The sequence below is a fragment of the Hemitrygon akajei genome, chromosome 11 (assembly GCF_048418815.1).
Source record: "Hemitrygon akajei chromosome 11, sHemAka1.3, whole genome shotgun sequence".
NCBI lineage: Eukaryota > Metazoa > Chordata > Chondrichthyes > Myliobatiformes > Dasyatidae > Hemitrygon > Hemitrygon akajei.
The window spans coordinates 74,506,263-74,650,441 of record NC_133134.1 but is presented as its reverse complement, the minus strand read 5'-3'; the positions used below and the strand labels follow the sequence as shown (position 1 = coordinate 74,650,441).

Sequence of the window (144,179 nt, the reverse complement as noted above, 5' to 3'; positions counted from 1 at the left end):
GAAAAGGTTTCAAATTAGAAATTACATCTATTAAGTCCTTATCAGGACTCATTGGAAATGTATGTAATTGAGATCGCAGAAAATCTCTAATCTGTAGATATTGAAAAAAGTGGGTATTTGGTAAGTTATATCTAACTGACAATTGCTCAGAAGAAGAGAGACTCCCTCCAACAAACAAATCTTGGAAGAATTTAATACCCAATCTATCCCATTCTTTAAAAACTACATCGGTCATAGAAGGTTTAAAAAAACAATTAGAAAAAATAGGACTAGAAAGAAAATCTCAATAAACCAAAGTATTTTCTAAATTGTAACCAGATCCTCAAAGCATGCTTAACTATCAAATTGTCTGTTAATTTATTCAAAGATAAAGGAAGTGAGGATCCAAGAAGAGAGATAATTGAAAATTTCACAACAGAATTAGCTTCCAAAGAGACCTATACTGGACAGTCTTCACAATTAATGTAATATGATCAGAACGTAAGATTTTGTATAATGACTGCCCAGTAATAGAACCTAAAATTTGGTAAAGCTAGACCTCCATTCTTTTTAGCTTTTTGAAAGTGGACTTTGTTTAATCGAGGATGTTTGTTCTTCCATATATAAAAAGATAGAATTGAATCAAGAGAATCAAAAAAAGACTTGGGAATAAAAACCGGTAACACTTGAAAAAGGTATATAAATTTAGGCAAGACATTCATTTTAATAGAAATAATTCGACCAATCAACGATAGAGAGAGTGGCAACCAATTGGATAGTGCCCTTTTCACATATTTCATTAAGGTAAGAAAATTTTCTTTAAATGGATGTTTATAATTCATATTAATTGTTACACCCAAATAGGTAAATTGATTTCTTAGTATTTTAAAAAGAATTGGTACCAAATTATTTAAGGGGAAAAAGTTCACTCTTATGTAAATTCAATTTATATCCTGAAAACTGGCTGAAGTAGGAGAGTAAAGAAAACGTAGAAGGTAACGAGGTCTCAACATTAGAAATAAAAAGCAATAGGTCATCAGCATAAAGCGAAACTTTGTGGGTAGTACCTTTCCTTAGAACACCAGTGATATCATTAGATTCTCGAAAAGCAATAGCTAAGGGTTCTAAAGCCAGACCAAAAAGCAAAGGACTTAAAGGACACCCTTGTCTAGTTCCATGTTGGAGTTTAAATGGTTTAGAATTCTGAAAATTAGTAAGAACCCGAGCAGAGAAGAATAAGTAAAGTAATTTGATCCTTTGAATAAAATCCGATTTCATCCCACTTTCCAAAGATGCACCATTTAGTGAGTTAATTGGTTACATGAAGGATGCACCGTTTAGTAGGTTAATTGGTTACATGAAGGATGCACCGTTTAGTAGGTTAATTGGTTACATGAAGGATCTTGCCCACCCTGCTCATGGACTGTTTGTCCCATTCCCATCAGGGAGGAGGCTACGTTGCATCCACGCCAGGACCACCAGACTCAAAAACAGTTACTTACCCCAAGCAGTAGGGCTGATCAACACCTCCACCCACTAACCCACCCCTCCACACCCCCAAACTGCCAGTTAAGCCGATGGTGTTTAGGGCAGCAATGAAAGTCGTCCATCTCTGACAGTGTTCGTGGCTTCCTTCATCATGTCAGGAGCTTCCTCTCAGTTTTCACTGCTGTCAGTCAAACAAATCCCAGGTGGAGGCTCAGGAATACTGTCACACTCAGATATACAAGGATTCTGCATTGCTGTTTTCATAGCAGTTTTGTTAGCCCTGAGCTGAATCCCCAAACCTGGAGGACCAGTGGACTACTCTTAGTCTGGCTTCTACCCGTTTGGCACTGGACACCTTACTAAGATCCAAAGCATAAAGCCCTGAGTCCAGCCAACATAACTCTGTGGGTTATTGAGGCATGAAGCCTCCAAACCCAATGACAAGGTTGTGGTGCTCTTGGAGGACATCCCCCCCCCGCCCCCCCCACCACCACTACCGTCATTTTCTATCAGTCACCTTATGTACAGACACTCCTGTGACTATGGACGTACAATCAATGTAAACAAGCTATTTTATATACTTATAGTGTTTTTTTATTATTGTGTTCTTTATCTGATTATGTTTTGTGCTGCATCAGATTTGGAGTAACAATTATTTTGTTCTCCTTTACACTTGTGTACTGGAACTGACATTAATCAATCTTGATGTCTTGAACATGGGTGCAATTGGGTGCCGTGAGCTTCTTGGGCCAGAGGGGTCTGTTACCATGCTATGTCACTAAATAAATAAAAACCATCATAGACTCGATGGGCAGAATGGCCTGTTTCCATGCCATGATAATTATGACACATGATATGAGCTTCAGAGTGGTCGGTTTTCCAATGGACTTTCTCAGCTCCCTATCATCTTTCAGCAATTACACCTCCAGCCATGCCTTTCATTTCTCTGACATTCCACTCTGCCATCTGGGCGACTGCCCGGAGGTCTGTGTTATCCATCCAGCGGCTGAAGTTCCAATCCCATGGCCAGCAAGGAATTTAACTTAAATCAATCTGGAACTACAAAAAAGAATTTAATCTCGGTAACTGTGATCATAAAACTACTGGATTTTCATTAAATCCTATCTGGTTTCGGAATCAGAATTGGGTTTATTGTCACTGACATAAGTCGTAAAATTGGTTCTTTTGCAGTAGCAGTACATTGCAATGTATAATAAATACCATAAACTACAAAAAGAAAAAAATATATATACACACACATTTTATATACAGTATATATTTACAGGGCAACACAGTAGTGTAGTGATCAGCACAATGACACTTTACAGTACAGGTGATTCCGGGTTTAATTCCCACCACTGGCTTGCGTTTCCTCCAGGTGCTGTGGTTTCCTCCCACAGTCCAAAGGCGTACCAGTTGGCAGGTTAATTGATCATCATAAATAGTCCCGTGATAGGCGAGGATTAAATTGGGGGCAGGGTTCCTGGGCAGCGTGACTCAAAGGGACAGAATGGCCTACTCAGCACTGAATCTTAATAAAGAAATAAATAAATAAGTACACTCTGAGTATGTGTGTGAGGTAGTGTTCATGGTTCAATGTCCATTCAGAATTATGATGGCAGACAGGGAAGAAGCTGTTCCTAAAACACTGAAGATTGTTGAGTTAGTAAAATCAGTCTGGATGCTTTTGCCAGTCTTGGACTAAAATGCCAGGGATTCCTCTCCCCGGACGCTGCCCAACCTGCTGAGTTCTCCTGGCCTTTTGTGTGTTCACTGTTTCCAGTACCTGCAGCAGGTTAACGTAGCGGTTGGCGGAGCGCTTTGTAGAGTGAGCTATTAGGCTTCAATTCCCTGCATTGTCTGTAAGGAGTTTGTACGGTCTCCCTATTGACCACGTGAGTTTCCTCCGGGTGCTCCCACAGTCCAAAGTTGGTAAATTGCGGGCTTTGCTATATTGACGCAGGAAGCGTGCCGACACTTGCCCCCAGCACATCCTGGGACTGTGATGGACGTTGATGCATTTGAAGACAATAAATTTCTTGTGCATCTGCAGTGCGTAGTGTGTTTGCAGAGGGGCTGAAGTCTGTGGCGAGCAGGGAGCAGGCCAGAGTATAGGATAATGGAATACAGGAATAGGGCTGGGACACGACTGGATGGGCCGAATGGCATGGTTCTGACCTGGGCTGGATGGAATGGGTGGAAGAAAGCTGCTGCTTTTGCTCAGATCTGCCCCCGCCTTAACGCGCTGCTCTCTGCCTGCAGTGAGTCCAGCCTGCAGCGCTATGAGGTACAGTCAGCCCGGGAGTCGGCAGCGGAAGACATGCAGCCCGAGGTCACGCAGAGCTTCAAGGTAAAGCGGCAGGCGAACCGGTCCGCGCCGGGCAGGTTCAGCGCAGCCGGCCGCCGGCCGTGTCCGTGTCCGTGTGTGTGTGTGTGTGTGTCTGTCTCGCCGTTTGCGTGTTGCGCGGATAGACAGGACTGAAACCACCAGTACTGCACGTCTCTCACTGAGGTCGGGGGGCTCTCTGCCCCGTGACCCAGATTTGCACCCAACCGAAAGCTGCCTGGACACTCGGAAACATGGATTTCAACGAAAGCAGCACGTGGGGATCATTCAGGATCCCACCGTCCCCTGTCCCGGGGAGACATCGGCAGCCTGACCGTCGGAAGGATATCGAGGTGCCTACAGCAGGTAGGAACGGCTGTGTGTGCATGTGTGTAATATGTGTGTGTGCTGGTGAGCTTCACTGCAGCACCTGTGTTCACAGATCAGGAACCTCGGGTGTTTTGTGGCTGAGGATCTCGAAGCGAAGATCTCCATCCCGACCGCGATCAGCGCGCAGCACCGCTTTTTGACAGTGACCACCGCTTTCACGGAGCCGGTAAGTACGGGAAAGACTGGGGGCTGCGGCTGAGCTGGACGGGACATTGACTGGACTCTCAAGTGTACGAGTAGGGTCAACAGCGGTAAACCTTCCTGTAATCAAGGGCATGGCGATAGGAGGAGCATGGAACACAATTTAGCGCGGGCCCTTGCATCCTTTAACCTGTTCCAAGGTCAATCTAACTCTTCCCTCCTACAAAACCCCCCATTTTTCTTTCATCCACGTGGCTATCTTAGATGCTCCGTGGCAGCATGTTCCATGCACCCACCACTCTGTGTGAAAATCTCCCTCTGGCATCCCACTTTTACGTTCCCCCAAAGCCCCTCATTAATGTTACCTTGCTGCTCTTGAACTGGTTCCCCTGACTACACAAGGGACGAGCAGTTTAGAGGAAAACTGTTCACCCAAAGGGGTTGGGGGGGGGGGGAAGTATGCAGTTGGAGGCAGAAACTCTCACAACCTGACAAACTTCCGATTCGCCAAGGCAGAGAAGGCTGCGGGCCAGGTGCTGGGATGTGTGACATTACTTGATTCTTTATTCCTTGTTTATTGGGATACAGCACGGTAGAGACCCTCCAGCACTTCACCACACTGCCCAGCAATCCCCCGATTTAACCCCAGCCCAATCACGGGGCAATTTACAACCTAAGCATGTGCTGGGGTAGCCTGCAAGTGTCACCACGTGTTCCGGTGGTAGCATAGTGTGCCGCAGGATAACACAAGCAACAACCACAACAGCAGAACAAAACAGGACAACAGCGAAACAGTCTCTCTCTCTCTCTCTCTCTCACACGCACGCACATACTCTCACACGCACGCACATACTCTCACACGCACGCACATACTCTCACACACACACGCACACACGCACGCACATACTCTCACACGCACACACACGCACACACACACATACTCACACACACACGCACATACTCTCACATGCACGCGCATACTCTCACACACGCACATACTCACACACACGCACACACACTCTCTCACACACACACACACATACTCTCTCACACACACACACACATACTCACACACACACACACTCACACACACTCTCACACACACACACACTCTCTCACACACACACACACTCTCTCACACACACACACACACACACATACTCTCACACACACACACACTCTCTCACACACACACACACATACTCTCACACACACACACACTCTCTCACACACACACACACATACTCTCACACACACACACACTCTCATACACACACACACACACACATACTCTCACACACACACATACTCTCACACACACACACACTCTCACACACACACGCACATACTCTCACACACACACACTCACACTCTCTCACATACACACACACTCTCTCACATACACACACACTCTCTCACACACACACACACACTCTCTCTCTTTCTCACACACACACTCTCTCACACACACACACATACTCTCACACACACACGCACACTCTCTCTCTTTCTCACACACAAAAAAAACCCCAGGCAGGCCGCCTACAGGGCTCCAGTCGTTGGTTTTTCTGTTGGACATTTCAGCCGTGGGGAGGAGACTGAATAGCAGTTCCTTCCCTCCCCACAGACGCTGCTTGCCCCACTGAGTTCCTCAGGCAGATTGATTGTTGCTTTGGATCCTAGTGTTCCCTCTGCCTCTCTATCAAAATCAGAATCTGGTTTATTATCACCAGCATTTGACATGAAATTTGTTAACTTAGCAGCAGCTCAATGCAATACATAAATAAATAAATGAAATAATAATAATAAATAAACAAGTAAATCAATTACGTATATTGAATAGATTTTAAAAACGTACAAAAACCAGAAATACCGTATATTTAAAAAAGTGAGGTAGTGTCCAAGGAGTCGATGTCCATTTCAGTGTCAGGCCTCTCCTCAGCTTCTCCACTCCAGAGAAAACAACCCAAGTTTGTCCAAGTTTGCTGGGATTTCCAGCATCTGCAGATTTTCCCTTCCAAGTTTGTGCAGCCTCTTATAGCTCGCACTCTCTAATCTGGGCAGCATCCCGGTGAGCCACTTCTGCACCCTCTCCAAAGTCTCCACATCCTTCCTGTAACAGGACACCACGCTAGCGTAATGGTTATCATGACACGATTACAGCTCGGGTTGTTGGAGTTCAGTTCTGAGGTGCTCTGTAAGAAGTTTGTACGTCCTTCCTGTGAGCGCCTGTGGTTTCTCAGGGTACTCCGGAGTTCCCAAAGACGTACTGGTCAGTAGGTTAATTGGTCATTGTAAATTGTCCTGTGATTCAGCCAGGTTAAATCAGGGGTCGCTGGATGGTGAGGCTCATTGGTGGAATGCCCTGTTCCACCACTGTATCTAAATAAAACAACAATGATAAACTGCACACAGTGCAAAGTGTGGCTGAGCCAAAGTTTTGTCAGAATCGAAGCAGGATAGGTCAGGGTTGGAGGAGATGCTGTCTTACTTAAAAGCTGCAGACTGATCGACTGCAGGGAAGGCAAAGCTGTCGGCTGTGACTCATTTCCCTCTTCCCTGGGATCTGGGATCCGTCTGACTGGCCCGGTGGGTTAAACTGTACGCCATCGTCTCCTGCTGACTGCGTCTGTGTCACCCGACAGGTCAGTGGGGTGAACTGTTCCATGCAAAACGCAACAGAGCCCCCGGGGTGGGAGCCAGCGGCTAGCCCACAGATCTTCCCCAGAGATCTCCAGTACCTACAGAGACTGGTGAGTGACTGGGAAAGGGGAGGGCAGCGAGGGACGGGGGGAGGAAGTAGATATGGACGGTGGGGAGAGGGAAACAGAACAGAAGAGGAGAGGGGGAGGGAGAAGGTGGATGTTGGTGGGAAGGGGAGGGCAGTGGGCAGAGAGAAAGAGAGTGAAGGGAAGAAGGGAGAGGGAGGAGGAGGGGAGAGAGGGAAAAAGAGAGAGGGAGGAGATATGCTTGGGGAGAGCAGTGGGGGGAGAAGGGAAGGGAGGGAAGGAGGAAAATAGAGGAAGGCAAGTAGCTGGATATAGTGAGGGGGAGGGCTAAGGGGAAGAGAAGGGAAATCTTGAAGAGAGGGGAAGGAGAAGAGGGAAATAATGAAGAAGGGAAGGGAAGTGTGGAGAGAGAAGGGGCAGTAGGGAACGGGAGAGGGAGGGGAAGGTGGGGACGAGAGGGAGGCGAGGGATAGTGTTGGGAGGAGAGGAAGGGACATAGTAGTGAGGGTGAGGGGAAGGAAGAAGGGAGGGGAAGTAGGGACAGCTGTGGGGGAAGAAGGCAGGGGGTGGGGAGAGGAAGGAGGTATTTGAGTAGGGAAAGGAGAGAGGGAGGGTAGTGGCCAGGAATGAGGGGGAAGATGTCAGACAGAAGTGAGAGTGGGGATGGGGGTGGGTTTGATTTACAGACAGAGATGGGATCTGAGATCCCGAGTTTGGAATACACTGGATCCGGGGGCGAACAGAGGTGGGTGGACCTCCTGAATCACCAGGGCGGACAGAGTCCCGAGGACTGGAGCCGTGGAGTAATCAGAGCCCTGTCTGTGGTTAGGCTGACTCTGATCCTCTCCCGTGCCCACAGGACTGCAGCAACACCCTCTGCACGACCTTCACCTGTCACCTAGGCGCCCTGGGTGGGAACCAGGGTCTGGCTCTCCACCTCGGCTACGCGCTCTACGGACACTTCTTCACCACGGTGAGTGCCTGATTACTGTGCAATTGCAGCACCATCACAGGCACGTCGAAACACAACATAAATTGTACAATGATGGTGCCACGTGATACTATACTGAGGTAGTGATATGGGTTGTGCAGGTTGGTTCAAGAACTGAATGGTTGTAGGGAAGTAGCTGTTCCTGAACCTGGTGATGTGGGACTTCAGGCTTCTGTACCTCCTGCCTGATGGGAGCTGAGAGAAGATGGCTTGGCCTGGATGGTTGGGTCTTTGATGATAAATGGATCTGTTCAGGTACAAGTACAAAAGTTGAGATATCATGGGATCCAGAGAAACTTGGCTGTGTAGTTTCAGAATTGGCTTGCTCACAGAAGGGAGAGGCTGTCAGCAGATGGAGCGTATTCTGCCTGGGGGGTCAGTGACCAGTCCGTGGGGATCTGGGGGCCCTGCTCTTGGTGATTTTTTAAAATGAATTGGATGAGGAAATGGAAGGGTGGGTTAGTAAGTTCGCAGATGACACAAAAGTTGGAGAAGTTGTGGACGGTGTAGAAAGTTGTTATATGTTACAACAGGGACATTGATAGGATGCAGAGCTGGGCTGAGAAGTGGCTGATGGGAGTCCAACCCAGGAAAGTGTGAAGTGGTTCTCTCTGGAAGGTGGAACTTGAATGTGGCTGGCAGGATTCTTAGCAGTGTGGAGAGACAGAGGGATCTGACGATCCATGTCCATAGTTCCCTCAAAGTTGTGCACGTCAGTTAAGAAGGTGTATGGATTATTGGCCATTAAAGTTTAATTGTTCCGAGTACAGGAAAGGTATGTTCCTGTTAGAAGGGACGACGAGGATGGAAAGATAAGAGAACCTTGGATATCCAGAGAGGTGATGAATTTAGTCAAGAAGAAAAGAACGTAAAGCTTCAGAAGTTCGGATCAAATGAAACGTGAAGAGCACGAAAAAAGCAGGAAAGAACTGAGTTGTAAAAGCCAGGAGGGGCCATGAACAGTCCTTGGAAAGTAGGATGAAGGTGAATCCCAAGGCATTCTGTGCATACATCAAGAGTAAGAGGATAACTAGAAACATAGAAAACCTGCAGCACAATACAGGCCCTTCAGCCCACAAAGCTGTGCTGAACATGTCCTTACCCAAGAAATTACCTGGGGTTACCCATAGCCCTCTATTTTTCTAAGCTCCATGTACCTATCCAGGCGTCTCTTAAAAGACTATTGTTTCTGCCTCCACCACCACCACCGCCAGCAGCCCATTCCACGCATTCACCACTCTCTGCATAAAAAAAACTTACCCCTGACATCTCCTCTGTACCTACTTCTAAGCAGCTTAAAACTGTGCCGTCTCATGCTAGCCATTTCAGCCCTGGGAAAAAGCCTCTGACTATCCACATGATCAATGCCTCTCATCATCTTATACACCTCTATCTGGTCACCTCTCATCCTCTGTCGCTCCAAGGAGAAAAGGCTGAGATCACTCAACCTGTTTTCATAAGGCATGCTTCCCAATCCAGGCAATATCCTTGTAGGTTTCCACATCCTTCCTGTAGTGAGGCGACCAGAACTGAGCACAGTACTCCCAAGTGGGGTCTGACCAGGGTCCTATTAGCTACAACATTACCTCTCTGCTCCTAAACTCACTTCCAATGCACCATATGCCTTCTTAACCATAGAGTCAACCTGCGCAACTGCTTTGAGTGTCCTATGGACTCAGACCCCAAGATCTCTCTGATCCTCCACACTGCCAAGAGTCTTACCATTAATACCATCTGCCATCATATTTGACCTACCAAAATGAACCACTTCAAACTTATCTGGTTTGAACTCCATCTGCCACTTCTCAGCCCAGTTTTGCACCCTATCAATGTCCCACTGTAACCTCTGACAGCCCTCCACACTATCCACAACACCTCCAACCTTAGTGTCATCAGCTAACTTACTAACCCATCCCTCCACTTCATTATCCAACTTGATGATTTCCAAAAGCTCCAGCACATCCTCTTTCTTAATATCTACATGCTCAAGCTTTTCAGTCCGCTGTAAGTCATCCCTACAATCTCAAAGATCCTTTTCCGTAGTGAATACTTATCTACAAAGGTGGATAAGTCCCCAGGGCCTGATGAGATAAGATTTCTGGGTTCTTGACCAATATCTTTGTGTCCTCTCGAGCCACAGATCAGGTCCCGGAGGACTGGTAAGTGGCTTATGTTGTACCTCTATTTAAGAAGCGAACCAGGGAAAATCCTGGGAACTATAGACCTGTGAGTCTCAAGTCAGTTGAAGAGAAACTGCTGGAGAAATTTCTTAGGGATAGGATATATGTGCATTTAGAAACCCATGGCCTAATTAGGGAGAGACAGACAGTTAGCATGGTTTTGTGTGTGGCAGGTTGTGCCTTATCAACTTGATTGAGTTTTTTGTCATGGTGATGAGAGAGATTGATGACGATAGGGCAGTGGATGTTTTCTACATGGATTTTATTAGGCGCTTGACAAAGTCTGGATGGGAGGCTCATCCAGAAGGTTAACATGCATGGGGTCCACGGTGAATTGGCTGTTTCGATTCACAACTGGCTTGTGCTTAGAAGGCAGAGGGTAATGGTTGAGGGGCCTGTTCGAGCTGGAGGTCTGCAGGGATCTGTGCTGGGACTCCCGCTATTTGTGATGTATATAAATAACCTGGATGAAAATGTAGATGGGTGGGTAAGTAAGTCTGAAGACTACCAAGACTGGTGGAATTATGGACAGTGCAGAAGACTGGCAAAGAATATAGCATGGTATAGATCAGTTGTAGATATGGGCAGAGAAATGGCAGATGGAGTTTAACCCAAGTAAATGTGAGGTGTTGCACCTTGGCAGGGCAAATGCAAGGAGACATTACACTGTTAAGGGCAAGATCCTTAATAGTGTTGCTGAGCAGAAAGATCTTGGGATCCAAGTTCACAGCTTCTTGAAAGTGGCTACACAGATCGATAGGGTGGTTCAGAAGGCTGTAACTGTGAACTACAATAAGTATATAAAATAATTAAATTAGTTGTGCAAAGAAAGGGGAATAAAAATGTGGTGAGGTAGTGTTCATGGGATCAATGCCCATTCAGAAATCTGATGGCAGAGGGGAAGAAGCTCTTCCTGAGTCATTGAGTGTGTGTCTTCCGGCTTCTGTACCTCCTCCCTGACGGTAGCAGTGAGAAGAGGGCATGTCCTGGGTGATGGGGGTCCTTCATAATGGACGCCGCCTTTTGAGGCTCCGCTCCTTGATTACCTCAGAGGCTAGTGCTCGATATTGTCCTTATCCAGCAAAATGAAGGAGTGTTCAATATTAACAAGGAGAACAGATACAGATGAAAAAGATTAAGGTGTCAAGGCTGGGTGAAGAATGAACTGGTGTTTAGCTCACTGCTCTGAAGTGACTCTGTGGTTGTGGCCTCGCCTCAGCTGTGGCCTCACTTTCAAGGACTGTGGTTCTGTGTGTTACTTGTACACTTTTATATCGTTTGCACGATTTGCTCTTTTTTTGCATATTGGATGTTTTTCAGTCTTTGTTGTGTGGAGTTTCTTTGTGCTTCTGTGTGGTTCCCTGCAAGAAGACAAATCTCAAGGTTGTACATACGGACAGATAATATATCCACTTACTAAACCCTTCCATCCTTCCCGACAGGCCAAGTTCAGGTCTCTAAAGATCGTGACCACCTTCACCCTGGACGTGCGTGCCCCCGAGGTACTGACAGTTCCAGATACGGCACACCATCGAGAGGTAGGCACCAGCTCTCTGTAACCTACCACCTCACTACCAGTTCCAGCAACACAGCTCTGTTCAACGTTTCTCCACACTTCGGCATGCATGTCAGATTGCGGGCCTGGGAATTGAATATAAACTTCTGAGAGGCACAGATAGAGTGAACACTTTCGAGGGTTCAAATGTCAACATTGCTTTACGATATCAGAGTGAAGTTCAAAGGAGATTCAAGGCAATCACACATTCCTGGGGATCAGACACAGAGTGAAGCTCCCTCTACACCATCACATCACACACTCCCGGGGTCAGACAAAGAGTGAAACTCCCTCCACACCGTCCCATCACACACACCCGGGGTCAGACACAGAGTGAAACTCCCACCACACCATCCCATCACACACTCCCGGGGTCAGACACAGAGTGAAACTCCCTCCACACCGTCCCATCACACACTCCCGGGGTCAGACACAGAGTGAAGCTCCCTCTACACTGTCACATCACACACTCCCGGGGTCAGACACAGAGTGAAACTCTCTCCACACTGTCCCATCACACGCTCCCGGGGTCAGACACAGAGTGAAGCTCCCTCTACACCGTCCCATTTCACACTCCCGGGGTCAGACACAGAGTGAAACTCTCTCCACACTGTCCCATCACACGCTCCCGGGGTCAGACACAGAGTGAAGCTCCCTCTACACCGTCCCATCACACACTCCCGGGGTCAGACACAGAGTGCAGCTCCCTCCACACTGTCCCATCACACACTCCCAGGGTCAGACACAGAGTGAAGCTCCCTCTACACCGTCCCATCACACACTCCCGGGGTCAGACACAGAGTGAAGCTCCCTCCACACTGTCCCATCACACACTCCCCGGGTTAGACACAGAGTGAAGCTCCCTCTACACCGTCCCATCACACACTCCCGGGGTCAGACACAGAGTGAAACTCCCTCCACACTGTCCCATCACACACTCCCGGGGTCAGACACAGAGTGAAGCTCCCTCCACACCGTCCCATCACACACTCCCAGGGTCAGACACAGAGTGAAACCCCTCCACACCGTCCCATCACACACTCCCAGGGTCAGACACAGAGTGAAACTCCCTCTACACCGTCTCATCTCACACTCCCGGGTTCAGACACAGAGTGAAACTCCCTCTACACCGTCCCATCACATACTCCCAGGGTCAGACACAGAGTGAATCTCCCTCTACACCATCCCATCACAGACTCCCAGGGTCAGACACAGAGTGGATCTCCCACCACACTGTCCAATCACACACTCCCGGGGTCAGACACAGAGTGAAACTCCCTCTACACTGTCCCATCACACACTCCTGGGGTCAGACACAGAGTGAAACTCCCTCCACACCGTCCCATCACACACTCCCGGAGTCAGACACAGAGTGAAACTCCCTCCATACTGTCCCATCACACACTCCCGGAGTCAGACACAGAGTGAAGCTCCCTCTACAGCATCCCTGATGCACCATCAATAACTCACTCTGAGACGTAAGAAGCAGGATATTGGCTTTTATTGACTGGAAGAATGAACAACACTACATCCTGGAGAATGAGGCCGGGCTCAGGCCTCAATCGCCTTTATACAGGGGTCTGTGGGAGGAGCCACAGGAGCAGTCCAGACAGGTATATGTAGTTCACCACAATCCCATCACACACTCCCGGTGTCAGACACAGAGTGAAGCTCCCTCCACACCGTCCCATCACACACTCCCGGGGTCAGACACAGAGTGAAGCTCCCTCTAGGTTGTCAGATCACACACTCCCGGTGTCAGACACAGAGTGAAGCTCCCTCTACACTGTCCCATCACACATTCCCGGGGTCAGACACAGAGTGAAGCTCCCTCCACACCGTCCCATCACACACTCCCGGGCTCAGACACAGAGTGAAACTCCCTCCACACCGTCCCATCACACACTCCCGGGCTCAGACACAGAGTGAAGCTCCCTCTACACCGTCCCATCACACACTCCCGGGGTCAGACACAGAGTGAAACTCCCTCCACACTGTCCCATCACACACTCCCGGGGTCAGACACAGAGTGAAGCTCCCTCCACACCGTCCCATCACACACTCCCAGGGTCAGACACAGAGTGAAACCCCTCCACACCGTCCCATCACACACTCCCAGGGTCAGACACAGAGTGAAACTCCCTCTACACCGTCTCATCTCACACTCCCGGGTTCAGACACAGAGTGAAACTCCCTCTACACCGTCCCATCACATACTCCCAGGGTCAGACACAGAGTGAATCTCCCTCTACACCATCCCATCACAGACTCCCAGGGTCAGACACAGAGTGGATCTCCCACCACACTGTCCAATCACACACTCCCGGGGTCAGACACAGAGTGAAACTCCCTCTACACTGTCCCATCACACACTCCTGGGGTCAGACACAGAGTGAAACTCCCTCCACACCGTCCCATCACACACTCCCGGAGTCAGACACAGAGTGAAACTCCCTCCATACTGTCCCATCACACACTCCCGGAGTCAGACACAGAGTGAAGCTCCCTCTACAGCATCCCTGATGCACCATCAATAACTCACTCTGAGACGTAAGAAGCAGGATATTGGCTTTTATTGACTGGAAGAATGAACAACACTACATCCTGGAGAATGAGGCCGGGCTCAGGCCTCAATCGCCTTTATACAGGGGTCTGTGGGAGGAGCCACAGGAGCAGTCCAGACAGGTATATGTAGTTCACCACAATCCCATCACACACTCCCGGTGTCAGACACAGAGTGAAGCTCCCTCCACACCGTCCCATCACACACTCCCGGGGTCAGACACAGAGTGAAGCTCCCTCTAGGTTGTCAGATCACACACTCCCGGTGTCAGACACAGAGTGAAGCTCCCTCTACACTGTCCCATCACACATTCCCGGGGTCAGACACAGAGTGAAGCTCCCTCCACACCGTCCCATCACACACTCCCGGGCTCAGACACAGAGTGAAACTCCCTCCACACCGTCCCATCACACACTCCCGGGCTCAGACACAGAGTGAAGCTCCCTCCACATCGCCCCATCACACACTCCCGGGGTCAGACACAGAGTGAAGCTCCCTCTAGGTTGTCAGATCACAAACTCCCGGGGTCAGACACAGGGTGAACCTCCCTCTAGGTTGTCAGATCACACACTCCCGGGGTCAGACACAGGGTGAACCTCCCTCTAGGTTGTCAGATCACACAGCCAGATGAGAAGAGTTCCCGGAGTTGCTGCTTCTTTATTGGCCTGATCAAAGTCAGAAGCATACTCAGCACCAGTTGGAACATTACCTGCTGCTTTCCCCCCCACCAGACTGTGCTGCAGCCATGGACAGTCAGTGCTGTACCAAACCATGGCCTCTGGTTGTTGTGTCACAGGGGATCCCAAACAAGCCTCTCTGTGAGCAGATCTTACTCAATGCCCAATCTCTCTGAATGTCCTCCGCGTCATTCTGTGGAAAATGGAGGTGTCTGGGCCTCCGCATTCTCCTCCTCCTGCTTGCCTTTCTTCCCCCTCCCCATGACTTCAGAAAGGAGGGGTGTCTGTCTGCATCAGTGGTGTTGAGGGTGAGAGGTTTGAGAGTTTAAAGTCCCCAACAACCTGTCCTGGTCCAACCATGTTGACGTCATGGCCAAGAGAGCTCACCAAGACTTCTACTTCCCCAGCATGTTCTCGTCGACACTTACCAGTTTTTATCGATGCACAATGTTATATCTGGGTGCATAAGGGTTTGGTACAGCAACTGCTTTGCACGTGACTGCAGGGAAACTACCAAGAAACCAGCCTCCATGGAGTGCCTCCACTTCCCACAGCCTCAGTAAAGCAGGCAGCAGACTTAAAGGCTCCCGCTCCACCCCAGACATCCTCTCTTCTCCCCTCTCCCAACGGGGAGGAGATACAAATACCGGAAAGCACAAACCATCAGGCATAAGGACAGTTTCTATCCCGCTGTTATCCGATTCCTGAGCGGACATCTTGTGCGATAAGATGGAGTCTGGGATTCACAATCTACCTCATTATGATTTTGCTGTTTATTGCACTTTCTTTGTAGCGTTTGCACGTTATTCTGCATTGTTATTGTTTTACCTTTACTGTAGCTCACCGCACTGTGTAATCATTTGATCTTTGTGAACAGGATGCCAGATGAGCTTCTTGATAGGTGTGATAATATTAAACCACGCCATGCTGGTTTGTTCTGCCACCTAGTGGTGAGTGGGTGCACTGACTGGCGCTCTCTGCAAGGTGTCCTCTTCGACACGGGGTTTTTGGTGCTGCATGGGTGGGGAAACAGGTTTCTAAGTTCGTCTTCCAGTGTCCAGGCACTCCTGCAGCCCGGATGTGTAGTGTCAAACCACACGTGGAGTATTCTGAACACTTTTGGGTCCCTATCTAAGAAAGGATGTGCTGGCAATGGAGAGGGCCCAGAGGAGGTTCACGAATGTAATCCCAGGAATGAAAGGGTTAATGTAAGAGGAGCATTTGATGGCTCTCCCTGAGACTGCCTGAGTTTCCTCTGGGTGCTCCGGTTTCCTCCCACACTCCAGAAACGTACCGGTTAGGGTTAGTGAGTTGTGAGCATGCTCTGTTGGTGCTGGAAGCGAGACAACACTTTGTGGGCTGCCCCCAGCACAGTGTTGCCCTCGGACTGTGTTGGCCGTTGAGGCGATTGACACATTTCACTGTGTGTTTCAGTGTACATATGATGACTAAAGATATCTTTACTACTTACAGGAGAGCATTACTTTAAGGTGATTGGAGGAAAGTTTAGGTTGGATGTCAGGTAGATTTTTTTGTAGAGAGTGTAAAATGTGTACAGTTCAGATCGTCAGTCTACAGGAAGCGTGTGATGAAACCTCAGACATTGAGGCAAACGATGTACTTCACCGAAAGTTTTGATATACAAATAGAGCTAATCTGTATTTGCAGGTGCCACAGTAGTGATCAGCATGATAGAATTACAGCTCGGGACTCAGGGTTTGGTGTTCAATCCCAGTCCTGTATCCACTGGGATTCAGAAGAATGAGGGGAGACCTCATTGAAATCTACCAAATGGTGAAAGGCCTTGTCAGAGTGGATGTGGAAAGGATGGGAGGGAGTCTTAAGACCAGAACAGAGGGGCATCCTTTTAGAACAGAGATGAAGAGGAATTTCTTTAGCCAGAGAGTAGTGAATCTGTGGAATTCATTGCCACAGGCAGCTGTGGAGGCTAAGTCATTGGGTATATTTAAGGCAGAGGTTAATTTGTTCTTGATTGGTCAGGGCATGAAAGGATATGGGGAGGAGACAGGAGACTGGGGCTGAGAGGAAAATTGGATCAGCCGTGATCAGCGTCAAATGGCCCAGTTCTGCTCCTATATCTTATGGTCTTGTGGCCCTCTGTAAGGAATCAGTACTTCCTCCCTGTGGAATGGGCAGGCTCTCTCCAGGTCCTCCAGTTACCTCCCACAGTCCAAAGGCGTAGCGGGTAGGTTAAAAGGTCATTGTATACTGCCATGTGATTAGGTTAGGATCAGGTTTGTTGGGGTGGGGGTATTGCGGCTCAGGGGGCCTATTCCAGACTTAACCAGGTTTATCTTTGCCCTCCTGCCAGGTGGTGCTGGAACTGATTAGGCCGGCAGTGGTCGGGGTCTCCTTGTGGATCATCATCGGCAGCACACTCGGAGGTCTCCTCCTCCTGGCCCTCATCATCTTCATCCTCTGGAAGGTGAATGTCCCTCGTGACCTTATGGAGGCGTATAAATAAAATCATGAGTGGCATCGATGGGATGAACGCAGTCTTTTCCCCAAGGTTGGGGAATCACAACGTAGAAGGCATTAGTGTTTAGGGCGAGAGGGGAGAGATTTAAAAGGGACTGTAGGGGCAATGTTTTCACGCAGAGGGCGGTGGGTGTATGGAATTATGGAAGTAAGCAGGAGGAAGTACACCAAGAACATTTCAAAGGTCCATGGAGATGAAAGCTTTAGAGCGATGTGGGCCAATAGGACAGGCTCAGATCAGCACCTTGGTCAGTACAGATGAGTAGGGCCAAATGGCCTGTCTCCCTTCTGTGTGGTTCTATGCTAAAGTCAGAGTTAGTTTATTATCAAAGTAGGCGTTCAAGTTACTGTTACATAAACTACCTGGAGATTCACTTTGTTACAGGAAAATAAAAAATTTTGTGAAACTTTATACATAAAAAGTCAAAAACTGACAAGCAAACAATGTGGAAAAAAGGACAAACTGTGCAAGTAAACTGAGAACACGAGTCATAAAGAGACCTTGAATGTGAGTCTGTAGGTTGTAGAATCATTTCAGTGTTGTGCTGGTTCAGGAACCTGTTGGTTGAGGGCTAACAGCTGTTCCTGAACTTGGTGGTGTCTGACGTAAGGCTCCTGTACCTCCTTGACAGTAGCAGCAAGAAGAGAGCATGGCCTGGATGGTGGGGGCCTTGATGATGGATGCTGCTTCCTTGTAAAAACATGCTCAGTGGTGGGGAGGGTTTTGCTCTTGAACAAGGTGTGGAGATAGAGGACTACGTGGTTTTGTCGAGGTCAATGCCTTGCGGTTGACCATATCACCCTTCCTGTCTTATTGTAAGAAGGACAGACCAGTCCTCAGTGAACTAATACCCTGGTTGGAGGGAGTACAGATGGGGGGGGGGGGGGGAGGGTGGGCTGAGTAGGGACTAGAGAGATGGTGGTGTTTCTCATGGTGGAAGTGAGGATGAGTTGTGTAGGGACTAGAAAGAAGGGTGGTGTTTCTCACTGTGGGAAGGAAGGCGAGTTATGTAAAAATGGTACTTCTCATGAGAAACCGTTTCTCTACCAACAGTGTGGATTCTTCAAGAGGAAACCAAAGGAGGAGAGAGGTGATGAGTTGGACGAGGGGAAGAAGTGAAGCGTTGAGCTGGCCTGGTCCAAGTGAACACCAGCCCTGGAGTATCCACACACAGCCCCACCACTCTGCTCTTCCGTTAAGCTTCCTCCAACCTGCAAATGCCTCTTGACAGGAGTGGTAAAACAGTTGGAACCAAACCAGATCTGGGGGAGGGTGGAGGGGTGGAGAGGCAAGGAAACCATTCTCTGGTGGTTGTGAGACACGTCATGCGGCAGAATTTTCTGCATTGCTCTTCATCCCAGCACCTAATCCAGCTGAGGTGGTCTTGATGTCCTGCTCCTGAACCTCCATCCATCCCTGCCTCTTTTCACCAGCTTCTCCACATCTCCACCACCCCCCACCCCTCGTGCTCCCCAACAGGCAGGGTTAAGTGTGTGGGAAGTCCCAGTGCAGGCTTCTCACAACTCCTCCCCTTAAACAGATGCTTCTCGACCCGCTGAGTTCCTCCAGCAAATTATGCACTACTCCAGATGCCAGTGTCTGTCGTCTCCGCAGGTAGAGATCTGCCTCTTTCCACACCACAAGAGGAACTTCCAGCTGCCTTTACAGAGCCAATGCCAACTGTCCTTTAGGTCCAGGGATTTAAAGAGATTAGTTTTATCTGTCGCATGTACATCGAAACATACAGTGAAATGTGTCAACGAGCAACACAGTCCAAGGATTGTTTCTGGTGCCAATGTAACATGCTCACAACTCACTAACCGTCATCTGTACGTCTGCGGAATGTGGGAAGAAACCCACACAGTTGTGGGAGAACATACAAACTCCTTACAGGCAGTGGCGGGAATGGAACCCTGATCGCTGGTTACTTTGCTACCGAGCTGCCCGATCCGTCTCTCTCCCCCGGCCCCAGTCTCTGTTAATGGAGGAGCAGTGGGGTACAGAACTCAACCCCAGATCAGGCCCAAAATCGCATCTCTGCAGCAGAAATGTTGCCTATTTCTTCCTCCGCAGACTTCTAATCTGTGTTGCACTTTGCGTTGGGAAATCTTCCCAGCTACCTTCATGGAGGTAACCAGGTCCAGAGGCACATTCCATTCCCATCTCGGCAACACCTGGGGCGTGTAAATTGGGGTTAAACTCTGGTCGTCAGTCATCAGAAGTGATTTTCCATAACTAAAACTCCCCTGATCCACCAGTATCCTGGGAAGGAAATTTGCCCTCAACCAGTGGATTCAGGGCAATGATCAGTTCCCAAGAACCACGAGTGAATGGTAAGGAGGACTTGATGGGGTTAATGGCCTAATTGTGTTCCCAGCTCAAGTGGTGGGGGTCTGTGTTGGTCTTCACACATTCAAGGGAGAAGGTGTATAGGCCAGATTAACCCACATCCCGCCAAAAAGCAGCACCAGACATTAAGAGATGTAGGTAAAGCGTCCCAGACCAGAAACGTTAACTGCTTGTCTCCACAGACACTGCCCAACCTCCTGAATGTTTACAGTGTTTTCTGTTTTTGAAGAAAACTGTGTCTCTGATGGGCTACCAGCTGAGGCTGTGTGAGGAGTTTGGTTTAAGCGTTGAGAGGTGGAGGGCAGTAGCAGATCCTACCCCTCTCCTGGTGCCGGTCTCTGTGGCTGAAGCACTAGTGGAAGGAATACATGTACATGCACTTTATTTAAAGCTTTTATCAAAATTAAAGAAATATTGATTATCAAACCAGGTTTGAAGTTGTTTTTATTGCTCTAAGTTCAAGGTAAATTTACTATCAAATTGCATGAAGGTTTCATATTGCAGACTCAAAGTCAGAACCTGCTCCTTCGTACTTGAGAGATCCCCCAGATGAAAGAGCAGGAGAGACGAATGCTGTAACAGGATTAAACAAGGGTTCCAGGGAACATCCCTGTGTATCAGTGGAAATGGGGAGAATCCGACCCCCTGAGCACTATGAGCTTTTATTAGTCATATACGTACTTACTGTAATTGAGTTTCACTCTATCATGTATCGCATTACCAAACTTCAAAACATACGCCACTGATATTAAACATGATTCTCACTGTGGGTATTTCGTGTCAAAAGTGTCCTTTGCTGTTAACTTCCATTTTGCCCTCAAATTCACATACATCATTAAACTTAAAACATGACAGGCTGTGCTGAACTTTTTAACCTACTCTTAAGATCAATCTAAACCTTCCCTCCTACATAACCCTCCATTTTCCTATCACCCACGTCCCTAAGAGTCTCTTAAATGTCCCTCATGTAATTGGCGTGCGTGCATGTTAGTCAAGTTATATGGACCTTGTGATGTTTGGTGATACACATGTATACAGTTAAAGTAATAATTAACTTGGAACTTGAAAAACTTAACTCTGACATTCCCCCCACCCCACCCCACACACTTTCCTCCAATCACCTTAAAACTGTGCCCTCTTGCATTAGCAATTTTCGACCTGGGAAGAGGCTGTCCACTCTATCAATGCCTCTTATAAACATCCATCAAGTCATCTCTCATCCTTCGCTGCTAAGAGAAAAGGCTGAGCTTGCTCAACCTCTCCTCATAAGGCCCTTCTGGTCCTCTGAGCCATGCTGTCCAGCATCCCCTGACTATCCCGATTTAACTGGAATCACTGGACAATTTACAATGACCAATTATCCTACTCGGTACGTCTTCGGACTGTGGAAGGATTCCCAAGCTTTCCATGGGGAGGATGTACAAAGACTTCTTACAGAACAGCAGAGGAACTGAATGTCCAATCTGTGGTGCCCCTACTTACTGTCCATTATGCCGCAGGGCAGCAGTGAAGGTCCTCCACCTCTGCCTGTAGATTCTTCCTCACTGTTTCCGTAACAGTTGCCTTTTGACCTGTCAGGGTTGTTGCTGAACCCCCCAACTTGGAGGACTGGTGGTACCTCCAAGAGGACCACAACCGTGTCGTTGGGTTTGGAGGCTTGCGTGCCTCAATGTCTCGGAGAGCTGTGCTGGCTAGAGTCAGGGCTTTATGCCATGGCTCTTGGTAGGGTCACCCATGTCAAACAGGCCAAAGGGTAGAGGCCACTGGTCTTATTGTGGTGACCATCTCCCCCTTTCCTAGATGGTTCTGTCTACCTCTTAGGAGACAAACCTGTAAATTGGTAAAACTAGATATGGGGTTTCAGCCTGAAACGTCGATAGTCCCTCAGACGCTTAGTTCGCTGATGCTCCGGATTCTGGAATCTGCAGCCACTTGTGTCTCAGGGAATGGAAGACAGCTGAACAACTGGCACTGGGCGATTAAACTAAGACACAGGCAAGATCGCTGTTGCTGGAAATCGGCAGCGACACAGAAAGAGCTGGGAACTCAGCGGCCAATGAGTCAGGCATCTGTGGGGGGAAATGAAAGCCAACATTTTGGCTCGAGACCCTTCATCTGCATTGACTGTTTATTACCCCCCCACCCCCCCCCACACACACACACAGATGCTGCCCAACCTGCAAAATTTTGTACACTGCTCCAGATTTCCAGCATCTGCTGTCTTTTCTGTGTCTGTTTCCACTGGCTCAGCTATCACCCCGCTGCTGGAGGAGTTAGTGACAAATGATAGGGAGAGGGAATGCATGGATGAGTGGGATAGGGCAGCAGGCGGGGAAAGCTGGAAGTTGGGGTGCCAACGGTCAATTAGAAATGGTGTGGTTATCCCCCCCCCCCCCCACATAAACTGTACAGAGACAAACCTCACCAGACACACAGGCGAAGCTCTATACACACACACACACACAGAGCGCTGTCACATTGTGGGGTCCCTGTTCAAGAAAAAACTGGTTGAGTGATGTCTTAGCAAACTTGCATTCAACGTCAGCAAGACCAAGGAATTGATTGTGGACTTGAAGGGTCCTCACTGAGGGATCATAAATGGAAAGGGTGAGCAGTTTCAAATTCTTGGGAGTCAACATCTCTCAAGATCTACCGGGTCCAACATACTGATGCAGCTACAAAGGAGGCACGACAGCGGCTATATTTCATTAGGAGTTTGGAGATTTGATACATCACCAAAGACACTCACAAATTTCTACGGATGTACCGTGGAGAGCATTCTAACCAGCTGCATCACCGTTTGGTATGAAGATGCCACTGCACAGGATCTGAAGCAGCTGTAGAGGGTTGTAAACTCAGCCAGCTCCATTCATGGCCACGAGCCTCCCCAGCATCAAGGACGTGCCCTCTTCTCATTGCTACCATCAGGGAGGAGGTACAGGAGCCTGAAGTGCACAGTCTGTGTTTCAGGAACAGCTTCTAACCATGTACTATCTGAATTTTGAATGGACAGTGAACCTCACTAATTTTTCTTTTTGTTTTAATTACTTAATTTTTTATATATACTTATTGTAATTTAGTTTGTTATTATGACAAATTTCACGACCTATGCCAGTGACACTAATCCTGAATCAGATTCTGATTCTTCAAAGCAGATGGGCAGAACATGGAAATCTGAGCATTTTTGTTCAGTTTATTTACAAAATAAAAACTTTTAAACAAATGACAGAACAGAGATTAAACATTTACAACTACCAAAAAAAATCGCAATACAGACTCTCCTCTGGCGAGTAAGAGTTGTGTCCACGTTCAATTCAGTTTAATTTTGTTAGAGTCTTTGGGGTCCTGCATTATTAACAGCATCACTGTATAACACAGATACATAATATTCAGGGAGGAAATAGCATAACGAACAGGAATATTTAGGAGGAAAGGGCCTATTGGGCCAACAGGACCCCAACCCTATCCCACAGACGGCTGGTCCCAGCGGTCACTGCGATAAGATTCACCCAACAGTGGGTTCCCTGCTCCTGGGGTCAGTGTGAGGAGCTCCCCCGTCCCTCATTTCCACTGCGATGGATACTCCCCGATTCCACACACTTCACCCCTTCCCCGTCACTTTGAATCTACACTTGGGAGCAGTGTAGCAAAAGGGGGCGGGGAGTGGGAAAATGGGGGAGAGTAGTCAGGGGTGGGGAAGGGAAGCGGTGTGGATGGGATGGGTGAGCACTGGGGATGGCATCGGCAAGATGGGCAGGAAGGAGGGGAGCACTCGGGTCTCCTGGCCAGAGTGCAGGAACTGGGACCAGGAGAAACCCAGGATCACTGACCTCAGGGGGGTGAGAGGGGCCACCCTGATATCACCGGGGAGGGGGCAATGAATTGCTGGATTACTGACCTCGGAGGAGGAAATGTGTCACTGACCTTGGAAGGGGGAGGGGCAAGCCCCAGGGATCCCAACTTCAGAGAGGGATCCCACGATCATTGACATCGGAAGGATTGATCCCGGGGACGCCACCTCCGAGGATTTAACACAAAGTTTTCATTTAATATAAACCTCAAACCCAAGATTGAGGCCAGCACAGGTGTAAATCCAAAATTCAACTCCAACCCCACGATTCTGAACCCAAACCCAATGTTTCATTTTGTATGTTTTTTTGATTTTATGAGAACTTGCTCCTAATCCAAAAAGTGGATTTATGACAGTATGACATCAAGTCAGCAGCAGATGGACTAACCATGGCCCAGGCAATGAACAGGAGAGGTCAAGCACAGACTAACCTGACCCAGTTGGCTCTATCTGTACCCCCAACATCCTGATCCCTTCATCATGTTCCAGACCTGGCTCAAGCTGGCACTGACTACATACCAACCCTGGTCACTGCTGGGCAGTGGACTTGCATTCATCAAGGTTTTAATTAAACCACGCAACATTTCACATCTCAGCTGCATAAGATTTAGAGTTAGAACCGACACAAGAGGATTAGGAACCTGGTGCTGTGACCCAAGAACCATTTTGTTCCCACCTTGCTGGCTTTGTTCGAGGCCCTAGCTCTCCCCAACACACAGAATACTGCATCTTGAAACAGTGGCCCTTTTGTATCAAAAAGCAGCCTACTTTGGGGGCTCAGTAATACTTTCAGAGTGTGGGAGAAATATACTGGGATCTGTGACCACAAGCCTCCCTGGTAACACACTACTGGGAGAGAGGGGAAGGAGATATGGAGTTGAGGGAATGCCCGAGGAGGATCACCCTATCACAGGAAGAGAAGTTGGACCATCCTTTCCACTACAGAGCCCAGCTCCAAGCCACCTCCGGAATCTCAGCAGACCTGCACATAAAGCGGGCAAGAGGGAGGGTCCAAGGGATTCAGGCCAGTTCCCCTTCCACCTGCCCCGAGAAACGACAGTTCCTAGTGGGACAGCAGCAAAAGTCAGGCAGAACAGCCTCTCCTGATCCCAGAAAGGACCCCTGTGGCCAAATAGGGTCTTTCTACCACACACACAAGAGGCTGAGTATAGGGCACTCAGACCAGGGTGGAACACTGGAGGGAAGGGAGAGGGGGGATTGATTAAAAGAATTACCACCCTTCCTCCCAGTCTTCAAGCACCTAGTTCTGGGCTGATGGGCCAGTGGTGGTTGGAGGACGTCACCCTAGGAAGCCAACCAGATGTGTAAAGTGTCTCGGGAGAACTCCAGCCCTTCCAGCTGACCCCATCTGAATCTTAGTGAATTCCAACGAGCTTGGAATTTCCCTTCTTGCAGAATCAAGAGTTAATTTCTCCGTGGCTTCAAGCAGAGAGGGAGGGGGAGGTCTGAACAGAATGTGTGGAGAGCCATTTGTTTAGTGCAACCATTGAGAAGCAGGCCGACCCCACGCAGGATTCACAGCGTGGCTTGCCCTTACCTCCGACAGCTCGGGAGACACCGCTCCGAGTTAAACCCCGCCCTCTTGATTCTTTAATATATATATATAATTTACAATAGTATTGATTGAGTTGTGCAGAGGGGTGGGGGAGTCAGGTTGCAAAGTGCCCCGTGAAGAGTCCTTCAGTACGCCCAGGGATCTCGCCGCCCGCTTTCCCTGCCCGCCGAGCTGCCCGACAGCTGCTCTGAAGTTTGCTGATGACCTGTGGTGACTTCCCCGTTCAGACTCTTGCGGCACACCGGACAAGTGTCGTGCTGGAAGAGAGGACGGCAGCAGAGAATTAAATACGACAACAGACACACCGGCAGTAGAGCAAGCATCATAGAGTGAGGTGGAGGATAAATTTGTGGCTGAGGGATTGGAGCAGGGGGCAGGGATTCAGATTTCTGGATCACTGGGACCTCTTTTGGGGCAGGTGTGACCTCTACAAAAAGGACAGGTTGCACTTGAATCTCAGGGGGACCAATATCCTGGCGGGGAGGTTTGCTAAGGCTATTGGGGAGAGTTTAAACTAGAATTGCTGGGGGATGGGAACCGAACTGAAGAGATGGAGGAAAGGGAGGTTGGCTCACAAATAGAGAAAGCTTGGAGACAGTGTGAAAGGGAGGATAGGAAAGTGATAGAGAAGGAATGCACTCAGACCGATGGTTTGAGATGTGTCTATTTTAATGCGAGGAGTATTATGAATAAAGCGGTTGAGCTTAGAGCGTGGATCAGTACTTGAAACTATCATGTTGTGGCCATTACAGAGACTTGGATGGTGCAGGGACAGGAATGACTACTTCAAGTGCCAGGCTTTAGATGTTTCAGAAAGGACAGGGAGGGAGGCAAAAGAGATAGTGTCACGGCTGCAGAAAAGGAGGAAGTCATGGAAAGATTGTCTACAGACTCTGTGGGTGGAAGTTAGGAACAGGAAGGGGTCAATAATTCTACTGGGTGTTTTTTTTACAGACCACCCAACAGTAACAGGGACATCGAGGAGCAGATAGGGAGACAGATTCTGGAAAGGAGTAATAATACCAGGGTTGTTGTGTTGGGAGATTTTAATTTCCCAAATATTGATTGGCATCTCCCTAGAGAAAGGGGTTTAGATGGGGTGGAGTTTGTTAGGTGTGTTCAGGAAGGTTTCTTGACACAATATGTAGATAAGCATGCAAGAGGAGAGGCTGTACTTGATTTGGTATTGGGAAATGAACCTGGTCAGGTGTCAGATCTCTCAAAGGGAGAGCATTTTGGAGATAGTGATCACAATTCTATCTCCTTTATCATAGCATTGGAGAGAGATAGGAACAGACAAGGTAGGAACCATTTAATTGGAGTGAGGGGAAATATGAGGCTATCAGGCAGGAACTTGGAAGCATAAATTGGAAACAGATGCTCTCAGGGAAACTTACGTTAGAAATGTGGCAAATGTATGTGGCAAATGTTCAGGGGATATTTGCGTGGGGTTCTGCGTTGATACGTTCCAATGAGACAGGGAAAGGATGGTAGGGTATAGGAACCGTGGTGTACAAAGGCTGTTGTAAATCTGTCAAGAAGAGCTTACGAAAAGTTCAAAAAACTAGGCAATGATAGAGATCTAGAAGATTATAAGGCTAGCAGGAAGGAATTTAAGAATGAAATTAGGAGAGCCAGAAGGGGCCATGAGAAGGCCTTGGTGGACAGGATTAAGGAAAACCCCAAGGCATTCTACAAGTATGTGAAGAGCAAGAGGATAAGACGTGAGAGAATAGGACCAATCAAGTGTGACAATGAAAAATTGTGTACGGAACCGGAGGAGATAGCAGAGGTACTTAATGAGTACTTTGCTTCAATATTCACTACGGAAAAGGATCTTGGCGATTGTAGGGATGACTTACAGCAGACTGAAAGGTTTGAGCATGTAGATATTAAGGAAGAGGATGTGCTGGAGCTTTTGGAAAACATCAAGTTGGATAAGTTACCTGGACCGGACGGTATGTATCCCAGGCTACTGTGGGAGGCGAGGGAAGAGATTGCTGAGCCTCTGGTGATGATCTTTGCATCATCAATGGGGACGGGAGAGGTTCTGGAGGATTGGAGGGTTGCGGATGTTGTTCCTTATTCAAGAAAGGAAGTAGAGATAGCCCAGGAAATTATAGACCAGTGAGTCTTACTTCAGTGGTTGGTAAGCTGATGGAGAAGATCCTGAGAGGCAGGATTTATGAACATTTGGAGAGGTATAATATGATTAGGAATAGTCAGCATGGTTTTGTCAAAGGCAGGTCGTGCCTTACGAGCCTGATTGAGTTTTTTGAGGATGTGACTAAACACATTGATGAAGGCAGAGCAGTAGATGTAGTGTATATGGATTTCAGGAAGGCATTTGATAAGGTACCCCATGCAAGGCTTATTGAGAAAGTAAGGAGGCATGGGATCCAAGGGGACATTGCTTTGTGGATCCAGAACTGGCTTGCCCACAGGAGGCAAAGAGTGGTTGTAGATGGGTCATATTCTGCATGGAGGTCGGTGACCAATGGTGTGCCTCAGGGATCTGTTCTGGGACCCCTACTCTTTGTGATTTTTATAAATGACCTGGATGAGGAAGTGGAGGGATGGGTTAGTAAATTTGCTGATGACACAAAGGTTGAGGGTGTTGTGGATAGTATGGAGGCCTGTCAGAGGTTACAGTGGGACATTGATAAGATGCAAAATTGGGCTGAGAAGTGGCAGATGGAGTTCAACCCAGATAAGTGTCAGGTGGTTCATTTTGGTAGATCAAATATGATGGCAGAATATAGTATTAATGGTAAGACTCTTGGCAGTGTGGAAGTTCAGAGGGTTCTTGGGGTCGGAGTCCATAGGACGCTCAAAGCTGCTACACAGGCTGACTCTGTGGTTAAGAAGGCATATGGCACATTGAACTCCATCAATCGTGGGATTGAGTTTAGGAGCCGAGAGGTAATGTTGCAGCTATATTGGACCCTGGTCAGACCCCACTTGGAGTACTGTGCTCAGTTCTGATCGCCTCACTACAGGAAGGATGTGGAAACCATAGAAAGGGTGCAGAGGAGATTTACAAGGATGTTGCCTGGATTGGGGAGCATGACTTATGAGAATAGGTTGAGTGAACTTGGCCTTTTCTCCTTGGAGTGACGGAGGATGAGAGGTGACCAGATTGAGGTGTACTAGATGATGAGAAGCATTGATCATGTGGATAGTCAGAGGCTTTTTCCCAGGGCTGAAATGGCTAGCACGAGAGGGCATAGCTTTAAGGTGCTGGGGAGTAGGTACAGAGTTGCTGTCAGGGTTAAGTTTTTTACTCAGAGAGTGGTGAGTACGTGGAATAGGCTGCTGGCAACGGTGGTGGAGGCGGAAACAATAGGGCTTTTCTAGAGACTCCTGGATGGTACATCGAGCTCAGAAAAATAAAGGGCTTAAGGGTAAAGCCTAGGTAGTTCTAAAGTAAGTACATGTTCGGCACAGCTTTGTGGGCCAAAGGGCCTGTATTGTGCTGTAGGTTTTCTATGTTTCCAAACAGCAGTTGGAGGGAGTAGGGTCCAGCAGAAACCAGTGGGCAGGGGGAAGACAGGCAAGTGGCAAACAGTGATGGAGGGGCGACTGGCAGAGATGCAAGCAGTGGGGGCAGGGGGTACTGACAGAAAGCCAAGCAGCAAACAGTGGGGTGGGACTGTATTGCAGTGTGGGCAGGGTGCAGGTGATGCCACAGTTACAACACAATATTCCACAGGAGAATGTTCACCCGGGTGAATCCTGAGATGAGGGATTGAAGTTAAGTCGCCTGGGACTATACTCACTGGAATTCAGGAGAATGAGAAGGGATCTGAGAGAAAAATAAAATTATGAAAAGGATAGGTCAATTCTAAACTGTTTGCATCATTGTCTGGTATGGAGCGGCCATCACAGAGGATTGGAAACTCAGCCAGCTCCATCATGGCCACTAGCCTCCCCAACAGCCAGGACATCTTCACCGTCTTCAAAAAGTGGCGTCCATCACCCAGGACAGGTCCTCTTCTCATCAGGAGCCGGAAGACACACACTCAGTGACTCAGGAACAGCTTCTTCCCCTCCGCCATCAGATTTCTGAATGGACGCTGCACACCTCACTACGTTTTCCTCTCCTTTTAAAATATTTATTATATTTAGTTATTTTTAATTATGTATTACAGTGTACTGCTGCCAGAAAACAGATCTGCCGGAACGATTAAAGCTGACCCTGACTGTGCTGAGTTATTCCCCCACCACCGTGTTGGAGGTAAGGGGCGGCACGACTCACCATTTCTAGCCAGGGGACGATGCAATCGTTGTGGAAGAGATGGTGGCAGGGCAGCTGTCGGACCTGTTCCTCCAGGAGGTAATCCTCTTTGCAAACCGGACATTCGAGGGCGGAATCTGCAGGGGTACAACACTACTGACACCACAATCCCTCACACCCTCATCAGCAACACAGCCCTCCTAACACTCCTCTCCATTCCCACCCCTCCCCTCCTCCTACTCCCTCATCTGTACCCCTCCCTTCCTCCCGCTCCCTCAATCCTGCCTCTCCCCTCCTCCCACACCTCCTCCCTCATTCTTACCTCTTTCCCTCCCACACACCCATTCCCCCTCATTCCTACCCCTCCCTCATACCCCCTCCCCCTGGACCTCATACACTCCTCGACCTCCTTTGCCACCCTCTTCTTCTTCTTCCCCTTCCCCCTCATTCCTACCCCTCCCTCGCCCCACGTCTCTGCGCCCCTCACCGCCCTGCCCCTCCCCCCACCCACCCGCCAGTTTCCTTTCCTGCTTCGGGGACCGGGCAGTAATGCTGACCCTCAGCCCCCTGACTGCCAGAGGCACTGCACTCATGCCAGCCTGCTTACCAATCTGTTCCTGGGACACGGTGACGATGGGGAGTGCGGCGATCCTGTCCCGGTCGGCAGGAGGAGGTCCTGTGTTCTCCAGCTGGCCCAGGAGCTGTGGGACGTTCAGAGTGTTGGGGCAGTTCCAGCCATTTCACCAACCACCCCGACCCCACAGGCTGAAGCCTCCACCGTTCTGCTCTTCCCTCCCCTTCAACCCTTCCTTTCTGCCCTCCTCCCCCAACTCCAATCTTGCCAGAGCCAATGACTCCCCAGCTCTGCAGTCTCCTTCCCTTGCTCGCTCATCACCCCACCCACCCATCTGCCACTCACCTCCATTTCTCCTCCCAACCTCCTTCCTATTCCGCCCCATCCTTCTCCTCATCCCTCCCCCCCCCCCCGTGAGGCGCTACTGCCGCTTGGGCTGTGGGAGCTCGGCCTTCAATCTCTGTACGCCCTCCCGGGCGCTCGCTTCCTCCCACAATCCAAACACGTACAGGGTGGGTAATTAGATGTTGTAAATGGTTAGGGTTCAGTGGGGGTTGCTAAATAAATGATACTCCTCCATCACCCGCTTCCAGCCCCTCTCCCAGCCGACTGAGGCTCAGGGTTAACAAGAGGTTGAAGGAGGGGTCGGGAAGAAGGGAACGATGAGAGATGAGGAGGGACGTTTGCAGGGAGAGCTTTTTGGGTCTGACCCAGCCATCTACAACAGCTCCGCTGACCCGTTTCGCAGCCAAGCCACTCGCAGCTCCTCACCTGTGTGATCACCGCGTCGAGCCCACTCTGTCCCCAGGCGTAATCGGCAGGATTCGAGTGCAGTAACCTATCCCTCAGGAGAGAGAGAGGGGGTATTGATAACTCATCACCACCGCTCATTCCTACGTCACACCCCAAAAAGACCCTCCAAAACCTCACCCCTCATACCCACTCAATCCTCTTGTGTTTTCCTTCCTCCTCATCTATCTCACTCTGGGATACAGAGCAGTTCAGACACAGAGTGAAACTCCCTCTACAGTACCCCATCACACACTCCCGGGGTCAGACACAGAGTGAAGCTCCCTCCACACTGTCCCATCACACACTCCCAGGGTCAGACACAGAATGAAACTCCCTCTACACTGTCCCATCACACACTCCCAGGGTCAGACACAGAGTGAAGCTCCCTCTACACCGTCCCATCACACACTCCCAGGGTCAGACACAGAGTGAAACTCCCTCTACACCGTCCCATCACACACTCCCAGGGTCAGACACAGAGTGAAGCTCCCTCCACACCGTCCCATCACACACTCCCGGGGTCAGACACAGAGTGAAACTCCCTCCACACCGTCCCATCACACACTCCCGGGGTCAGACACAGAGTGAAACTCCCTCCACACCGTCCCATCACACACTCCCGGGGTCAGACACAGTGAAACTCCCTCCACACACTCCCGGGGTCAGACACAGAGGGAAGATTCCTCCATATCGTCCGATCACGCACTCCCGGGGTCAGACACAGAGTGAAACTCCCTCCACACTGTCCCATCACACACTCCCGGGGTCAGACACAGAGTGAAACTCCCTCCACACACTCCCGGGGTCAGACACAGAGTGAATCTTCCTCTACACTGTCTCATCACACACTCCTGGGGTCAGACACAGAGTGAAGATTCCTCTACATTGTCCCATCACACACTCCTGGTGTCAGACACAGAGTGAAACTCCCTCTACATTGTCCCATCACACACTCCTGGGGTCAGACACAGAGTGAAACTCCCTCCACATCGTCCCATCACACACTCCCAGGGTCAGAGACAGAATGAATCTCCCTCTACACTGTCTCATCACACACTCCCGGGGTCAGACACAGAGGGAAGATTCCTCCATATCGTCCGATCACACACTCCCGGGGTCAGACACAGAGTGAAACTCCCTACACACTGTCCCATCACACACTCCCGGGGTCAGACAGAGAGTGAAGCTCACTCCACACTGTCCCATCACACACTCCCGGGATCAGACACAGAGTGAAGATTCCTCCATATCGTCCCATCACACACTCCCGGGGTCAGACACAGAGTGAAACTCCCGCCATATCGTCCGATCACACACTCCCGGGGTCAGACACAGAGTGAAACTCCCTCCGCACCGTCCCATCACACACTCCCGGGGTCAGACACAGAGTGAAACTCCCTCCACACCGTCCCATCACACACTCCCAGGGTCAGACACAGAGTGAAGCTCCCTCTACACCGTCCCATCACACACTCCTGGGGTCAAACACAGAGTGAAGCTCCCTCTACACCGTCCCATCACACACTCCCGGGGTCAGACACAGAGTGAATCTCCCTCTACACCGTCCCATCGCACACTCCCGGGGTCAGACACAGACTGAAACTCCCTCCACAACGTCCCATCACACACTCCCGGGGTCAGACACAGAGGGAAGATTCCTCCATATCGTCCGATCACACACTCCCGGGGTCAGACACAGAGTGAAGCTCCGTCCACAATGTCCCATCACACACTCCCGGGGTCAGACACAGAGTGAAACTCCCTCCACACACTCCCGGGGTCAGACACAGAGTGAAGCTCCCTCCACACTGTCCCATCACACACTCCCAGGGTCAGACACAGAGTGAAGCTCCCTCTACACCGTCCCATCACACACTCCCAGGGTCAGACACAGAGTGAAACTCCCTCTACACCGTCCCATCACACACTCCCAGGGTCAGACACAGAGTGAAGCTCCCTCCACACCGTCCCATCACACACTCCCGGGGTCAGACACAGAGTGAAACTCCCTCCACACCGTCCCATCACACACTCCCGGGGTCAGACACAGAGTGAAACTACCTCCACACCGTCCCATCACACACTCCCGGGGTCAGACACAGAGTGAAGCTCCCTCTACACCGTCCCATCACACACTCCTGGGGTCAGACACAGAGTGAAGCTCCCTCTACACCGTCCCATCACACACTTCCGGGGTCAGACACAGAGTGAAGCTCCGTCCACAATGTCCCATCACACACTCCCAGGGTCAGACACAGAGTGAAACTCCCTCCACACACTCCCGGGGTCAGACACAGAGGGAAGATTCCTCCATATCGTCCGATCACGCACTCCCGGGGTCAGACACAGAGTGAAACTCCCTCCACACTGTCCCATCACACACTCCCGGGGTCAGACACAGAGTGAAACTCCCTCCACACACTCCCGGGGTCAGACACAGAGTGAATCTTCCTCTACACTGTCTCATCACACACTCCTGGGGTCAGACACAGAGTGAAGATTCCTCTACATTGTCCCATCACACACTCCTGGTGTCAGACACAGAGTGAAACTCCCTCTACATTGTCCCATCACACACTCCTGGGGTCAGACACAGAGTGAAACTCCCTCCACATCGTCCCATCACACACTCCCAGGGTCAGAGACAGAATGAATCTCCCTCTACACTGTCTCATCACACACTCCCGGGGTCAGACACAGAGGGAAGATTCCTCCATATCGTCCCATCACACACTCCCGGGGTCAGACACAGAGTGAAACTCCCTCCACACTGTCCCATCACACACTCCCGGGGTCAGACACAGAGGGAAGATTCCTCCATATCGTCCGATCACACACTCCCGGGGTCAGACACAGAGTGAAACTCCCTACACACTGTCCCATCACACACTCCCGGGGTCAGACAGAGAGTGAAGCTCACTCCACACTGTCCCATCACACACTCCCGGGATCAGACACAGAGTGAAGATTCCTCCATATCGTCCCATCACACACTCCCGGGGTCAGACACAGAGTGAAACTCCCGCCATATCGTCCGATCACACACTCCCGGGGTCAGACACAGAGTGAAACTCCCTCCGCACCGTCCCATCACACACTCCCGGGGTCAGACACAGAGTGAAACTCCCTCCACACCGTCCCATCACACACTCCCAGGGTCAGACACAGAGTGAAGCTCCCTCTACACCGTCCCATCACACACTCCTGGGGTCAAACACAGAGTGAAGCTCCCTCTACACCGTCCCATCACACACTCCCGGGGTCAGACACAGAGTGAATCTCCCTCTACACCGTCCCATCGCACACTCCCGGGGTCAGACACAGACTGAAACTCCCTCCACAACGTCCCATCACACACTCCCGGGGTCAGACACAGAGGGAAGATTCCTCCATATCGTCCGATCACACACTCCCGGGGTCAGACACAGAGTGAAGCTCCGTCCACAATGTCCCATCACACACTCCCGGGGTCAGACACAGAGTGAAACTCCCTCCACACACTCCCGGGGTCAGACACAGAGTGAAGCTCCCTCCACACTGTCCCATCACACACTCCCAGGGTCAGACACAGAGTGAAGCTCCCTCTACACCGTCCCATCACACACTCCCAGGGTCAGACACAGAGTGAAACTCCCTCTACACCGTCCCATCACACACTCCCAGGGTCAGACACAGAGTGAAGCTCCCTCCACACCGTCCCATCACACACTCCCGGGGTCAGACACAGAGGGAAGATTCCTCCATATCGTCCGATCACACACTCCCGGGGTCAGACACAGAGTGAAGCTCCGTCCACAATGTCCCATCACACACTCCCGGGGTCAGACACAGAGTGAAACTCCCTCCACACACTCCCGGGGTCAGACACAGAGTGAAGCTCCCTCTACACCGTCCCATCACACACTCCCAGGGTCAGACACAGAGTGAAACTCCCTCTACACCGTCCCATCACACACTCCCAGGGTCAGACACAGAGTGAAGCTCCCTCCACACCGTCCCATCACACACTCCCGGGGTCAGACACAGAGGGAAGATTCCTCCATATCGTCCGATCACACACTCCCGGGGTCAGACACAGAGTGAAGCTCCGTCCACAATGTCCCATCACACACTCCCGGGGTCAGACACAGAGTGAAACTCCCTCCACACACTCCCGGGGTCAGACACAGAGTGAAGCTCCCTCCACACTGTCCCATCACACACTCCCAGGGTCAGACACAGAGTGAAGCTCCCTCTACACCGTCCCATCACACACTCCCAGGGTCAGACACAGAGTGAAACTCCCTCTACACCGTCCCATCACACACTCCCAGGGTCAGACACAGAGTGAAGCTCCCTCCACACCGTCCCATCACACACTCCCGGGGTCAGACACAGAGTGAAACTCCCTCCACACCGTCCCATCACACACTCCCGGGGTCAGACACAGAGTGAAACTACCTCCACACCGTCCCATCACACACTCCCGGGGTCAGACACAGAGTGAAGCTCCCTCTACACCGTCCCATCACACACTCCTGGGGTCAGACACAGAGTGAAGCTCCCTCTACACCGTCCCATCACACACTTCCGGGGTCAGACACAGAGTGAAGCTCCGTCCACAATGTCCCATCACACACTCCCAGGGTCAGACACAGAGTGAAACTCCCTCCACACACTCCCGGGGTCAGACACAGAGGGAAGATTCCTCCATATCGTCCGATCACGCACTCCCGGGGTCAGACACAGAGTGAAACTCCCTCCACACTGTCCCATCACACACTCCCGGGGTCAGACACAGAGTGAAACTCCCTCCACACACTCCCGGGGTCAGACACAGAGTGAATCTTCCTCTACACTGTCTCATCACACACTCCTGGGTTCAGACACAGAGTGAAGATTCCTCTACATTGTCCCATCACACACTCCTGGTGTCAGACACAGAGTGAAACTCCCTCTACATTGTCCCATCACACACTCCTGGGGTCAGACACAGAGTGAAACTCCCTCCACATCGTCCCATCACACACTCCCAGGGTCAGAGACAGAATGAATCTCCCTCTACACTGTCTCATCACACACTCCCGGGGTCAGACACAGAGGGAAGATTCCTCCATATCGTCCGATCACACACTCCCGGGGTCAGACACAGAGTGAAACTCCCTCCACACTGTCCCATCACACACTCCCGGGGTCAGACACAGAGGGAAGATTCCTCCATATCGTCCGATCACACACTCCCAGGGTCAGACACAGAGTGAAACTCCCTCCACACTGTCCCATCACACACTCCCGGGGTCAGACAGAGAGTGAAGCTCACTCCACACTGTCCCATCACACACTCCCGGGATCAGACACAGAGTGAAGATTCCTCCATATCGTCCCATCACACACACCCGGGGTCAGACACAGAGTGAAACTCCCTCCGCACCGTCCCATCACACACTCCCAGGGTCAGACACAGAGTGAAGCTCCCTCTACACCGTCCCATCACACACTCCCGGGGTCAGACACAGAGTGAATCTCCCTCTACACCGTCCCATCGCACACTCCCGGGGTCAGACACAGACTGAAACTCCCTCCACACCGTCCCATCACACACTCCCGGGGTCAGACACAGAGGGAAGATTCCTCCATATCGTCCGATCACACACTCCCGGGGTCAGACACAGAGTGAAGCTCCCTCCACTCTGTCCCATCACACACTTCCGGGGTCAGACACAGAGTGAAGCTCCGTCCACAATGTCCCATCACACACTCCCGGGGTCAGACACAGAGTGAAACTCCCTCCACACACTCCCGGGGTCAGACACAGAGGGAAGATTCCTCCAGATCGTCCGATCACACACTCCCGGGGTCAGACACAGAGTGAAACTCCCTCCACACTGTCCCATCACACACTCCCGGGGTCAGACACAGAGTGAAACTCCCTCCACACACTCCCGGGGTCAGACACAGAGTGAATCTTCCTCTACACTGTCTCATCACACACTCCTGGGGTCAGACACAGAGTGAAGATTCCTCTACATTGTCCCATCACACACTCCTGGTGTCAGACACAGAGTGAAACTCCCTCTACATTGTCCCATCACACACTCCTGGTGTCAGACACAGAGTGAAGCTCACTCCACACTGTCCCATCACACACTCCCGGGGTCAGACACAGAGTGAAGATTCCTCCATATCGTCCCATCACACACTCCCGGGGTCAGACACAGAGTGAAACTCCCGCCATATCGTCCGATCACACACTCCCGGGGTCAGACACAGAGTGAAACTCCCTCCGCACCGTCCCATCACACACTCCCGGGGTCAGACACAGAGTGAAGATTCCTCCATATCGTCCAATCACACACTCCCGGGGTCCGACACAGAGTGAAGCTCACTCCACACTGTCCCATCACACACTCAGACACTGAGTGAAACTCACTCCACACTGTCCCATCACACATTCCCGGGGTCAGACACAGAGTGAAACTCCCTCCACACTGTCCCATCACACACTCCCAGGGTCAGACACAGAGTGAAGCTCCCTCCACACCGTCCCATCACACACTCCCAGGGTCAGACACTGAGTGAAACTCACTCCACACTGTCCCATCACACATTCCCGGGGTCAGACACAGAGTGAAACTCCCTCCACACTGTCCCATCACACACTCCCGGGGTCAGACACAGAGTGAAACTCCCTCCACACTGTCCCATCACACACTCAGACACAGAGTGAAGAGTGCACTGAGAAGAACCATACAAAACAATGCTGAGTTTCCCCTGGGAGTGATACCCATCCCCAGGAAGTGGCTGTCTAGCTGGGAGGGGTGGGGAACTGGACTCACCAAGAGAAGGTTGGAGAGCCTGGGATTCCAGCGTTGGAGAAGAGCCCGGCGAATAACTGCTGAATTATTCTGCGGAAAGAGGTGTTGGAAAAGTGAGGCAGAGGCAGACGACCCACTGAGGAACACTCAAACTTATGCAGATGTACTGTGGAGAGCATTCTGACATGTTGCATCATTATCTAGTGTGGGGGCGGGGAGTGTACGGCATAGGACCAATGAAGCTACAGAAAGTTGTTAGCTCCTTGGGTACTGGCCTCCACGGTATCCAGGACACCTTCAAGGAGCGATGCCTCAAAAAGGCAGCGTCCATCATTTAGGATCCCCATCACCCAGGACATGCCCTCCTCCACTGTTACCGTAAGGACGGAGGTACAGAAACTGAAGGCACACTTTCAGCGATTCAGGAACAGCTTCCTCTCCTCTGCCATCCGATTTCTAAATGGACATTGAACCCGTGGATGTTACCTCACCTTTTCAATATCATTTCTGTTTTGCATTTACTTAACGATTTACTATACATATATACTTACTGCAATTTATTTATTTCTGCCGCAAAGTTAACAAGTTTTACATCATGAGCCAGTGATATTAAATTGGACTGATTCTGAATTCATCAGAACGTCTCTGGGAGACAAAGAGAGGACTGATATTAAACTGGACTGATTCTGATTAACCTCTCACTAAAGATTAAACAAGATTGCGAGAGAGAACTTAATATGACCTTTGTTAATGAAGATTGGTTGCGAGTTCTGAAAATGGTCAATTCTTCTTCGATATGTGCCAATCACTGTTTAGTTCAATTTAAAATTGTTCACCGTTACTATTTAACAAAGAAGAGACTATCCAAAATATTTCCTAACATAGACAATTATTGTGATAGGTGTAAAACTGAAGTAGCCACTTTTTCACATATGTTCTGGTCATGTTCTTCATTAAAATCTTATTAGAAATCTTTATTTTCTACAATTTCTAAAGCTCTGAAAATTAATTTACAACCAAATAGACTGACTGTTCTATTTGGAATAGTTCCGCATCATATTCAGGGTATTTCATCTTCAGACCAACATGTAATTGCATTTGTTACATTGTTGGCAAGAAGGGCTATTTTATTGAAATGGAAAGATACCTCAGTCCCTACATTAATTCAATGGTTTTCTCAAGTAATATTATGTCTTAGTTTGGAAAAAAATCAGAAGTAGAGCTTTTGATCCTCAATTTGACTTTGAGAGAAGATGGGGCTCTTTTGCCAAATGTTATTTAATTTGAATTAATTTATATGGTTTCCTTCCAATTTTATTTTATATAAACATGAATTGGCGGTTGATGATTCTTCTTTATATACAAACCCCATTTCCAGAAAAGTTGGGATATTTTCCAAAATGCAATAAAAACAAAAATCTGTGATGTTAATTCACGTGAACCCTTATTTAACTGACAAAAATACAAAGAAAAGATTTTCAATAGTTTTACTGACCAACTTAATTGTATTTTGTAAATATACACAAATTTAGAATTTGATGGCTGCAACACACTCAACAGAAGTTGGGACAGAGTTAAAATAAGATTGAAAAGTACACAGAATATTCAAGTAACACCGGTTTGGAAGACTCCACATTAAGCCGGCTAATTGGTAGCAGGTGAGGTATCACGACTGGGTATAAAAGTACCGTCCATCAAAGACTCAGTCTTTGCAAGCAAGGATGGGTCGTGGCTCACCCCTTTGTGCCAAAATTCATGAGAGAATTGTTAGTCAGTTCAAAAGGAGCATTTCCCAACGCAAGATTGCAGAGAATTTAGGTCTTTCAACATCTACAGTACATAATATTGTGAAAAGATTCAGAGAATTCAGAGACATCTCAGTGCATAAAGGGCAAGGTCGGAAACCACTGTTGAATGCGCGTGATCTTCGAGCCCTCAGGTGGCACTGCCTAAGAAACCGTCATGCTACTGTGACAATTATAGCCACCTGGGCTCGGGAGTACTTCGGAAAACCATTTGTCACTTAACACAGTCCGTCGCTGCATCCAGAAATGCAACTTGGAACTGTATTATGCAAGGAGGAAGCCATACATCAACTCTATGCAGAAACGCCGGCGAGTTCTCTGGGCCCAAGCTCATCTCGATGGACCGAAAGACTGTGGAACCGTGTGCTGTGGTCAGATGAGTCCACATTTCAGCTAGTTTTCAGAAAAAATAGGCGTCGAGTTCTCCGTGCCAAAGATGAAAACGACCATCCTGATTGTTATCAGCGAAAGGTGCAAAAGCCAGCATCTGTGATGGTATAGGGGTGCATCAGTGCCCATGGCATGGGTGAGTTGCATGTATGTGAAGGTACCATTGACTCTGAGGCGTATATTAGGATTTTAGAGAGACATATGTTGCCATCAAGGCGACGTCTCTTCCCGGGACGTCCATGCGTATTTCAGCAGGACAATGCCAGACCACATTGTGCACGGGCTACAGCAGCGTGGCTTTGTAGACACAGAGTGCGTGTGCTTGACTGGCCTGCTGCCAGTCCAGATCTATCTCCTATTGAAAATGTATGGCGCATCATGAAGAGGAGAATCAGACAACGGAGACCACGGACTGTTGAGCAGCTGAAGTCTCATATCAAGCAAGAACGGACAAAATTTCCAATTGCAAATCTACTACAATTAGTATCTTCAGTTCCAAAATGATTAAAAAGTGTTATTAAAAGAAAAGGTGATGTAACACAATGGTAAACATGCCTCTGTCCCAACTTTTGTTGAGTGTGTTGCAGCCATCAAATTCTAAATTTGTGTATATTTACAAAATACAATTAAGTTGGTCAGTAAAACTATTGAAAATCTTTTCTTTGTACTTTTGTCAGTTAAATAAAAGTTCATGTGAATTAACATATCACAGATTTTTGTCTTTATTGCATTTTGGAAAATATCCCAACTTTTCTGGAAATGGGGTTTGTATATGGATGATGGTAAGACGTATTGCTCCGGGAGTTGATTCCAAATGATTTTTTTTTACTTCTTCTTCTTTTTCCTTTTCTTGTAGTTAGTGGGGTTTTTTTTTAGTAAGTTAGGGTTCTCTTTTTTCCTTCCTTTCTTTATAAAAAATATTTTTTTTTCATTATCATATATTATCCTTTTCTGATAAGTTTCTTTTTTCTTCAGCTTTATTACTGGTATATATATCAACTTGTTTTGTATCATTTTATACCTGTAGAAGATTATGTATCAATAAAAAGATTCTAAAATGACTGAACAACACACACAAAATACTGGTGGAACGCAGCAGGCCTGGCAACATCTATAAGGAGAAGCACTGTCGACGTTTCGGGCTGAGACCCTTCGTCAGGACTCGGCCTGAAACGTCAACAGCGCTTCTCCCTGTAGATGCCGCCTGGCCTGCTGCGTTCCACCAGCATTTTGTGTGCGTTGTTTGAATTTCCAGCATCTGCTGATTTTCTCGTGTTTGCTCTCTAAAATGACTGATTCTGATTTCATTAGAACGTCCCTGGGCTCAGCTCTGGGAGACGGAGGGACAGCTGATATTAATCCAGAGTGATTCTGATTTCATTAGAGCATCTTCGGGCTCAGCTCTGGGAGATGGAGGGACGGCTGATATTAAACCGGAGTGATTCTGATTTCATTAGAGCGTCTCCGGGAGACACAGGGAGGACTGAGCAGCCATGTCCCACAATAGCGGCGGACGGCACAGACTCCTACCTACCCCTCGATGGCCGGAGACCTCTCAGGCCGGGAGGAAGCCCTGGACCGATACCTCCTGGCCACGGGTAACCTGGCATGCCGGCCGGGACCCCAGACATCACCCTGCTGTCCACCCCGGTCCAGTCCCCCGCCATCGTGTTCCAGCGAAGCGCCGCCACGCAGCGGCCTCCCGTCCACCAGCAGAAACGTCTGGTCCAGGTTCAGGAAAGTGCGATCCCACAGCTGCAAGGCAGAGTGAACAGGGGTCGGGGAGGGAGAGAGGTGTGTGAATCCAGAATCCAGCCAGGATGGCGGACAACCCACAGATGGGGGAGGGGACAACGACTCACAGATGGGGGAGGGGACAACGACTCACAGATGGGTGGGGGAGATGACTCACAGATGGGTGGGGGGGATGAGGGGGAAGGTGAGACGATTCACAGATGGGTGGACAGATGAGGGGGAAGGGGAGGCAACTCACAGATAGTTGGGTGGGGGGGGGAAGATGAGGGGGAGACAACCTGCAGGTGGGTGGGGGAAGATGACTCACAGATGGGTGTGGGGGGGAGATGAGGGGAAGACGACCCGCAGGTGGGTGGGGAGACGACTCACAGATGGGTGGGCAGACGAGGGGGAAGGGGAGACGACCCGCAGATCGGTGGGGGGGGGGGGGAGATGAGGGGGAAGACGACCCGCAGGTGGGTAGGGAGACGACTCACATATAGGTGGGTGAGGGGGAGATGACTCACAGATGGGTGGGGAGACGACCCCCAGATTGGTGGGGGGGGAATGAAGGGGAGGGGGAGACGACTCACAGATGGGACGTGCATGGTGGGGGGGGTACAGACCTCTGCAAACTGCGTGGCTGAATCTTCGTCCAATCCGTTGGTCCTGCCATCCAGGAAACTGTGGATACACGGCTGGGTCAATCACTGCCTGGGGTAACTCGCCCCCATCTGCAGGTGGTCTTCCTCCCCCAGCTTCCTGATCTGCCCCCTCGGGGACACCACCCCCCTGGCCCCACCAGAACCGGGCTCCAAAACCACTAGCAGCCAGGAATGGGGAGGTCAGCTCCCCAGCACCTTTGTGCGCGAGGTGGGGCAGCTTGACTCAGGGATGGTGACTGTTCCCCTTCTTCCGGAGTTAACATCACCGGGCCAGAACTCCCGCTAAGAGGATCGTCGGAAGCTACGTTGGGATGCGTCACCAAACTGCCTGCTCCTGCAAGCCGAGCTGGCTGATTTACAGAGCTGAGTGTCGCTGGGAAGCTTGGCATCTGTTTTTGGCAGCATAGAGGTGAATGGAACACTTCTACGGTGTCAGCAGTCCACCGCTGTCTTAAGGAGTACGTTCTCCCTGTGATCCATGAGGATAATGGGTGACACCGGCCGGAAGCTGGGCTGTAAGGGAGGGGAGGCCTTCTTGCAGTGGAGACTGCTCTGCATTCTCTGTTCTTGTAGAGGCATCAATGGCACCGGAGGGAGTCTAGGATTGGGAGGGTGAGGGGAATCTGCAGGGGACCCGACAGCAGAGATCGGGACCCAGCCACTGTTCAAACCGGCATCTCCCGCTCGTCTCTCCCTCCCCATCCCAAGGGGTCTTCCCTCCCCCCGCTGCCGGGACAGATTCCAGCACTCACCTGGTCTGATCGGTGACTTCCTCGATGAAGCCCGACTCACACTGGGGGCATGTGTATTCCTGCAGGGGAAGAGAAGGTAGGTGCATAACTGGATTAGATCCCGGCACAGGGTAGGAAAGGTGGGAGATGACAAACTGGTGAGAGGCTGAGGGAGAGAGATTGGGGGGGGGGGGGGGGAATGGAGGGAAAGTAGGAGGGGAATTGAGGGGTCAGATGGGAATTTGGAGGGGTGGATAGGGAGGAGAGTTGAGAGGGGAAAGGGGTGTGCAGAGGGGGTGGAGGGATTGGGGGTGTAAGGGAACAAATGGGTCGAGGGTTGAGAGAGGTGGAGGCGGGGGAGTGCAAAGACGAGAGATGGGAGCCAGTGTGAGATGTGGGTGATGAGCAGTGGATGGGGCGGAGAATGAGAAGGTGATGGAGACTGAGTAGGAGTTTGGGAGGTAGTGTATAAGACAGGATCTGTGCAGATCAGGAGAAAGGGCCAGCAAGAATCACAAGGAGGTATCCACTCATTCTGATAGTCTCCAAAGCACACGCCAGACTGGCCAATCTTTCCTCCGATCTCTGAAGCTGTCTGGTGAATCTCTGCTCAACTCTACGTCAAGAACATCTTTCACACCCATTGTAATTCCAGATAAACCTGTCTTGCTCTTCACAATCTGTTCTGTCCCTCAGCAGGGCAAAGGAACTTGGTGCAGTTTTGAAAACCACAAGGAGTTTGCCAGGTACATCTGAATCCTGCCTATGGTACTCGAGACACACTCACACCCAACATGGGCCCAGTGATTAGCACCATCTGTTTGAGGGACGAAGGCAGTGCCATCCACACTCAATGCCAGTTTAGCATCATCCAAATGATCGTTTTAAATCAGGCAGCATTTACAGAGAGGAGTAAATCTCAGGCTGAGACCCTTCATCAGCACTGGCAAAGGATCTTGGCCTAAAACTTCAAGTGTTTATTTCTCTCCTCTGCGCTGCGGGGGGGAGTGTGTGTTGGGTTTCCAGCAGCTGCAGAAATTGATTCGGAGTGGTCCAGGCTGCACTAAAGGCAAGCCTCACCTTTAAGCCGCAGAGCACGAGGGCTCATTGAAAAACATCTCTACTTCATTAACGAAATTTGGCAAGAAATTCAAACCTCAACAATTTTCACTGATGCCCCTATCAGGACATAACAGTGCACGAGACCACAGGAGCAGCGTTGTGCTGTGCTGGGCGCATCACAGGAGCCAGCCTGCCCTCTGTGGACTCTGGCTAGGCTTCTTGCTGCCTCGGTACAGCAGACAAGACAATCCACTCAGCACAGACACTCTCCCTCTTCCCTCTCCTGTTGGAAGATACAACAGCCTGAAAGCACGTTCCACCCAGCTGAAGGACCACTTCCACCCTGCTGTTATCAGACTCTTGTGCAAGAAATATCCCTCACTCTCCCAATCTACCCCTTCCCACCTGTATTTGCCTGCCTGCCTGCCTGCAATTTCTCTGCAACTGCAACACTTCCCCTTGTTAAAACAGGAGAGTCTGCAGATGCTGGAAATCCAGAGAAGCACACAAAACCCAGCAGGTCAGGCTGCATCTATGTTTTGGGTTGAGATGATGAAGGAAATGGACTGAAAACATTGACTGTTTACTCCCTTCCACGGATGCTGCCTGACCTGCTGAGTTCCTCCAGCATTTTTGTGTTGTTTCATGCTGTTATTGTATTAACTCGATGCACTGATGTGATGAAATGATTGGTATGGCTGGCATGCAGAATAAAGCGTCTCTCTGTGTATACGACAATAACAACCTATTGGAGCATTTGTGGCTCTGGAGTTCAGAAGGGGTACCTCATTGAAAGGCTTAGACAGAGTGGATGTTTCCTATGGTGGGAGAGTCTAGGACCAGAGGTCACAGCCTCAGAATAGAGAGAGGGTCGTCCACTTAGAACGGAGATGAAGATTTTCTTCAGTCAGAGAGTGGTGAATCTGTGGAATTCACTGCCACAGGCAGCTGTAGAGGCCAAGTCATTGGGTATATTTAAAGCGGAGGTTCTTGATTAGTCAGGGTGCCAAAGGACAGGGAGAAGGCAGGAGAATGGGGTTGAGAGGGATAATAAATCGGCCATGATGGAATGGCGGAGCCTAGTCCATGGGCCGAACAACTTACACTACAATCACAGAACAATGGCAGTGATGCTGTGCAGAGCACAGGAAGGTATCAGGAGAGGTATGTGCTGGTGGAATAGACGGGGATGTGTGACGGTGGATTAGCAATGCAGAGAGAGGACCTGAATGAGAGCGGGTGGATTAAATCGCTACAGGTACAGGGTAGAGGGGAGAACTAAGCAAATAAAACTCTCACGGAAAACATGGCAGTATTGACAGGGAGAGTAACCTAACGTCTGATTACACCTCAGAGACCACATAGGAGCAGAATTAGGCCACTTGGTCCAGGGAGTCTGCCCAACCAGTCCATCATAGCTGATGTACTTTCCCTCTTAACCCCTTCTCCCCATCATACTTGGGGTCCTGGACTAATCAAGAACCTATCAACCTCTGGCCCCCACAGCCATCTGCGGCAATGAATTCCACAGAATCTTTATCCCCTGGCTGAAGAAAATCCTATTCATCTCTGTGCTAAAGGGACATCCTTATATCCTGAGGCTGTGCCCTCTGGTCCTAGTCTCCACCAACATAGGGAAAATAGTCTGCATGTGCACTCTCGTTCGGCCTTTCAATATCCTGTCAGTTTCAAAGAGATTACCTGCACTTCCCTCCCCCCACCCCCCAATTTCTTCTAAACTCCAGCAAGAACAAGGCTCAGAGACATCAAATGCTCCTCTTACATTAAGCCTTTCATTCCCGGGATCATTCACGTGAACGTTCTCTGGCCCCTCTCCAATGCTGGCATATGCTTTCTTGGATAATGGGCCCAAACCTGCTCATAACACTCCAAGTGCGGTCTGACCAATGCGTGACAAAACCTCAGCACCACAAAAGTGGTGGAGTTATTTGGAAGACAGCCAGTACCACAGGAGTTACTGAGCAACATTTATAAAGCTCATCATTATGACGTCTGCTGGTTAGGTCTAGATCTTCAGTCATCACCATACAAAGCAGCGTGGTAATTTACAACCAGCCATAGAAAAGACAACTATTACACAGGACAGTATTCCCAGTACCCTGAGGAAATTTACACCCCTTATCTAAACTATCTGCCTGGCTGAATCTCAGTGATAACAGCCATCTGTTTACCTGGGCTTGCACTGGGGGATGGAATGAAGGAGGGAGAGAGGGGTTGGGAGAGTGTGGGAGTGGGAGGGGGAAGAGAGTTTTAAAGGGAAGAATATGTAAATATAGGTATCACGGGGTCAGCTGTGGTTGACCAAGGTGTGAAACAAATTGTCAGAGGGCATGGTGGCTGTTTGTTCTTGCGATGAGATAGTTATTGTTGGAATGTTGATCTCTGTGAAAACCGCTGGGTGAGGGGAGGGGAGAGAAGTCTGCTCTTTCATGACAAAGGGATTTTGATTTAATTTTATTTATTAACCACTTATGAATTGAAACACAGTGAAATGCATCATTTACATTAACAACCAACACAACTTCAGTTAGTTTTGCGGGAAGCCCGCAAGTACCACCACATATTCCAGCGCTAACAACGTTCAGCACAAAAAGCACCAATGTACAAGTTACAACAACAAAACCTTTCCCCCACCCCGCAGCCAGAACCAGGGCCACTGCTTCTGAGGAAAGAGGTCTTCTCTCTACAAAGACCCACCACGAGACGGGACGTTGTGTCTCTGCCAATGGGAAGGGGTCAGGCCTTCATTCCTCCTGTATCACCCCTCATCACCAGAATACCGTCATCCCTCATGACACCCTGGCCCTCCCCAGGAACACACCTCCCATCCCCACAACTCTGCTGCATAGCCACCCCTGGCCACCTCAAGACCCCTTCATCTACAACTACATCATCTACCACTAGCCCCACAAACACTCCATGTGCCCCTCAACACCCCAAGTTCCTTCCAAACTCCAGGAAAAAACCCTCCCCTCCCCCTCAGATCCCCTCACCCCACTCTCCTCCGCATGTAATCCCCTCCCTTGAGCCCACCCACTTGTCCACTCCCCCTCAGACCTCCCTATTGTCCTTCCGCAACACCACAGACTCCTCTCCCTCCACAAAACCATCCTCTTAGGCCCCCCTCCTTCCCCGCACCCACCCGCCTCTCCCCTCCCACATCCCTCAAGCCCTCTGTCACCCCCAGGATTCCTCCCCCAAAGCTCTCACTCCCAGAGATTCCTCACCAAGACTCCCCCACTCTGCCCCGTGACCCAAAAACGCCTCCAAACGGCCCAAAGGGAAGGATTTAAATTTAAAAAATATCCAACGCCTAAAATGGCGGCAGTTGAGAGGCGATCCCGCGGGCAGACCCCCTCCCCTTTCTCCGGGGCGGGCGGGATGCGGCAGGCAGCGAGCGGAGAGTGGCGGCCCCCTTACCGGCAGCTTGGGGCAGACCTCGCCCTTGCAGCAGTGACAGAAGAAGCGGAGCGGAGATACGGCCGCAGCCTCCGCCATCTTACCCGCTGACGTCACCCGACTCCCGGCAGCCCCCGGTCCCGCCGGGGAGGGAAGGGGGAGCGACAGGCGTCTGGGCGTGGCGGCGCCATTTCTGTGCGGGGCAAACGGAGGGAAGAAAGAGAAAGACAGGAAGTGCCCGGGCGGAAGTGGGGACCCCGGAGGGGGAAGATTGTTACACCAACTCAAAGACGGCAGAGTGGTTCATGTCGGAGGGAGAGTGTGAGGTAGTGAATGGTGAGGGATGAGGATGGGGGATTATGGGGGTGGGAGGGAGAGGTGAGTGAGGGTGATAGAGAAGGGGGTGAAGGTGATGAGGGGGTGGAGGAGGGAGGAATGAGAGTGGGGGATTATGAGGCGGGAGGGATAGAGGGGGAGTGAGGGTGATAGAGGTGGTGGTGAGGGGGGAAAGAGGGTGATAGAGGTGGTGGTGAGGGGGAAAGAGGGTGATAGAGGTGGTGGTGAGGGGGGAGTGAGGGTGTTAGATGAGGGGTGAATTAATTGATGGGGAGGGGGGCTTATGAGAAGGGAGGAGATAATGGAGTGAGGGTGTTGGAGGGGGTGAGGGAGGAGGGAAGGGGTGAGGGGAAGGGAAAGATGATGGGCGGTAGGGGAGGGGTGAGTTAATGATGGAGAGGTGAGAGGGGAAGGTGATGGGGTAGTGGAGGAGTGAGGGGGTGATAGGGGTAAGGGAGGGGTGAGGAGGGAGTGTTTGAGTGATCAAGGTAATCCATCCACAGCAGTCGGGCCGAGCTGGAAGTGCTCTGATTGAATATGTGGAACTGAGGTGGGACTCCGGAGCTGTGGACAGAAATGACTCACCTGGAATCGCAGATATGCTCCCACCTTCTCCAGGCACACTACGGTCAGATCGTGGCCAATGTCGGCACACACCTCGTCCGCACCGGCTGCCAACCACTGCGACTCATCGCCACTGACACCAACACTCCTGTCGACCAGGTGCTGGAACAGTGGAGGTGGGGGGGGTGGGTCTGCCACTTCACTCCACCTCCCTCCCTAAACTGTTGGGGGGGGGCTGTCAGTGTCGGCATTGTCGGGAGGGATAGGTGAGGGGTGAATGTCGGCATTTGGGAGGGATAGGTGAGGGGTGAGTGTCGGTTTTCGGGAGGGATGGGTGAGGGGTGAGTCGGTTTTCGGGAGGGATAGGTGATGGGTGAGTGTCGGTTTTCGGGAGGGATAGGTGATGGGTGAGTGTCGGTTTTCGGGAGGGATAGGTGATGGGTGAGTGTCGGTTTTCGGGAGGGATAGGTGATGGGTGAGTGTCGGCTTTCGGGAGGGATGGGTGAGGGGTGAGTGTCGGTTTTCGGGAGGGATGGGTGATGGGTGAGTGTCGGTTTTTGGGAGGGATAGGTGATGGGTGAGTGTCGGTTTTCGGGAGGGATAGATGAGGGGTGAGTGTCGGTAATCAGGAGGGATGGGGGAGTGTCGGTGTCGGTGACTGCGGGCATCCTGGGAGGGGTGGGGGAGGTGAGTGTGCAGGCTGTGAATTGTGCGTCACCTCCCCGGGCTCCAGGTTAAGAAAGCCCTCTGCGTCCTCATCCACCACAACTTCGCCACCTACCGCCTGCACAAGCGAGGATACGTGGAGTACGAGCTGTTCGGCGCCAACGTGCAGCGCATCCTGCGTTACCCCCCGCTACATCTACTCAGCCAAGACGCTGTACGGGGACACGGGCGAGCTGATCGTCGAGGAGCTGCTCCAGAATGGCAAGATGACGATGAGCGCTGTGGTGAAGAAGGTGGCTGACCGGCTGTCCGAGACGATGGAGGGTGAGGCGGCAGAGGGAGGAGACAAGGGGCACATGGAGGGGGCGGGGGGGAGGCAAAGAGGCACATGGAGGGGGCAGAGGGTGACGGGACTAAGCGAGGGAAAGGGGGCCAAGGGAGGGAAATGACAGGAGTTGGGGAGGGTGGGATCACTCACCACTTCTGCAGAGGGAGGGACTGTGAGGAGGAGGTTTAATGAAGAATGACTTGGGGTCTTGGATGGTCGCAGCAGGAGCTGACAATTGGGGTCAGGGTGGTGGAGAGCAGGGTCAGAGTCGGGAAGGAGGGAGGGTGATGTGGGTCTGTCCCTGGCTTTTAGACATCACAGCTCTCTCTCTCACTTAATCAACCTGTCTTTGTCCCCCCCAACTCCCCCCCCCCCCCCCCCCCAATCTCCCTCCCTCTCTCTCGGCACAGACAATCAGAGTGTGGAGTACAGTGAAGCCTCCAACACCTTTGTCCGCCTGGTGGAGACGCACTTCCTCCAGAAGTGCGAGACGGTTCCCGAGCTGCCTCAGGGTGATGGGTCCCGCCCCCCTCCCGTTCCCACGCTGGTCTCGGACGAGAAGGAGATGTACACCGTACCCAACCTTGGCCTGATTGGTGAGATCCTCTCTGGCGACCATTTCCCCTTGATTCCACTCTTCCCAGCTTGGAACAAGCGTAATCTCTGAACACCCACAGCTTGCTGACTGATAGTTCCCTTAACAAAAGAATCAGGTCTGTTATCACTGACACGTGTCAAGAAATTTGCGGCAGCAGTACGGTGCAAGACAAAAATTTACTAAAGGTACAAAAATAAATGGTTCAAAGAGTAACAAGTGAGGTAGTGATCACGGATTCATGGACTGTCCCGATGGCGGAAGGGAAGAAGCAGTTCCTGAAACATTGAGTGTGTGTCTTCATTTCAAAGTGAATTTATTATCAGACTATATCTCAGCACCTACGGCCCTGAGATTCAGCTTCATGTAGGCATGGTCAATAAATCTGTAGAAAATAATCATAACACAATCAATGAAGGGCCGCCCAGAAGACAGGGAGGCTCCTGACTGACGGTAGTGTTGAGAGGAGGGTGTGTCCTGGACGGTGAGCACTTCATGAGGGATGCAGCCTTCCTGAAGCTTTGCCTCTTGAGGATGCCCTCGATGGTCAGGGTTGTGCTGGCTGAGTGTCGGAGCCTGCATATTAGATGGTGACGCAGTCAGTGAATGTTCTCCGTTTGTAGAAACGTGTTAACCCATGGAGACGTACCAAATTCCTAAGGAAATATAGCTGCTGTGGTGTGTTTGTGATTGCCCAGGATACTGATGGTGTGTGTGTTCCCTCGACTTCCCCTTCCTGAAGTCCACAATCAATTCCATGGTCTTAACTAACGTTGAGTGCAAGGTGGTGGTCACCCAACCAGCAGACCTGTGTCACTCAACGGCCACCACAGTAGCATAGTGCTTCACGCGATGCTGTTACAGCTCGGGGAGTTCAGAGTTGAATTCTGTCTGTACATTCTCCCTGTGGCCGTGTGGGTTTCCTCCCATAGTCCGAAGATGCCCCGCTTGGTCGTTGTGAGTTGCCCTGTGATTGGGGTAGGGTTACCGGGTGGTGCGATTCTTTGGGCCAGATGGGCCTGTTCTCTAAATAAATCGCCTCGTCACCAAACAACAGTGCTGCTACCTTCCTAGCCGCACATTCATGAGTGTAGAGAGAGTAGAGCAGTGGGCTGAGTGTGCATCGTTGATTGTGAGCAGAAGGTGTTAGTTCCGATCTGCACTGACTGAGGTCAAAGATCCAATTGCGGAGGAAAGTACAGACACAGGTTCTGAGGCTTATTGGTTAGTACTGAGGGGGTGATTATTGGTCAGTACCGAGGGGGTGATTATTGATTAGTACTGATGGGATGATGGTGTTGAACGCAGAGCTGTGTTCGATAAACAGCAGCCTGACTTTAGTTGTTGTCTAGCTGGTCCAAGGCTGAGCGTTGTGTGTGTTTTAGATATTAGATAGATACTTTATTCATCCCCATGGGGAAATTCAACTTTTTCCAATGTCCCATACACTTGTTGTAGCAAAACTAATTACATACAATACTTAACTCAGTAAAAAATATGATATGCATCTAAATCACTATCTCAAAAAGCATTAATAATAGCTTTTAAAAAGTTCTTAAGTCCTGGCGGTTGAATTGTAAAGCCTAATGACATTGGGGAGTATTGACCTCTTCATACTTCATAAGCTGCAAATTGTGCACAAAATTCAGATGTAAAGTTAAAAACATGCCATTCAGCCCACTTGAGTCTGTACTGACCACTTACAGCCATCCCATTTCATTCTCCGCACATTCTTGTTGAGTGCCCTCGCATTCTACCCCTCACCCGCACACTAATTATCCACCAACCCCATACTTTGTTGGGGTGTGGGAGTAACAGAATGGACAAACTCCTGACAGACAGACACAGAAATGCACAGACACACGCTCGCACAGAAAGACCCGTGCTCGGAGATATACATGCACACGCACACACAGGTACTCAGACGTATGCGCACACAGTCGGGGGTGGTGATTGAACCCATCTCCGGCGTGGCAGGGTCCGTGTCTCTCTCCCCCCCCCACCCAGAGACTGTGACCTCTGGCACAAGTCCACCTAACATCGCCTGTGTTTGTTGGGGTGTCCGCAGGTCAAGGTAAACGCCGGAGGCAGCCGTCGGGCGATGGCGGAGAGCCTAGGTCGAAGCGCTCAAAACACGACCGGTGGGACCAGGAGGTGAGGGCTGCACAAATGGTTGGTGGGGGGCAATATCCTTCCCCCTTACCCTACCCCCTTGTAGTGTAGTATTCTGTGAGGGTGGCTGGCGAGGGGGGGAGGATGGTGATGTGGAAGCAGTCTGGTGAGGGGAGGGAGATGTCGATATTGTACCAGTCCCATGGGGGGAGGGCACGGGACAGGCTGGAAGGTGGCATGTGTAACTGCGTCCCCCACATCTGACGCCCTGCGATTCCCTTCCTCAGTGTCCCCCCGACGACGGCATTTACTGGCAGGTGAACTTCGACCGCTTTCACCAGTACTTCCGTGACCAGGCCATCATCGCAGCCGTCAGCAGCAAGCTCGACCAGGTACGCTGCACCGCTCCCGTCCTGGGACACCCCTTCCCACGTCGCTGTCACCGCCGGGCTCTATCTCACGGGAAGCTCCTCGGCAATCTCTCCCACCAATAGATTAGTTCTATTTGTCACATGTACGCCGATCATCGAGGCACTTCACTGTGCAGCAGTTGGCTTGACGCTCCAGTGATCAGTGTGCGATTCCCGCGGCCGCGTTGATTTCCTCCGGGTGCTCCGGTTTCCTCTCCCTTCCAAAGCCATACAGGTTAGGGGTAGTGAGTTCAGGGCGTGTTAAGTTGTCAGCAAGCGTTACGACCCTTACAGGCTGTCCCCCAGCACATCCTCGGTGTTGGTTGCTGACGCAAACGATGCATTTCACCGAGTTGATGTGCGGGCGACAAATAAAACTCATCTTTAATCTTTAAATCACTGGTTATGTCGCATCTGGAGTAGTGCATGCTGTTCTAGTGGCTAGGCTAAAGGAAGTTTGGGATTAAACTAGAGAGGGTGCAGAAAGATTCACAAGGATGTTACTAGGACCAGTGGGACTGAGGTATAAGGAGAGATTGGACAGGCTGGGACTATTTCCCTGGAGTGAAGTAGGCTGTTTGTTTCAATGTACAGTACTGTGCAAAAGTCTTAGGGAGACGTATAAATATCTAGGATGCCTAAGACTTTTGCACAGTACTGTAGTAATTCCACGTATTGCCTGTACTGCTGCCGCAAAGTAAAATCACAACATATGTGAGTGATGAACTGATTCTGATATGCACAATCCTGTACGTGACAAATAAAGCTCATCTTCAATCTCTCTACCTTTACCGAGGTGACCAGGACAGAACACAACTCCTACACTCATCGATTAACCCTGCTCCCTTACCCTAACGTACATCGCTTTCTTTTCAGTGGTTCATTAACCAGGCACGTGCTCCTCAGCCACACCGTACTGGCTTGTGCACAAGGAGAACAACATGGCCCCTGTTGCTAAACTGTTCGAAAGTTTGAACAAGTAAATGATATTTTAATATAGAACACAGTGCAGGCCCTTCAGCCCACAATGTTGTGCTGGCCTTTTAACCTACTCTGAGATTAATCTACCCCTTCCCACCCACATGGCCTTCAATATTTCTATCATCGACATACCCTTTTAAGATTTCCTAATCACCCCTGACAGCGTGTTCCACCTTCTGTGTTTAAAAAAGAACTTGCCTGTGATGTTCCCCCTATACTTCTCTCCAATCACCTTAAAGTTATGCCCCTGTAATTACCCATTTCTACCCTGGGAAAACGTCTCTGTAGATGTACAGCTTATCTCGTTGGAGAGGAAATGCCACAGAGAGAGTGAAGTGACTTGCGGTGTTTCTGTTCTCGCAGACGAGCAGTGAAATAGTCAGGACCATGCTGAGGCTCAGTGAAGTCACCACGTCGTCCAACTCCTCACACACACAACCCCTCTCGTCCAACGAGGTGAGTTTACGGATGAGGCGCTGCTGTATCTGTGGGGGGTCAGTGAATACTTAGCAACTCGTGAAAGTGGGCTTATGGAGTGAAGCTCCCTCTACACTGCCCCATCGCACACTCCCCGGGTCAGACACAGAGTGAAGCTCCCTCCACACCGTCCCATCGCACACTCCCAGGGTCAGACACAGAGTGAAGCTCCCTCTACACCGTCCCATCACACACTCCCAGGGTCAGACACAGAGTGAAGCTCCCTCCACACCGTCCCATCGCACACTCCCAGGGTCAGACACAGAGTGAAGCTCCCTCTACACCGTCCCATCGCACACTCCCAGGGTCAGACACAGAGTGAAGCTCCCTCCACACCGTCCCATCACACACTCCCCGGGTCAGACACAGAGTGAAGCTCCCTCTACACCGTCCCATCACACACTCCCAATGTCAGACACAGAGTGAAGCTCCCTCTACACCGTCCCATCACACACTCCCGGTGTCAGACACAGAGTGAAGCTCCCTCCACACCGTCCCATCACACACTCCCGGTGTCAGACACAGAGTGAAGCTCCCTCCACACCGTCCCATCACACACTCCCAATGTCAGACACAGAGTGAAGCTCCCTCCACACCGTCCCATCACACACTCCCGGGGTCAGACACAGAGTGAAGCTCCCTCCACACCGTCCCATCACACACTCCCTCCACACCGTCCCATCACACACTCCCTCTACACCGTCCCATCACACACTCCTGGGGTCAGACACACAGTGAAGCTCCCTCCACACCGTCCCATCACACACTCCCAGGGTCAGACACAGAGTGAAACTCCCTCCACACCGTCCCATCACACACTCCCGGGGTCAGACACAGAGTGAAACTCCCTCCACACTGTCCCATCACACACTCCCTCTACACCGTCCCATCACACACTCCCAGGGTCAGATACAGAGTGAAACTCCCTCTACACTGTCCCATCACACACTCCCGGGGTCAGACACGGAGTGAAGCTCCCTCCACACCGTCCCATCACACACTCCCGGGGTCAGACACAGAGTGAAGCTCCCTCCACACAGTCCCATCTCACACTCCCGGTGTCAGACACAGAGTGAAGCTCCCTCCACACCGTCCCATCACACACTCCCGGGGTCAGACACAGAGTGAAGCTCCCTCTACACCGTCCCATCACACACTCCCAGGGTCAGATACAGAGTGAAACTCCCTCTACACTGTCCCATCACACACTCCCGGGGTCAGACACAGAGTGAAACTCCCTCCACACCGTCCCATCACACACTCCCGGGGTCAGACACGGAGTGAAACTCCCTCCACACCGTCCCATCACACACTCCCGGGGTCAGACACGGAGTGAAGCTCCCTCCACACCGTCCCATCACACACTCCCGGGGTCAGACACGGAGTGAAGCTCTCTCCACACCGTCCCATCACACACTCCCGGGGTCAGACACGGAGTGAAGCTCCCTCCACACCGTCCCATCACACACTCCCGGGGTCAGACACAGAGTGAAACTCCCTCCACACCATCCCATCACACTCTCCCGGGGTCAGACACGGAGTGAAGCTCCCTCCACACCGTCCCATCACACACTCCCGGGGTCAGACACAGAGTGAAGCTCCCTCTACACCGTCCCATCACACACTCCCGGGGTCAGACACAGAGTGAAGCTCCCTCTACACCGTCCCATCACACACTCCCGGGGTCAGACACAGAGTGAAACTCCCTCCACACCGTCCCATCACACACTCCCGGGGTCAGACACAGAGTGAAGCTCCCTCCACACCGTCCCATCACACACTCCCGGGGTCAGACACGGAGTGAAACTCCCTCCGCACTGTCCCATCACACAGTCTCAGAGCTGGGATAGCATGCTTTGGATAGAGTGAAACTGCTCGCCTTTCTCCTTGCATTGACTACTCGAAATTCTGGTTTTATTTTAGATATTCCGAGCTTTCCCTTCCGGATACAACATCTCCAAACAGGTCCTGGACCAGTACCTCGCGCTGCTGAGCGACGACCCGGTGTGTATTTAATGTCTCTCCCTGTGTTGGAGAGTGTGAGCCCTGCTTTGTTTTCCTGCATCTCCTGCAGATTATGTCCCCTCACTTCTGCTGCTGTCTGTCCTCTCTGCGTGCCGCTTATCATTCCATGCATTTCTCTATTAAATCACTCTCATCCCTCCTCGCTGCAAACAGAAGATCCAGCTCGCTGAACCGAATCGTGCTGTCTAACGCAGGCAGCGTCCCGTTAAGTCCGCACCCTCTCTGAGGCTTCCTCATGCTTCCTATGAGGCAGCCAATAACAAGCACAGATTTGAGGTGAGAGGGTTGTGAAGTTTAGAGGGGATTTGAAGAAGAATCTTATTCCTGGTCGGTGGGGGGTGGGGAAGGAAGTGGGGGTCAGGTTGAAACCCGGAATGCAGTTGGTGGGGGGGTGGAGGCAGAGACCCTCATATCCGAGGAGTATCTAGACAAGCACTTGCGTCCCCTAGGCAAGGGTCGAGTGCTGATGAATACAGGGGGTTTGCTGGTGTTCAGCACGGACGTGGCGCGTCAGAGGCCTGTTCCTGTGCTGTACAACTCACTGGTTAATCTGCAGAGTCTCTGCCTCAGACAGTCACCGTCCATTCACCGGAGAGGAGGAAGCAGTCAACGTTTCAGGGTGCGACCCTTCATCAGGAGGCAGGACCCCCTTCCTTTCCTGATAAAGGGTCTCGGCCTGAAACACTGTTTATTCCTCCATATTGATGCTGCCTGACTTGCTGAGTTCCTCCTGCGTCTGCAGAATCTCTTCTGTTTGTGATTTACCGTCTCTTCGAGGTTGGTGTAGGAAGTTGAGGTACAGAAGCCAGCCTGGGTAACAGCTTCTCCCCTCAGGCTGTGAGACTAATGAATTCCTGCCACCACTGAGGTCTCACCACTGGGACAGTGAGCTGTGTACCTGTGCTGCACATTTCACATTCGTTTTGAATTATATTTTATTAACTTATTTATGGTAATATTTTGGTTTGTGCTGTGTGTGATATATGTTTGGTGGGTGGGTCTAGAGGAACGTTTCATTTGCTTGTGTATATGTATAGTCAAACTTGAACATGAGGTAATTGATGCAGCAGTGACTTTATCAGTGTGTACAGCAGGCTTGAGGGGCCGAATGGCCCCACTTCCCTTACACACCCATATCTGGCAAGGACCACTGTCCCGCAAAGGCAGATGCGGACCTGTGACTGACTGGGGACTAAGGACTGGGTTGAGTGTGTCTGCACCTGGAGTTGTCCCATTCCCACTTCCGTAATCCCACATTTTTCCATTCTCCGCGGATCCATTATGAGCTCTCTGTCTCTTTTGTAGATGGAGTTTGTCGGGAAGACCGGGGAGAGCGGTGGTGGAATGTTTGTAATCAGTATCCTTTCTGAGAACGTCGCAGATTCTGGCGGGGGAAGCCTGCCCCCTCCACACCATCAGGAAGACCTTTCCTCAGAGAAGCCGTTGCAAACTTGTTAAACCCACAAACACTTGGAAACGTTTCTGAACAGTTCAGATGACTGAGGGAGGTAGAGCAGTCCTGAGAGAACTACTGTGGGACGCTGATTAGTGAGAGAGTGCAGTCAGTATACAGGTACTGAGAGAGAGGGGTAAGGGAGGGAGATGGGGGGAGAGAAAGAGAGAGGGGAAGAGGGAGAAGGAGAGAGGTATTTCTGTGAGAGTGAGACCAGTGAGTATACAGATATTCCAGAGAGAGAGAGGGAGGGAGCGAGAGAGAGACACACACACACAGACCAGTGAGTATACAGATATTCCCTTGAGAGAGAGAGAGAGAGAGAGAATGAGTAGCCAGTATGCTGGGGTGTGTGTGTGTGTGTGTGACAGAGAGAGTTTCTCACACTCTCACACACCAGTCAGTATACAGATAGACTCCTCAGAGAGACTGGTCACTGCATAGGTAGGCCTCTAAGAGGGAGGACACCACGGTACAGTGAGTTAGGGTGAGTTGTGTAGGAATCTCTCTGAGGGAGGGGCCCGGGAGATGAGGGTCGGTATCCTAAGGGAGGCACTCAAGGGGGCGGTGCTGATACCCCTGTGTGTGAGGCCGGGCATTCCTTGACATCATTCCGACCTCCATCGGGCTCTCGCTTCTCTGGCCTGTGCAACAGTGGAGTCGGTCGTGCAGGAACGGTAAGCGATGCGTCACGGTGCTCACCTGGCCCGTTTGGCCTCTGCTATCCTGGCCACAGTGCCCTGCCTCTGATCATAGCCACAGCACGAGGTTACTTCACCAGTTACGTGTCTGCAACCTCAGAGTCCTGAGGCCAAAGTAGGAATGGAGAGGGTGTTTCAATGAGCCGATGTTTAGCCAGTTTAGTGCGGGTCCAAGCTGGAAAGCTGAGGATGTCGGGGGCCGGTGTTCAGCTCGCTGCTTGGTGAGGTTCCCTTGTCTCTGCACTGAACTGAGGCTGTGGCCTGCGACTAAGGGGCTCCTGGACCGGTTGCGGCGATGAACACCGCTTCGTGGCGGTGGACTCACTTTCATGAACTTCAGTTCTGAGTGTTATTTGTTTACTTTTAATTGTTTGGACCTGCACAGTTGGTGGTGGGCAGTTTTTTAAATGGGGTTTTTCGTTTTGTGTGACTGCCTGTAAGAAGGTGAATTTCTACGTTATATGTAGCTTATGTACTTTGAACTTTGAACCAGTGATCCAGTCTCCAGGGTACAGAATTACAGAGAGCCACCACCCTCTGCGGTGAGTTCAAAGATAAAGATTAGCTTTGTTTCTTACATGACATCAAAACAACGAACGGTCCTTTGCCCCCCAACTCTCAAAGTTGCTGATGTCAGGCCAGTCTCTGGCTCAGACTCTCCCCGTACCTCAGAAGGATGTGATTAAGTTGGAGGAGGTGCAGAAAAGGTTGGATAGTTGAAACAGTTTTCCCACTAGAGTAGATGTTTATAAAATCGTGAGGGACATTGATAAAGTGGGTCAGTCTTTCCCCTCAGGCTATGGGAGTCCAGAACTCGAGAGACTAGTTCTGTGGTGACGGGGAAAGGATTATTGAGGTTTATAAAGACCCCGGGAGCCAGGCCGGCAGATTTGAATGGTTACAGGGAGGAGGGTGGGGCTGGGGGGGGGGGGGGGGGGTTTGGGTCGCCAGTTTTATGGACTAACGGGCACTATGTTCCCACCACAGGTTCGGCTCGCGGTCGGCCCGGATATTCCGGCTCCTGCTCCGGAAGCGGCATCTGGAGCAGAAGCAGGTGGAGGATTTTGCCATGATCCCGGCGAAGGAGGCGAAGGAGATGATGTACCGGATGTTATCTGAGAACTTCATTTCCTTGCAGGTAGGACTTAACGTCACATCCCCAACCCCTCCATCTCACTACCCCATCCCTCTGTCTCTCCCCCTTCATGTTTCACCCCTCCACCTCAGTCCCTCATCCCTCCTTGCCTCTCCCCTCACCATCCAAATTACTCGCCCCTCCACCTCCAACTCACTCACACCCTCGTCCCTCCAAATCACCCCTCAGTCTCTCAATCTTATTTGACACAATTTGTCTCTCTGCATCTCATTCCACACTCCTACCTCTGTCTCACCCCCCCCATCTCCTGCCTCTCCACCTCGCTCACCCCTGGGTATTTCTCCACTTCCTGCCCTTCCATCTCATTTGTCCCCCCACCGTTTCTTCCCCCTGCTTCCTGCACCTTCAGCTTGCACCCCTCCTGTCCGTTTCCTGGCCTTCTGTCTCCTGCCCCCAGACCCTTTCCCCACCGATTCTCCAGCCTTGATCTGCCGCGCTTTTCCTCTTGCAGGAAATCCCCAAGACACCGGATCACGCTCCTTCCAGAACCTTCTACCTGTACACCGTCAACTTCCAGGCGACGGTGCGCATGATACTGCAGCGCTGCTACAAGGTAACTCCGCGCACGGCCGCGTGAGGCAAGCCCGGCCTCTCTCTTCCTCCTTGGTATCTGCTGCCACCATGGGAGGAGACCATTCAGCCCGTCGTGCCTATGATAAGAAAGCACTTCCGCACTGATCCCACAGCTTCTCCCATGGTCCCCGTGGTTACAGCAGTTCCAGGCACTTTCCAAACGCAGGAAGGTTCAGTGAGCTCCTGACTGCGATGCCGCACTGGTAAAACCTTTCAGCTGTCTGCTGAGAGACCCAGATTCGATCCTAACCTCTGGCTCTGTGTGTCAGTCTGCCTGCCGTCTGAGTGTTGGATTAACTGGCCACTGTCACTGCATAGTGCCATAGACAATGCTAGCGATTGGGTTCAATTCCCATGACTGCGTGAGTTCCCTCCCACATTGCAAAGACGTACGGGTTTCGGTGAGTGAGTTGAGGGCATCCTATGTCGGCGCTGGAAGAGTGGCGACACTCGCGGGCTGCCCCCAGCACATCCTCAGACTGTACTGGCTGTTGACACAATGACACATTTCACTGTATTTTTCGATGTATGTAAGATAGATAAAGCTGATCCTTTTTAGTGTGTGTGTGTGGGGGGAGAGTTGTTCAAGTACTATCTGTGTAAAAACAAAGAGGGGGGTGATAATGGGTCGAATGGCCTAATTCTGCTCCTATGTCTAAAGGCCTATCTCCTGACTAGAAGGCCATTTAATCGATGGAGTTTAATCCCATTTCCCTCATGTTCCTGCCTTGGAGCCTTCCAACTTGCTACTCACAGAAAATACCCTACTCCCTTTTCGAAATCCCTTCACTATCTACCATTTACAGCAGCTAATTAACCCCCGAGTGGGGAGGAAGCGGGGTGGAAATTAGAGTTGAGAGCAGCCCCTAAAGTGTAATTCCATCGTGCCAGCACATTGGAAAGGATGTTAGATAAGGGGTGCAATGTCTTATCCTTGCTACCGCCTCAACTTGCAAGTTAACCTTCCGGGATCCCAGCATGAGGACTCGCAAGTCCCTTTGCAACTCCGAATTCTCAGTCGACCTCCGCCCCACGCTGTCCTTTGGCAAAGGAGCAGGAGAAGGTGGTTCTCGTTTGTTTCTGTGCTTCCTGCTGGACTGATTGCAGACATTTCATTACAGACAGTGGTTAACTTGATCACTCGCCGGGAGCACGAGACTCGAGAGAATAGGTAAGTGTGAGAGAGACAGTGACCTGGATTAGGCCGGGAGGCGGGGTGAAATGTTAGGATTCCAGTCGCAGATAGAGGGCTGGAGGGGTCAAAATCAGAACCAGATTTTTGATGGGATAGTTTTTTTACGTAAAACATTACAGCATAGTACAGGCCTTTTGGCCCACAATGTTGTGTTGATCTTTTAACCTAAGATCAATCTAACCCTTCCCTTCCCCCATAACCCTCCAGTTTTCTATCACCCATGTGCCTATCTAAGGATCTCTTAAATGTCCATAATGTATCTGCCTCTACCACCCTCCCTGGCAGCACACACCCACCACTCTCTCTGACATTCCCCTATACTTTCCAACAAGAAATTATGCCCCCTTGTATTAGTCACTTCCACCCTGGGAAAAGTCTCTGGCTGTCCACTTGATCTATTGTCTCATAATCTTGTAAACCTCCTCAGCCCCTGACGCTCCAGAGAAAACAACCCAAGTTTATCCAGCCTCTCGTGATAGGACGTGCCCTCTAAACCAGACAGCATCCGGGTAAACCTCTTCTGCACCCTCTCCAAAGCCTCAACATCCTTACTATAATGGGGTGACCAGACTGCAGACGTGGCCTATACAGAGTTTTATAAAGGTGCAACATAACCTCCTGAATTTTGAATTCAGTACCCCGACTAATAAAAGCAAACATTCCATAAGCTTCTCAACCACCTTACCGACCTGTGTAGCCACTTTCAAGGAGCTATGAACTTGGATCCTACGGTCTCACTGCTCGGCAACACTGTTAAGGATCCTGCCCTTAATATTGTACTGTTTCCTTGCATTTACTGTACCGAGGTGCAACTCTATCTGCTATTTCTCAGCCCTTAACTGCAACTGATCTACAAATGCAATTACCTGGTTTTCTGCATTACTCACAATAGTAAACAAATACAATAACACACAAACATTGTACTTCCTCTTGTCAATACTGAGTACACCATCACAGTCTAGGTTCAAAAGGTGTGTGAACCTCTGGGGTAATGCCTTCTACAAAAGCTATTTGGGGTCAGGCGTTCGAATCGATGAGATTGGAGGCGTGGGTTGCGGAGGTGCCCTACCCTATATTTTAAAAAAAGACATACAAACTCGGGTTACTGACAGAGCCTGCTCTTAAGAAAGATCTGTTTGTGCACCATGTCTCGATCAAAACTACTTTCGGGGGACCTGAGAAGAAGAATTGTAGAGATGCACGAAGCTGGAAAAGGCTACAAAAGCATTTCTAAAGATCTGAGTGTTCATCAGTCCACAAATGGAGGAAACTCAGTACTGTTGCTACTCTCCCTGGAGTGGACATCCTGCAAAGATCACACCAAGAGCACAACGTGCGACGCTGAAGGAGGTGAAAAAGGACCCAAGGGTAACAGCAAAAGACCTGCAGAAATCTCGAGAACTTAAGGCTCTGTTCATATGTCCTCTATAAGGAAAATACTGAACAAGAATGGTGTTCATGGAAGGACACCACTGCACTCCAAAAAAGAAAACATTGCTACATGTCTCAAGTTTGCAGAAGACCGCCTGGATGTTGTACAACACTTCTGGAACAATATTCTGTGGACAGATGAGACAGTTGAACTTTCTGTCTGAAAAATGGATACCGTTGTGTTTGCGGAAAGGGCACTGTACAGCAACAGCAAAACCTCATCCCAACGGTGAAGCATGATGAAGGAGCATCATGGTTTGGGGCTGCTTTGCTGCCTCAGGGCCGAGGCAACTTGCAGTCGCTGAGGGAACAATGAATTCAAAATTGTATCAGGATGTAGAGAATGTTAGGGAAGCGGTCAGTCATCTGAAGCTTAATGGAAGTTGGAAGATGCAGCAAGATAACGACCCAAAGCACAAGAGTAAATCAACAGCAGCAGAATGTTTTCAAAAGAAGGAAGTTCATGTTTTGGAATGGCCAAGTCCGAGTCTAGACCTTCACCCAATTGAGATGCTGTGGCGTTACCTGAAGAGGGCTGTTCATGCAAAGTATCCCAGAAATATTGAAGAACTGAAACAGTTTTGTATGGGGGAATGGTTTAAAATTCCTTGCCCTTGTGTAAACATGAGCAGCAGTTACAGTTAATATTTGGTGGAGGTTATTGCTGCTAAAAGAGGTTCTACTAGTTATTAAATACAAGAGTTCACATACTTTTTTCAGCCTGGACTGAGAATGATTAAACAATGTTTAATCGATGTTTAACCAATTTTGGTATCATACTCAAACTTACTAACCTACCCATTTATGTTTTCAGCCAGGTCATGTATATCCATCTTAGACAGCAAAGTCCCAGCACAATTAGTGCAGAATCCCACTAGTTACAGACCTCCAACTCAAACAAGTCCCCTCGACCACTACCTTCTGTGCGCGAGCCAGTTGTGAATCGAAACAGCCAGTTCACCGTGGACCCCATGAATCTTAATCTTCTGGATTAGCCTCCCATGAGGGACTTTGTCAAATACCTTATGAAAATCCATCTGGACAATATCCACTGCCCTACCCTCATCAATCACTCTTGTCACCTTGTCAAGCAAATGTTTCACTCCCCCTTTACTGAGTGGTCCCACCCTCTCCTTGGTTATCCTCTTACTCTTGATGTATGTATAGTATGTCTTGGGATTCACCTTCATCCTACTTTCCAAGGACCTTTCATGGTCCCTCCTGGCTCTCCAAATTCCGTTCTTTAGTTCTTTTCTGGCTTCTTCATACTCATATGCTTTGTTTGATCCTAACTTCCAAAGCTTTCCTTTGTCCTCTTAACTAAATTCTCTGGATATCCAGGGTTCTCCCATCTTTCCATCCCCGTCCTTCCTTCTAACAGGAACCCACCCTTCCTGTACTCTATGCAATTGATCTTTAGATACCCTGCATGTCTGATGTGGACTTGCCAGAAAAAAGGTTCCCAATTAATGCTTCTTAGTTACTGCCTAATACCCTCATAATTAGCCCTACTCCAATTTAAAACTCTCCCACAAAAGCTCCAACATTACCTTGTGGATCTTGAACTCACTCCCCTGGCTAATGAAGGACATTACACCATTTGGCTTCTTAACAATCCCATGAACCTGTAGAGCAACTGACAGATGGATGGACATAGACTCCTCACCTTGCAAAGAATTCTGCCACTAACCCTACAATCTGTCTTCAAATTCGACCTTTCAAAGTGAATCACCTCACACTTTTCTGGGATCTTGTCCATTGTAACCTACTACCGAAGCCTTGAGGAACAAGTGGGACAGGAGAATCGGACAGATTTAGGGAGGGAATTGTAGAAGTTAGGTTGCAGGCAGTAAGCGTGGAGATCTGGGAAGGTGAAGAATTGGAGGAGCACAAAGATTAGGAGAGATTGGAAAACAAATGCAAGGAATTTAAATTTTAGATATTGTTCCACCGGGGAGAAACAGAGAAGGAATGAGGGTTGGGCTAAGGGGTAGCAGGGATTTGGAAGAATGAACACGGCTAGCTGGCTAGGAGAGAGTTGCAATAGTTATGAGATCCCTGGGTGGGTGGTATTGGGCAGTGTTGTACAGGTGAAAATGGATAGACTCAACAGTGGCATTCACTCACATACAAAGCTCACATTGACATTGAGCGCAGAGATTGTTCCAGACTAGAGCCTGGTTCAGGGTGGTGTGGAATGGCCTCTGTGATGTTACAGCACAATACAATATTGTGCTGACCTTTTAACCTACTCTAAAATCAATCTAACCCTTCCCTCCTACATAACCCTCCATTTTCCTGTCATCCAGGTGCCTCTCAGAGTATCTGCCTCCACCACCACCTCTGACAGGGTGTTCTGCAGACTCGCCATTCTGACATCCCCCCTCTACTTTCCTCCAGTCACCTTAAAGCTGTGCCCATTGTGTTAGACATTTCCACCCTGAAAAAACGTCTGCTTATCCACTTGATCTGTGCCCCTTATCATCTCAAACGTGTCTGCACCAGGTCAATGATTTTCATCTCCTCTTCCAGGCGGCTGCTGGAGAAATCCCAGCGAATCGAGGCCATCATGGCGTCGATGCAGGCGACGGGGGCGGAGGAGGTGCAGCTGCAGGAGATCGAAGAGATGATCACTGCACCCGAGCAACAGCAGCTGGAGACGCTCAAACACAACGTCAACACGTGAGCACCCAGCCAGGCAGCGGCGTGTGGAGGGTGTGACCGGGGAGATGTGTATACACCAGTGGTGATGGGAGGGAAGTCGTGGGAGAAGGCCGGTACTGGAGACTTCCTGTCCAATAGCACCATTCGTATCACGGTTGGGACCATAATTTAAAGTGATTGGAGGAAAGCAAAGGTGGGGGATGATGTTAGAGGTAGGATGTTTTTTATTTACACAGTGGCAGGTGTGTGGAACATGCTGACAGAGGTGGCAGTAAAGGCAGATGCAAATAAAGCTATAGAACAGTCAGGCTGGTCATCCCACAATGTTGGCCAACCTTTGAACCGACTCTAAAATGAATCAAATCCTCTTTATGTAATCCTCCATTTTTCTTCCATCCGTGTGCCTGAGCATCTTAAATGTCCTCAGTATATCTGCCTCTGCCACCATCCCTGCACCCACCACTCGGTGTTAAAAAATACCCACGCAAACACTTCAAAATTTTGCCCTCTTGTATTAGTTATTTCTGCCCTGGGGAAAAGTCTCTGGTGCTACACCCTCTCCTTGCCTCTATCCATCATCTTGTACACCTCTATCATGTCTCCTCTCATCCTCCTTGGTTCCAAAGAGAAAAGTGCTAGTTTGCTCAGCCCCTCACAAGACACGCTCTCTAATCCAGTCAACACCCTGGTAAATCTCCTCTGCACTCCGTCCGAGCTTCCACATCCTTCCTATAATGGGACGACCAGAACGGAATAAAATACTCCCAAGTATGGTCTGAGCAGGGTTTTATAGAGATGCAGCTGTACCTCGTGGCTTTTGAACTCCATCCCGACTACTGTAGGCCAACACGCTATACGCCTTCTTAACAACCCCAACAACTTGGTCGGCCGTTCTTGCCCCAGAACTTTCACTCACTGTATTCCTCGTCTGATCTGGGCACTGGGTCAGTTTCTGAACCCTGGCGTTTGCAGGAATTCACTGTCAAAGGGATGGATACCGACTCTCTCGGTCTTTATCCCACAGGTTGGATTCGAGTGAGAATCAGGTGGATGAGACAATATTTATTTTGGAATCTTACATCGCCACGACCCGGATCGAAAAGGAGGCTCCACCAAAACGGTGAGCTAGAGTGGACAAGAATCACCACATCAGACACCGCTTCAACTTCCCTAGCTTCAGTCTGTGCTGGGGCAGAAGGCAGCCCAGTGGCTGGGACATCTAGCCGAATCTACCAGCTTAATAAAAGGACATTTCTTTTGGTGCGTTGACCAGCCTTTCAGTAATGTGTGGACAGTAATTTGTGCCAATAAACAATTTTGAGCACAAGGAGAGGGAAGTCTTTGAAGAGAGGCGCTGCCTTGGAATTCTGGGCTCATGGCAACAGACACTTGTGCAATGCAGCTGGTCAGAATATCCTTGGAGGGAAATGGACTCTAATGTGTCCTTTCCTGCCATCTCACAACAACCTTTGATGCCTTTATAATGAAGAACCTATCAACCGCTGCTTTAAATATACCCAATGATTTGGTCTCTACAGCCGTCTGTGTCAATGAGCAATGAATTCCACAGATTCACTGCCCTCTGCCTAAAATTGACATCCTTGTATTCTCCCACTTTCCCTTTCTGGCTTCTGCCCCTTTTTCTCAGCCCAAAAATATCAACTGTTGCCAGACTTGCTGAGTTCCTCCAGCATTTTGTGTGTTGTAGGGATCCATACCTTGAAAATGGTTCATTACAGTCTGTTCAATATAGAGCTGTCAGCAGTGCAGGACAACATTCACATCAAATCTTGAAATAAGTAACAGCAACATTTTTTTAGTGTTCTTGTCCTTTAATTACAATAACTGGGTTGATACATTGAGATCTAATGAACAGTTCTAAAATTAACAGCTCCTGCCCCATCTACACCAGCTGTCTCATGGACGGTTGTCCTTAAACACCTTGGGGCTTCACCCCACAGCTTTCACCCACGGGGCCTTTGCCCTGTGGCATCTGGTGTCCCTCTGCTTTGGAAATATTCACTGAAAGCTACGCGGTTAAATGTACAAGCAGAGATACAGTACCTGCATGTGATAGGCACAATCAAGCTTTCAGCCTCACCTAGCTTAAAAGTGTGTCTTTGGAAATGTTGTCTTAAAATACTTTTTAATATTTACAAAATGTCTTGGCCTGAAAATAGATAATTTGCTTTCTCTGTACAGAAAGTTTTATAAAAAGGGGGAAAAGATTAACAGTGAAAATATATTCAAGTTGCTTTTAAAAACATGACAGCGCCTCCTTTTTTGGGTGGGGGGGGGGAAGAGTTGGGAATCTCTCCCTAAATTCCAGGGATTCTTCCTGATGTTATAAGGGGTCATTAATCAGGGTTAGGCCTTCCCTCCCCATGGATTGGTATTTTCTGTTTCTGTGGGGGCTTGCAGCGTCAGTCCCTTCTGGTGTGAGTGAGCTGGATCGTGGCGAGCTTCCAGCTCTGTTCCCCTCTCTGCGCTGACTTGCACTGATTCTAGACACAGATAATGTCTTCAGTTCAGTCACACTCCCCTGTGTTACCATCCAGAGCAGGCAGGGTCTGTTTTGGGTGGCTCTGCCTATCCCCCTCTCACTGTATAGGTACTGAGATCATGGGAAAAAGCATGGGTCCAGATCAATGGGATTTTTTAAAAACCTGGCAATGGGCCGATGCCCGGAATTTACTGATCTGGCGACAGAGTGAAACTCTCCCCCGGTATATTGCTGCCTGGATCTGCGGACTCTGAACAAATCCGAGCACATTCTTGCTCCCGTTTGGGTGTGCTTGCTCATCATTAGGCTTGCCATCTCAGTCCAAGGAGATGATGTCCAGTACGTTGCTGGGGACTGCACCAGCAGCAGCTGTGTGACAAGGTGGGCGACTCTCCCTGGGAAGGCTGCTGGAGGTGATGCTACCGGTCCGGCTGGTAGTCCCGTGCACGCTCCGGGTGGGGCCGATGACACTCTCCACGAACTGGGGTGAGGAGGTGAACGGGAAGAAGTGGCTGAATGAGGAACGCACGGGATCCAGGTTCTCAGAGGAGTTGCTGGTAACCGGCCGCTGGTTCTGTGAGCAGATGATTCAGATTTAGTTATTCATTGCACTTACAGTGAACTGCGTCGTTTGTGTCAACAACCAGGTGATGTGCTGGGGCAGCCCGCAAGTGAAGTAGCATAGTGGTTATCATAACGTACCAGTGACCTGCGTTCAATTCCACTGGAGCCTGTAACAAGTTTTACGTTCTCCCTGTGGGAGTCTTCTGGGTGCTCCAGATTCCTCCCACGTTGCAAAAACAAATGGGTTAGGTTTAGTAAGTTGTGGATACGCTGTGTTGGCACCAGAAGCATTGTGACACTTGCAGGCTGCCCAGCACAATCCTTACCAATGTGATTTGACGCAAATGACGCATTTCAATACGTTTCGATGTACATGTGAGAAAGTTAATCGTTATAAAACAAGACCCTTTCCCAGCCACTCACACACACAAACTGGTCTCTAACCCCTGAACAGGCTTCCTCTGCACTTCACTCAAAGTTAAAATTTATTATCTTATCAAAATAAATTTATGTTACCATATAAAGATTCATTTTCTTATGCGCATTCACAGTAGATACAAAGAAACATAGAATCAATGAAAATTGACAGTCCTTTACATTACATCTAATTAATGTTGCCCTGAGGTGGGAGAGTAACAGGATGGTGCAGAGGGAGATTTAACCATAAGCGCCCCTACATCAACTGGTGCTGGTACAGCAAAAACATATTAAGTGACAAAGCAAATTTAACTGGCCTTGTACCCTAACACTGGCAAATCCCTGCTCATTCAGGACTGCAGAATCAACAGGTGGAGAACTGGTTCTAGACTCTGGTTAATTAGAGCCTGCCAAACAGGTTAAAGACAGTAAGACACAGGAGCAAAATTAAACCATTTAGCCCATCGAGTTTACTCCACCATTTTATCATGGCAGATTTATCTCTTTTCTCTATAACCTTTGACACCCTGTTTAATCAAGGACCTATGAACTTCTGCTTTTCCAGACAATGTCTGCAAGAAGTTTGTACGTTCTCTCGGTGACCGCATGGTGCTGTGTTTCCTCCCACAGTCCAAAGATGTACTGGTTGGTAGGATTAAATGGGGATTTGCTGGGTGGTGAGGCACAATGGGCCAGGAGAGACCTGTTCCACACCGTACCTCAATATATTATACATAAATAAATACACCCAATGACTTGGTCTCCACAGATTCCCTACCCAAAGGCTAAAGAAATTCCTCCTCATCTCCGTTCTAAAGGGATGCCCTCTAGTCCTAGACGTCCCCACTATAGGAAACATCCTCTCCACATTCACTGTCTAAGCCTTTCAATATTCAATAGGTTTGAATGAGATTTCCCCCATTCTTCTAACTCCAGCCAAATGTTCTCATACGTTAACCCTTTCATTCCCAAAATCATTCTTGTGATGATCCTCTGGACCCTCTTCAATACCAGCACATCTTTCCTTAGATAAGGAGCCCCAAACTGCTTACAGTACTCCAAATTGAATTAGAAACTGAAAATCTACAGCACAATACAGGCCCTTCGGCCCACAATGCTGTGCCAAACATACTTACTTTAGAAATTACTCAGGGTTACCCATAGCCCTCTATTTTTCTAAGCTCCATGTACCTTTCCAGGAGTCTCTTAAAAGACCCTATCGTATCTGCCTCCACCACCGTCACCAGCAGCCTATTCCACGCACTCTCCACTCTCTGTGTAAAAAATTTTACCCCTGACATCTCTACCTACACCGTAAAACTGTGTCTTCTCATCTTAGCTATTTCAGCTCTGGGAAAAAGCCTCTGATTACCCACACCATCAATGCTTCTCATCATCTTATACACCTCTATCAAGTCACCTCTCATCCTCCATTGCTCCAAGAAGAAAAGGCCGAGTTTACTTAACCTATTCTCATAAGGCATGCTCCACAATCCAGACAACATACTTGTAAATCTCCTCTGTACCCTTTCTATAGTTTCCACACATTTCCTGTAGTGAAGTGACCAGAACTGAGCACAGTGGGGTCTGATTAGAGTCCTGTATATCTGCAACATTACCTCTCAGCTCCTAAATTCAATCCCACGGTTGATGAAGGCCAATGCATCATATGCCTTCTTAACCACACAGTCAACCTGCACAGCAGCTTTGTGTGTCCTATGGACTCAGACCCCAAGATCCCTCTGATCCTCCACACTGCCAAGAGTTTTACCATTAATACTATATTCTGCCATCATAATTGACCTACCAAAATGAACCACCTCACTCTTATCTGGGTTGAACTCCATCTGCCACTTCTCAGCCCAGTTTTGTTTCCTATTGATGTCCTGACAGCCGTCCATACTATCCACAACACCCACAACCTTTCTATCATAAGCAAATGTACTAACCCATCCCTCCACTTCCTCATCCAGGTCATTTATAAAAATCACAAAAAAGGGGGTCCCGAAACAGATCCCTGAGACACACCAATGTATAAGGATTTCAGCAAGGCATTTGATAAGGTACCCCATGCAGAATATGACCCCTCTACAACCATTCTTTGCCTTCTGTAGGCTAGCCAATTCTGTATCCTCAAAGCAATGTCCTTGGATCCCATGCCTCCTTACTTTCTCAATAAGCCTTGCATGGGGTACCTTATCAAATGCCTTGCTGAAATCCATATACACTACATCTACTGCTCTACCTTCATCAATGTGTTTAGTCACATCCTCAAAAAATTCAATCAGGCTCGTAAGGCATGACCTGCCTTTGACAAAGCCATTCTGACTATGTCTAATCCAGACAACATATGCCTCTCCAAGTGTTCATACATCCTGTCTCTCAGAATCTTTTCTATCAACTTACCAACCACTGAAGTAAGCCTCACTGGTCTATAATTTCCTGGGCTATCTCTACTCCCTTTCTTGAATAATAAAACAACATCCACAACCCTAAAATCCTCCACAACCTCTCCCGTCCCCGTTGATGATGCAAAGATTGTTGCCAGAGTCTCAGCAATCTCCCTCACCTCCCACAGTAGCCTGGGGTACATCTCATGCGGTCCCGGAGATTTATCCAACTTGATGCTTTCCAAAAGCTTCAGCACATCCCTCTTTTTTAATGTCTATATGCTCAAGCTTTTCTATCCGCTGTAAGTCATCCCTACAATCACCAAGATCCTTTTCTGCAGTTAATACTGAAGCAAAGTATTTATTAAGTACCTCTGCTGTCTCCTCCGGTTCCATACACTTTTCCACTGTCACACTTGATAGGTCCTATTCTCTCACATCTTATCCTCTTGCTCTTCACATACTTGTAGAATGCCTTGGAGTTTTTCTTAATCCTGTCTGCCAAGGCCTTCTCATGGCCCCTTCTGGCTCTCCTAATTTCTTTCTTAAGCTCCTTCCTGCTAGCCTTATAAACTTCTACATCTCTTATCATTACCTAGCTTTTGTTAACCTTTCGAAAGTTTTTCTTCTTCACTAGATTGACAAACACTTTGTACACCACGGTTCTTGAATCCTACCATCCTTTCCCTGTCTCATTGGAACATACCTATGCAGAACTCCACACAAATATCCCCTGAACATTTGCCACATTTCTGCCGAACATTTTCCTGAGAACATCTGTTCCCAATTTATGCTTCTAAGTTCCTGCCTGGTAGCCTCATATTTCCCATTACTCCAATTAAATGCTTTCCTAACCTGTCTGTTCCAATGCTGTGGTAAAGAAGATAGAATTCTGATCACTATATCCAAATTGAATTGACTTTATTACTTACATCCTTCACACACGAGGAGTAAAAATGTTTATGCTACGTCTCTGTCTAAATGTGCAATGTGCAATTTATATTAATTTGTAATAAATAGTATGTACAACAGGATAGTCAATATAACACAGAAATACAATTGTATCAGCGTGAATTAATCAGTCTGATGGCCTAGTGGAAGAAGATGTCCCGGAGCCTGTAGTCCTGGCTTTTATGCTGCAGTACTGTTTCCTGGATGGTAGCAGTTGGAAGTTTGTGGTTGGGGTGACATGGGTCCCCAATGATCCTTCAGGCCCTTTCTGACTCAATGGTTTACGAAGCCTCAGCATTATTTTTAAACATTTGGTAGTCACTATAACTGTATCATTGCCTTTGAAAAGAGTTGCTTCAAACCTGAGTTCTGTCCTCCCTTTCCCACTGATGCAAATGGTTTGTACATATCAGCTAGGCTCCCCTTCGCTGCTTTCGTCTACACTTCCCAGAAACCAACATAATCGAGGACTCTTCCTGTTCTAACCATTCTCTCCTCACTTGCACCTCCCCCCCTCACCCACAGAACAGGCAGAAAATACGAAATACACACAAGGGAGATCATCTCAGCATCTATGGAAATGAATAAACAGTTGATGTTTTAGGCCGAGACCCTTTATCAGGTCTGGAAAGGAGTTGGAAGATGCCAGAATAAGATGGTGGGGGCAGGAAGGAGGGCTAGCTAGAAGATGATAGGTGAAGCCAGAGTGGGAGAGGCAAAGGGCTGGAGAGGGAGGAATCTGATAGGAGAGGGGAGTGGATCATGGTGAAAGGGAAGAAGGAGGGGCACAGGCAGATAAAAAGAGGTAAGAGGCCACCAGAGCGGGACACAGAAGAGAAGAGGAAGGGGAATTTTTCTTTACTGGAAGGAAAAATCGACGTCCGTGCCATCATCAGGTTCCCTAGATGGAATATGAGGTGACAAACCTGAGGGCACCAAGCACTAGGCTCAAGCACAGCTTCTATCCCACTGTTATCAGGCACTTTTGTCTGTCCCTTCATTTGAAAAAGGTAAACTTTTGTACTCCCACTTAACGTCATCGTGCACATTGCATTTATAGGTGGCTGCACTTTCCCTGTAGCACGACATTGGGGATTGTTTTTACCGACTCAGTGTACTTGGACTGAGCTGCTTGAGCGGCACGCAAACAAGAGCTTTTCATGTGACAATAATAATAATAATAATAATAATAATAACTCAAGCAATGCACATAAATTGCCAGAGGAACTAGCTGAGTCAGGCAGCATCTGCGGAGAGGATCAAACAGAGAAGGGGCATGTCAGAATAAGGTGTGGGGAGGGGGAGTACAACAAGCTAGGAGGTGATAGGTGAGACCAGGCGAGGGGGGGAGAAATGAAAATGATGGAAGAGCTGAAGGAATCTTACAGGAAAGGACAGTGGACCAAGGAAGTGGTCGAGCAGCATACACACTCTGGTCTCTTTATTAGGTACACCAGTTCATTTATGCAAATATCTAATCATCCAGTCATGTGGCAGCAACTCAAGGCATAAAAGCATGCAGACATGGCCAAGAGGTCCAGTTGTTGTTCAGACCAAACATCAGAATGGGGAAGAAACTTGATCTAAGTGACTTTGACTGTGAAATGATTGTTGGTACCAGATGGGGTGGTTTGAGTATCTCAGAAACTGCTGATCTGGGATTTTTACACAGTTTCTAGAGTTTACAGAGAATGAATGAAAGACAAAAAAAACCATCAAGCCAGTGGCAGTTCTGTTGGTGAAAAAGCCTTGTAATGAGAGAAGTCAGAGAATGGGCAGACTGGTTCAAGCTGACAGGCAGATGACAGTAACTCAGGTAACCACACGATACAACAGTGGCGTGCAGAAGAGCATCTCTGAATGCAAAAAATATTGAACCTTGAAGTGCACAGGCTAGCACTCAGGAGCTAACTAAAAAGTGGCTTCTGAGTGTAAAATATGGAACAGGACAGCATAGTAACCCTTCAGCCCACAATGTTATGCTGATCTTTTAACCTACTCTAATAGCAATCTAACCTTTCACTCCCACGTACCCCTCCCTTCATGACTCCTGATGAAGGATCTCAGCCAGTAATGTCAACTGCCTAGTTCCCCTCCATAGATGCTGCCTTACCTGCTGAGTTTCTCCAGGATTTTGTATGTGTTGCTCAAGATTTCAGCATCTACAGAATCTGTCAGTTATTAATAATGTAATTCACTAATTTCTAACTATGTTAAATCAAATCCAGGCCTACTCTTCTCCAGGTTAGATCCCAACAGCATTAAATGTGCGGGAAATGCAGAAACACACAGTCACACGTTTACATACCTGGCTATCTGCTTGGAGGAAGGAGAATAAATCCAAACCTGAGGAAAAAAATACAAAGGATCAGTTTGCACTCTATGGCATCACCCCTTGCCACAGGTGTAGGTGAGCAGGCAAGTTGGAAACACAAAGATGACACACAACTTGCAGGCAGAAACCCCAAAGGGGTAGAGCCAGTGGCAGAGTGATAAAACCTGGGGTAAATTCATCTGGAATCAGGAGTGGAGCTCACAGGAGCCTGGGAGGCCACAGACGTCTGGATGTAATTCCCAGTGGCTCAGCCACCCTGCTTGGAGAGAATTGTATTGTGCTTTACTGTGCCAGTTGTAAGATATGGGTTCAATTCCTATAGCTGTCTGTATGTTCTTCCCATGACCACATTGTTTCCTCCGGGTGTTTCAGTTTCCTCCCACATCGCAGAGACATACTAATTAGAGTAAATTGTGGGCATGCTATGTTGACACCAGAGGCATTCAGGCTTCCACTGTGTTGGTATTTGAGGCAAATAATGCATTTTACTGTATGTTTCAATTGTTACGCCTGTGCCCCCTCCTTTTTGAGAATCGCAAGATCGCTATTAAGTCAGGTCAGGAGACCCAGGAAAGTAGAGAGAGACGTTTGAAATGTCCTGGCCCTCAGCGATACAAAGCACCGGGAAGCGGCCATTGTCTCTTGGAGACGGAATTGTGTATTGAGTACTGTGCTTCATGGAAGCCCTCAGGCGACGTAGGCTGGTTGGGGGATGGCATCATTCCACCCTGATTGACATCTGAGACCCCGTGAGTGGGGATAAAAGAGGGTCTGGGGAACGGCCCCTTCAGACACACCAGAAGAAACGCTAGAAATCCTGTAACAGCAAAATAGCGAAAGCCGGTGGAAAGTCCACCTGCGTCCTTTTCCATTTGCCTCGGAATTGGTGGGCCTTGCCATGGAAGAACGGCTTTAGCTAACACAAAGGAGAAATCAGCCCCAACGACTCTCGAAGGATTGACATCATAAAAGGAATGGGCAAGTTTAAACTCTCTCTCTTGACTCCAACCAAAGGCTGCAGCCTGCAGCTTGAATGAACTTGAGTGACTTTTATATTTCCATCGGACAATACATTATCCCCTAGACAACGATAGAGCTATTTCTTATTGATTATTATTATACCTGCGCTTTTAGATTTAGTATTGACGACGTATGTTATCTGTATGTTTGCATCGATGTTATTTTTGTGTATTTTTATCAATAAATACTGTTAAAAATAGTACCATCAGACTTCAACGGACCTCTCTATCTTTGCTGGTAAGTGACCCAGTTACGGGGTACGTAACGCGATGTACATGTGACAAATTAAGCTAATCTTTAAAGATTTAAATCTTAAATCTTTAAATCAATCTTTTTTAACCAAGACCTTATTGGACTCTGGAACACAGTGGCACTGGTCAGTCTGAGAACTACCCTACAATGGGAGGAGTTACTCTGGTTACCAGGGCAGAAGGACAGAGGGATAGACCAGACAGTTTAGGAGTGAATTGCTCATGTTGAGGCTCATGGACGAAACCTATGGCCTTCTGAATTGGGTGTCCGGAGAACTCATGAGTAAAGTGGGGGGGGGGGGGGGGGGGTGTGAGGGGCAGTATCACCCAGGCTAATACCCGCTCAGCAGAATGAGACCCTGAAACCCCTTTGGGAACTGATCATGCACTTCAAGCCATCTTGCCACTCCTTAAGAGGCAGTTTCTTTAGGAGCCGCTCCTGCACACCCTCCACCTCCTCAGTCTGTACTGCCATTCCGTAGCAAGGGTAACGCTAGGTGAAGGTCTCTCAACGTGGGACCTGGGGCAGACAGTGTTGAACAGAATGTTGCCCCACAACGGGCTTGTGTGTTCACTGACTCCTGGATCGTCTGCCATTTCTGCAGCCTGTTCCAGGTACGTACTGGATATGAAATGTCTCAGCTCTTGTTTGAGTACTTATTTAGAAATACAACACAGTAACAGGCCCTTCTGGCCCAGTAAGACCACGCTGCCCAAATACAACCAAATGACCAATTAACATACTTACCTGTACGTCTTTGGACTGTAAAAGGAAACTGGAGCACCCGGAGAAAATCCATGCAGTCATGGGGAGAATGTACAAACTCCTGACAGACAGCAGCAGGAATTGGACCTAGGTCACTGGCGTTGTAAAGTGCCCCACTAACTGTGACACTACTGTGCCCATATTCCTATCAATTCTCACCCCAAGAACCAATACCTAACAAGATATGGATTTAGATTTAAACAGAAAGTTTATAAAAATTAGTTTTGTTTGTCACATGTACATCAAAACATACAAAGAAATGCATCATTTCAACACCAACACAGTTTGAGGATCTGCTGGAGGCAAACCGCAAGTCTCGCCATGCAACAGAGCATGCCAGTAATTTACTAACATAGAAAACCTACAGCACAATACAGGCCCTTCAGCCCACAATACTGTGTCAAACATGTACTTACTTAGAAATTACCTAGGGTTACCCATAGCCCTCTATTTTTCTAAGCACCATGTACCTATCTAGGAGACTCTTAAAAGTCCTCCACCACCTTTGCTGGCAGCCCATTCCACGCACTCACCACTTTCTGCATAAAAAAACTTACTCCTGACATCTCCTTTGTATCTACTTCCAAGCACCCTAAAACTGTGCCCTCCCACGTTAGCCCTGGGAAAAAGCCTCTGACTATTCACACGATCAATGCCTCTCATCATCTTATACACCTCTATCAGGTCACCTCTCATCCTATGCCGCTCCAAGGAGAAAAGACCGAGTTCACTCAACCTATTCTCATAAGGCATGCTCCCCAATCCAGGCAACATCCTCGTAAATCTCCTCTGCACCCTTTCTATGGTTTCCACATCCTTCCTGTAGTGAGGCGACCAGAACTGAGCACAGTACTCCAAGCGGGGTCTGACCAGGATCCTATATAGATGTAACATTATCTCTAGGCTCTTGCACTCAATCCTACGGCTGATGAAGCCCAATTCACCATATTCTTTCTTAAACACAGAGTCAACCTGCGCAGCAGCTTTGAGTGTCCTATAGACTCGGACCCCAAGATCCCTCTGAACCTCCACACTGCCAAGAGTCCTACTATTAATACTATATTCTGCCATATTTGACCTACCAAAATGAATCACTTCACACTTATCTGGGTTGAACTCCATCTGCCACTTCTCAGCCCAGTTTTGCATCCTATTGATGTCCTGCTGTAACCTCTGAAAGCCCTCCATACTATCCACTACACCAACCTTTGTCTCACCAGCAATATTTACTAACCCATCCCTTCACTTCCTCATCCAGGTAATTTATAAAAATCACGAAGAGTAGGGATCCCAGAACAGATCCCTGAGGCACACCACTGGTCACCGACCTCCATGCACAATGTGACCCCTCTTGAACCACTCTTTGCCTTCTGTGTGCAAGCCAGTTCTGGACCCTATGCCTCCTTACTTTCTCAATAAGCCTTGCATGGTGTACCTTATCAAATGCCTTGCTGAAATCCATATACACTACATCTACTGCTCTACCTTCATCAATGTGTTTAGTCACATCCTCAAAAAATTCAATTAGGTTCGTAAGGCACGACCTGCCTTATTCCTGATCATATTATGCCTCTCCAAATGTTCATAAATCCTGCCTCTCAGGATCTTTTCTATCAACTTCCCAACCACTGTAGTAAGACTCACTGGTCTATAATTTCCTGGGCTATCTCTACTCCCTTTCTTGAATAATGGAACAACATCTGCAACCCTCCAATCCTCTGGAACCTCTCCCATCCCCATTGATGATGCAAAGATCATTGCCAGAGGCTCAGCAATCTCCTCCCTCACCTCCCACAGTAACCTGGGGTATATCTCATGTGGTCCCGGAGACTTATCCAACTTGATGCTTTCCAAAAGCTTCAGCACATCCTCTTTCTTAATGTCTATATGCTCAAGCTTTTCAATCCGCTGTAAGTCATCCCTACAATCACCAAGATCCTTTTCCGTAGTCAGAGGATCTATTGACTTACATGTAATGTCTTTGGAATCTGGGAGTGCACTGGAGTACCAAGAGGAAATCCAAACAGTCACAGGAAGAACTTACAAGCTCTTTACAAACAGCAGCAGGAACTGAACACAGGTCACTGGATAATTGGCCCACGTAGGGTGATTGAAAAGCCCACCTCTGATTTGTATGGCTCCTGATAAAAGAGCATTTCCCCGCCACCCCAACCCAGAGAAACATATTCCAGGACATTGAAGGCAAGAAGCCCCAATGGGTGAGGGCAAGAGAAGAGCAGGCCAGGGGAAGGGTAATTGATCTCAGTGGTGGGGGAGGTGATAACTCAAAGGTGGAAAGGCAGAGTTATGACAAATAAATATTACCTTGAAAGTCTGGAGGCAACGGTGGCATCTGGTAGGAGAGGTGATATTCGGGGATGGAGAGTGAGGTCAGGTAGTCTGTAGACATGGTAGTTGAGACAGGAGCCTGAAGCACTGGATGCACCTGGTGTACGTTCAGGAACCTGCGGGTATTTACGTTGAAAGTAAACCACACATTCATCCTCCCACCTACAACCATGCAGTCAGCTAATGTCAAGAGGCTATGACTGGTGTCCTGTGCAGAACAGACCCAGGGCCTTTTCCCCCAAGGTTCAGGAACAGACTCCTGAACCAGTGTGGATAACTTCACTCACAGCACTGACCGACTCCACAACCTACAGACTCTACAACTCATGCTCTCAGTATTATTTATTTTGTGTATTTGCACAGTTTGTCTTCTTCTGTGCATTATTTCTTTGTAGTTTTTCATTGATTCAGTTGTATTTCTTTGTTCTGCTGTGTATGCCTGCAAGAAAATGATTCCGAGGGCTGTATATAAATGTACTCTGATAATAAATTTAGTTTGAACTTTGAAGGGGTTAAGGCCTTCGAAAGGCCAAATGGCCTAATTCTGCTCCCATGTCCTTTTCTACTTATTTAGAGATACAGTGTGGAACAGGCCCTACCGGCCCAACAAGCTATGCCGCCCAGCCACCCACCTATCATTTAACACTAGCCTAATCACAGGACAATTTATAATGACCAATTAGCCAACCAGCCCTTACATCTTTGGATTGTTGAAGAAAACCCACGCAGTCACGGGCAAAACGTACTAATTCCTAAAAGACGACGCCGGAACTTAACACTGACGCCCCAAGCTATAATACTGTCATGCTACCATGGCATCCCAATGTCCTATGGTCTAAATGGCTGCATTGAGGACTGACAGAGCAGGTTACCTCTGGTCACACTGTGTTCCCACTCATCTCTGAGTGCATGTGTAAGAGAGAACGTGCACGTCGCTAAGTGTACACATCATACGTGCATCAACAAACGTGACAGTGTGCAAATCCACAAAGAGTATGCACATGTGACTGCACATCTGTTACCCACTTCTAAGAATGACACACACAAAATGCTAGAGGAATTCACAGGTCCAGCAGTATGGAGGATTACAAATACCTGGGGATACGAATGGACAATAAACTGGACTGGTCAAAGAACACTGAGGCTGTCTACAAGAAGGGTCAGAGCCATCTCTATTTGCTGAGGAGACTGAGGTCCTTTAACATTTGCCGGAAGATGCTGAGGATGTTCTATGAGTCTGTGGTGGCCAGTGCTATCATGTTTGTTGTTGTGTGCTGGGGCAGCAGGCTGAGGGTAGCAGACACCAACAGAATCAACAAACTCATTCGTAAGGCCAGTGATGTTGTGGAGGTGGAACTGGACTCTTTAACGGTGGTGTCTGAAAAGAGGATGCTGTCCAAGTTGCATGCCATCTTGGATAATGACTCCCATCCACTCCATAATGTACTGGTTAGGCACAGGAGTACATTAAGCCAGAGACTCATTCCACCGAGATGTAACACTGAGCGGCATAGGAAGTCATTCCTGCCTGCGGCCATCAAACTTTCCAACTCCTCCCTCGGAGTGTCAGACACCCTGAGCCAATAGGCTGGTCCTGGACTTATTTCCACTTGGCATGATTAACTTATTATTATTTAATTATTTATAGTTTTATATTGCTATATTTCTTCACTATTCTTGGTTGGTGCGGCTGTAATGAAACCCAATTTCCCTCGGGATCAATAAAGTATGTCTGTCTGTCTCTGGAGAGAATAAAGAGTTGACGTTTCGGGAGAGACCTTTCATCAGGACCCGAATGTCAATTCTTTACTCCTCTCCACAGATGCTGCCTAACCTGCTGTGATCGTCTAGTATTTTGTGTGTGTTACCCTCGATTTCCAGCAACTCCAGAACTCAGATTCAAAGAATTACAGAAATTTCAGCAATGGAAACATTGAGCTGAAGTTGAGGCAACTGTAATCCTGTACATAAAAACCTATTCCCCTAAGAACGATTCAAAGATTCCATCCCCTACAGTCTCATGTCTCTGAGAACTATATTTGTTACACTAATAAAGGCACCATAAAGCAGGCAGTGGGCAGTTGATGTCTCCCTGAATTAACTGCCTGCCCCTCTCTGGGGTTACATCCATGCCCAATATCCCTGGAGAAGGAGCACACGATATTAACAATCGGGTGGAACTGCCAGGAATGGTGGGTCCCTCAGGGGCTTGAGTTGTGTGTGGACAGTGTTAACTGCATGTTAATTTGAAACTGCACATAGTGTCTTTTATGAAGTCCTGTACATTATATAATAGTGTATTGTTGCGATAATTTGAATAAAAGAAGCCGAGAGAGTCTGAACATAAACTCACTGCTTGTTGATGGAAGCTAGGTGCGTGGGGGTCATTACACGGCAGTGTCTTTTCACTGGAGGCTCTTCTTCATCGGATGAGCTGTCTAATGTTAGGTCGATCACCTCAGCATTGGAACTGCGCTGAGAGCAGTATTTTCCCTGGGAGAAAGGATCCTTCAACACGGTGTTTGCTGCAACAGAACACACCTTCCTTGTTAGCTGGTTACTTACTATCCACAGATCCACACACTAGCAAGGTCAGGTGTGTAATACCGGAAGTGTTGGCATCCAACGAATACTGTTTGATATGATTGGGTTGCGTTTGATATCTTAAGCTAACAAGTACCAACATTTCAAGGTTCCACTCCTATGAACTGCTCGTGGCTCGGGTGATTCCGGAGCATGGCCACAAACAGAGTTCCCACCCAGAGGAAGAATCCTGCAGCATTTGGCAAATCCACCTTTCCCATCTCCTAGACACTTGCTGTACATGAATCTGCTTATAACCTGGAGAGGACCTATAGTTAGCTCATGGTTGGAACAGAGGTTGGGATTGGGAACACCTGAAGCAAGGAATATCGGAAGGTACTGGAAGCCTGTTTGCATGTGAGTGTAGGTAGGAAAGGGGCTTGTTTTGTTGTTGCTTGTGCATTCTGCTGAACACTGTGGGCATGCTATGTTAGCATCAGAATGTTGGGCAACAATTAAAGCTGCCCCCAGCACATCCTTGAGTTGTGTTGGCTGAAACGCAAATGACATCTTTCACTATACATGTTCTAATATACTTGTAATAGTATATATATGAATGTTAATGTGGGTACACTTGGAGCCAATGTCCAGTGTGTTAGTATGGTTTTCTCTGGGTGCTCCGGTTTCCTCCCACAGTATGCTAGCATGGTTCAGCATGGAGGGTTCACTACTGTGTCTATTTATTTAGCAATACAGCGTCACGTGGACCACGGTGACTTAATTTTCAGCCTTAAGCCATTGCCAGTGGTATTGTATCTTTTGTTATCACCAGGAATTCCTTACCCCTGTCTATGACAAGTAACAGAATATAGAACAGTACACCACAGTACAGGCCCTATAGCCCACATTGCTTTTTAACCTACTCTAAGATCAATCTAACTGTTCCTTCCACACATCCACATGCCTCTCCAACAGTCTCTGAAATGTCCCCCAGTGTTTCTGCCTGTACCACCAGCCCCGACAGCACACTCCATGCACCCACCACTCTGTGTGAAAACCTACCACTAACATTGCCCCCTATACTTGTTATGCCCCTCATATTAGCCATTTCCACCCTGGGGAGAGAAAAATCTCTGACTCTCCAATATCTATGGCTTTTATCATCTCGTGCACCTTTATCAATTCGCCTCTCATCCTTCTCTCTGTTGAATTAGAAAGTAGTATTATTTTTCTTGTGTTTAACTTTCCTCTGCTCACTTGAATTTTTATAAAATTACCTTTTCAAGTAATTGTAGCAAAGCTATTTCTGTATTTTTCTAGAAGCTTCCCAGTTTTTCTGAAGCAGGTGTCATGTCACTTGAATATGGCTAGATTATTGGTTAATCAGTTGCTTAAGGTCATATCCATGAGAGGCGGATGTGGTAAACTATGTGTATACCTGTTTGGACACGCCCCTCTGCTGACTGCTCCTGTTGCTCCTCCCACAGACCCCTGTATAAAGGCGATTGGAGGCACTGTTCCTCCCTCAGTCTCCAAGATGTTGTGGTCACGTTTGCAGCTAATAAAAGCTTATCTTTTGCCTCCCGTCTCTGAGAGTTATTGATGGTGCATCAGCAGATAGTGTGGACAAGCTCCCACTACCTGTTAAATACTCCCAATGGCGTGCATCTCAAATAGCCTCTGACAACCAAGTCCAGATCCTGGCCTTCACGTGTGGCTTAGCTACTAAGCCTAGCAGAACCATTTCTATGACAGGAGAAGGGGCAAAGATGGGTTATTGGCACCTTAAAGCCAGTCATTTCAGGCAGATGGGGTTTGTCAGCCGTATTTGGCAGTTCATCTAGAAGGAAAACTCTGATCTCAAACTGCTGCTTGCCTTGTAGTTATACCTATTCATGGGGAAGATTTCAGGAGTAAACCCCAGGGAACAGTCTGGATCTGGAATCCATAAGTCAGTCCTACATTGAAATCAATGCTGACTGGCAACCCCTGCAACGTCACCGGTAACAAACGATACCTATAATCGGTCTTTGCCGTTTCTGTGGATTCATCAGCTGCATGGAGAGGGGGAGCCTGCTACATGGGCAACAACTGGCTCTCCATTTTGTATTGGCCTGGCTTGCATATCAAGTACACAGCTGGGATGCAACACCTACGGTCAACCATTGGAGTGTTATCATTTCAGTCGGAGCTTGCTTTTGTACCAGAGAATTATGGCTTTTTCGTTCTCGCTCTTCTTTCTTTTATTTGTTCTCTGCTCTTGTAACATTTCATAAAAAAGCCAAAAGCAACATGTTTTATGCCTCATTCTTGACTTCTATGCCTCTGGATCACAAAAATAGCAGCATCCAACAGCTCTGAAAAGAAAAGGCCTAGCTCATTCTTCTCATAAGACATGCTCTCCAATGCATGTAGCATCCTGGTAAATCTCCTGTGCTCCCTCTCTGAAACTTCCATGTCCTTTCTGTAATGAGACGACCAGAGCTGAACACAATACTCCAAGCGTGGTCTAACCAGGGTTTTATAGAGCTGCAACTTTACCTTGTGACTCCTGAACTCAATCCCCTGACTAACGAAGGCAAACACACCACAGACCCTCTTAACCACCCTATCAACTTGAACTGTGTCATTATCAGAGGGACTTGCTTTCCCATATAATCCACAACTGCTGCCTTCTTAATACTACCATGAAGGAGGAGCTGGAAGGAGAAGTTTTGAAAACACACACCAGTCCTCATCGGGAGGTCAGCAATGGAAAGGACAAACAATTTCAAGTTTCTGAGGATCTATCCTGTGCTCAACATACCGACGCAATTACAAAGAAGGCATGACACTGGCTATATTTCATTGGGGACTTTGTGGAGATTTTGAGTCAGCAAAGACTCTAGCAAATTTCTGTAGATATACTGTGGACAGCTTTCTAACTGGTTGCATCATCATCTGGCATAGAAGTGCCAAGGCACAAGATCAGAAAAGGCTGTGGAGGGTTGCAAACTTAGCCAGCCCCATCACAGGCACCAACCTCACTCCCTCCCCACCATCGAGGGAATCTTCAAATGGCAGTGCCTCAAGGAGGTGGCATCCATTATTGATGAACCCTCGCCATCTGGGACATTCAATCTTCTCATTATTACCATCGAGGAGGAGCTAGAAGACATTTTAGAAACAGTCTCTTCCCCTGCACTATCAGATTTTTGAATGAACCCATGAACACTCCCTTAATATTTGCTCTCATTTTGTATTATATATTTATCTTTCTTCTTGTAATTTATGATTAATTTTATGTATTACTTAATACAAATGTGTTGCCGTAAAACACATTTCATTATTATTCAGTGATAATACACCTGAATGAGGCAGTAATTTACATTGTGGAACTGTCACTCTCCTTACCCTCAGGGCTGCTGTATGACGTCCACAAGGGCTCCTGCTTTACTTTCTTTGGCTGCATTGGGCTCCAGGAGCCGTTCTCCTTGAACAGGATCTCATCGCAATGCGTGCACAGGTTGAGAATCTCCATGAAGAGTCTAGAGAGACAGAGAGAGGACGCTAAAATGGTGGGAAAGTTGGGAAGAAAGGTTGGGGGGTAGGGGGTTGCAGGAAGCAGGGAGCGTAGTTTGCTAAACTCATCACACATAACAAGCACAGACTCCTTGTAACAGCAAGACCATTAGACATAAATTAGGCTATTCGGTCCATTGAATCTGCTCCGGCATTCCATCTCAATCCCACTCTCCTGCCTTCTCCCCATAATCCTTGATGCCCTTACTAATCAAGAACCTATCAACCCCTGCTTTAATTATACCCAATTACAGCCACCAGTGGCAATGAATTCCAGACATACCACCTTCAATCTAAAGGAATTCCTCCTCATCCCTGTTCTAAAGGGATGTTCTTATATTCGAAGGATCACTCTCTCCCAGTAACAGACAGGCAGACAAAGGTTGTGTCATGGTCTGGTAGGGCAATTCAGATGCGCAGGAATGTAAAAAGCTGCTGAGTAGTGGACTCACCCCAATAACATCATGGGCACTTCCCTCTCCACCATCAGTATTATCTACAGTAGTAGATAATAGCCTCCTCCAGAAGAGGACATCTATTGTTAAAGATCCCCACCATCCAGGCTACGTGATCTTCTTGCTTCTAAGAGGTATCGAAACCACACCACCTGATTCAGGAACAGCTACTTCCTTTCAAACATTCAGTTCCTGAAGCAAACCACCCAACCAAATTCAGTATGGTTTAGCAATACTATGACCACTTTGTACTAAAATAGACCTTGTTTTTGTTGTGTAAAATTGGGTATAATGTATGCTTAATTTATGCTTTATTTGTGAATGTTGCTTCTGTGATGCTGCTGCAAGTAAGGTTTTCATTACACCTATGCATATGTGGATACGTGCTCATGACAATAAACTTGACTGACTTTTCGCATACCCATCAATAATCAGGCTTTCATAAGGTGCTTTCTTGTCACAGACAGGGCAAACCCAGGTGGCCTTCTTCTCATTCATCTGCAGGTAGAGCGCAGCGTCGAAGCACTGCAGGTGCGTGCAGGTCAGTGCTCGGCATGGCACGTGAAGCCTCGTCTTTCCCAGCTGCATGAACAGATAAGACCGTTAGTCTGAATCCTTTGAGCGTTTACAGAACATAGGTAGATATGCGTTCACCCAACCAGCACTGAGCAAGGGGGGGATAAAGCAAGCAGTAGCGGCATGCAGAGGGGCTCTACACCCCCAACTCAGTCTATACATGGTACATAGTTAGCCCTCCGCAGCCCCACACTCAGCACTAGGAGCGGGATTTCAGAATGGGCAAACTGAAGGGAAACCAAGTTCAATGGCAAAGGAGCTGCGTACACAACCCTTTTGTGTGAAGAACTGTCTGTAAATTGCCTCCAATTTAATTGACTAATTATCAACTAATTCTCACCCACCTTACAAGATGTGCATGATTTTAAAAAGGATCTCCAGCAGTAAAATACATGGGCCAGCGTGAGCAGTGGGACATCCCATCCCTGGATCATGACATCAACTCCTTGATATCCTTACTGTCCACCAAGGGAAGCTTACAGTAAACCATTAATCTACCAACCAGCATCCCTCTGGAATACCAGAGACACCCTGTGGACTGAGCACACCTACTCTTGCTATCATAGGGTAAGAGTCTTAAGACAGTTAGTACTTGGATAACATCACACACCACAACTCTGAACTGATTCCACAACCTAATCTCAATGTCAAGGTCTCTTTAACCCTCACGTTCTCAGTATTATTTTTTATTTGCACAATTTGTCTTCTTTTGCATATTGGTTGTTTGTCTTTGTTTACATTTAGCTTTATTATTAGCTTATTATTATTATTATTTAGCTTCAGTATTAGCCCTTGTACCAGTCAACTCACCAGTCATGGTCAGAAACAACTGTCAGAACATTAACTCAATAGCTACCAAAAATACAAGTTACAGAAGGAGACAGTTCAAATATTTTTTCAGATAATTGTTAATTGAGCATAGATGTATCACTATTTGGTTAATAGTCAGTGATTAAGAAGGTACTGAAGGGTGGTTAAGAAGGCCTACAGTGTGTTGGCCTTCGTTAGTCAGGGGATTGAGCTCACAAGCTGCAAGGTAATGTTGCAACTCTATAAAACCTTGGTTAGACCACATTTGGAACATACTGTTCAGTTCTGGTTGCCTCATTATAGGAAGTATATAGAAGCTTTAGAGGGTGCACAGGAAATTTACCAGGATGGTGCCTGGATTAGGGAGTGTGTCTTACAAAGATAGGCTGAGTGAAAGAGGAGAAGAGGTGCCTTGATAGGTACAAGATGATGAGGCATAGATCAAGTGGACAGCAATAACTTTCTCCCCAGGACAGAAATGGCAAATATAAAGGGGGCATAAATTTAAGACAATTGGAGGAAGGTAGAGGGGAGATCAGAGGTAAGTTTTTTTTTAAAAATCTATTTATTTGCACAGAGAGTGGTGGGTGCAAGGAACACACTGCTGTGGTGGCGGTGGTAGAGGCAAATACATTAGGGAGATTTAAGAGACTCTTAGACAGGCACATGGATGATAGAAAAATGGAGGGCCACGTGGCAGAGAAGGGTTAGGTTGATCTTAAGAGCAGGTTAAAAGGTCGGCATAACATCTGGGCCAAAAGAGCAGTATTGCTCTCTGTTCTATTTGTCCAGACACTACAATTTTGGTCAGAAGTGATCAGCCTCAGATATAATGACCGGTCAAGCGAGATCAAGGAGATGAATGCCTGCCCTTGCTCCATCTTGTGTGTTGAACCTCAACATAGCCATATTGCAGTCAGTTTAGTCCCATTGGTTTAAAGGTGAAACCATCTTGATGAGACAGTGTGTCAAGAACGCAACATCCATCATTAAAAATCCCTGCCATCTGGGCCATATCATCTTCCCGCAGCTCTCGTCACGCAGAAGTTCAACACCAGCAGGCTCGAGAACAGCTACCTCCTTTTAACTGTTTAGTTCTTTAGGCAACCTGCACAACCCTAACCACTACCTCCCTATTTTTGCTATTTGCACTGAAATATATAAATATATATACACACACACACACACACACACACACACACACACAGAGTGCCTATAAAAGTATTCAACCCCCCCCCCCTTTTAATATGACACACAAAACCTTCATTGGTGCAGCCAATTGGTTTTAGAAGTCACATAATTAGTTAAATCGAGACTTGTATTGGAGACCTGTGTGCAGTCAAGGTGTTCCAATTGACTGTAGTAAAAATACACTTGGATCTGGAAGGTCCAACTGCTGGTGAGTCAGTATCCTGGCAAAACTACAACATGAAGACAAAAGAACACTCCAAGCAACTCCGTGAAAAGGTTATTGAAAAGCACAAGTCAGGAGATGGATACAAGGAAATTTCTAAGTCAATGAATATCCCTTAGAGTACAGTTAGGTCAATCATCAAGAAATGGAAAGAATATGGCACAACTGTAAATCTGCAGGCCATCCTTTAAAATTGAGTGACCATGCAAGAAGGGGACTAGTGAGGGAGGCCACCAAGAGACCAATGACAACCTGGGGGTGTTACAAGCTTCAGTGGCTGAGATGGGAGAGACTGCGCATACAACATGTGTTGCCCGGGTGCTTCACCAGTCGCAGGTTTAAAGGGCAGAGGCAAAGAGATGGCCACTGTGGGGGAAAAAAACAGATGAAATCTCGGCTCGAGTTTGCCAAAAGATATGTGGGAGACTCTGAAGCCAGCTGGAAGAAGGTTCTATAGTCTGATGAAACCAAAATTGAGCTTTCTGGCCATCAGACTAATTGCTATGTTCGACACAAGCCAAACACCGCAAATCATCAAAAACACACCTTCCCTACCGTGAAGCATGGTGATGGCTGCATCATACTGTGGGGATATTTCACTGCAGCAGGTCCTGGAAGGCATGCAGAGGCACAGGGTAAAATGAATGCAGCAAAATACAGAGAAATCCTGGAGGAAAACCTGATGCAGTCCGCAAGAGAACTGCGACTTAGGAGAAGATTTGTTTTCCAATAAGACAATGACCCCAAGCATAAAGTCAAAACTACACAGGAATGGCTTAAAAACAACAAAGTTAATGTTCTGCTGTGGCCAAGTCAGAGTACAGACCTCAATCCAATTGAGAATTTGTGGCTGGACTTGAAAAGGGCTGTTCACTCATGATTCCCAAGCAATCTGACAGAGATTGAGCAGTTTTGTAAAGAGGGCATTAAAGAAAGAAAATACAGAAATGCACATTAGTATCAGTAAAGCAGAGGTTGTAATCTGGGGGGGGGGGGGACATCCAAATGTGGCAAGAAAGATGGAACAGAGAGGGGAAAGGGAGGCATTTGTATCAAATACAGAAGTGTTACAGGTACTAGGGTAGGCAGTGGATACAGAAGAGAGGAAACTGTGTGGACTAGGTTAAGGCTGGGGCACTGTGCACTAAACAAAACACTGAAAATGACAGGGAAACACCAGACAGGTTTGTGTGAGGAATGTCAGAAACAGGAGTCAGTAGAATATGTCATTCTGAGTTGCAGGAAGTATGGGATACAGAGAGAGATGATGAGAATTAATCTAAGGGAATTGGGGGTGCATGAATTCACATTAAAAGGGTTACTGGGCACGGGCGAGAGAGCACAGGTCAGGGTACTTTTAGCTTTCTTAAAGGATACAGGGTTTTTTGTTAGGGTACTAGGATGGCCAAAGAAAGAAGGATAAAGTGTAGATTAGGGTATATATGTGTGTGTGTGTGAATGGGTGAAGGGATTTAGAATGCAAGTCTATCATCTGATCCACACTCCGGAGCAGAAGGTGGCGGTAATGCACCATTAAGCTGAGTGCCAACCGCCGTAAAACAAGCAGAACGTGGAAAAACTGCAGTGTCCAGATGTGCAAAGCTGATACAGACCTATCCATGCAGACTCGAGTCTGTAATTGCTACCAAAGGTGCATCCACTAAATACTAAGCTGAAGGGGGTGAATACTTATGCAATTATTTTGTTTTATATTTGCAATTAATTTACATCATTTTGTAGAGATCAGTTTTCACTTTGACACAAAAGAGTCTTTTTTGATAATCAGTGTCAAAAAAGCCAAATTAAATCCAATGTGATGTAATGTAAAACAATAAAACATGAAAACTTCCAAGGTGGGGGGGGGGGGGGGGGGGAGGTGAATACTTTTTATAGGCACTGTATATACATACACACATATATACATACATTATATACACACAGATATACACTATACATTTATTGTAATATAGGCTTTTTGTGTATTGCAAAGTACTGCTGCCGTAAAACACCAAATTTCACAACACATCAGTGATTCTACCCTCAGAGTCAACACTAAGACTACTTTGCACTACAATGGACTTCTGTTGTTCCAATTGTGTTCTTTCTTGTTAATATTTTTCTTATGACAGATTTGTCTCCTACACTATGTGCAAACGATGCTGGCACAAGTAAGCTTTTCAGTGCACACGTGCTTACATTACAGTCAATAAATTTGACACGTTCTAATTACCACACTTCCTCCAGTTCCCTTAAAAGTCTCAGTAAAACCACTTCTCCCCAACCCCGGTAACTGGATGAATCTCTGTCTGGTATGGGAGGGTGGGGGGAACAACGCACAGGCTGCAGAGGGTTGTAAACTCAGCCAGCTCCACTATGGTCACTAGCTTCCCCACAATCAAGGACATCTTCAAAAGATGGAGCTTCAGGAAGGCAGCATTTATCATAAAGGACACTCACCACCCAGGATGTGCCCTCTTCTCATTACTACCATCAGGGAGGTGGTACAGGAGGTTGAAGACACACACTCAATGTTTTAGGAAAGGCTTCTTCCCCTCTGCCATCAGATTTCAGAATCAGGTTTAATATCACTGACATTTGTCAGGAAATTTGTTGTTTTGCAGCAGTAATACAAAGCAATACATGGTAATAAAATCTATAAATTACAACAAGTAGTGGGGGATTTCAACCAGGCCAGCTTGAAGAAGTCTCTGAATAATTACCACCAACATACCACCTGTGGAACCAGTTGAACCAACACACTTGACCAAGAACACTTATTGTGGTACCCCACGTCCACACTTTGGAAAGTCCGATCCCTTGGTCGTACTTCTACTCCCAGCGCAGAGGCAGCGATTTCAGAATGGTCCATGAACACTAGCTCACTTTTTAAAATATTTTTTATTGTAACTTATAGTAATTTTTTAATGTACTGCTGCTCTTAAACAACAAATTTCACAACATACACTCAGGGGCCACTTTATTGGGTACGGCTGTGTGTTTAGCTCCCTGCTCTACTTGCATTATACTTATGACTGTGAGGCTAAGCACCACTCCAGTGCCATATCTAAATTTGCCACCGAGTATGTTCGTGGTCTTCTGCTGTTGTAACCCAACCACTTCAAGGTTCGACGCATTGTGTGTTCAGAGACGCTCTTCTACACACCACTGTTGTAATGCATGGTTATTTAAGTTATCCTGTCAGCTTAAACAAGTCTGGCCATTCTACTCTGACCTCTCTCATTATCAAGTCCCACAGAATTACTACTCACCGAATTTAAAGAAATTTTTTTTGCACCATTACAGACTGTTTTGCATGAAAATCCCAGGAGATCAGCAGTTTCTGAGATACTCAAACCACCCCATCTGGCACCAACAATCATTCCACAGTCAAAGTCACTTTGATCACATTTCTTGCCCGTTCTGATGTTGGGTCTGAACAACTGAACCCCTTTGACCACGTCTGCATGCTTTTATGCTTTGAGTTGCTGCCACATGATTGGCTAATTAGATATTTGCCTCAATGAGGTGTACTTAATAAAGTGGCCATTGAGTGTATGTCAGTGATAGTAAACCCTGATTCTGATTCCTTTCCTAGTGCATTGATCCTGAGCCCACTTACGTCTCCTGCCAGTGTTTGGGACTGATCCCTGTGCTATCGGAGGCAGCTCTCAGCAATGTTCCAAACTACAGGCTGAATAGCGTCAATGGGTAGCTTTCGAAAGAGAGGAGAGCCTGCAAAAGCCAAGCCCTATCTTGATAGCAAGCGACGGCTCCGGATAAGCGAGCTACTGCAAAATTACGCACGGGGCAAATAAGCGACACCCGTAAGCTCGTCGTGGCGATCTCACTGTCGGGATCTGCAGTCAGCTTCTCTTTGACTGGAACAGAGGCAGATTAAAAGAAAGAAATCAATGCCAGTACAGACCACATAGGTAATCCAGCAAGAAACCCTCTAACACTGGTGATGGAACTGGTGGGGGAGTGGGGAGGGAGGGCAGGGGCAGGACCAAGTCATCTCACTGTGTGCACGTGGCCACAGTACCACAGTAGTGTGCGTTCATATCGGCTATTCAAATGGAGATGGGACCATTTTATCTCCTCATTAACATTAAGGGCAACTCTGGCTGAGCCATGGTACTGCTAGCAATATCCCTTTAGATTCTTCCAATCTGAGTTTACCTCACCTGCCACATACCTATAATGATTAGTTTTATTTATCACATGTACATCAAAACATACAGTGAAATGCTTCATTTGTCTCAATGACCAACACTGTGCTGGGGACAACCCACCAATGCCACCATGCTTCTGCCACCAACGTAGCATGCCCACAACTCACTAACCCTAACCTGTACAGTTTTGAAATGTGGGAGGAAACTGGAGCACCCAGGGGAAATCCACATGATCACAGGGAGTACATATAGGTACCTCAGATAGTGGTGGGAATTGAACCCGATTGCTGGTGCAACACTACTGTGAAGCCCCACAACTGCACACTGAGGATCTGCAAGTTTGTGAAGACAGAGACTGCAAGAAGCAGTGTCTGTGGAGTCGAGGGGAAAGTCAATGTTTAGGGTCAGGTCCCTGCTTCAGGACTGCAGACAAACGGATGTTCAGCATTTCAGGGTCGAGACTCTAGACTTTCTCCATATGCCAGGGGCAAGTGGAGTATTTTTTTTAATTAAACACAGAGTATTGGGTGCCTGGAATGTGGTGCCCAGATGTGGCGGTAGAGGCAAAAACATTAGGGACTTTTAAGAGGTGTTTAGATAGGTGCATGGATGTGAGGAAAATGGAAGGATATGGACATTCTGTGGGCAGAGAAAAAATTAGTTTAGTTGGCCATCTGATTCCTAATTTAATTGGTTCAGCACAACATTATGGGCTGTTCCTGTGCTGATCTAAGACTTGTGTCTAACAAGCACTTGAAATGCCAAGGCTATACCAAGTGCTGGAAAATAAGATTAATAGAGATAAACAGTTGATAGCACAGGTATGGTGGGCCGAAGGGCTTGTTTTTGTGCTGTATGACTCCTTGGGTCTAAATCACTTCTTGAAGTCAAGTCATGGTAATAATTTTAATTTAACAATTTTAATTTAAGAAATACAGTAGCCAGTTTGTCCATGACATTGGTGACACAGTGGTATATCTAGCAGAGCTGCTGCATCAAAGACCAAAACAAGTTGGTGATCTCCCACAGGAGTTGGGAGAGTTTAGCTGAGGCTCCTACTATGGCTAAAGCACCACAGTAAATAATATCCCCCTCCCCCCCCAAAGTTCAATCCCTTCCTACCTACATCCATGACACTTCACACACTAGACCTTTTCAATGATTTCAAGTTCCCTGGCTCCCATCATCTTATTTTTACGATGGGTGTCCAGTCCCTTTACATCTCCATCCCCCACCACAAAGGTCTCAAAACTCTCAGTTTCTTTCTGGACACCAGACCCAACCAGTTCCCCTGCACCACCAGTCTCCTCTGTCTAGCAGAACTTGTCCTCACTCTTAACAATTTCTACTTTGGCTCTTCCCACTTCCTTCAAACAAAAGGTGTAGTCATGGGAACTCACATGGGTCCCAGCTATGCCTGCCTTTTTGTTGGCTACATGGAACAGTTTGTGTTCCAAGCCTAGACTGGTGGCCGGCTTCCACTTTTCCTACGCTACATCAATGCCTGCGTTAGTGCTGCTTCCTGTACCCATGTGGAACTCATCAACTTTGCCTCCAACTTCCACCCTGCCCTCAAATTTACCTGGTCCATTTCCAACCCCTCCCTCCCCTTTCTCAATCTCATTGTCTCTATCTCTGGAGACAGCTTATCTACTGATGTCTATTACAAACCCATGGACTCTCACAACTAACTGGACTATCCCTCTTCCCTTCCCGTTACTTGTAAAAACGCCATCCCCTTCTCTCAATTCCTCTATCTCCGCTGCATCCGCTCTCAGAATGAGGCTTTTCATTCGAGAATGAAGTTATCCTCCTTCTTCAAAGAAAGGGGCTTCCCTTCCTCCACCATCAATGCTGCCCTCAACCACATCTCTTTCATTTCATGCACATCCGCTCTCACCCCATCCTCCTGCCGCCCCACCAGGAATAAGGTTCCTTCTGTCCCCACCTACCACCCCTCCAGCCTCCGCATCCAGCACATATTTCTCTGAAACTTCTGTCATCACCAATGGGATCCCACCACCAAGCACATCTTTCCCTCCTCTTCACTTTCTGCAAGGATCCCTTGTCCATTCGTCCCGTCCACTGATCTCCCTCCTTTTCATTGCAAGCAAAACAAGTGCTACACCTGCCACTACACCACCTCCCTCATTACCATTCAGCACCCCAAACAATCCTTCCAGGTGAAGCGCCACTTCACCTGTGACTCTGCTGGGGTCATATACTGTGTCCAGTGCTCCCAGCGTGGCTTCCTGTATAATCGGTGAGACCCTACGTAGATTGGGAGACCACTTCGCAGACCATCTACACTCATTCCACCAGAAAACGCCAATCTCCCAGTGGCCAGCCAATTTAATTCCACTTCCCATTCCAATGTGTCTATCCATGGCCCCCACTACTGTCACAATGAAGCCACACTCAGTTCAGAGGAACACCACCTCATATTTCTTCTGGGTAGCCTCCAACCTGATGGCATGAATGTCGATTTCTCAAACTTCCAGAAATGCTTCTCCCCACCATTCCCCCCTCTCACCTCATCTGCCCATTGCCTCCCTCTGGTGCTCCTCCCCCCTTTTCTTTCTTCCACGGCCTTGTCTTCTATTTGATTCCTCCTTGTATCTCCAGCCCTGTATCTCTTTCACCAATCAACTTCCCAGCTCTTTATTTCATCCCTCCCCCTCCCGGTTTCACCTATCACCTCGCTTTTCTCTCCCCTCCACCTTTTAAATCTACTCCTCATCTTTTTTACTCCAGTCCTGCCGAAGGGTCTCAGCCTGCAATTACATCGACTGTAATTTTTTCCATAGATGCTGTCTGGCCTGCTGACTTCCTCCAGCATTTTGTGTGTATTGCTTGGATTTCCAGCATCTGCAGATTTTCTTTTGTTAGCAAATAAAATGAATTGTCTCAAGAACAAAAATTGTGTTTTAGAGCATGTACATTGTTGGCTTCAAGCTGGAGAATTTCAGGTGGCTGTTAAGACTCAACCAAAGTGTACAGGGTCTGGAGTCATACAAAGGTCCAGGTCAGCTGAGCAGAACGTTGAGCACCTCTGCTCCATCTGCAAAACAGAAGATTTTCCTAGAGGCCAACCATTTTAATTCCTATCCCTATTCCCATTTTGACATGCCAGTCCATGCCCTCCTCTTCTGCCAAGGTTAGGCCACTCTCAAAGCAGAGGAACAACACCTCATATTGTCTGGGTAGGCTCCAACTCCAACATTGATTTCTCCTTCCAATAATTTTTTCCCTCCCCCTTCCCTCTTTTTCTATTCCCCACTCTAGCCTCTTACCTCTTCCCCTCACTTGCCTATATCACCTCATCCTAGTGCCCCTCCTCATTCCCTTTCTCCAACTGTCCACTCTCCTCCATCAGATTCCTTCTGCTCCAGCCCTTCAGCTTTTTCCACCTATCACCTCCCAGTTTAGAAGGTGGAAGTTTCACCTATCACCATCTTGCTTGTCCTGCTTCCCCTTTTCCCCACCTTCTTATTCTGGCATTCCCCCCCCCCCCCCCCCCATTCTAGTTCTGATGAAGGGTTTGGGCCCGAAACATCGACTGTTTATTTATTTCCGTAGATGCTGCCTGATTTGCTGAGTTCCTCCAGCATTTTGTGTGTTGAGCAGATTTCCTTTCTTGGAAGGAAGTTTATAGTTTCCTGCAGAAATCAGTTTTATTTCAGACTTAAACCCCTAGCTGGCTTGGTGGGAAAACATCATTAGTACTGCAGTAATCTCACAGGCCACACAACCCCAGCTCAAAGAGTTGTGTGTCTGTTGCAATTCTGAATGACTTGTGAATTTACAAATGTATCTCCAGTTGCTTTAGCATCATGACACAATGCCATTCAGGTCCATAAAGTCACACAGCAAGGAAACAACAGGCTCCAAGCATGGTCATGCCCATTTGCCTGCACATGCCCCATGTATCCATCTCAACCTTTCCGTACTGAAGATTAAACTGCTATGCTACAATGCCATATTGTTTGGATGTTTTGCAAGTCCCTACCTCCTCTGCCTTTGCAGGCAGAGAATTCCCCATTGCAACCACCTTCTGGGTGAAATAACTTTTGTTCGATACCCTCAAACCCTCTTACCCCTTGCCTCAAACCTCCACTCTCAGTCTCTATTGTGGAGTTTCTTACCATCTCCCCTATCTCTGCCCCTCATAGCTATCTACACCTCTATCAAGTCTCCCTCAGCCTCTTCTGCTCCAAGGAAATTAAAGTCAGCCTCTCCAAACTTTTAACAGAAACTCTCATTCCCAGGTACCATGCTGGTGAATTTCCTCTACATCTCCTCCAGTGTAATTGCATCCTTCCTATAACATGGAAGCATCTTTCAGCCCAACAATCCATACTAACCAAGATGCCTATCTAAGCCAGTTTCATTTATGCCAAATCCCTCTAAACCTTTCCTATACATGTACCTATCCAAATATCATTAATCTACCTGCCTCAACCACTTCCTCTGGTAGCTCCTTCCATAAATGGACTGCCCTCTGGTCTAAGTTTCTATTAGACCTTGTTCCTCTCATCTTAAATGTATACTTTCTAGTTCTAGGTTCCCATAACCCTGTGAACATGACTGCATATTCACTGCACCTATGCCCCTCATGGATTTTATACACCTGATGGTTCTCAGGTGAGTAACACCATGCTGGCATAGCATGATGTTATTATAACTTGGGGCGTCAAAGTTCAATTCCGGCGTCCTTAGTAAGCAAGCTTGCATGTTCCTTCCTATGTGCATGTGGGTTTTCCTCCCACAGTCCAAAGACGTACTGGTTGGTTAATGGTCATTGTAAATTGTCGTCTGATTAGGCTAGGGTTAAATTGGTGGGTTGCTGGCTCAATGGACCGGAAGGGCCTGTTCTGCATTCCATCTCTAAATAAATAAAAATACAGAAATAAATAAACAATTCAGTTCTATTCCAATCCCACCTCCTATTAGCTCTTTAACTTATTCTCCACTAACCCTTCCCCTTGACTCCTGTCATTCACCTACCATTGTCGGACATGGGAGGTGACCGGATCACCAAAGGGAAACTCTGCACAAAGGACAGGATCAAACCCAAGTTTGCCAGAACTGTAAGACACCCATGTATTCCTTCCCCATGCCACTCCTGCCCAACTCCAACTCGCCCTCTCCCTATCCACTTACTCAAGGCCCTCGAGTGGTCCGGATTCCGAATCCCCTTGGCTCGCAGCCTTTGCAACAGTGTGGCTGATGTCAGCTGCTTGACCAGATACACAGACACGGAATAGTTCTGCTCAACAAAACACCGGGGGGGGAGGGGAGAGAAAGGAGGAAAAGGTTATCCAATGGGAGCCACCAAGTCTTCCCCGAACTCAAAGCCAATACTGGGCAAAGACAGCTGCCAGCCCATTCAAGCTAAGACTCACCCTGCCATACTCGGAGGACCAATTCACTGTGATCATATTGGGGATGGTCGCCGTGAGCTTAACCAGCGAGGTTATGTTGATTGGTCGACTGGGTCGTTTCGGCTCCACCCCATTTTTGGTTGGAGGGAGGTAGCCCTGTTGTGGAATTAATGGTTCAAATGTAAAGGCACACACAGTAAGGAGCAGATTCCACTTTCAGTGACTAGCTATGACCCAAATGAAAGCACATTGTACTCTATTCTCTTTCTCTCTCATGCACTCAGCACGCTCAAAGAGCAGCCTAGGATAACAGACGCAAACCTTTTCCTGGATGCTGCTCACGGTGAACCAGTTCATACTGTTTACTATTTAACCCGTGGTGTAGATGTACCTAATTATTCATTAAATTATTTATGCTATCATTACTTGACGTGTTGTTTGTGTGAATTATATGTACTGTTTTGTGCACTTTGATCCAGAGGAACGTTGTTTTGTCTGGCAGTATACATGTGTCTGGTTGAATGACAATAAACTTGAACTTGTGCTGGTTCTAACAGAGGATATAAAACGTGAGCTGTCCATGATGTAAATATAACCAAGTGAAATCCTTAGGTAGTGTAGCAGTTAGCATAATGCTTACAGCACAAGCGACCAGGTTCAATTCCACCACTGTCTGCAAGAAGTTTGTACATTTTCCCCGTGACCACGTGGCTCTGCAGTTTCCTCCCACATTCCAATAAGTACGATGTAGCATGGGTGTAATCAGTCAGAGAGGGCCCTTTGGGCCGGGAGGACCTGTTACTGTGCTGCATCTCTAAATGAAGAGACTAAAAATCAGGAGGGGCATGGAGTTATAGTCATACAGCACAAAACAGGTCCTTCAGACCAACTGCTCCATGCCTACCCGACACCCATCCAAGCTAGTTTCATTTGTCTACATTTGCCCCCATCCCTCTAAACTTTTCCTACCACGTACATGTCAAAGTATCTTTTCAATAGGGGTCACACAGTAGCTTAACAGTCAGCAGAAAGGTATTACAGAGACAGTGATACTGGTTCAATTCCCACCATTGTCTGTAAAGAGTTTGCGCATTCCCTCCGTGACCACGTGGGCTTCCTCGGGCTGCTCCAGCTCCCCCCACATTCCAAAGATGTACAAGGTAGTTGTGTCTGTGCACAACTACATATCAATTAAATAAAAGCACGTACACTGGAGATGGCTTTAACTGGTGCATTCACGAGAGAGACAGAACAATGTGCAGATGTAGACAGTAGCACACGTGCAGACAACAGATCAATACCTAGTGCTGGTGGGGTCATTACTCAAAGAAATAGATCAATACATTATCCCTTTAGATTAATACAACATAAAATTGTATATGTACAAAACATCCAATTTCCCTTTCATAAACCCATATTCCAAATAAAAATGCTTTCACAATAACAGTCCATAACTAACTTCACTGTTCTAAGGGTTCAGTCTTTTGGGTTTTTTTTTTCAGGATAGCGTCTCTGGATCTGTGGAGTAGCATCAGCTTTGGCAGGTGTCTTGTCTAAGAGAATCCTCTCATGTTGCGGTGTCACATTTCTGGTAGTGACGTGATCATCACTGAGGGGCAAGTCTGGTGACTGTAATGTGTCCGTCTTGTTGGATGCAATCCCCTAGTATGTAATATCTCCATGTCTGACCTCCAACATTCACTGTGTACATCAGTGATCTAGTTCTCATACCGGGTGACCACTTGTCTTCTCGGTATTTACGCGCTAGGACTTTCTGTCCAATCTTGAAGTTTCTCGCTGCTTCACTTGGCAACTGTTTATTCTGCACTTCCCTCTGTAGATCTGGTTTCAGAAGGTCTACGTGAGATCTCAGATTCCTGCTCATGAACAGCATTGCAGGTATTTAATTTGCCATCGCCTGAACAGAGTTCCGAAAGATAAAGGAAATTGTCCATCTTGTGCTGTAGAGAAATGTTCTCTTTGTCCATCGCTTTAATGCACTTCTTGAAAGTTTGAACAAACCTGTCAGCTAATCCATTCTTTGCTGGGTGGTGAGAAGCTGATTTGAAATGTCTAATGCCAATTTTCTTCATGAATATCTGAACTCTTCTGATGTTTATTGTAATCTGTTGTCACTCACAATTTGTTCTGGTAAGCCATTTCTGGAAAAGAGTCCTCAGAGTGAAAATAGTCGTTTCTGATAGGGTGACTTCATTGGTATAACTTCCGGCCACTTCGAATGACCATCCACAGCAATCAGGAACATGGAGTCCATGAATAGCCCAGCAAAGTCAATATATACTCATTGCTATGGTGAAGATGGCCACACCCACAGGTGTAACAGTGCACTCTGAACTTCTTGGCTTCTCGAACAGCTTCTGGCCAAGTCTTCGATCTGTTTATATTCCTTTCTCAAATACCTTCTGATTAGCATTAAGCAGCTGTGACAGCCTCTGGTTAGTGCTATCATCTGCGCTCCAATTGCCTGTTGATGCCACTCTGACAGCTTTGATTGAATTCCAGTCTAGTTGGATTTTTCCTCAACCATTCACGTCCAAAAAGTGTTAGTCTTTCAATACATAAAGCTATAACGGTTGCGTTTGGCCTCCATACGTTATATTTACTTTCAGTTTGCCATTGGGAGACACGTTGTCACCTGTGTCAGTCTTTAGCATCACTGAGGTCTTCTCTAATGGTATCTTAGAAAACAGTCTGTTGTAGTCAGCCTCTGGGATTATGGTCAAAGCTGACCTGATATCCAGCTCCTTTTTCAGTTTTACACCAGACACATCTACCGTGTTCTCCTCCAATTATACTATGCAGTTATACCATGAAGTTCCAGGTATGACAATTCATCTTTGTCAGACTCTACGTTGTCTCATTCTGTTTTGCATTCAGTAACTTTGTGCATTTGCTGAGTTTTGTGTTTGTGTCACTAGTCACCAGCAACCAACCACAATAAGCCCCAGATTAGCTTTATTTGTCACATGTACGTCAAAACACGTAATGAAAAATGTTATCTTGTGTCAATACCACAATCTGTGAATATGCTGGGGGCAGCCGTAGCTTTCACCATGCTTCTGGTATCATGTCCATAATTCAGTAACTCTAATCTGTAGGTCTTTGGAATGTGGGGGAAAAACAGAGCACCCAGAGGAAATCCATGTGGTCACAGGGAGAATGTACAAACTCCTTACAGACAGCAGTGGGAATTGAACTCCAATTGGTGATTGCTGGGCACCACAAAGCGATTGTGCTAACCGCTACGCTACCATGCCATACAGCTTATGGGTTGAAATGAACTTCTATGTTGAGTTCAACACCAACTGGCAACTTCCAAACTGCATTGGATTCATCAGATGTGTGGAAAGGGGAAGCCTATCGTACTGCCCTGGCTTGCATATACAATGACAGCTAGGACGCAACATCCATGGTTGACTGAGACCAATAGAGGACCTCAAATAAGGAGAGGGAGTACTGTGGATCAGGATTGACCACACAGAACAAGGAGGTGAAGCACTTACCGGTAAAGGACACAGCTTCCCATTGACTTTCACAAATAAATTGGGAGGGAAATAATCTTCCTGTGGGCAGCTAGTCTCACACAAGCAGAACCTTTAAAGAAAAATATTCAATGTAGTTCAATCATGTCTTGCATTGTATGACTGCCACAAAACTAATCTCACAACATGACATATACTCACGGCCACGTGATTCAGTACAGGAGTGGAACCCAATGTAGACCTACTTCCGTAGACCATCCCCTCCGAGGCTCGACATGTTGAGCATTCACAGATGCTCTTCAGCACACCACTATTGTTACACATGGTTATCTGAGTCCCTGTCACCTTCCTATCAGATTGAACCAGTCTGACCATTCTCCTCAGACCCCTCTCATTAACAAGGCGTTTTCACCCACAGAACTGCTGCTCACTGGATGTTTTTTTTTGTTTTTCCACACCATTCTCTGTGAACTCAGACTGTTGTGGGTGAAAATCCCAGGAGTATCTGAGATACTCAAACCACCCCGTACGGCATCAACAATCATTCCATGGTCAAAGTCACTTAGATCATATTTCTTCCCCATTCTGATATTTGGTCTGAACAACAACTGAACCTTTGACAATGTCTGCATGCTCTTATGCATTGGGTTGCTGCCACATGATTGGCTGATTAGGTAAAAACACAAAATGCTGTCAGAACTCAGCAGGCTAGATAGCATCTATGGGAGGAGGTAGTGATGATGTTTTGGGCCGAAACCCTTCATCAGGAGTGAAGTAACATGGGATGGTCGAGGGGGGATAAGAAGTGGGGGGAGGGATGAAGTAGAGAGCTGGGAAGTGATAGGCTGAAGGGAAATGGGCTAGGGGGAAGGTGGAGAATTATGGGAAATAAAGGAGAAAGAAAGCTAGGGCTGGGGGGAGATTATAGTGAGGGGGGAAAAGAGAAAGAGAACCAGACTAAAATTATAGAAAGGGATGGGGTAAGGGGGGGGGAGCAGGGGTATCAATGGAGGTCTGTGAGTTGAATGTTCATGCCGGCAGGTAGGAGGTTACCTAGGCGGGAGATAAGGTATTGCTCCATCAACCTACATGTGGCCTCATCTTGACGGTAGAGGAGGCCATGGACAGACATATTAGAGTGGGAGTGGTCTGTGGAATTGAAGTGTGTGGCCACAGGGAGATCCCGCCATTGCTGGAGGACTGAGCGAGTGCCGGTGTTCGGCGAAACGGTCTCCCAGTCCGCAGCGGGTCTCCCCAATGTATAAATGGCCACATCGCGAGCACTGGATACAGTATATCACCCCAGTTGACTCACAGGTGAAGTGGTGCCTTCCCCTTATCAATTCTTAAGTCTAAGTCAATTGTTAGTCCTCACCCTTAACAATTTCTCCTTTGGCTCCTCCCACTTCCTCCAAACTAAAGGTGTAGCCATGGGCACTCGCATGGGTCCTAGCTACGCCTGCCTTTTTGTCGGCCATGTGAAGCAAACTATGTTCCAAGCCTACACCTGTATCTGTCCTCCTCTTTTCTTACGTTATATCGACGACTGCATTGGCGCTGCTTCCTGCACACATGCTGAGCTCGTTGACTTCATTAACTTCGCCTCCAACTTTCACCCTGCCTTCAAATTCACCTGGTCTATTTCCAACAATTCCCTCCCCTTTCTAGATCTTTCTGTTTCTATCTCTGGAGACAGCCTATCCACCGATGTCTACTACAAACCTACAGACTCTCACAGCTACCTAGACTAGTCCTCCTCCCACCCTGTCTCCTGCAAAAATGCTATCCCTTTCTCTCAATTCCCACACCTCTGCCATACCTGCTCTCAGGATGAGGCCTTTCATTCTAGGACAAAGGAGATGTCTTTCTTTTTTAAAGAAAGGGGCTTCCCTTCGTCCACTATCAACTCTGCCCTCCATCGCATCTCCCGTATTTCACGCACCTCTGCCCTCACCCCATCCCCCCGCCAGCCCACCAGGGATAGTCCCCCTGGTCCTCACCTATCACCTCACCAGCCTACAGATCCAACGTATAATCCTCCATAACTTCCGCCACCTCCTATGGGATCCCACCACCAGACACATCTTCCCCTCCCCCCCACTCTTGGCTTTCCACAGGGATCGCTCCCTACACGACTCCCTTGTCCATTCATTCCCCCCCATCCCTCCCCACCGACCTCCCTCTGGGCACTCATCCCTGCAAACGGAAGAAGTGCTACACCTGTCCCCACACTTCTTCCCTCACCACCATCCTAGGCCCCAGACAGTCCTTTCAGGTGAGGCACCACTTCACCTGCAAGTCAACTGGGGTGATATACTGTATCCAGTGCTCGCGATGTGGCCATTCATACATTGGGGAGACCCGCCGCAGACTGGGAGACCGTTTCGCTGAACACCGGCACTCGCTCAGTCCTCCAGCAGTGGCGGGATCTCCCTGTGGCCACACACTTCAATTCCACAGACCACTCACACTCCGATATGTCTGTCCATGGCCTCCTCTACCGTCAAGATGAGGCCACACGCAGGTTGATGGAGCAATACCTTATCTCCCGCCTAGGTAACCTCCTACCTGCCGACATGAACATTCAACTCACAGACCTCCGTTGATACCCCCCTTACCCCATCCCTATCTATAATTTTAGTCTGGTTCTCTTTCTCTTTTTCCCCCCTCACTATAATCTCCCCCCAGCCCTAGCTTTCTTTCTCTTTTATTTCCCATAATTCTCCACCTTCCCCTAGCCCATTTCCCTTCAGCCTATCACTTCTCAGCTCTCTACTTCATCCCTTCCCCCACTTCTTATCCTCCCTCGACAATCCCATGTTACTTCACTCCTGATGAAGGGTTTCAGCCTGAAACGTTGTCACTACTTCCTCCCATAGATGCTATCTGGCCTGCTGAGTTCTGCCAGCATTTTGTGTTTTTATTTATTTCCAGCATCTGCAGAGTCACTCGTGTTTGCTGATTAGGTATTTGCATTAATGAAGAGTTTAGGTGTACCTAATAAAATGACTACTAAGTGCATGTGCTAATAAACCTGATTCTAATTCTTTTAATAAACTGGAGATAATGCAGAGAAAATTTGTTACAAGGACTCAAGGGTCTGAGTTATGGACAGCAGTTGGATATGCAAGGACTTTACTCCCTTGGAGCGCAGGCATATGGAAGGTGATCTTATAGAGGTGCATAAAGGTGAATGCACGGTATTCTTCTCAGGGTTGCAATATCAAGAAGCTTGCACAAGTTTAAGATGAAAAGGGAGATTATTAAAAGAACTTGAGGGACAACTTTTTTTTAAAGCAGGGGGTGGTATGAATGTGCTGCCAGATTGATACAGGCAGGTACAATAACAACTTTTAAAACACTGTTGGGCATGTACATGGATGGAAAAGGTTTAGAATATGACATAAATAAAAAATTCGCTTTATTTGCCACATGTACACCGAAACATCAAAACACAGCGAAATACATTGTTTGAATCAATGACCAACACTGATCAAGGGCGTGCTGGAATAGCAGTCAACAAGTGTTGCCACACTTCTGGCACCAACACTGAATGCTCACATCTTACTAACCCTAACCTATACTTCTTTAAAATGTGAAGAACATATAGACAGCAGCGAGAATTGAACCCTAACCACTGGCGCTGTAAAGCATTATCCTAAACTAGCTTGGTTATCTTGCTCAACATGGACCAGATGGACTGAAGGGCCTAATCCTATGTTGCTTGACTCAATTACTGCCCATTATGCTGCTGGCATAATCTCTGTTATACACAGCTGGAGAAGGATTCTTCATTGCTGTTTCCAAAACAATTTTATTTTGACCAATCAGGGTTGTTGGCCCTGAGCTGAACCCTCCAAACCTGGAGGACCAATAGAACAGCTAGTCTGGCCTCTCCCCTTTGACCTGTTTGGCAAGGGTGACCCTACCAAGATCCAAAGCCCAAGGTCCTGATTCTAGCCAACATAGCTCTCCGGGTCACTGAGGCACACAAGCCTCCAAATCCTACAAGGTTGTCGTCCTCTTGGATAATCTAATAAAGCCACCTCTCCTCTTGTGAATGGCAATGCTGTGCTCAAAGCATGGCAGCAGTCACTCACTTACCTTAGCTGTACCTGTACTGTGTGATCACCTTTAGCCCCAAGTAACAGGTCTCTGGGGAAAAAAAAGCAAGGTTTGTTAAAATCAATCTCTTCACTAAGAAAGCAGATGCAGTGATCATAAATGGTATCCATAATCAAAGTTCACAGATGCTGTGGCAAAGTTTCATTCTAACTATACGTCGAGGTAATTGATGTATTTGGAATCAGTCAGAGTAAACCATCCTTACAGCCAACTATTCCATTAACTATTCAACTTTTTGAATTTTACTTGTCTATTGCACCATTTATTTAATGTGTTACGTAGTATTATATTTTAAACTTACACAGTAAGCTACAAGTTTCACTACACATGTCAATGAAGTACACCATCTGACCCAATGTACTTGTATGACCCCCTCATCTGCCAGTCTGGAAACAGTTAACAATTCTCCAACTCTGACCAAGTCATTTTCTGGTAAATCGTCAGATGCTGAAGCACCGCGCGCCTCTCCCCCCCTCCAAAAGAAAAGCTCAGACACATTCTCACATGGCACTGGTCAGTTTTTTTTGTATTTTATTGCTGCTGTTTCACATACTTATACAACTGTTTGTTTTATTATAATGGTGCCAGTAACATTATACTGTCTTACATAAACATTCACCTCACACTTTGTCACCCTGTCAATCTTCAGGAAATTGAGCTAATATTATTTTGTGCCTGTGAGTGACGAGATGTTCTGCACCTTGGCCCTAGAGAGTTATATACATACATACATATACAGCTGAATAACAATAAACTTGAAGATTCACCTGGATGAGCAGATCTGCTCAACCTGCTGTGGAGTTAATGCAAAAGTAACAACGGCCTCCTCAAACCGCTGCCCAGTATTTGAGGCTGTAAAGAAAGCAGAGATTTAAGTACAAGTAGTCCCCGAGTTACAAACGTCCGACTTATGGACAACTCGTACTTACGAACCGAGGAAGGAAAACGCTGTCCACCATTTTAAGTGTTGCCGTTGACACTGTGTTGAGTGTTTAGCTTTGTATTTGGCTTAAATTGTTCTTAGTAAGATTCACCCTGACCCCGCCCCCCCCCCCCCCCCACCCAGTCCAGTCGGATGGTAACATAGTGAGATCAGCGCCGGGCTCGACTTTGATCCAGTGACAGACTGCTCCCGTGCCGGGTTGATATCGAGCTCAAAACTTGACCTCAAAAAAAAAACTGCCACCTCCAGTTTAAATTCCCACACAGAATATTGTGGAGGCTCAAATACCCAAACCCAGCACAGCCCCCACTTGTTCCATTTAGCCTGTATCAGTGCAGTAGAGTTTAGGACCCGGGGAATTCAGTGCTGTGGTCCTTAGGACCCAGCGGACCTCGGGAACAGGCGCAGCTCGGGACCCGCCGCCCGCAGTGTTTCTGTTCCATTGATGGGAAGTGATCGCGATTGAAAATAAAGTGGAAATAATAAAGCGTTTGGAAAGAGGTGAAACGTCATCAGTCACTGGAAAAACGTTGGGCTACAGTCGGTCAACGATCGGAACAATTTTAAAGGATAACGGATAAAGTGAGAATAATGGACCATATGAAAGGACCTGCCCCAATGAAAGCTAGAATATTACTAAGCAACGCAGTGGTTTAATTATTGGAATACATACATTTCTTAAGTATTTTATATGCATAGAAAGGTAAAATATATACTATATACTAAGACAAACGTTTGACTGACGCTAAATTATACCGGATGTACTTGTTCCGACTTACGTACAAATCCGACTTAAAAGATGGACTCAGGAACAGAACTCGTATGTAACCCGGGGACTGCCTGTATTCACAAGCTCCCCCTGTAGCACACAGACCTCCAACCTCCTACCACCAGGCCTCTAGCCCTTGGTCCTGGACTCGCAGACAATGAGCCACTGACTTCCATACAAGTGTATTGATTTACACTTCCCACTGCTCTTGCATTTTGATTCCACAGAAACCCTGCCTTCCAATTCCTCACGAGAGAGAACTCAAAACATTTGGTCATCCCTGGTCACGTCACCTTTTCAGATCGGAATCAGGTTTACTATCAGTGACAGATGTTTATTGTTTTATAGCAGCAATAACAAGTTACAATAAGATTATGTGTTTTTAAAAGCGTGAAAAGACAGCAATTTGTAAGATGGTGTTGACGGACTGTTCAGAAATCTGATGGCGGAAGGGAAAATCCTCTATTAGCATCAGAGGGATATGGGCCAAACAGAGGCAAATGGGTCAGCATGCACGAGTTGGACTGAAGGCCCCGTTTCCATGTTGGCTCAAATACAACGTGGCTCTTAGATAGTAGGGTGACCCTCTCAGCATGCAGCCCACATCTGATCTCACTCACACCACAGAATCAAATCATCAGCTGTGAATTCTCCAACCCTGCGATACTGAGAATCTTTGCCCACACTGGGGCAAAGGGTCCTTCCCCCACTCTGCAGCAACCAGCCCTAAAACCCAGCTGCACTGAAATACGGGTCAAAGTGCCGTGATCATCAAGTCCTGGGGTAGAGTTATAGAACAGAATACTACATCACAGAAAAAGACCCTTTGGCCCATCCGCTCTGTGCTGAACCACTTATCTGCCCAACCCAGAGGCCTAGTAACCCAGTGGGAGCATGTCCTGGGGTTGAAGGTAGGGTGAGTCTGCTTATACAGAGAGAGAGCGAGAGAGAGAGACAAAAAAGCTTATTTGGCTGTTGATGCTTTGTATTTTGCTCCTAATTGTGTTGTTCTGCTGAGTATTGTGGACATTCTATGTTGGCACTGGAGCATGTGGCAACAGTTGCAGGCTGCCCCCAGTACATCCTTAGGTTGTGTTGGTTCTTTAACCATACAGTGCATTTCACTGTACACTCAGTGACCACTTTATTAGGTACACCAGATTGTAAATTCAAATATCTGATCAACCAATCATGTGGCAGCAAATTAATATATAAAAGCAGGCAGACATGGTCAAGAGGTTCATTTGTTGTTCAGACAAATCAGAATGAGGAAGAAATGTGATCTAAGTGACTGACTGTGGAATGATTGCTGCTGCCAGATGGGGTGGTTTGAGTATCTCAGAAACTGCTGATCTCCTGGGATTTTCACACACAAGTTTCTAGACTTTAGAGAATGGTGCGGAAAACTACAAAAATCCAGAGTCGCAGTTCTGTGGGTGAAAACCACTTCTTAAAGACAGAATCAGAAGAGAATAGCCAGACTAGTTCAAGCTGACAGGAAGGCAACAGTAACTCAATAACCATGTATTATAGCAGTAGTGGGCAGAAGACCATCTCTGAACATACAACACATTAAATCCTGCAGTGGATGGGCTACAGCAGCAGAAGATCATGAACATACACCCAGCAGCCACTATCACGTAGAGAAAGTAGTGGCCACTGAGTGTATTATTTCGATGTACATGTGATAAATAAATCTGAATCTGATTCGGACACTCTCTTACAGCAGGCTTGCACCAAGGCCCCACCACCCAACATTGAAGAAGGAAGAGAAGGCAGAAGAGTTTCCCCACGGCAGGGCAAGGGCAAGGAAACTGGAAGGGCAATTCATTCTCACCCAGTGTGGTCGGTTTGGTCAGCTCGTCATAGACATCATAGAAGGGCAGCCTCCTCATCTTGACATCAGGGTGCACCGGAGGTGACAGGTGCTGCAGGTCCACCTCACGCTTGGGAGCCAGCATGCCCAGGGGGGAGAGCAGCGGCGACAGCAGGGCTGAGGCGGCAGAGGCACTATAGTGAAGCTGAGAGGGGCTGCTCAGAGCCAGTGTCGTGCTGGACTGCGGCAGCCCCACGCTGGTTGGGATGGGCAGCAGGGGGAGCTCCATGGTAGTGTGGCTCTTGCGGTGGAAACGTCGTCTGTACAGGTCTTTGATTTTCATCTGAACCGCAGGACTGCAGCCCGTCTTCAGCATGTGCAGCACTTTGGTCAGCAGCTCGTGCTTCCGGCCACTCTTGTTCCGGCCGGAGAAACCCAGGAGTACCTGCAGCTCCGACACCCTAAAACTCATCACCATGTGCTGTAAGGAGAAAGGCTGAAGGTCATATTTTACAGTGGACCCCTCACAAATAGTAAACAGTTTATGGATGCTCACCATCACCAAGAGACCCAGGCTTAGGTATTAGGAACATTACCTGATATGTGACATGAAGAACACCCTCCACAAACACTAAATACTGGCCACTTCCAAATGAGAGTCAATGAAACCAAATAACATTGCTGACTGAAATACTGTGAGCAGCTTTGGGAAGCATTAGTAGCAATCTTTCAAGAATCACTAGATTTTGGAATCATTCCAGAGGACTGGAAGATCACAAATGTCACTTCATTCTTTCAGACAAGAAATTATAGGTCAGCCAGCCTGAATTCGGTGATTGGCAAGATGTTGGAGTCCATAGTTAAGGATGAGGTTTCAGTGTACTTGAAGGCACATGATTAAATGAGCCAAAGTCAGCACAATTTCCTTAAAGGGAAATCTTGCCTGAAATTGAGGAAATAATAGGCTAGATAGACAAAAGAGAATCAGTGGATTTATATACTTGGATTTTCAGAAGGCCTTTGACTAAGTGCCACACATGAGGCTCCTTAATAAGATAAGAGCCCGTGGTATTACAGGAAGGATACTACCATGCATAGATGGTTGGTTGACTGGCAGGAAGCAAAGCATGCGAATAAAAGAGAGCCTTTTCTTCTTGCCCGCTGGAGACTAGTGGTGTTCTGCATGGGACGGTGTTCATTTCTTTTAATGCTTTATGGTCAATGATTTGAATGACTGAATTGATGGCTTTGTGGCCAAGTTTGTAGACAAAAAAAGATACGTGGAGGAGTAGGTAGTATTGAGGAAGCAGAGAGTATGCAGAAAGTCTTGCACAGATTAGCAGAATGGACAAAACCAGCATATAGAAAATAGTATAGGGAAGTGTATGGTCATGCAATTTGATAGAAGGAATAAAAGTGTAAACTATTTACTAAGTGGGCAGCAAATTCAAAAATCAGAGGTGCAAATGGACTTGGAGATCCTTGTGCAGGATTTCCTAAAGGTTGAGTCAGTGGTAAAGAAGGAAAATGCAATGTTACCATTCATTTCATTAGAATATAAAAGCAAGGATGAAATGCGACCACACTCGAGAGCAGTTTTGGACCCCTTATCTAAGAAAGGATGTGCTGGAATTGGAGAGGGTCCAGAGCAAGTTTATGAGAATTATCCTGGATATGAAAGAGTTAACACGAGGAACATTTAATGGCTCTGGACCTGTAGAATGGGGGGGGGGGGATCTGTTTGAAAACTATCGAGTATTGAGAGGCATAGCTAGATAGCGTGGACATGGAGAGGATGTTTCTGTAGTTGGGGAGTCTGGGAACAGCCTCAGAATACATGTCCCTTTAAAACAGAGAAAAGAAGGAATTTCTTTAGCTAAAGAGTGCTGAATTAGTGGAATTCATTGCCACAGATGGCTGTGGAGGTCAAGCCACTGGATATAACTAAAGCGGAGCTTGATAGGTATTTGATAAGTAAGGATGTCAAAGGTCATGGGGAGAAAGCAGGAGAATGGGGTTGAGAGGGAAAATAAGTCAGCCATGGTCAAATGGTGGAGTAGATTCGATGAGCTAAATGGCCTGTTTATGCTCCTACATTCTATGGACAGTTGACATGTCCAGAATCCAGACAAAACAGGCCTATAATTTCCTAGCTTTAACTCCCTCCCTCCTTAAAAAGTGGACTTACATTTACAACCTTTCAATCCACCAGAACCATTTCAGAATCCATTGATTATTGAAAGATCATTATTAATGCCTCAAAAATCTCTTCAGCCACCTCCTTTCAGAACCCTGAGATGTCGCCCATTTGGTCCAGGTGACCTATCAGACTTTTCTTCTCCCCAAGCACCTTCTTAGTCTGCCCCCCACTGTCACTCTTGAATTTCTGGCATTCTGCTGGAGAATTCCATGGTGAAGACTAACACAAAATATTTAAGAGTTCATCCTCTCCTAGCACCCCCTATTCTTGGCCCATTGCCCTCACTGATAACCCCTCCAGTCATGTGCCCCTTTCCTCACCTGACAAACCTTCCTTCATGCACATTATTTCTCCTCAGGCACCGTTTGTTCTCCCCCCCCCCAAAATTCCTCATCTAACACCCCTTACACTCACACACCTTCTCTCTTAACATCTCTTGGTCCAGCACTCTCCCCTCAACCCCTTGTCACCTCTCCCTTTGTGCTCCTCCCCCCCCCCCCACTGGCAGCCCTTCCTTCGTGCCCCTTTCCCTACCGACACTCCCTTCCCCTCCCACACCCCTTTCCTGCAACAACCCCCAAGTGCCGTCAGCACCTCCCCCTGCCCCACCACTCACCCTCGCCCACCTGACAACTACTCCTCCACTCACCTGCATCACCCCCTCTCTTCACATCCCGCCCTCCACCCCGACAACTCACCTCATGCTCTCACCCCTATCAGCAACCTTCCCTCTACCATCCCCTCCCCTCACACACCCTGTCAACTCTTCTCCCGCGCACCTCACCCTCCGCAGGTACCGTCCTCCTTCCTCAGTTCCTCCTTCCCTTTTCCCTCGTTCACCATCCGCCTTCCCCATGCAACGTTTCCTACTACATCCTTAGTCTCTTCAGCACCAATTTCCCCGATCCTTCTAGCAGATTCCACTCGTCACGCCCCCTCATACCCTGCCCCTATCGTCACTCCTAAACTCCCTCAACATCCCCAACTACCCCACTCCCTCAACCTGCCCCCTCACGGCCCATCCCACTTCCTTCCCTCACCCAGCCGCCCGGGGCCTATCCGCAGGGAAAGAACGGCTGTCACCCTTCCCTGCGAGCCCGCTCCCCAGAGCGCCAGGTCGGAACAGGGCCCCGCCTCCTCTCCGGACCCTCGCACGGTCAGAGTTCACCACGCCCACCCCTCAATCCCAGCCGCGCCGACGCTAATTGCCCACCTTCAGCTCCGCGCCATCCGCCATCTCCGGACATCTCCGCGACCTCCCTCCGCCCTGGACGGACAGACGGACGGTTGTCGACGTCATTACGCAGCCAGCGCCGGGGGGAGGGTGGGAAGGGCAATGGCGAGAGAGCGATATAGAGCAGTGGGCGGGGCCAGACTGCCCGGGGCGGGCCGTTTGCCGCCAGTTGTGCGGCCGAGTCACGTGATTGGACTGTGATGCGTGAGCGCGGTCTGAGGGCGAGGGCGAGGGCGCGTGGGCGGCGGTTGGTTTCGGGCGGGAAATGATGGCCGTCAGGGACAAGAGGGCGGTAAGAGCTGGTGGTAGAAGTAGGGAGTGTATTGAGGAGAAGAGACGGGATTTTTGGGATAACGTCATTGAAGACTGAAGGAACGTCATGAGAGGAAAGGGAGATTCAGAGAGTGGTACCGCACAGAAGCAGACCATTTGGCCCATCGGATCCATGCTAGCCATTAACCAACAATCTATACCTGGGGTGCCCGCACCCCCAGGGGGTGTGAGATGGAATTTCAGGGGGTGCAACAAAGAGTGGCTTGTGTCCTTGAGTGACAAGTCACGAGTCATTACTCAGCTAGCTGCCAGTGTGCCTTGAGAAGTGGTAGTAACGTTTGTCCCAAGCACACTCCAGTCTCCCGCTGCCCGAGTCAGCGTTGAGGAGTCTCATCAGTGTTACCTGAGAGTTACACCTCAGAGTTGAGGAGTCTCATCAGTTAGCTAGAAGGTTACATCTCAGAGTTAAAAATCATCTCATAATGCCAAAATCTTTATATATCCCGAATCAACCATTGAGTAACGACTTCACATTAAAACCAAGCCCGCAGACAGTAGGTAAATTATTCAATTATAAAATTTTTAAAAGCAGCATTTTGATAAAAAGCGGCTGAAGTCATTCATTCATATTTGTCCCAATGCATTAAAGAAGTTTTTGAATTTCAAAGGTTTTTTTCTTGAATCGTTGATAATTTTGAATTGTGTTAGTTGAGGAGGTATCATGGTTAGCACCGAGGACTTTGAATCGTGTGATGGGAGTTCATATCTCCGGTAATCATCGGAAATAGGTGTGTAAATTCAGTAGAGGGTAGCCTAGTAAGTCATGTCGCGTCCCCATAGCATTTCCACCTGACAATTTATCTTGGCGTAACAGCAGATAACATAATATAATATTCAAAAGCATATTTCACGCAATACTTTACTATAGGCGTGTCTGGTTGAGTAAAGCGGTCATCCCTGACTTAGTCAGATAGTTTTTCTCATATTAGCTCATATTTTTCTCTTTACCCTTAACCCTTCATTAACCCTTCATCATGTCAAAAAGAAGGAAATGGAATGATGACTATGTGTGCTTTGGTTTCACTTGCACAACAGGAAATGATGGCTTGCAAAAACCTCAGTGCATTCTTTGTAGCGTTGTGTTTTCCAACTCAAATCTGAAGCCATCCAAGCTTCAAGAGCACTTCAAGAACAAGCATGGCAGAGCTGATGTTGAAGGACATGATGTTGGGTCATTGAAAATCAAAAGAGCTTGTTTTGATTCACAAGGAACTCTTCCAAAATTAGGTTTAGTTTCTGTTGAAAAACCACTATCTCTTGCTTCATACCAAGTGGCATATAAAGTGGCCAAATCCAAAAAGCCCCATACAATTGCGGAAGATCTCATCAAGCCATGTGCACTGGAAAAGGCAACAATTATCCTGGGCAAAGAAGCAAGAAAAAAATTTGGTCAGGTGCCCCTATCAAATAATGTCATTCACAACCGAATCAGTGATTTGAGTGAAGATATTTTGGACCAAGTCATCTCAGATGTCAGAGCTAGTCCTCTTAAAATCTCTGTTCAGTTGGATGAGTCAACTGATGTCTCCAGTTGTAGTCAACTCATCACATTAGTGAGGTATGTCAATGATGGTGCTGTGAAGGAAGATTTCCTGTTTTGTAAAGATCTGAAAACAAACACAACTGCAAAGGATGTGATGTAGCTGGTGAAAGACTTCTTTGCCAGACATGATTTAGATATCAATAGACAATAGGTGCGGGAGTAGGCCATTCGGCTCTTCTAGCCAGCACTGCCATTCACTGTGATCATGGCTGATCATACACAATCAGTACCCTGTTCCTGCCCCCTTCCCATATTCCTTGACCCCGCTATCTATAAGAGCTCTATCTAACTCTCTCTTGAATGCATCCAGAGACTTGGCCTCCACTGCCTTCTGGGGCAGAGCATTCCACATATCCACCACTCTCTGGGTGAAAAAGTTTTTCCACATCTCAGTTCTAAATGGCCTACTCCTTAATCTTAAACTGTGGCCTGTAGTTCTGGACTCACCCATCAGCGGGAACATGCTTCCTGCCTCCAGCGTGTCCAATCCCTTAATAATCTTATATGTCTCAATCAGATCCCCTCTCATCTTTCTAAATTTCAGTGTATACAAGCCCAGTTGCTCCAATCTTTCAACATATGACAGTCCCGCCATTCCGGGAATTAACCTTGTGAACCTACACTGCACTCCCTCAATAGCAAGAATGTCCTTCCTCAAATTTGGAAACCAAAACTGCATACAATACTCCAGGTGGGGTCTCACCAGGGCCCTGTACAGCTGCAGAAGGAACTCTTTACTCCTATACTCAATTCCTCTTGTTATAAAGGCCAGCATGCCATTAGCTTTCTTCACTGCCTGCTGTACCTGCATGCTTGCTTTCATTGACTGATGTACAAGAACACCTAGATCTCGTTGTGCTTCCCCTTTTCCTAACTTGACTCCATTTAGATAGTAATCTGCCTTCCTGTTCTTGCCACCAAAGTGGATAACCTCACATTTATCCACATTAAACTGCATCTGCCATACATTTGTCCACTCACCCAACCTGTCCAAGTCACCCTGCGTTCTCATATCATCTTCCTGACATTTCATACTGCCACCCAGCTTTGTGTCATCAGCAAATTTGCTAATGTTACTTTTAATCCCTTCATCTAAATCATTAATGTATATTGTAAACAGCTGCGGTCCCAGCACCGAACCTTGCGGTACCCCATTGGTCACAACCTGCCATTCCGAAAGGGACACGTTAATCGCTACTCTTTGTTCCCCATCAGCCAGCCAATTTTCAATCCATGTCAGTACTCTGCCCCCAATACCATGTGCCCTAATTTTGCCCACTAATCTCCTATGTGGGACTTTATCAAAAGCTTTCTGGAAGTCCAGGTACACTACATCCACTGGCTCTCCCTTGTCCATTTTCATAGTTACATCCTCAAAAAACTCCAGAAGATTAGTCAAGCATGACTTTCCCTTCATAAATCCATGCTGACTCGGACTGATCCTTCTACTGCTATCCAAATGTGTCGTAATTTCCTCTTTTATAATTGACTCCAGCATCTTTCCCACCACTGATGTCAGGCTAACTGGTCTATAATTCCCTGTTTTCTCTCTCCCTCCTTTCTTGAAAAGTGGGACAACATTAGCCACCCTCCAATCTGCAGGAACTGTTCCTGAATCTATAGAACATTGGAAAATGATTACCAATGCATCCATGATTTCTAGAGCCACCTCTTTAAGTACCCTGGGATGCAGACCATCAGGTCCCGGGGACTTATCAGCCTTCAGACTCAACAGTCTATCCAACACCGTTTCTTGCCTAATATAAATTTCCTTCAGTTCATCCTTTACCCTAGTTCCTTTGGCCACTGTAACATCTGGGAGATTGTTTGTGTCTTCCCTAGTGAAGACAGATCCAAGTCAAAGTATATATCATAGTCACTCTCTCACCTAGATGGGGTCAGTTGTGCTGTGAGGATTACATTCCTTGACTTCTCTAGTGCCTTTAACACCATCCAGCCCAAGATCTTAAGGCACAAACTAACGGAGATGGGAGTAGACTCTCACATGGTGGATTGGATAGTGGACTACTTGACAGATAGACCTCAGTATGTGCGGTTGGGAGACTGTAGGTCTGACACGGTGGTCAGCAGCACAGGAGCGCCGCAGGGAACCGTACTCTCTCCGGTCCTGTTCACCCTGTACACATCAGACTTCCAATATAACTCGGAGTCCTGCCATGTGCAGAAGTTTGCTGATGACACGGCCATAGTGGGGTGTGTCAGGAATGGACAGGAGGAGGAGTATAGGAAACTGATACAGGACTTTGTGATATGGTGCAACTCAAACTACCTGCGTCTCAATATCACCAAGACCAAGGAGATGGTGGTGGACTTTAGGAGATCTAGGCCTCATATGGAGCCAGTGATCATTAATGGAGAATGTGTGGAGCAGGTTAAGACCTACAAATATCTGGGAGTACAGTTATATGAGAAGCTAGACTGGACTGCCAACACAGATGCCTTGTGCAGGAAGGCACAGAGTCGACTGTACTTCCTTAGAAGGTTGGCGTCATTCAATGTCTGTAGTGAGATGCTGAAGATGTTCTATAGGTCAGTTGTGGAGAGCGCCCTCTTCTTTGTGGTGGCGTGTTAGGGAGGAAGCATTAAGAAGAGGGACGCCTCACGTCTTAATAAGCTGGTAAGGAAGGCGGGCTCTGTCGTGGGCAAAGTACTGGAGAGTTTAACATCAGTAGCTGAGCGAAGGGCGCTGAGTAGGCTACGGTCAATTATGGATAACTCTGAACATCCTCTACATAGCACCATCCAGAGACAGAGAAGCAGTTTCAGCGACAGGTTACTATTGATGCAATGCTCCTCAGACAGGATGAAGAGGTCAATACTCCCCAATGCCATTAGGCTTTACAATTCTACCGCCAGGACTTAAGAACTTTTTAAAAGCTATTATTAATGCTTTTTGAGATAGTGATTTAGATGCATATCATATTTTTTACTGAGTTAAGTATTGTATGTAATTAGTTTTGCTTGAATTTCCCCATGGGGATGAATAAAGTATCTATCTATCTATCTATCTATCTATCTATCTATCTATTAATATCAAAATATCAAAGTCATTGGTTCTGTGTGCACTGACGGGGCACCTGCAATGCTTGGAAATAAATCTGGCTTTTCTGCATTGATGAAAAAGGAGATTCCAGACTTGCAAGTTACCCATTGTTTTCTTCATCGGCATGCTTTGGCATCAAAAACATTGCCTCCAAATTTGAAGAAAGTCCTTGATACTTGTGTGAAGATCATCAATTGGATCAGGGGGCACGCTTTGAACCATCGCATCTTCAAATAATTTTGTGAGGATCTGGGAAGTGAGCATTCAGTTTTGCTTTTTCACACAGAAATCCATTGGTTGTCACGAGGACAAGCTTTAACCCGCTTCTTTGAACTGCAGGAAGAAATCAAAGTTTTTCTGGAGGAGCGTGAATGTGATCTGGTTGGGGCAATGGAATCACAGGAATTCGCCCAAATGCTGGCTTACTTAGCTGACATTTTCACTCGTATGAATGACCTGAGTGTTTCTCTTTAAGGAAAAGGGATAAACATATTGAAGGCTTGGGAAAAGTTGAATGCCTTCAAAGAAAAGTTACGTCTTTGGCATCGAAGGATGGAAAGAAGCAGTCCCTCAACTTTTCCTTCACTAGAAGAGATGGTTGATGATGCTGGATCCATAACTCCTACTGTGCGTGAAGAAATTGTGGCTAATTTGGAAATGCTGTCAGAATCGTTTGATGGATATTTTGCTGCTGGAGGCCTGAAGATTTCGGAAGAATGGATCATGAATCCATATTTGTACAATTTGGAGAAAATGTCAGATGATGAAGAGCTGAAGGAAGATCTTATTGATTTGTGGACAAATCGAGCTCTTGAAATGCAATTTGAAAGCGAGACTTTGGAGGAGTTTTGGTGTGCAGCACTGGATATGTTCCCAAGACTTGGTGGAAAAGCACTCCGTGTCCTCATTCCATTTGCAACAACATACTTGTATGAATCTGGATTCAGTTCTTTTGTCAATCAAGACAAAATCTAGGAATCGCCTGAATCCACAGGCAGACCTGCGGATCGCAGTCAGCAAGAAAGTTCCATGTTTTGACAAAATCATGAATGAGAAGCAGGAGCAAAGAAGTCATTGAATTTTATGTTCACAATTAGGATTGATTTTACTGTTTACAATTCTTTCTGAATAAATTAGAATCTAATTGCTCAATTTATATTTGAATTTTATGCACTGAATTAAAAGCTTATTTTTTAAGTTCAATTTGTTCCCCTGCAGTATCGTATGTGGTTCAAAAATTAGGAATTAGACTTCTTCGTCTTCAAATGGGATATTGCTTTTGTAGGGGGTGCGAACATTAATCAAACATTTCCTAGGGGTGTGGGGAATAGAAAAGGTTGGGAACCACTGATCTATACTAATCCTACCTTAACCGAGTTAATTCTCCCCACATTCCCAATCAACTCCCTGAAGTTATTGGGAAAAGAAACCATTTTGGAAAGTGTAAGTTGCTTAAGAGAGTGAGAGTTATTGGATAAAGGAAGATGTTGGATAGAACAATAGACAATAGGTGCAGGAGTAGGCCATTCATCCCTTCGAGCCAGCACCACCAATGTGATCATGGCTGATCATCCACAATCAGTACCCTGTTCCTGCCTTCTCCCCATATCCCTTGACTCTGCTATCTTTAAGAGCTCTATCTAACTCTTTCTTGAAAGCATCCAGAGAATTGGCCTCCACTGCCTTCTGAGGCAGAGCATTCCATAGATACACAACTCTCTGGGTGAAAAAGATTTTCCTCAACTCAATTCTAAATGGCTTACCCCTTATTCTTAAAACCGTGGCCTCTGGTTCTGGACTTCCCCAACATCGGGAACATGTTTCCTGTCTCTAGCGTGTCCAATCCCTTAATAAGCTTATATGTTTCAATCAGATCCCCTCATCCTTCTAAATTCCAGTGTATACAAGCCCAGTCGCTCCAATCTTTCAACATATGACAGTCCCGCCATCCCGGGAATCAACAAGAGAATTGAAAGAGTACATGTGTTAGAATTATTGGAAAATGAGAATGTCGTTGGGAAGAGCAAAATGCTTGCCAAAATAAATTAATGAGTTATTGGAGAGAATGTAAGAAAGAGTTGTTGAAAGGAGCAAGAGGGCTATTAGGAAGAAAGCAAGGTTTTTGGTTAGAGACAGTTGCAAAAATAATGGGAGGTGGAAAAATAGTGTAAAGAGGGCAAAAGAGTCATAGGAAATAGAGGAAAATGGGAAGAAATTGGAAAATTGGAAGTGTGTAGGAGGACAGAGTTGCTGGGTACATTGAGCGGCAAGGGCTTTTCTCTTTGGAATGAAGGAGGATGATAAGTGACAAGTTGTTAAGAGGCACAGACTGAGTGGACAGCCCAAGGCTTTTCCCCAGGGCAGAAGTGACTAATACGAGGGGTTAAGGTGATCTGAGGAAAGTATAGGGGTATGTCAGAGGTATGTTTTTGCACAGAGGGTGATGTGTTAATGGAATGCAATGCCAGGGATGGCGGTGGAGGCGATGCATTATGAATGTTTAAGACACCCTTAGAAATGCATATTGATGATTGAAAAGTGGAGGGAAGTGTTAAATTGACCTTATAAGGTCAGCACAACATTGTGGGCCAAAGAGGTGGTCTATATTGTAAACATGTATACACATTTATTATGCACATTTTATTCCATATCTGTATTTTAACCTCTAGCTTCATTTTTGTAATTATTTTTTCTTGATAATTGTTGAATGTTGTATTTTGTTGCATGTTTTGCCAACACACCACAACAAACTCCCAATATATGTAAATGGTCAATAAAGTTGATCCTTGATCCTGCGTCCAATTCACTGGTTTATTGGAAAGACCAGCAGCAGGGGAGCTGCATGGCCTCACTTGTAGCTTGGACTAGGCCTCATGCCGTGGGCTTACTTGTTGCTGCTGCCCAGGAGAGGAGGCACTGGAGGCAGTATGGTGCAGCATCGAAACTGGGATGGGAGCTGTCCTCACCCATCGGTGCTGCTCTCCAGTGTTTGCTTGGTGGATTAACTGGATTGCATTCATCTGCGGACTGTGTGCTTATTTTTGCCAACAGCATCCGTGTAGCTACCTACAGGACATGTCACTCAGGCTCTTGGGCTATAGATTATTTTTGTGTGTCTGCATATTTACTGTTATCATATATGTGCATTGTGCTGTGTGTGACTGTTAGTATTGTGTTTTGCAGTTTAGCACTGTAAGAATGCTATTTTGTTTCGATGTATTCATGGGTATTCGTATAGTTGAATGACAATTAAACTTGAACTGTGGTGTCATGTTCTCTGTTTTGAATGTGAGGAAAAAGAAGTATTGGAAAGGATTAGACATTTACTGGGAGGTGGAGAAGAAAGTGAAACAAGTGCTACGAATGAGGAGCAAATCTGATGGGCAGAAGGGTACAGAATCGCCAATGCCCCCCCCCCCTTTTGAGAATCGCAAGATCGCTATTATTTCAGATCTGATACCCAGGAAATGAGAGAGATACACATCATGTCAGTAATGAGAGAGAGACGCAGGATAACAGAAAAGGCAGTTGTTATTGACAACGCAGGAATACACAAAAAGTGGAATGTCTCCTAACAAAAGCAGAACGGAACCACTGATTACTGCTATTGTCTCTTGGAGAAGGAATTGTGTATTGAGTACTGTACTATTCATTGAAGCCCTCAGGGGGCAGTCAGAGTGGTCTGGTTGAGGGATTGCATCATCCCAACCTGATTGACATCTGAGACCCTGTGAGTGAGGATAAAAGACGGGTCTGGGGAACAACCCCTCAGACGCACCAGGAGAAACGTACGAGACCGGTGGGGGGCTTGTGTGTGTGTCCACCCTTGCCTGGGTGATGAGTCCTCCACGGAACGGTCTAGCTAAAGGACGGATACGGATCAAGATCGTAACAAGGAAAGTTGGCAAGTTTTTCTCTCTCACTCTCTCTCCCCAACAATTGCCACACGGTGATCAGCAACAACTGCAGCCTGTATGAACTGAACTGAACTTTATATTTCCATCAGACAATTCATTATCCCCTAGACAACGATAGAGCTTATTTCTTATTGATGATTATTATACCTGCACTTTTAGGTTTAGTATTGATGACGTATATTATCTGTATATTTGCATTGATATTATTTTTGTGTATTTTTACTAATAAATACTGTTAAAAATAGTATCATCAGACTTCAACAGCTACTCCTATCTTTGCTGGTAAGACACCCAATTACGGGGTTCGTAACAACTTGGGGCCTCGTCTCGAGATTTGATACCAAATTGGAGGGCCAGTGAATCGGGCTTTTAAGTCCAGACTTGGATCTGGTTGCGTGGGTAGCCAGACGGGAAACCAGCAAAGATGGATGTAGACGAATTTATAAAAAACCCGACTCCAGAGGCGCTAGAGGCTGCCACAAAGTCAGACTTGATAAATATTGCGAAAGGACTAAATCTCGCAGAGGTGAGGTTGTCAATGAAAAAGTAGGAGATGCGGAGGGCCATAACTCAGTATTATATTGAGAAGAATGTGTTTTCAGCTGAGGTAGTGGAACAGATCCTTGAAAAGGTACCAGCTATTGGGATGTTAGAGTTGGAAAAATTAAGGTTGGAACATGAAATTAAGTTAAAACAGCTGGAAGCAGCTGAAAAGGAGAAGGAAAGAGCTGAAAAGCAGAAGGAAAGGGCTGAAAAGCAGAGGGAGTATGAGGAGAAGGAGAAACAGAGGCAACATGACTTGGACATGGAGAAGTTAAGGCAAGAGCGAAGAGCTCAAGGGCCAGACCGAGAGGAGAGGTTTAATGTTAGTAGGGAGTTTAGGTTAGTACCTCCGTTTGAGGAGACGGATGTTGATAGTTATTTCTTGCATTTTGAAAAGGTGGCAGTGAATCAGAAGTGGCCCAAAGATCAGTGGGTGGCGTTGTTACAAAGTGTGTTAAAAGGGAAGGCACAACGGGCATATGCGGCGTTGTCCGTGGAGGAGGAGGAGGAGTATGAGAATTACGAGGAAGTAAAACAGGCCATTCTTCGGGCCTACAAATTGGTACCTGAGGCCTATAGACAAAAGTTCAGAAATTTAAAGAAAGGGTGGAATCAGACGTATGCAGAGTTTGCCTATGAGAAGGGTGTGCTCTTGGATCGTTGGTGTGCAGCAGAAATGGTGGAAGAAGATTTTCGGCATCTCAGGGAGTTAATTCTGATTGAGGAATTTACAGGTTGTGTTTTGGATGATATCCAGATGTATTTGAACGAGAAGCCGAATAAGTCCATATCCGAATTTGCCAGGTTCGCAGATGAATATGCCCTAACCCACAAGACAAAGTTTTCCTCGAATAAGAGTTACCAGAAAGACCGTAGGAATGGTAGAGAAAGCCCGCCGGCTGAGGCAGAGACTCAGCCGGGAGCTAGTGGTAAAAATAAGGAGGAAGAAAGGCAAGATGGCAGGAGGGTTCCTGGTTTGACCTGTTTTAATTGTGGAAAGGTGGGTCATATTGCATCTAAGTGCTTTGCTCCAAGGAAGGAGACAGGAAAAGGGAAAGCAGCAGTCCCTACAGGATATATTGTGTTGATCAGCAAATCGACAAGAAAGCCCCAGGTAGATAGAATACGAGAGGGGCGTGAGAAATTTATTTCAGAAGGGACCGTGTCTGTGAAAGAGGGAGAAACACCAGTTCCAGTGCGGATCTGGAGAGATACTGGAGCTGAGCAGTCATTGATTCTCAGTAAGGTACTAGATTTTGGTCCTGAGACTGGAGGGGTAGCTTTGAGAGGCATAGGAAAAGGGACAGAAGCTGTACCTTTGCATAGGATCATTATAAATTGTGATCTGGTATCTGGACCAGTTGAAATAGGGGTGCGATCAGAATTTCCGAGAGCTGACGTGGACGTCCTTCTTGGTAACGATTTAGCCGGTGGTGAGGTTTGGTCAGCAATGAAGCTGACGAGCCAGCCTGTAAGTGTTGAGGACCCGCCCCTAGGTTCCAAGATCTATCCCGCATGTGTGATCACTCGCAGCATGTCGAGAAAGGCAGCTGAGAAAGAGACCAGTTTAAATCAGTCCAGTATCGATTTGGCTGAGACATTTTTATCGACCCTGTACCAAGAGGGGTTAGAGGGTGGTAAAACGGAGAATAGGGAGGTGAAAGAGAGTAAAGGAGAGGAGGTAGACCTACCCTTAGCCAGGAGGAAATTTATAGAGGCACGGAGTAAAAATGAGAAACAGATAAGGCTGTTAGAAGGTCCAGGGTTGGACATGGATGATCTGTCTGGCTTGACAGAACTGTTTGAAGAAGTTGAAGAATTTAAATGTGTTCCCGATAATGAAATAAGGGCAGTCCTAGTTGAAAAGGATGCCATTACCTTGAAGGAGTCTGCTGGGTTGGCAGATGAGGTTGTTTCAGCCCGCGGGGTTGAGTTTACTCCGGAAGGGAGTTGCCCAGAGAGTAACTGGGAGGATCAGGGGAACTTAGAATTTGAAAAGGGGACGGGTATTGAAAGCCTGGAAGAGGCAGAGGTCCCATCTGAGTGTGTTCAAGACGTGGATGCACATGGTACTGAACCTAGTAATGAAACTCAGGAAAAGTCTGAGGTATCTGATTCAGTTAAAAAGGAATGCAATCCTTGTGGGTCAGATGGACTTGGTTCAGTGAAGAAAGGGTTAATCTTGGTAATAGTGGGAAGTGAGAATTCCCAGTTGTTTGTGTTCGAAGGTGTGTTAAAAGTTAGTGAGGAGATAAAAGGTGGTGATGTGGATATTATTATTGAAGGAGAAGGGAAAAATGTAGTTCCTAAGTTGAATGAAGAAAGTTTAAAGTCTGGATTGGTGTCAGAAGCAGTAACCAGGCTGAAGGAACAATGGCTTGTTAACAAGGTGCCTGTGAATCAATTACAGTTTGATTTGGAATGTAAAGGTGCCCCACTCGCTAATGTTATTCAAGGGTGTGCTGTGAAGAGGCAGAATTTAAAATGTTGTTTGGACAAAGAGGGATCGCTTGCAGATATTAAACTAAAAACTAATAGAATGAAGGGTCCTGAAGATAAAACTAATGACTTGCTTAAAAATAAAGAATTGTGTGGAAGTTCAGAAAATGGGCTAAGTTTGGAAAACATTGTTGATAAAATAACTCCTATGAAAGGAGCATGCAAAAGCCTATTCCACACTGGTGAGCAAGCTAACCACGTGAGAGTTAACTGGAAAAGGGGCGAAGGTTGAACAATGCCACTTTAAATAACAGGATCTGTTTTTAAGGGATTTCGACAAAGCATGTAAATAATAAAGACAACACCATGGAAGATTGACTGTTAAGTTTGAAAGTAAAATGAAGATTAGTATTTGCATAAACTTTTGTAATATACACGTAAGCTAAGATCACAACTCTAGTTTTGTTTTGCTGAAGAAAAGGAATAAAAAAAAATAAGTGGTTATTAAATTGGAGTCTGATGCTACAGGAATTTATTAAGGTACAAGATATTAAGATATTAAAGGAAGTGATAATGTGCTCGCTGACTGTTTATCTAGATGCTGAATTGAATGTATAACTGTATTACTCTGTAGTGAAAAAAACCTCTTTTGTATCGTGTTAGATTCTGAAATTCTGTAAGACTCTGTAGTAGTTAATTTTTCCCTGTGGTAAAAATCCTTAGAAGGATGGGGATGTTACGAATGAGGAGCAAATCTGATGGACAGAAGGGTACAGAATCGCCAATGCCCGCCCCCCTTTTGAGAATCGCAAGATCGCTATTATTTCGGGTCTGATACCCAGGAAATGAGAGAGATACACATCCTGTCAGTAATGAGAGAGAGAGAGAGAGAGAGAGAGAGAGAGAGAGAGAGAGAGAGAGAGACGCAGGATAACAGAAAAGGCAGTTATTGACAACGCAGGAATACACAAAAAATGGAATGTCTCCTAACAAAAGCGGAACGGAACCATTGATTACTGCTATTGTCTCTTGGAGAAGGAATTGTGTATTGAGTACTGTACTATTCATTGAAACCCCTCAGGGGGCAGTCAGAGTGGTCTGGTTGAGGGATTGCATCATCCCAACCTGATTGACATCTGAGACCCCGTGAGTGGGGATAAAAGTCGGGTCCGGGGAACACCCCTCAGACGCACCAGGAGAGACGCTACGAGACCGGTGGGGGGCTTGTGTGTGTGTCCATCCTTGCCTGGGTGACGAGTCCTCCACGGAACGGTCTAGCTAAAGGACGGATACGGATCAAGATCGTAACAAGGAAAGTCAGCAAGTTTTTCTCTCTCTCTCTCTCTCCAACAATTGCCACACGGTGATCAGCAACAACGGCAGCCTGTATGAATGGAACTGAACTTTATATTTCCATTTGACAATTCATTATCCCCTAGACAACGATAGAGCTTATTTCTTATTGATGATTATTATACCCGCACTTTTAGGTTTAGTATTGATGACGTATATTATCTGTATATTTGCATTGATATTATTTTTGTGTATTTTTACTAATAAATACTGTTAAAAATAGTATCAGACTTCAACGGCTACTCCTATCTTTGCTGGTAAGACACCCAGTTACGGGGTTCGTAACACAAGCAATTATTGAAGAGACAAACATGGAAAAAGTGAAAGAAAGAGATATGAAAGAGTGCAAGAAAATGTTAATTGAAAGTGAGAGTGGGAAAGGGAAAGTGTAACTAAGGGACAAAGTTATACTTAGGAAGCAGGCTACTGGAGCACAATTTTATTGAAGGAGAACATCACTAGGGTAGAGGAGACTGGTGGGAGAATCAGAATCAAATTTATTATCACTGACTTAAATGACTTGAAATTTGTTTGGCAGTAAAACAGAAAATTCTATTAAATAGACAAAGTACAAAGTAAAAATAACAAGGTAGTGTTCATGGAGCATTGAAATTTGATGGTGGAAGGGTAGAAGCCATTCCTGAATCATAGAATGTGGCTCTTCAGGCTCATGTACCTCTTCTCTGATGGATGGGTCCAGATGAGGAAGAGAGGATATTAAAGAGAGAGATACTATGGAAGATGGTTAGCCTCAATACCGCCTTTTGCAATTGGTTCTTCGATTTCCTCACTTGCAGACCCCAGTATATTCAGATTAGCAACATCTCCTCCATAATATCCAACAATACAGGTGCACCACGAAGCTGTGTGCTTAGCTCCCTGCTCTACTCACTTTACACTTATGACTGTGGTTAAGCACAGCTGCAAAGTCATTTTCAAGTTTGCTGATGACAACACTGTCATAGGCTAAATCAAAAGTGGTGATGAATCAGCATATCGGAGGGAGACTGAAAATCTGGCTGAGTGGTGCCACAACAACAACAACCTCTTACTCATTGTCAGCAAGACCAAGGAGCTGATTATTGACTTCTAAAGGAGGAAACCAGAGGTCCCTGAGCCAGTCCTCATTGGTGGATCAGCGGTTAGAGGGTCAGCTACTTTAATTTCCTCGGTGTTATCATTTCAGAAAACCTGGGCTCAGCACATAAGTGCAATTACAAAGAAAGCATGGCAATGCCTCTACTTCCTTAGGAGTTTGTGAAGATTTGGCATGACATCTAAAAAATGAAGTGTGGTGGAGAGTATATTGACTGGCTGCATCACAGCTTGGTATGGAAACACCAGTGCCCTTGAATGGAAAATCCTAGTGGATAGTGGAAAAAAGCAGTGGATACGGACCAGTCCATTACAGGCAAGCCCTCCCCATCATTGAGAACATCTACATGGAGCGTTGTCACAGGAAAGCAGTACCCATCAACAAGGATGCTCTCTTCTCGTTGCTGCTATGAGGAAGAAGGTACAGGAGCCTCAGGATCCTACTACAGTACTAGTTTCAGGAACAGTTATTACCCCTCAACCATCAGACTCTTGAACCAGAGGAGATAACTTCACCCAACTTCACTTGCCCCATCACTGAACATGGACTCACTTTCAAGAACTCTTCATCTCATGTTCCCAATATTTATTGCTTATTTATTTATTAATTATAATTTCTTTATTTTTGTCTTTGCAGTTTGTTTTCTTTTGCACTCTGGTTGAATGGCCAAGTTGATGCAGTCATTCATTGATTATATTATGATTGTTATTCTATTGTGGATTTTTTGAGTGTACTTGCTGAAAATAAATCTCGGATGTATATGGTGACATACAGTAAATATACTTCGATAATAAATTTACTTTGAACTTTGATTTAGGTTCGATTCCCATCACAATCTGTAAGGAGTTTGTATGGGTTTCCTCCGGGCTCTCTGATTTCTTCCCACAGTTCAAAGATTACAGGTTAAAGTTAGTGAGTTGTGGGCATACTATGTTGGCACCAGAAGCATGGTAACACTTGCGGGCTTCCTCCAGCACATTTTGGACTGTGTTGATGGTTGACACAAAAAATATATTTCACTGTACAGTGTATTTTGACATTTCAATGGACCTGTGATGAATAAAACTAATGTTTAATCTTTAGTAATTAGTCCCATCACACTCTCTGTTGGCAACAAGCTGACTTACTGTATATTTTCCTCTTCTTACCCCATCCCTGATATATTTAGTTTTTTTTTCTCTCTCTCTGCCCATCACTCTGCCTGTTCTCCATCTCCCTCTGGTGCTCCCCTCCCCCTTTCTTTCTCCGTAGGCCTCCTGTCCCTTCTCCAGCTCTGTATCCCTTTTGCCAATCACCTGTCCGGCTTTCAGCTTCATCCCACCCCCTCCGGTCTTCTCCTATCATTTCACATTTTCCCCTCCCCCTCCTACTTTCAAATCCCTTACAATCTTTCCTATCAGTTAGTCCTGACGAAGGGTCTCGGCCCGAAACGTCGACAGTGCTTCTCCTTATAGATGCTGCCTGGCCTGCTGCGTTCCACCAGCATTTTGTGTGTGTTGTATATTTTCCATTCCACCAGGTGGCAGCTGGCACTGTAGGAAAATACACCAATTTACCCGCTCAAATCTTTCGCAGTCTCATTGAAAGTGCTCATGGGCATAAGCTGCGTTGTGTCTTCGATGCTGTTAAAAGGCCCTTACGTTCTAGGTAAGTGAGCTAAAGGGCAGCTGGTAACAGCAAAAGTTAGCTGGCTGCTATAAAAGAGGCATAATGTGAGTAAAATGAGAAAGATATGGACAAAAACAAGATTCTTTTTCTATTGCAGATCCTGGAGTTTAATTCAAACTAAATTTAAAATAAATTATGCATGACCTAGATTTTGTTTGCTTTAGTACAATTAAACCATGAATTTGGCTTTGGCTATTAAACAAAAATGTATACACTCTTTATGAGGTAAACCTGTACAGCTGATCATTAATGCAAATATCTAATCAGCCAATCATGTGGCAGCAGTTCAATGCATAAAAGCATGCAGACATGGTCAAGAGGTTCAGTTGTTCAAACCAACCTTTGGAATGGGGAAGAAATGTGGTCTAAGTGACTTTGACTGTAGAATGATCATTGGTACCAGACAGGGTGGTTTGAGTATCTCAGAAACGTATGATCTCCTGGGATTTTCACACGTAACAGTCTCTAGAGTTTACAGAGGAATGGTGTAAAAAATAACAAACATCCAGTGAGCGGCTGTTCCATAGGCAAAATGCCTCGATAATGAGAGAGGTTGGAGGAGAATAGCCAGACAAGCTGACAGGAAGACAATGGGTTCTGAAAAAAGCATGCATTACAATAGCGGTATATGGAAGAGCATCACTGAACTTGCAACATGTTGAACCATCGGCTACAGCAGCAGAAGACCATGAACGTACACACAGTGGGTACTTTATTAGGTACAGGAAGTACGTCACTGAGTGTATAGTCCAGGTTAAACGTTTGCTTAGTTCTTGTAAGCAATAGGTATAAGGGTTAAAAAAACACACACAAAATGCTGGTGGAACACAGCAGGCCAGGCAGCATCTATAAGGAGAAGCACTGTCGACGTTTCGGGCTGAGACCCTTCGTCAGGACATTGAATTTCCGTGTTGTTTGAATTTCCAACATCTGCAGATTTCCTAATGTTTGAGGTATAAGGGTTAGCTAATTTTCTTCGGTGTTCCTTATGGATTGATGGTGACTTACTTGTACTCTGAATCTATGGATTCTGAGGTGATTGATGAAGTCAATGTGAAAATCACTGTCCCCTCTACAGATAAGGCAGAAATTGCTTTAGAGGGCCATCAGGTACATAGTTTGTCAGATGATGCGCTCCTTCCACCATTTACTCATTTCCACAAGTACATGGTATTATGTATTTATTTAGTGCAGAACAGGCCCCTCTGGCCTGACAAACCACACCTATTTAACCCTTACCTAATCGCAGGACAATTTACAATGACTAATTAACCAAGTAACCAGTACTTCTTTGGACTGTGGGAGGAAACCAGAGCACCTAGGGGAAACCCACATGCACATGGGAAGACCACACAAACGTTCTTACGGGGATGTTGGAATTGAACTCTGAACTTCGATACCCTGAGATGTAAAAGTGTTGCACTACTGCTATGCTACTGTTGTGCCTTCTCAGCGACTACAGTGCCCCAACATCCTTTAAACCTTTAAGAATTTGGTCATTTATATAATAAAATTAGCTGCCTATAGGTTTGGCCAAAACATGGCAGGAGCACGTGTGGTGACTCGTGGGGGCTGGCCCCTGCAAATACACAGGTTGTGTTGGTTGTAAATGCAAACAATACATTTCGCTCTATGTTTTGAAGCAAGTATGATAAATAGATGAATCTGAATCGCTTCAACCATATATTACACTGGACAACAAAGATTTTGCTTCCTGATATTTTTGGGTGTACCTTATGAATTTTGCTGATCATGAAAATTGCTGTGAAATTCCACTAGCACGCGCCATTTTTTCAAAATTTATTATTTCAATTCATAATTCAAGTCAGAATAACTGAAGCCAAGATTAAGGAAGTTGGTCCACAAATCAAACAGGTCATCAATGACAGGCAATTCGAAGAATTTCTAGTGGGACCGGAGAAAATCACATGAAAGGCATTCAAGGACGTTGTTGAAAATTTTCTTGGTAACTACAGAGCACCAAACTACGTGCAGCTGGTTGGCAACATGCTTCCAGCATACAAAACCATCAAGTGCAAAATGTCACTAAATATTCATTTTCTGCATTCTTCCCTGCAAATCTTGGTGCTGTCAACGATAAGCATGGTGAAAAGTTTCACCAGGACATTGCGGTTGTGGAGAAATGGTGTCAGGGCAACTGGAATCCATCATTGCTGGCTGATTATTGTTGGACATTTAAGTGAGAAGCCTCAGACACTGAGTGTGTATGAAAATCATCAACAAAATAATTTTAGCTTAGTTGAACTATTGCAAAGCATCAGCACCATTATGCAATTAAACGCATTGTCTTCAATAAAAGTTAATTTCTTGTTTCTCTGAAATTCTTCATGATACAAGTCATCTGAAATTATATTTGTGTTCAGATTTAAATAGTCTATCATAAACAAAAGAACTTTCTGAATCTGCAACACTTTTGAAAGAATTTGTTGTCCAATGTTACCAGCTGAAAATACCTTGCATAGATGCACAATACACTTTAATAAAAGAAACTTAGATTTGCTTAACAACTTTCTAACATTCGGTTACAATTATCTTGCCTTTGATATAACAAAGAACACCTGGGTGTTTCAAGAGTTGGGGTTGCAAACACCAGCTGCGTAAAGAGATTTATAAGTAAATATCCAAAAGTTTGTCTAGAGGGAAACTGATTGAAAGGTGTAACTGGCTACACAAGTGCAGAGGAAGAGTGATAAGATTTGTCAAGCATTCAGGTGTTGCTATAACAGATGGTATTTTTCGCCAAGCACTGCCAGGGCATAACAGGGATAGTTAAAGGACACACGGATAGGCAAATGGATATTAAAAAATGGAGGTTTATGGTCAGTGTAAGAGGGAAGGGTTAGATTAATCTTTGAGGTTTATCTTGATCAGCACAGCATTGTGGACTGAAGGGGTTTTACTGACCTTTGCTGTTTTATGTTCTATGTATGAGTTAGAACAAGGGCAGTTAGGTTCTGGGTGCCCTCAAGCTTATAAATCATAAAAAGACATTCTAGTTAAGAGTTACAAGGAATAAAGCACTATACAATCAAAGCAAATTTGTCTTGTAAGTGTGCCAATAAGTGTACTCATTAGAACCTGAATTGGGAAGTATTAAGTTGCCAATCAAAAAAAAACCAAATGTTATCTTTTCTTATTATTTGTAGTATCTGTATATTCAGCTTCTACAAATCGTACACTAGGACACCCAGATCTCTTTGCATCTCAGAGCTTTGCATTTTCTCATGATTGGGTACTACACTTTTTTTTCTACTAAATTAGGTAATATTTTCCTATAATATACTTTAGTTTGAGATCTTTATCCTCCCTGTATCCTCTGGTAACGTAAAAGTTCCAAGTAAATGTATTATCAAAGTATATACATGTCACCATATGCAACCCTCTTCTTGCGGGCATACACAATAATCATAATAGAATCATTGAAAGCCCACACCAACAGGGCAGGCAACTAGTGTGCAAAAGACAACAAACTGTGCAAGTACAAGAAGAAGGAAAAAATAGAAATAATAATAATAATATATTGATAATAGACACACATAACATACAAAAATCAATAAGTGAAGAGCACCAGAAATATGTGAATTAAAGAGGAAATTGAAAGACTATGGAACATGAACAGGGTATCCATTGTCCCAATAGTAATATCGGCAACTGGTATCATCCGAAAGTGACTAGACAACAGCATTAAATACTTAGGCTTGCACAGCAATGTTTATGTAAATCCAGAAAGCCACCTCTAGAACAGCACCAAAGTTCCTAGCAATTGACAAATTAGTGTGCTTGGGTATGCCCGTACCTCAGGTTTTATCAGCTTGACTGAGAAAAAAAAAAGATAATAATAAGTAAATAAATATCAAGAACGTGAAATGAAGAGTCCTTGAATATGAGTCCATTGATTGTGAGAACAGATCAGTGATGGGGCAAGTGAAGTTATCCCCTCTGGTTCCAGAGCCTCCTGTACCTCCTTCAAGCTCGCAGCAGCAAGGAGAGCGTATAGCTTAGATGGTGGGGATCTTTGATAATGGCTGCTGCTTTCCTGCGACAGCACACCATATAGATGTGCTTTGTGTAAATGTGCTCCTTCACAAGTTAATTTTCTATTTATTTTTGTATCATCAATACATTTAGTAAGCATACCTCTGTGTTTCTTTCCAGTTGTTTATACAAATTGTAAACCATTGAGGTACCTACACTGATCTCTGTAGAACGCCACCAGATAGATCTTACCAAGCTGAAGACCTGTATATGTTTACTCAAAGTACATTTATTATTGAAGTGTGTATACAGTATACAACCTTGAGCCTTGTCTTCTTGCAGGCAGCCACAAAACAAAGAATCACAATGGAACCCATTTTAAAAAAGCCACATAACATAAACTCTCAAATACCCAATGTGTGAAAAAAAGAACAAATCGTGCAAACAAATAAGTAAACACGAACCAGAGGGTCCCTGAAGGTGAGTCCATGGCCACAGAGTCAGTCCGGTGCTGAGGTGAATGATACCAGTCCAGTAGCCTGATGGCTGTAAGCCCTAGCCACGGAGCCAGTTCAACACTGAGGCAAGTACCGATGATTGTAGGCCACAGCTGCAGAGTCAACCTGGCACTGAGGTGAAAAACCCTGCAGAGGGGTGAGCTGAACAATGGCCCATCCCCCACCTTTTTCATCAATACCCCGATCCTCTCAATCTGGCTGAGCGCAGAAGTTGGCCAGACATTGGTTCTCTCTGTCAGGTAGAACAATATGCCAATATCATAGCTTGTAATATGAACTTTCTATTTTCTATAATAAACATTAATACAGCATCTTAAATATGCCTTCTGAAACTCTGAGATAGTCTAACATTTTCCTTATAACAAATGCAAGGAATCTCTGTTTCCCTTCCTTTTTAACTCAGGGTGTTGTTTGTTTTTGGAATTTTCTAATGTAATGTAGCTTTCCATGAATCTGGGAAATACAGGAAAATTAAAACCAGTGGGTCAACTATGTCATCACTCCTTTCTGTCAAGATCCTGGCACAGGGGTTCCCAACCTTTTTTATGCCATGGACCCTTATCATTAACTGGGGGGTCCATGGACCCCAGATCAGTAAACCTTGCTCAACGATGAAATCAACCAGGATGTGAAGAGTTGTCAGCACCCAGCTCCACCAGTTTCCTCAGCATTAAAATGTATCTTTTCCATGTATTTTGAAAGATTCTCTTAAGCAACTGACACTGTATCTTGATTGATGATACTTGCATGTAGTTTTCCAGTTCACTTTAGCTGGGTCTGCTTTCGTGGCTTCCTGCAACTTCAGTCATGTGACCATTGCAAATTGAGGATGTCTTTGTGATGAATCATGGGGCTTGGAGCCCAGCTTTATTTTCCACCAACAATGATCCAATTTGCCCTGATTACAACAGTACGCTTCTATGCTTCATTGTTCATCTAAATGCTTCTTACTCATTGCTGGTAAGATGCTGGCACGCTCAGACATAGCAGCCACTCCAAGTCCAATCAAAGGTGTATTTGTTCCTCTTGTATGTCTTTCTTACGATCATAAGTCACTGCTGGATACTAAGAGCATCAAGGACTCCAGAACTATCCCATCAGCAGGTTGCTCAATAGAGATGGACTTGCTGTGTACTGTCACCTGGACGTGTCCAGTGTCATGTTGGGTAGCGCAGAGGCGCAAGTTCTTGGTGTCTTGGATGTTTTCATTGCAATTGCAAGACCCTGCTGGACATCGGTAACATAGAGTAGTGGCTCATCGTAGAGACCGACGGTAGGGGAACTGTGTAGCCTCGGCTGTGCGGGATCGCCTGTTGCAGCTGGCTAGGAGAAGCACTGTGAAAGACCCTCTGTGGGGTGCGCTGGGTTGGGGACTGGTCCCTCCAATCGATACTGCCCTTCGAGAAAGAACAAGCTGGACAGGACAACTAGCCAACCAGCAGTCATGCCACTCAGGGACTTGCGCTATATATTTTTTTCTTTGTGGCTTGTATGTTTTTCTGAAATCGTAACCATATGTGCTATTTGTGCTCTGTGTTTTGCATCTTGATCCTGGAGGAACAATGTTATGTTTGGTTATATTTATGTATGGTTGAATAATAATTAAACATGAGCTTGAAATATTGTAATTGTGTCTGATTCCACCACCGCCTCTCTGTAAAACAAAATTACCCCTCAGATGCTCTATAAAACTTTTTTTCTCTCAAAGTCAAAAGTCAAAGTAGAAATTATTATCAAAGTACGTATATGTGAATACTTTGAGATTCATCTTCTCGCAGACATTTACAGGGAAATAAATACAATAGAATTTTTTTTAAACTATATATTGATAAAGACTGACAAACAACCGATGTGCAAACCTATTGCTTTTTGACATACCTAGTAGAGGAGAAAGATTTTGACTATCTACCCTGACTATGTCTTTCATAACCTTATACACTCTATCAGGTCAGTTCTCAGTCACCATCACTCCAAAGAAAACAAGCCCAACTATCCTCCTTCCCCTCCCTCCACTCTTTATTCTGGAGTCTCCCCCCTCCCCACCCCCCGTCAGTCCTGAAGAAGGGTCTCAACCCCTAAATGTCGTCTCTCTATTCATTTCCATAGATGCTGCCTGACCTGCTGAATTCCTCCAGCATTTTGTGTGTGTTACTCTGAACCTCCAAGTTCCTGAATCTGATTGTTTTGTCAGGCTGATCCTAATTAAGAAGGGATTGTCTAATGAGGAAATATTGAAATAAATAGTTACTGCCAGGGTGAAGTGTAACACAAACTAGCGGAACTAAAGGAAGTCAAAGACAGCGTACAAGCAAAAGAGAGGGCATCTAATAAAGCAAAAATTAGAGGGAAGTTAGAAGATTGAGAAACTTTTAAAAACCAACAGAAGGCAATAAAAAGCCACAAGAAGAGAAAGAAAGGAAATACGGTAAGCTAGCCAAACATATCAAAGATGATACCAAAAGAGTTTTCAGGTACATGAAGAATAAAAGAGAGGTGAGAATGGACCGCTAGAGAGGTAGTATTAGGGACAAAGAAATGCAGACGAACTTAATTTTGCATCTGTCTTCACTGTGGAAGACACTAGCAGTGTGCCAGAAATTTGAGAGTGTCGGGGGGGGAGGGGGCAGAAGTGAGTGTAGTTACCATTGCTTGAGAAGCTGAGAGGTCTGCATGTAAATACGCCAGCTGTTCCAGATGGGCTACTGATGCACCATCAATAACTCTCGGAGGCGGGAGGCGAACGATAGGCTTTTATTAGCTGCAAGAGACCACGACATCTTGGAGACTGAGGGAGGAGCAGTGCCTCCAACCGCCTTTATCCAGGGGTCTGTGGAAGGAGCCACAGGAGCAGTCAGCAGAGGGGCGTGTGCAGACAGGTATATGTAGTTCACCACAGCTACACCCCAGGGTTCCGAAGGAGGTGACTGTGGAGACATGAATGATCTGTCAAGAACCACTAGATCCTGGAAAGGTTCCAGAGGACTGGAAAATTGTAAATATCATTCCAGTCTTTAAGGAGGGAGGGAGGAAAAAGAAAGGAATTTATAGGCCAGTTAGCCTGACTTCAGTGGTTGGGAAGATATTGAAGTACATGATTAAAGATGAGATTTCGGGGATACTTGGAGGCGCTTGAAAAAATAGGTTCATGGTTTTCTTATAGGGAAAAGTTGCCTGACAAATCAGTTAGAGTTCTTTGAGGAAATAACAGGCAGGATAGACAAAGGCAAATCGGTGGCTGTTGATAACTTGGATTTTCAGAAGGCCTTTGACAAGGTGCCATACATTATGAGATTAACAGGATAGAGTCCATCATACTACAGGAAAGATACTAGCACGTATATTCAATTGGCTGACTGGCAAGAGGCATCGTTTGGGAATAAAGGGGGCCTTTTATGGTCGTCTGTCGATGACAAGTGGTGTTTGCAGGAGTCAGTATTGGGACCACTTCTTTTCATGTTGTATGTGAATAATTTGGACAACAGAATTAATGACATTATGGCCAGATTTGCAGACGATATAAAGATAGTTGGAGGGGCAGGTAGTCTTATGGAAGCAGAAAGTCCGCAGAAGGACTTGGACAGATTGGGAGAATGGACAAACAAATAGCAGAGGGAATATGGTGCAGGGAATTGTATGGTCATGCACTTTTGTAGGGGGAATAAAGGAGTAAAGTATTTTCTAAATGGGGAGAAAATTCAAAATCAGAAATGCAAAGGGAATTGGGAGTCCTTGTGCAGGGCTCCTAAAGGTTAACTTGAAGGTTGAGTCAGTGGTAAGGAAGGGAAAGGCAATGTTAGCATTCATTTCAAGAGGACTAGAATATAAAAACAAGGATGATTGCTGAGGTTTTACAAGACATTGGCGGACTGCACTTGAGTGTTGTGAGGAGTTTTGGGTCCTTTATCTAAGAAAAGATGTGCTGGCATTGGAGAGGGTCCAGAACAGGTTCAGGAGAACGGTCCTGGGAAGGCAAGTATGAGGACCCTTTGAAGGCTCTAAGTCTGAACTCGCTGGAGCTTAGAAGAATGAGGGGGATCTCATTACAACCTATCAAATATTGAAAAGCCTAGACAAGATGCATGCTGCGAGGAAGTTTCCTAGAGATGGGGAGTCTAGGGCCAAAGGGCACAGCCTCGGAATAGAGGGATGTCCATTTAGAAAAAAGAGAGGGAATTTCTTTAGCCAGAGGGTAGTGAATCTGTGGAATTCATTGCCACAAACAGCTGTGAATGCCAAGTTATTTAAAGTGGAGGTTGATAGGTTACCAAAGGTTACAGGGAGAAGACAGGAGAATGGGGTTGAGAGGGAAAATAAATCGGCCACGATGGAATGGTGGAGCAGACCTGATTAGCCAATAGGCCTAATTCTGCTCCTCTGCCTTATGGTATTATGGTCAAGTGAACATTGAGTTTTCCAGATGTAGGTAATCCTCCCCTCTGGAGGGTTTTCCCCTATCGCTAACTCTTGTTTTCTCCCCTTTCTCATACCGTGCCTCTTGCTGCTCATCACCCATGGCCCTGCACACACAATCCACACTCAGGATTCCTCTCTCCCACCAATCTGGTTGTGGTTCCATCTGCCATTCGTCTTCCCCCTAAGGGCTCCCCCCGATCACCCTCCTGACCTATCAAAACCTAGCCTTCCTTTGTGTTGCTGTTATCACCCATTCGGCAACTTCTTCACGTTTAACCTTGCCTCTCCTACTTTGCTCCATCTGCCTCTTCTTTTTATTCACTGCCTCCATCCACTCTCTGTGTCCAGCGTCACCCCTCCATTTCCTGATCTAGCTCAACTTGCGTCCACCAGTTACCTTGGATTCTTGTTCCACGTCCCTCTTGGTCCTGGCTATCTGCCCTCCCTGCATGCAATCCTGATAAAGAGGTCTGACCTGAAACGCTGACAGTTCCTTTCTCTCCACAGATGCTGCCTGACCCGCTGAGTTCTTTATTGAAAATTAGAAGACTCTTAGGGGACTCTTAGGGTAGATGCTGGGAATACAGGGCACAGTCTCAATATCAAAGTGTGTCCATTGAGGAAGAAATTCTTACCTTGAGGGTTTTAAATCATCGGACTTCCTTGCTCCAGAAAGTTGTGGAGGAGGCTAAATCCTTGATCATGTTCAATGCTTTAATCAATAAAGTGTCAAAGGTTATGGAGGAAAAGATTTGAGGATTTGAAGATTAAGACGGCATGCGTAGCATTGTGGTTAGTGCGGCTTTAGTCAAGTCAAGTCACTTTTATTGTCATTTCGACCATAACTGCTGGTACAGTGCACAGTAAAAATGAGACAATGTTTTTCCGGACCGTGGTGTTACATGACACAGTACAAAAAGGATACTGAACTACGTAAAAAACAAAAAAAAAACTACACTAGACTACAGGCCTACCCAGGACTGCATAAAGTGCACAAAACAGTGCAGGCATTACAATAAATAATAAACAGGACAATAGGGCAGTAAGGTGCCAGTCCAGGCTCTGGGTATTGAGGAGTCTGATAGCTTGGGGGAAGAAACTGTTACAGTGCCAGCGATCGATGTTTGGGGTTCAATTCCCGATGCCGTCCGCAAAGGAGTTTGTATGTCCTTCTCACGACCACGTGGGTTTGCTCCGGGCCCTCCAGCTTTCCAGAGACGTACAGGTGAGTTGGCAAGTTGTGGCCATTCTGTGCTGGCGCCAGACACGTGGCAATGCCCGCGGGCTGCCTCCAGCACCTCCTCGCACTGTGATGGTCATTGACGCAAATGGGACATGTCACCGTATGTTTCGATGTTTCAACGTACAGTACATGTGACAAATAAAGTTGATCTTTAAATGACGGAACGGGCTTGAGAAGCCAAATTGCATACAGCTTTTTCTTTCTCCTATAATCAGAATCAGCAGCAGTGAATACCATTAAATATTCCCGTTTCAGCCTGATACAGTTATAAAGCACGACTGCTTCCAAGGTCAGTCCAGTCAACAAAGTTATGTCTTAATGCATTTAAACAAACTATCGCTGCTTAAAATTGACGGAAACCACACCGATTGTGGACCGAAGCCCTCACCTCGGAGGAAGAAAAAAAAAGAGAAAAAAAAGTGAAAAAGTGAAAAAGGTGAAAAAGGCGAATGGTATGTTGGCATTCATAGCAAAAGGATTTGAGTACAGGGGCAGGGAGGTTCTATTGCAGTTGTACAAAGCCTTGGTGAGACCGCACCTAGAATATTGTGTGCAGTTTTGGTCCCCTAATCTGAGGAAAGACATTCTTGCCATAGAGGAAGTACAGAGAAGGTTCACCAGATTGATTCCTGGGACTTTCATATGAAGAAAGACTGGATCGACTAGGCTTACACTCACTGGAATTTAGAAGATTGAGGGGGGATCTTATTGAAACGTATAAAATTCTAAAGGGATTGGACAGGCTAGATGCAGGAAGATTGTTTCTGATGTTGGGGAAGTCCAGAGCGAGGAGTCACAGTTTAAGGATAAAGGGGAAGCCTTTTAGGACCGAGATGAGGAAAAACTTCTTCATACAGGGAGTGGTGAATCTGTGGAATTCTCTGCCACAGGAAACAGTTGAGGCTGGTTCATTGGCTATATTTAAGAGGAAGTTAGATACGGCCCTTGTGGCTAAAGGGATCAGAGGGTATGGAGAGAAAGCAGGTACAGGGTTCTGAGTTGGATGATCAGCCATGGTCATACTGAATGGCGGTGCAGGCTCGAAGGGCCGAATGGCCTACTCCTGCACCTGTTTCTATGTTTCTATGAAGCGTGAGTGCAGAGCGGGGTGACAAGTGCGTTTAAGGAAATAGGGTTTTAAACTCCCTATACCGACTACCTTGCTGGCAAACGTGCAGTCTCCGGTGAATAAAATCAATGATCTCAGAGCTAGTGTGCTGAATCAGAGGGACATTAGGACCACGTGTGTCCTTGTTTCACGGAATCCTGGTTAACCCCTTCCGTACCGGATGCGGCGATTCAGATCGACAGGTTCACTATACATCGTCAGGATAGATGTATAGAGTCTCTCAAAAGCAGAGGTGGAGGAGTATGCCTCATGATCGACTCTTCTTAGTGCACGAATATACCAGTGCTGTCCCAATTCTGCTCACCAGACCTGGATTATCTAGCAGTAAAGTGCTGTCCTTTTTACCTCCCACGGGAGTTCCCTGGGGTCGTTTTGGTAGCAGTTTACATTCTATCTCAGGCCAATGTCAATCGGGCTTCAGATGATTTGAGCAATGGGATCAACATGCACAAAGTAGCGCACCCTAACACCTTCACCATCGTTTTGGGGGATTTTAGTCTGAAAAGATCACTAAGCAATTACCATCAACAGATCCCTTGCAATACCAGAGGAAACAACACGCTGGACCATTGTTACATCACCATCAAGAATGCCTACCGTGCTATTCCACGCCCTCACTTCAGGAACTCTGATCACCTGGCTGTACTTCCACTCCATGAGTACAGGCAGAGACTGAAGACTGCAGCACCAGCAGTGAGGACCAAGTAGGTATGGACAAGGGAAGCACAAGAGCACCTGCAGGACTGGACTGTATTCATCTTCGAACCTGGATGAGTATGCTGCAGTTGTTACTGACCTCATTAAAACCTGTGTGGATGAGTGTGTGTCTACAAAGACTTACTGTACATTCCCAAACCAAAAGCTGTGGATGAACCAGGAGGTACGTCGCCTGCTGAAGGCTAGATCTGTGGCATTCAATTCTGGCAACCCAGGCCTGTACCAGAAACCAGGTACGATTTGCGGAGACGAGGAAATCTGCAGATGCTGAAAATTCAAGCAACACACACAAAATGCTGGTGGAACACAGCAGGCCAGACAGCATCTATAGGGAGAAGTACAGTCGACGTTTCGGGCCGAGACCCTTCGTCAGGACTAACTGAAAGGAGAGATAGTAAGAGATTTGAAAGTAGTGGGGGGAGGGGGAAATGCAAAATGATAGGAGAAGACCGGAGGGGGTGGGATGAAGCCAAGAGCTGGAAAGGTGATTGGTGAAAGGGATACAGAGCTGGAGAAGGGAAAGGATCGTGGGATGGGAGGCTTAGGGAGAAAGAACAGGGGGAGGGGAGCACCAGAGGGAGGTGGAGAACAAGCAGAGTGATGGGTAGAGAGAGAGAAAAAAAAGGGGGAGAAATAAATAAATCAGGGATGGGGTAAGAAGGGGAGGAGGGTCATTAACGGAAGTTAGAGAAATCAATGTTCATGCCATCAGGTTGGAGGCTACCCAGACAGAATATAAGATGTTGTTCCTCCAACCTGAGTGTGGCTTCATCTTGACAGTAGAGGAGGCCATGGGTAGACATATCAGAAAGGGAACGGGACATGGAATTAAAATGCGTGGCCACTGGGAGATCCTGCTTTCTCTGGCGGACAGAGTGTAGGTGTTCAGCGAAACGGTCTCCCAGTCTGTGTTGGGTCTCACCAATATATAAAAGGCCACACCGGGAGCACCGGACACAGTATACCACACCAGCCTCACCTGGAAGGACTGTCTGGGGCCCTGAATGGCGGTGAGGGAGGAAGTGTAAGGGCAGGTGTAGCACTTGTCCTGCTTACAAGGATTAGTGCCAGGAGGGCTTTTTTCTAGGGCGATTTGCAGAGGGCTATTTCAAGGGTGAAGAGACAATATCGAACGAGATTGGAGGTGACATCAGATGCACGGCATCTCTGGCAGAGTTTGCAGGACATTACTTCCTACAAATCGAAACCCAATAGCATGAATGGCAGCGATGCTTCACTACCAGATGACTCAACACCTTCGATGCCCACTATGAAAGGGAGAATACCATTACAGCTGTGAAGATCCCTGCTGCACCTGATGACCCTGTGATCTCTGTCACAGAGGCTGTCTTTAAAGAGAGTGAACCCTCGCAAAGTGGAAGGTCCCGATGGAGTACCCGATGAGGCTCTGAAAACCTGTGGCAACCAGCTAGCAGGAGTATTCAAGGACATTGTCAACCTCTCAGTGCTATGGGCAGAAGTTCCCACTTGCTTCAAAAAGGCAACAATTATACCAGTGCCAGGGAGAATAATGTGAGCTGCCTAAATGACTATCGCCCGGTAGCACTCACATCGACAGTGATAAAATGCTTTGAGAGGTTGGTCATGACTAGACTGAACTCCTGCCTCAGCAAGGACCTGGACCCATTGCAATTTGCCCATCGCCACAATAGGACAACAGCAGATGCAATCTCACTGGCTCTCCACATGGCTTTAGACCACCTGGACAACACAAACACCAATGTCAGGATGCTGTTCATTGACTATAGCTCAGCATTTCATACAATCCTGATTGAGAAGTTGCAGAACCTGTGTCCTCGTACCTCCCTCTGCAAATCATCTCAGGGGTGTGTGCTTAGCCCACTGCTCTACTCTCTATATACACATGACTGTGTGGCTGGGCATAGCTCAAATACCATCTATGAATTTGCTGACGATACAATCATTGTTGGTGGAATCTCAGGTGGAGACGAGAGGGTGTACAGGAGTGAGATATGCCAACCAGTGGAGTGGTGTCACAGCAACAACCTGGCACTCAACGTCAGTAAGACGAAAGAGCTGATTGTGGACTTCAGGAAGAGTAAGACGAAGGAACACATACCAATCCTCACAGAGGGATCAGCAGTGGAGAGAGTGAGCAGCTTCAAGTTCCTGGGTGTCAAGATCTCTGAGGATCTAACCTGGTCCCAATATATTGATGTAGTTATAAAGAAGGCAAGACAGCGGCTATACTTTATTAGGAGTTTGAAGAGATTTGGCATGTCAACAAATACACTCAAAAACCTTCTATAGTTGTACCGTGGAGAGCATTCTGACAGGCTGCATCACTGCCTGGTATGGAGGGCGGCTGGGGAGCTACTGCACAGGACCTGCAGAGGATTGCAAGTCTAGTCAGCTCCATCTTGGGCACTAGCCTACAAAGTACCCAGGATATCTTCATGGAGCAGTGTCTCAGACAGGCAGTGTCCATTATTAAGGACCTCCAGCACCCAGGGCATGCCCTTTTCTCACTGTTACCATCAGGTAGGAGGTACAGAAGCCTGAAGGCACACACTCAGTGATTCAGGAACAGCTTCTTCCCCTCTGCCATCCGATTCCTAAATGGACTGATTCCTAAATCAGTCTAGTAATCCCAGTATCAAGCCTTCGATAGTCCTCAACCAGATCGTAAAATAAACCATAATTGTCCAGATGTTGCACACCAGATTCCAAAACAAAAATAAAATTGCATCCAGGTGTCCTTAAAGCTTCCTTGAAAATTGATAGCTCCCTGATCAAAGTTCCCTCTGATTTTTTTTACAGCTGCTTGGATGAACCATTGCTCTGAGTTTTTACACAGCCTGATAAATGTACGGCACTTTAAATGTGTTTTTGTGTAACGTGCATGCTATGAATATTTAGAATGAAAATTGAAAAATCATATACTTTGATTTTGATTATTAATTGAAGGTATAAGGTACAACAAAGAAAATCTTTCACGTTCTGTAAACTTTTTTTCTGGTCTGTCTCGACAGCAAAGGCTACGTGCGCAGGAACATTTCCGTTATTGCGGGGCTGTGCAGCTTAGGAACAACAGTGTTCTGGACTCACTCATAGGAATCCTTGGCTCAGGGTTGCTCAGTCTAGCTGGGAAACATCCAAAGGTTTTCCGAGCAGCTCGAGTCTCTGGCAAATACAACAGAAAGAATGTGCCACAGTCCAACCACCGGCGTAACCTGTCATAGAACCTGGGGATCCCACAGACACCTCATTAATCAGCACAGAGCAAACAGAAGCGTAATGGAAGCACAGCGTCCTCAGCCCAAGGGACTTCACAAGAAGACTCACTAATCAGTTATGCAATTAGACATACCCGGATTCTCAGCACACCACACCTGGCTGATGGCTAATATATCAATCGACCCTGTAAGCAGAGTAAATGCTCCTTGTTTGATGTAAGCTTCAAAGTTTGGATTATCTTTCCTGCAAGTACACCCACCAAAATAGACTCCTGTAACTTTGACCTAGGTCAAGAAAGGAGGCAAGCCTTGGCTTAATTAACAATTGTGTCTTAGTTCTCTGTGAAAGGGGCTTCAAGGATAAAGGTTCAATGTAATTTTGTTATCAATGTCACGATATATAACCTTGAGATTTGTTTCCTTGCAGGCATACTCAGTAAATCCAAAAACTTTAATAGAATCAATGAAAGACCACACCCAACAGGACGGACGACCAACCAATGTGCAAAAACAAAAGAGAAAAAGAAATAATAAAAATAAATAATAAATAAATAAATATGCAATAAATGTAGGGAACATGAGATGAAGAGTCCTTGAAAATGAGTCCATAGGTTGTGGGAACAGTTCAGTGACAGAGCAAGTGAAGTTGAGTGAAGTTACCCCCTCTGGTTCAAGGGCCTGCTGGTTGAGGGGTAATAACTGTTGCTGAACCTGATGGTGCGAGTCCTAAGGCCCCTATACCTTCTTCTTGATGACAGCGGTGAGAAGAGAGCATGGCCTAGGTGGTGGGGGT

At 47.0% G+C, this 144,179-nt stretch overlaps 4 protein-coding genes across 5 annotated transcripts in view; 2 read left to right on the top strand and 2 right to left on the bottom strand.

Moving 5' to 3' along the window:
- itga10 (integrin, alpha 10) overlaps positions 1-20,294 on the top strand; it is a 169,206-nt gene extending 148,912 nt beyond the window's left edge. Inside the window, exons 24-30 of the mRNA XM_073061150.1 lie at positions 3,730-3,817; positions 4,236-4,349; positions 6,970-7,077; positions 7,913-8,026; positions 11,667-11,762; positions 17,352-17,465; positions 18,573-20,294. Of these exons, the coding sequence (XP_072917251.1) occupies positions 3,730-3,817; positions 4,236-4,349; positions 6,970-7,077; positions 7,913-8,026; positions 11,667-11,762; positions 17,352-17,465; positions 18,573-18,638 (700 nt within the window). The 3' untranslated portion in view covers positions 18,639-20,294. The remainder of the gene's footprint in view (positions 1-3,729; positions 3,818-4,235; positions 4,350-6,969; positions 7,078-7,912; positions 8,027-11,666; positions 11,763-17,351; positions 17,466-18,572) is intronic.
- Positions 20,295-23,041: 2,747 nt separating this feature from the next.
- Positions 23,042-47,652, bottom strand: rnf115a (ring finger protein 115a). 2 transcript variants are annotated; one of them, XM_073061148.1, is made up of 9 exons: positions 47,520-47,652; positions 43,038-43,096; positions 42,247-42,304; positions 41,421-41,641; positions 37,713-37,781; positions 30,877-30,949; positions 30,139-30,232; positions 29,553-29,668; positions 23,042-25,551 (listed from the first exon to the last, which is right to left on the bottom strand). In XM_073061148.1, exons 1-9 carry the CDS (start codon positions 47,595-47,597, stop codon positions 25,420-25,422), a joined length of 900 nt encoding a protein of 299 aa, XP_072917249.1. In that variant the 5' UTR covers positions 47,598-47,652; the 3' UTR covers positions 23,042-25,419. The 2 variants fall into 2 exon arrangements, with proteins under 2 accessions (XP_072917249.1, XP_072917250.1); XM_073061149.1 differs by having other exon boundaries at positions 30,877-30,943.
- A 44-nt stretch (positions 47,653-47,696) lies between these two features.
- On the top strand, positions 47,697-66,432 carry polr3c (polymerase (RNA) III (DNA directed) polypeptide C). Its single transcript, XM_073061147.1, is given in 16 exon segments — positions 47,697-47,834; positions 48,338-48,557; positions 49,132-49,248; positions 49,250-49,388; positions 49,803-49,988; positions 52,056-52,141; positions 52,387-52,491; positions 53,854-53,946; positions 55,891-55,971; positions 57,298-57,349; positions 58,062-58,122; positions 59,134-59,284; positions 59,754-59,855; positions 60,997-61,046; positions 65,034-65,183; positions 66,190-66,432. Coding segments are annotated over 15 exon segments (1,620 nt in total). The 5' UTR covers positions 47,697-47,834; positions 48,338-48,410; the 3' UTR covers positions 66,290-66,432.
- A 544-nt stretch (positions 66,433-66,976) lies between these two features.
- Positions 66,977-112,285, bottom strand: LOC140735725 (E3 SUMO-protein ligase PIAS3-like). The gene is made up of 14 exons (XM_073061146.1): positions 112,176-112,285; positions 108,784-109,243; positions 106,002-106,086; positions 105,214-105,264; positions 101,131-101,221; positions 97,628-97,762; positions 97,386-97,491; positions 91,855-91,928; positions 85,672-85,832; positions 84,628-84,761; positions 81,065-81,236; positions 78,688-78,827; positions 74,299-74,336; positions 66,977-68,242 (listed from the first exon to the last, which is right to left on the bottom strand). The coding sequence occupies exons 1-14, from the start codon at positions 112,260-112,262 to the stop codon at positions 67,985-67,987; spliced, it is 1,992 nt and encodes a 663-aa protein (XP_072917247.1). The 5' UTR covers positions 112,263-112,285; the 3' UTR covers positions 66,977-67,984.
- Between the last annotated feature and the right edge of the window lie 31,894 nt (positions 112,286-144,179).

Coding starts and splice junctions, on each gene's coding strand:
- rnf115a (XM_073061148.1), bottom strand. CDS start 47,597: ATGGCGGAGGCTGCGGCCGTATCTCCGCTCCGCTTCTTCTGTCACTGC. Junction 41,642..42,246: donor CAGCCACGCAGTTTGCAGAG/GTCTGTACCCCC, acceptor TCTGCCTTGCAG/CTGTGGGATCGCACTTTCCT. Junction 25,552..29,552: donor TCGTCCCCTGGCTAGAAATG/GTGAGTCGTGCC, acceptor CCTCTCTTCCAG/CACGACACTTGTCCGGTGTG.
- LOC140735725 (XM_073061146.1), bottom strand. CDS start 112,262: ATGACGTCGACAACCGTCCGTCTGTCCGTCCAGGGCGGAGGGAGGTCG. Junction 97,492..97,627: donor GGTCCTCCGAGTATGGCAGG/GTGAGTCTTAGC, acceptor TTTGTTGAGCAG/AACTATTCCGTGTCTGTGTA. Junction 81,237..84,627: donor GTCATACAGCAGCCCTGAGG/GTAAGGAGAGTG, acceptor GTTCTGTTGCAG/CAAACACCGTGTTGAAGGAT.